The sequence below is a fragment of the Gorilla gorilla genome, chromosome 9, assembly GCF_029281585.2.
Source record: "Gorilla gorilla gorilla isolate KB3781 chromosome 9, NHGRI_mGorGor1-v2.1_pri, whole genome shotgun sequence".
Lineage (NCBI taxonomy): Eukaryota > Metazoa > Chordata > Mammalia > Primates > Hominidae > Gorilla > Gorilla gorilla.
In genome coordinates, this window is record NC_073233.2 from 91,076,774 (window position 1) to 91,220,952 (window position 144,179).

General features: G+C 39.5%; 3 protein-coding genes and 1 pseudogene across 8 annotated transcripts; 3 read left to right on the forward strand and 1 right to left on the reverse strand.

Annotated features, from left to right (window-relative positions):
• Nucleotides 1–1,660: 1,660 nt before the first annotated feature.
• Nucleotides 1,661–90,443, forward strand: ANKRD42 (ankyrin repeat domain 42). 4 transcript variants are annotated; one of them, XM_055355595.2, is made up of 13 exons: nucleotides 1,661–2,684; nucleotides 6,456–6,619; nucleotides 14,027–14,134; nucleotides 18,266–18,385; nucleotides 19,277–19,412; nucleotides 32,685–32,885; nucleotides 35,541–35,666; nucleotides 44,211–44,316; nucleotides 48,569–48,744; nucleotides 53,344–53,470; nucleotides 57,824–57,968; nucleotides 65,724–65,806; nucleotides 90,082–90,443. In XM_055355595.2, the coding sequence occupies exons 1-13, from the start codon at nucleotides 2,627–2,629 to the stop codon at nucleotides 90,104–90,106; spliced, it is 1,575 nt and encodes a 524-aa protein (XP_055211570.1). In that variant the 5' UTR covers nucleotides 1,661–2,626; the 3' UTR covers nucleotides 90,107–90,443. The 4 variants fall into 4 exon arrangements, with proteins under 4 accessions (XP_055211570.1, XP_055211571.1, XP_018892454.1 ...); XM_055355596.2 differs by lacking the exon at nucleotides 90,082–90,443 and adding an exon at nucleotides 69,932–70,723; XM_063710717.1 differs by lacking the exons at nucleotides 48,569–48,744; nucleotides 57,824–57,968; nucleotides 65,724–65,806; nucleotides 90,082–90,443 and having other exon boundaries at nucleotides 1,689–2,684.
• LOC109028877 (cyclin-dependent kinases regulatory subunit 1-like) lies at nucleotides 17,206–17,697 on the forward strand. Its single transcript, XM_055355600.2, has one exon. The coding sequence runs from the start codon at nucleotides 17,367–17,369 to the stop codon at nucleotides 17,604–17,606; it is 240 nt and encodes a 79-aa protein (XP_055211575.1). The 5' UTR covers nucleotides 17,206–17,366; the 3' UTR covers nucleotides 17,607–17,697.
• Nucleotides 20,984–23,180, forward strand: LOC129525402 (large ribosomal subunit protein eL32-like; annotated as a pseudogene).
• Nucleotides 71,329–96,368, reverse strand: CCDC90B (coiled-coil domain containing 90B). 3 transcript variants are annotated; one of them, XM_019036912.4, is made up of 9 exons: nucleotides 95,847–96,368; nucleotides 90,102–90,221; nucleotides 88,690–88,793; nucleotides 84,600–84,701; nucleotides 83,917–83,958; nucleotides 83,759–83,830; nucleotides 83,613–83,666; nucleotides 75,733–75,847; nucleotides 71,329–71,839 (listed from the first exon to the last, which is right to left on the reverse strand). In XM_019036912.4, exons 1-9 carry the CDS (start codon nucleotides 95,944–95,946, stop codon nucleotides 71,784–71,786), a joined length of 765 nt encoding a protein of 254 aa, XP_018892457.1. In that variant the 5' UTR covers nucleotides 95,947–96,368; the 3' UTR covers nucleotides 71,329–71,783. The 3 variants fall into 3 exon arrangements, with proteins under 3 accessions (XP_018892457.1, XP_018892466.1, XP_055211573.1); XM_019036921.4 differs by having other exon boundaries at nucleotides 96,074–96,146; XM_055355598.2 differs by lacking the exons at nucleotides 88,690–88,793; nucleotides 95,847–96,368 and having other exon boundaries at nucleotides 90,102–90,220.
• Between the last annotated feature and the right edge of the window lie 47,811 nt (nucleotides 96,369–144,179).

Below are 144,179 nucleotides of genomic sequence, written 5' to 3' on the forward strand. Positions count from 1 at the left end.
GAGGTAGAATGAAATATAGCCCTCTGGAGGCCTGGGTTAAGAGAGAATATTAACCGCTTATTTCTCCTCTACGCACGGAGAGGCTTATCTGTGTTCCACCGTTTCACGTTCCTTGAGGCACCACGAGTTCTTGCTTCCCTCCCTAGCGCGGCTGTAAAGTCACAAGGTTGATAAGCAATTGCTACAAAAGCATGTATTCCCAAGGATGTAAGACATGTGGTGTAACAAATGTAAAAGAATAATTAACTGCCTTTGTTCTTGCTTCTGCAAGTAGGCTTCCTGTAGCACCAAACTCCCGCCACAAACTGCTTAAAAGGTGATTGATCCCTTTGTTCCGCGCTCAGACTTTCTGGACCCTAGTCCGACTGAGCCAGTGATCACCTTAATAATAAAGGGTTCTCCTGAATTCTGTTTGGCCTCTCCCGTCTCTATTTGTCCCGCAACACTAGCAGTGTATCCTCAGGCAATTAACTTTTTTTTCCCTTGTTTCTCTCTCTGTAAAAAGGAAGAGGAATACTTATTTTGGCAGGTTATAATAAGAATTGAGTCAAACTCATTTATGTTGGTATAAAAAAATGAACAAGAAAATATAAAGCACTTAGTACAATGCCAGGCTGATCATAGGAACTCAATAGATGGCAATTGTAATATTACAAAAGGTGATGGAAGTCAAAGACAATTTACTGTACCTCAAGAGAGTAGAGGTAGGATCAGGAGAATTTCCCAAATGTGTTCACAGATCAAAACTGGGGAAAAGCAGGGTAGTTTAGTTTCCTGGTAAGACGAACAGCACATGACAAGGCAAAGATATTAAAAAGTATGGTACGTTTTCAGGACGAGTTCATTATTCCTGAAGGGAGAAGGCAATAAGGGTGGAAAAACTGGGCCGAGAGGGGAATCCAGGTTGGTGATGCCCCTGGAGGGCAGGTAATTCTTACTAATTTCTGTATTTTCTGCTGCTGGCACAAAACGTGACCCACACGTTTGCAACAAATGGTGAAATAATTCATTCCTGTTGTTAAGCAATAGGGTTGTAGAAATATTTGAGCAGTAAACATGCTACAGTGAAAGGATTCTCGGATTTGGAGTTAGGAGACCTGAAGCACTCTTTTGACTAATGACCTGTGTTTTTTTTACTGGTTTTACAACTTACCTGCTGCCTGGCCTTACCAAAGTACTGATATATTGAGTCTCTTGACCCATAAAACAGGGGTAACAACAAGCGATTATTAAAGAGTTGACGCTAGTAAAGTACGCAATAAAAACAGCGGCTGCAGCTGCTAAATTCTCCTTTAGGTCTTTTTCCATACTTGCGAAATGACAGGGCAACAAATTTCCTTCCAACCACCACTGAGAAAGTATACCACGTTTGCCCAAGGACAAAAAGGCCCCGCCCGGCCCGCGCCACACAGGTCACCTACGCAGAATGCAGTCCTGGGGGGTTCCACTTATGTCGCTCAGCGATGGAGGCCGCGATCCGATGACAGGCCATTCCAGAGACGGACCTAGATAGGTTCGCGTGAGGCCGAGCCGAATTTCACCAAAAACCAGTTCACACCACCTCCCGATTTGTCCACACGAAAAGCCATGGAAAAGCTGAGGGAAAGGAAACCGGAAGTAGCGTGGGCCGTGAGGAACGGGAAATGACCTCAGCACGTCGGAAGTGTACTCGTTTCCAAGGCGACGGCCTTGCTGCCTCTCCAGCCAAGTGGCTGGAGTCGGGAGGCTGGAAAGAGACTCCGAGAAAGTACCAGCGGAAGGCGGCCGCCGCTACGGCGACTCGCAGGGAGTAGCAGACGAAGACGGCGGCCGCCGCACTAGCCACCACGTGTGGAGGATAAACGGCCTACACGGCCATTCCGGCGCCGAGTCTAGGGAAAGAGTTAGCGACGACGGGGAAAGAAAATGTGAAGAGAGCGACCGCCGCTCAAGGGTCGCTGCAGGAAGCCTAAGTGCAGACGCCGGCTTCTCCCGCAGTGACTTGAGAAGGGTCAGTGAAAACCTCGGCCACTGCCGCAGCGTCTCTAGGGAGAGAGTTAGGGGAGATAGTGGCCACAGCCACAGCTGCTCTTGGGAGAGAGTTAGGGGAGACAGCACCTTCTGCAGCAGCGACGTGAATTTTAGTGAAGTTGGAGGCCACCAACCTACCGACTCCAGGGGAACAGCCAGAGAAGACCGAGGCCTCCGCCTCAGTGGTCCTTGGGAGGGAGTCAGTGACGTTCGGGACCCGCGAACTAGTGACTTCGGGGATAGAGTCAGTGACGATCGCAGTCGCCGCCTCAGTGGCTCCTGGGAGGGAGGGAGTGTCGATGGCGGCCACAACGTTGGTAGTTCTTGGGAGGAAGTAAGTGGAGACCGCGGCTACGCAGCCAGCGACTCCTCCGGTGTGAGCGGCAGTGAAGACGCCAGCTACCGCTTCAGTGGCTTTTGGGAGAGAGAAAGTGAAGACGAAGGTTTCCGCTGCAGCTTCTGGGAGAGAGCAAGAGAGGACCTTGGGCCCCGTCCTAGTGACGACGGAGAAGAGGGCCGCTGCCCCTGCAGTGGCTCGTGGGTGAGAGCAAGTGAAGACCGCCGCAGCATCAGGGGCCTGGACTCAACTCCTCCCCAGAGTCGGAGGTGTTGCGCCATGCCCGGGGTGGCCAATTCAGGCCCCTCCACTTCCTCTAGGGAGACTGCAAACCCCTGTGAGTCAGACTATGTCATTGGCCCTCATCTCTGTCGTATTCCTTTTCTCACTTAAGCCCGCAACAGCCTTAGCCCTTTCTGGCATTTCCTTTTCTCAGCCGTCACTCCCCCCTTTCCCTTTTTAATTTATTTTCAGGGGATACCAAAGCTGTTCAGCTCTCCCCTGTTCTGTATTATTTCCGCTTTCTTTCCTTTTTTCCATCCACACTATTCCTCCGAGTCTTCTTGCCCAGCTTGACATCAACTCTTGTTTAGTCCTAATGGACGGACCCTTTTAAGTTCTTCCTTGACTTCCCTGCAGCATTTGACCCTGTGGAGGTGACAAATTAGTACTTACTTAGTTTTCTTCTTTCACTCCATTGAGTGACCCTTTCCCTTACCGTTTTCTTTTCTTCTACCATCTTCTTAAATGCAGCTTTTACCCCTTGATGATGCCATCATTGGTTCTCTTTTTCTTTTCTTTTTCTTGTCATTTACTGGGACTTCAGTCCTACTGGTGGCCTTCAAATCGGTTACTCATTCAACCATCCAGTAAATATTTACTGCATCCAGTAAATATTTACGGAGCCTACTTTGTGCTCCGTCTTAAGGAACTTAAGAAGACAGGCACATTCTTTACCTTCTAGTGAGGAAGATAGATGCCGAGCAAATAATGACAAGTGAGATGAGTGTTATAAAGGACGGTAGAATGCCACTGATTCCAGTAGGGGGTGAGTATGGGTGTCAGAAAAAGCATTCTAATACAGAGACACACGTAACACTGAGACCTGAATTCCGTATCTCTCCTCTGAGCTGCAAACATATATATATATATGTCTTCCTTCTGGAAATTTTCCTTGGGTACCTCAAGAGCAGCATGTCCAAAATGTAATTTTATATCTATATATCCTCTCTGTCCTTCAGTGTTTGCTGTCTCAACTAATGGCACCACAGCACTCAGATGATAAAGCCACACACCTTGGAGTTATTACTTTTCCCTTGTTTCACCCACTGTATCCATTCCAGTTTAGTTCATTCTAATTTTATTAATATTTGTTGAATCTTTCTCCTTTTCTTTTCCCAGTGTTCAGAGTCTCATTTTTTCTGGTCTAGACTATTGTAAACTGTATTCTTACACGATCTACCTACTCTCTCTCTCTCTTTTTTTTTTTTTTTTGGAGACGGAGTCTTGCTCTGTCCCCCATGCTGGAGTGCAGTGGCGCGGTCCTCAGCTCACTGCAATCTCCGCCTTCCAGGTTCACACCATTCTTTTGCCTCAGCCTCCCGAGTAGCTAGGACAACAGGGGCCCGCCACCACACCTGGCTAATTTTTTGTATTTTTAGTACAAACCAGGTTTCACTGTGTTAGCCATGATGGTCTCCTCCTGACCTCATGATCCGCCCACCTCGGCCTCCCAAAGTCCTGGGATTACAGGCGTGAGCCACCGCGCCCGGCCAATCAACCTACTCTTTAGTCTTGCCTTTTTGCTCCCCATTCAGTAAATTCTCTTCCCTGAATTTAGCCTTGTAAACTCAGACTTACAGCTCTCAATCATTATAATTCTTCTGTTTAAAATTCCTCAGTGATTCTCCACTGTCTGCTGAAGTCCAAGTTTTTAAAAATGTTTCACCATTGTCTGTTTCTTGTCTAGTTCTAGCCTATTTTTCCCCTTAATACTTTAGTAGTAGGATTTGTGTGTGTGTGTGTGTGTGTGTGTGTGTGTGTGTGTGTATGTGGTTTCTTGACCATGTCCTACTGTTCATGCTGTTTAGGCCTACTCACTGCTCCTACTTTCCTTGGCAAACTCCTGTTAATCCTTGGAGATTCTATCTTAGATGTAACTTTCCCCAGGAATCCTTCTGTGTTCACCTTCCCTCCTACCCTGTCTGAGTTTGAAGTCATCTGTGCTTCCACAGGTTCCTATGACTATTTCCATCGTTGCTTTTACCACGTTATTTTGTATTTTGTGTTTGTATCTTCTCTACTAATCTGTGAGTTCCTTGAGGGTGTCTTCATCTTTTTATCCTTATGGTAGACACCAAACTTACGTTGAGTAGATGGATGAGTGGATGAGTGAATAAATCGGGATGGAATGTAGTGAGAAAAAAGACCATAAAATTAGATGGAGCCAAATTATGGGAGGCCATAGAGGTAATACTGAGAGTTTGGGTTTTGTTTTGTAGAGTAGCAGTGGCCAACCAGTGGCAGTTTAGAGTAGGGGCATGAAGTGATCAGGATAATTGGTCTGTATAAGATGGATTAGAGGAGTGTCCCTGTGTAAAATAAGTAGAGTGGATAGAACATCATTTGTAGGTCTGGCTGTGCTAGTTTAAAGAAGAATGAAGGTCTGGCCTAGGGATTAACATCACTGAACGTTTATTAAAGGTGTGTCTGTGTGTATGTGTACGTGTGCACACCTTACATATGCTCTCGTTCCCATTTGCCATATATCTTAATTGTTCTTCAAGGTCTTACTTGAATGTTTCTTCCTCCTCTGTGACTTGTTTTGTTTCTCCTTAATTTTACCTGTACTCTCTGAGGACATTGCTGTCAGGTTTTTGTTTACATTATGTATTTATCCAAATAGATTTTAATGTGTTGGCGGAAAAAAAATGTATTAAATCCATGTCCATTTTCTATCATGTTATCATAGTGCCTGACTCATGATAGATGTTCAGAAAGGCTTTTTGAGTACACTTATAGCAGTTTGCTAAGAGCAAAGATATAGAGTATATAAAAAGATGTAATAAAAGTGAGATATAATTCCAGAGTAAAATATGATTTTTGCCCTTAAGAAATTAACATTCTGATTGTGGAGAGAGGACATGTACATAGATAAATAGTAGTACAAGGTTGCACAGATCATTTGCCAGATGTGTTGGTGAGCTGTTTTCAAAACAACTTCAGGTCAGGAATCATGCCTGTTTTATTTAGAGAATGCTGAAGTTGAACTGCTTACTCCTTCATTCTTCTCTAATAGTTATCTGTTCATGCTTAGATACCTTTATTGCCTCTGGTTCACAATGCTTATTAATTAAATTATAAAATATGAAGCACTAAGAGTATGTAAATTAAAAATCGTGGCCTGCCATTCCTTTCTTAGTGTAAGACATAAATTAGAAATATAAGAAAGATGTTGATAAAATGTATTTGCATGTATGAGATGAGGCTCTGGTGAAGTCTTTTTCACTAGGGAGGCCTTTGTTATGGAGAACACATTGGGCATATTTCAAAATGGTTACTTTCCCCTTCTCACTGCTAAAAACATGAGTTCCTGGCTTTTCACAATGGTAACCTGGTGAGGTTTCTGAAGGTAAAATCTATGAAAGTGTAGTGGCTCCCTAGGTAAGAGTGTGGCCCTTAGAAGTTTCTCATTCTTTGGCTAGTATGTACTCAACCTCTGGCAAGTCATCAACATTACCATGTAAGTGCTTCTACCACTTTATGGCTCCAGTGCTTCTGCTCCAGGACTGTATTTTTCTGTACTTGTCTCTCCAGATTTGGGGTGGCAGTTTGCCCTGAGACCTCAGTTCTCTGATGGGTCCGAGAAAAGTTGTTCATTTTCTGTTTATTCATTTTTCCCTGTAAGGATGGGAGTGTCAACTTCCATGCTTTTTACATGTCAGTGTTGGAACCAGAAGTCTGTTTAAGATATTAATGACAAACATCTTTGTAGTAAATTATTTGGAAAGCCACAGTAATTTTGTGCTTTCTATTATATCACTGTTTTAGTCTTTTTTTTTCTTTCACAGTTTTGTAGTACATTGTAAGTAATTTGATTTTTCAATAGGTTCCAGGAAGAAGGTGCATTTTGGCAGCATACATGATGCAGTACGAGCTGGAGATGTAAAGCAGCTTTCAGAAATAGTGGTACGTGGAGCCAGCATTAATGAACTTGATGTTCTCCATAAGTTTACCCCTTTACATTGGGCAGCACATTCTGGAAGTTTGGAGGTAAGAAACTATACATATCACTAAACTGAGGTAAATTTTAGCTATAACAGTTTTGTAAATTTAGCAAACAGGGCTGAGACCTTATGGTAGGTACTGCATATATTTTCTTTTCAGTCATAGTCAGTTTAATATTTGGGTATTCCACTTTGCTAGGGCTTTATAACAAATTATCCTAAAATTTAGCGTAATAAACTAATGATTTAGTTACACTCGTGAACAAACCCAAGAATTTGGATCCCGGAGACAGCTTGTCTCTGCTCCATGATATCTGGGGCTTCAGCTGGAATATTAAAAAGCTGGGGCTAGATTCTTCTGAAGCCTTTTTCACTCAAGATGTCTCTGGTGGTTGATGCACCTTAAACTTCATCCCTGTGGGCCTATTTGTGAGGATTCTACATGTGAGCTAGTTTCTACTTCCTCACAATATGGTGACTGGGTTCCAAAGGTGAGCATAGAGGATTACTTGGAGTGGATAATAAAATGAATATGTATTCTAACATTTTTGCTTTAGTAGCATCAGATTTTTAGAAAAGAAATGGAGTGTTGCAGGTACATTTGAAGTCCCTAAGTACCCCTCTCAGGTGCCATTCCTCTGCTTCCAACTCCAGAGATAACTATTACCCTGATTTTGGTGTTTATTATTCCTATCTATGTTTTATGCTGTTATTACATATGATTATATCATTATTTTGAATGACATACATTATATAAATGATATCACATTATGTATATTATTCTTTAGCTTGCTTTTTTTGTTCAACAATATGTTTTTGAGTTTTATCCATGTGGTTACATATATGTACTCTAGTTCATTTCTTTCAGCCATGTTGTTTATTCTTAGACTGGTATCAGAATTTATCTGTTTTTGTATTGTTGGATATTTATTTGGTTTCAATTTTTAGCTAGTACTAACTGCTTAGTGAGTATTTTAATGCAAATCTGATGCTTGGGCTCTGTCCAAGGCTAACTAGCACTTTTCTCATGATTCAAGGTTATGTGTATGGGGGGCTTATTTTAGCTACTACATTTCCCCAGCCTATAAGCTACAATAGGTCTGTTGACAATGCATTGTGTTTTTACCCCTACCACACGCACATGACTTCCTTCTGTGAGTATGGCAGTCCTGTGTGATATATTCTTTATTTGTACTTCTTTGCTTCTTGTAACCAAATCTGGTTCAGAGAGTCTCCCTCTACCAGTTTGTGTGCCTCACTTAAATGTTATTATAAACAAAGGATTTTCACTTGTGCCTTTCTTTGGAGCCTGATGGTTCTTTGTGAGCTGGTATCCCTGGGTAGGTGGTTCTCTCTGCTGTTTCCTCCCACATTCCTATTTGATCTGCACTTTGGCAGGTTTTTTAATCTGTTTGTAGTTTGAGTTACAGATGTCTCCTAGTTTCATCTAGTTGGAGTTTTCTGGGTTTTTTTGCTCTTTGCTTTTGGGTGATTTTGGAGAGAAGGGGGAAGCACTGATTTTACTCTGCCATATTCTAATAGACATCAGGATATACCATTTATTTCATCTCTTTTCTGGTGCCCTTTCAGCTTCTCTTATTACTCTCACTCAGTCTGCTTTGGTTAACTCACTCCTCCTATTGTGTACTTGTAGTATTGTTTACATTTCTTTCCTACTTTACAGTTTCTCCAGTCAGTCTTTTAAACTTCTTTAGCTTTATTGCTTCTACATAATTCATTTATTTGCTCTCTCTCCTGACTTTTGGATTATGTATTAAGTGCTTGATCATAGCTCATGCATATCTGACTGGCATCTCAAATTCAACTAGTCTAACACTAAAACTGTTATATTTTTCCCTCCATTTTGTGGTTTTCCAGGGCAATAGCCTTTGAATCATCATTGAGTTGTTTCAGTATTTCATATAATCAAAACACATTATCAGCATTTGTCCAGATGAAGGTGCAGTTCATGTTACACATTGCTGCAGTGAGAATTAGTCACTAGGTCAGTTGATTCTGCTCCATCTTTGTCTCCTGAATTTGTCGTCTCCATCCCCATAACCATGTCCTTAGATTTAATTAATTTTATTTTTTTGTGTGTGTGGTCCACCTGTAGTCCATATACTATATACAAAGCTATTTTCTCTGTAAAACTAAAATCTAATATTACTTGAGACCTTCCTTAAAACCCTGTAGTAACTCTCTGCCCTCCATAGGATAAAGTTCAAGCCATTTAACATGGTAGACTTATCTCTCTAACCTCATCTCCCATCATAATTGTTTTATGCTATAGTACTGGTGACTACCATCATTTCCCAAATTAGTCTACTGTTCCATATTATCATAGGCTTTGCACATGCTGTTTCTTTTCTTTTCTTTTTTTTTAATACTTTAAGTTCTAGGATACATGGGCAGAACGTGCAGTTTTGTTACATAGGTATACATATGCCATGGTGGTTTGCTGCACCCATCAACCCGTCTTCTAGGTTTTAAGCCCTGCATGCATTAGGTATTTGTCCTAATGCTCTCCCTCCCCTAACTCTCCACCCCCCGACAGGCCCCAGTGTGTGATGTTCCCCTCGCTGTGTCCATGTGTTCTTATTGTTCAACTTCCACTTATGAGTGAGAACATGTGGTGTTTGGTTTTCTGTTCCTGTGTTAGTTTGCTGAGAATGGTGGTTTCCAGCTTCATCCATGGCCCTGCAAAGGACGTGAACTCATTCTTTTTTTATGGCTGTGTGGTATTCCATGGTGTATATGTGCCACATTTTCTTTAGCCTATCATTGATGGGCATTTGGGTTGGTTCCAAGTCTTTGCTATTGTGAATAGCGCTGCAATAAACATACATGTGCATGTCTTTATAGTAGAATGATTTATAATCCTTTGGGCATATACCCAGTAATATATGACCAGGATTGCTGGGTCAAATGGTATTTCTGGTTCTAGATCCTTGAGGAATTGCTACACTGTCTTCCACAATGGTTAAACTAATTTACATTCCCACCAACAGTGTAAAAGAGTTCCTATTTCTCCACATCCTCTCTAGCATCTGTTGTTCCCTGACTTTTTAATGATTGTCATTCTAACTGGTGTGAGATGGTATCTCATTGTAGTTTTGATTTGCGTTTCTCTAATGACCAGTGATGAGCTTTTTTTCATGTTTGTTGGCTGCATAAATGTCTTCTTTTGAGAAGTATCTGTTCATATCCTTTGCCCACTTTTTGATGGGGTTGTTTTTTTCTTATAAATTCAAGTTTCTTGTAGATTCTAGATGTTAGCCCTTTGTCAGATGGATAGATTGCACAAATTTTTTCCCATTCTGTAGGTTGCCTGTTCACTCTGATAGTTTCTTTTGTTGTGCAGAAGCTCTTTAGTTTAATTAAATCCTATTTGTCAATGTTGGCTTTTGTTGCAATTGCTTTTGGTGTTTTAGTCATGAAGTCTTTGCCCATGGCTATGTCCAGAATGGTATTGCCTAGTTTTTCTTCTAGGGCTTTTATGGGTTTAGGTGTTACTTTTAAGTCTTTAATCCATCTTGAATTAATTTTTGTATAAGGCTTAAGAAAGGGATCCAGTTTCAGTTTTCTGCATATGGCTAGCCAATTTTCCCAGCACCATTTATTAAACAGGAAATCCTTCCCCTGTTGCAAAAGTCAGATTTGTTGAAGATCAGGTGGTTGTAGATCTGTGGTGTTATTTCTGAGCACTCTTGTTCTGTTCCATTGGTCTATTTATCTGTTTTGGCACTAGTACCATGCTGTTTTGGTTACTGTAGCCTTGTAGTATAGTTTGAAGTCAGGTAGCATGATGCCTCCAGCTTTGTTCTTTTTGCTTAGGATTGCCTTAGCTCTATGGTCTCTTTTTTGGTTCCATATGAAATTTAAAGTAGTTCTTTCTAATTCTGTGAAGAAAGTCAATGGTAGCTTGATGGGAATAGCATTGAATCTATAAATTACTTTGGGCAGTATGCACATGCTGTTTCATCTGCCTGTCTCATCTCTTCCCACTGGTTACCTGGTTGAAATCCAGGTCAGTCAGTACCCACTTGGTAAAGCTTTCTGTTTTCCCCCTCAATATCTCCCAACTAGTTACTGACTCCTTAGTGCTACCTCTAAATCTTATAAATTTTAAAAAGTGTGTAACTTTAAATTTTATTCTCTATTAGATTTTGAGCTCTTTGAAGATACCATTTGAGTCTCATTCATCTTTTTTTCCACAATACCTAGTGTAATATCTGGCATATTATAGGAGTCACATCATAAGTTCACAAGAAATGTTTCTCATGTTGCTGAATTTGTTGAATTAAATTTACGTTTATATTTTTAGTGTCTAGCACAGTGCCTAGCAGATGTTCAATAAATGTTGGTTGGATTTTTTTTTTTTTTTCAGACAGGGTATCGCTCTGTTTCCCAGGCTGGAGTGCAGTGGTGCGATCTCAGTTCACTGCAACCTCTGCCTCCCAGGTTCAAGCAGCTCTCCCACCTCAGCCTCCTATGTAGCTGGGACTACAGGTGCATGTGCCACCATACCTGTCTAATTTTTTGTATTTTTGGTAGAGATGGGGTTTCACCATGTTGGCCAGGCTGGTCTCTAATTCCTGACCTCAAGTGATCCACCCGTCTTGGCCTCCCAAAATGGAGGGATTACAGGTGTGAGCCACCATGCCCCAGCCTGTTTGTTGGATTTTAACAAGCGTAAACAGAAACCAAAATATTTTAGTGCTTTTCTCTATTCCCACTTAAAGGTCATCTCCTAATTTTTCCTTTTTTTCTTTCTTTCTTTTTTTTTTTTTGAGAGGGAGTCTTGCTCTGTTGCCCAGGCTGGAGTGCAATGGCACCATCTTGGCTGACTGCAACCCCTGCCTCCTGGGTTCAAATGATTCTCCTGCCTCAGCCTCCCAAATAGCTGGGACTACAGGCATATGCCACCACACCCAGCTAATTTTTGTATTTTTAGTAGAGACGGAGTTTCACTGTGTTGGCCAGGCTCGTCTCAAACTCCTGACCTTGTGATCCACCTGCCTTGGTCTCCCAAAATGCTAGGATTACAGGCATGAACCACCGCGTCTGGCCCTAAATCTTTACTTGAGCACTACATTAACACCTTTACAGTTTTTTAACCTTTCTGAATTTTCTTAAGATTTTTGGTATTTATATATTGGTTGCAAGAAATAATCACTAAATTAATAATTGGGAAAAAACCATGCTTTATTGGACTTCAGTTTTTTTCAGATGAAATCTGCTATTGAGCTCCTAGTAAACTTTTCATTTCAGATATACTGTTCAACTCCAGAATTTCCATCTGGTTCGGTTCTCTTCTCTGTTCTCTCTTTTCTCTTTTCAAGACAGAGTCTGGTTCTGTCGTCCAGGCTGGAGTACAGTGGCATGATCTCGGCTCACTGCAACCTCTGCCTCCTGGGTTCAAGTGATTCTCCTGCCTCAGCCTCTTGAGTGGCTGGTACTGCAGGTGCCCGCCACCACGCCTGTCTAATTTTTGTATTTTTAGTAGAGACAGGGTTTCACCATGTTGACCAGGATAGTCTTGAATTCCTGACTTTAAATGATCCACCTGCCACAGCCTCCCAAAATGCTGAGATTACAGACATGAACCACTGCACCCAGCCGGTCAATTGATTTTTAACAAAGATGCAAATGTAATTAAGTGGAGAGCAGATATATTTTCATTAAATGATGTTGGCACAATTACCCATATTCATATCTAAGAAAATGAACCTTTTATCCAAAGTGAATTAACACAGAAACAGAAAACGAAAAACCACATATTTTCACTTATATGTGGGACCTAAATATTGGGTACACATGGACAAAGAGATGGGAACAATAGACACTGGGGATTCCAAAAGTAGATAGGGAAGGAGGCAAGGGTTGAAAAACTACCTGTTTGGTAACCTGGTCACTATTTGGGAGATGGGTTCAATAGAAGCCCAAATGCCTCAGCATCATGCAATATATCCATGAAACGAACGAACTTGGCACATGTACCCTCCGAATCTAAAATTAAAAAAAAAAAAAGAAAATGAAGCTTGAGCCATACTTGGTACCATATGCAAAAATTTACTCAAAACAGATTGTAGATAAATGTAAAACTTATAAAACTTATAGAGAAAATAGAGAAGAAAACCTTTGCAAATCACGTACCTAAGAACTTGTAACCAGATTATATAAGGAACTCTCAGAACTCAGCAGTAAGAAAAAAAATTTTAATGGGCAAAAGACTTCAGTTGACACTTTCTCAAAGAGTACATATGGATGGCAATTAAACATATGAAAAGATGTTCAACATCATTAGCCATTAGGCAAATGCAAATCAAGACCACAATGAGATGCCAGTGTATACCTGTAAGAATAGCAGAAAAAACAAAAACCCCAAAAAATGGCAATACAAAGTGTTTACAAGGATATCGAGAAACTGGAACTCCCATACATTGCTGGTGGGAATGTAGAGAGGTACAGCCACGTTAGAAAACAGTTCGGCAGTTTTTAAAATAAAGTTAAGTGTATACTTATTTTATGTTCTAGCAATCTCACTTCTACATATTCACCCAAGACAAATGTAAAACCAGTACATGAATGTCGACAGTGGTTTTATTCTCTAGTACCTGAACAATGTACATAATAGTCTTTTCATAAATATTGTTGAATAAATGAATGACTTACTATGATTATTATTGAGATTGAGGTTTTTAAATATTTTATTGTCATTAGTCTCTGCTGCAGGAAAATGATATTTACTTGATAAGCCTTTTAAACAAATAATATGGTTATGACTTCTATGACAGTGTATCCCAATGATATGATCAATTCTTTTAAAAAGGAAGAGGTGGTAGCATATACAAACTTGAACATATAAAGACAGTAACACCGTATGTGGTACAGACCTTTAAGTACTGTATTATATTGAGATTTAGATTAATTTTTAAAAATCTTAAAGATACATTTGACTTCTCTCATTTTTTTTTAAATAAACCATTTACTTTTTAGAATCACTAGAATAACAATGTTTGCTCTGATGCAAAAGCTCTGGACCCGTTTAAAGATCTATGTTTGAGATTGAAAACTGGCAGCCTTTGAGTGAATTTGACTCTTAGATCTGTTTTCTTTGGCCTGCACAGTATTGGTCAAACAGAATATTTACAAACATTGGATAAGCATTTCACTCATAGCAACCACTGACTGTAATTGACTAGTGTCTACACCTTACAGACAAGAAATATGGTCTCCAGTTTGCCACAGTTCCCACTAGTCTCTATTGTTTACCCAGCAGTGAGGCCAAATGTTGGTTGCCATGTCACTGTGCTTGTGCTTTTGTTTTTCTTACACATGGATCTCTCATTCACTACAGTCTGTTATTTTATGATAACAGACCAAATTTAAAAGATAAAAATGTTAAAAACATCCACTTTATCACTTGTTAACATGGTTATTTTCTTAGTGTCTTCATTGGCTGCTCTGGCATGGAGCTGATATCACGCACGTAACAACGAGAGGTTGGACAGCATCTCACATAGCTGCAATCAGGGGTCAGGATGCTTGTGTACAGGTAATAATAACATTACTTTTTTCAGTAAGTTCAATTACTTTAACATAGTTCTGTTGGGCTATTGCTATTATTCTAATTATTTGACTCAATAGATTTAATTTTATGTTCTAAACAAGAACTTACTGGATTCCACAACTCAGATATTCTGATACCAGCTATCCACTTAAACAAATGGTATGTGACCAGAAATCCTTTTATCTCTGATGTAGTTGGCTATCTGCGTTGTTTTGAGAGATCTCACAGTCATAACCAGATTATCTCCTTTATAGCTTGCTGCTGTGGTCTGAATGTTTGTGTCCTCCAAAATAAATATGTTGAAATCTTAACCCCAAGGTGATGGTGTTAAGAGGTGAGGCCTTTTGGGAGGTTATTAGGTCATGAGGGGTTTGCCCTCATAAATGGGATTAATGTCCTTTTGCAAGAGACCTCAGAGAGCTAGCTCTCTAGCCTCTTCCACCATATGAGGATGCTGTGAGAAGGCACTATCTATGCAGAATGAGCCCTCACCAGACAGAATCTGCCACCACCTTAATCTTGAACTTTCCAGCCTCCAGAACTATGAGAAATAAATTTTTGTTGTTTATATGCTCCCCAGTTTATGATATTTTGTTATAGTAGTCCAAACAGACTAAGACACTTGGCCATGCCCAAAATTTCGTATTTAATGTATTGCCTGACCAGGGTGACACATTAATATATGGTAGGATCTAGTTTATTAGAGTAATTAATTTACTCAGTGTTTTGAAATAGACTGGAATTTGGAGGAGTACAGAGTCATATAAGCAAACAGCTGGTATTAGTCCATTCTCACACTACTATGAAGAAATACCTGAGACTGGGTAATTTATAAAGAAAAAAGTTTACATGACTCACAGTTCCACATGGCTGGGAAGGCCTCAGGAAACTTACAATCATGGTGGAAGGGGAAGCAAACACGTCCTTCTTCACAGGATGGCAGGAAGAGAGAAGTGCTGAGCAAAGGGGGAAAGCTTCTTATAGACCATCAGATCTCATGAGAACTCACTCAATATCATGAGAGTAGCATGGGGTAACCACCCCCATGATTCAATTACCTCCCACTGTGTCCCTCCCATGACACATGGAGATTATGGGAACTACAATTCAAATGAGATTTGAGGGGGGACATAGCCAATGTACATCACAGTTCCTGCCAGGAAGAAGCGTGAGATTGTTTGAAGGGACAGGAGCTCTACTCAGTGAGTTACAAAACAATACAAAGCAAAATCTATGATTAAGTTCTAATGAAAAATATAGATGAGAAGAATTGTGTAATTTAGGAGGAGGTAGAGGGATTATAAATGGAGGAAATAAAACATCAGCTAAGCCCAAAAGAGTGGGTTGATTTTAAAGAGGTAAGTAATGAGGAAGTATTATAGAGGCAGGCAATATGTTAGGAGCAAATAAAAATAATGATTGTCATTCATTGGAGATTTATTGTGTGTTAGTCTCTCATGTATCATTTCATCCAACACAAACAGTTCTGTGAGTTCCCTTTTATATAGGTTACAAAACAAATTCAGAGTGTTAAGTACCTTGCCTAAGCAAGTGACAGAGCTAGGATTTGAACCTAGACTTGTCCTATTAATCTCGATGCTATACTTCTGCAAGAAGCTCCTGAATTGGAAAATTGGGCTGTGTTCAGGGGATATACCATTATATTAGTTTTACTGAGTATAGATTATTTGTGGTGTGGACTGTTAAGAACCACGCTTGGATAGACCAGTTTTGTAAAGTGCCTCAGTAATATAATGAAGATTTTGGATTCATTTGTATAGAAAGAGAGTTTTTTTCTCCCCTCCTCAACCCTGTGATTACCTGGAAAGAAAAGAGAGGTTTTGTTTTTGTTTTTGTTTTTTGAGACAGGGTCTTGCTCTGTCACCCTGGCTGGAGTGCAGTGCCCTGGTCATGACTCACTGCAGCATCAACCTCCTGGGCCCAAGTGATCCTCCCACCTCAGCCTCCCAAGTAACTGAGACCACCAACATGCATCACCTCGCCTGGCTGATTTTTTTTGTAGAGATGTCTGTGGGGGGGTCTCCCTATGTTGCCTAGGCAGGTCTTGAACTCCTGGGCTCAAGTGGTCCTCCTACCTTGGCCTCCCAAAATGCTGGGATTACAGGCATGAGCCACGGCATCCGGCTGAGAAAAGAGAGTTTTTATATACATTGTGTGTGTGTTTGTGTGTGTGTGTGTGTGTGAATATGTTTGTATATATATTTATACGTACACATAAACATCCACGTGGACATTAACCGGGGAATGAGATAATGAAAAGAGTATTTCAGGGAATTATTCTAGCAAAGTGTGTCCAGGATTATTAGGATGAAGGAAGAGTTAAGAAGATCAGTTAGAGATTTTTTGCTGTAATCACTAACCAGAGAGGGTAAAAATAGGTGGTGGCAGAGGGAAAGAAAGAAAATGAGCCAAGATATCTTGCAAAGCAAACATTGACAGAGCTTAGTGAAAATTCAAATTTTGAGTCAGAATAACAGATAATTATAATGGAATGAATAGGGAAATCTGAAAAGCAAGGAAGATTGGGAAGAAAGATGTTGAGTTCAATTTGGCATACGTTGAGTTTAATGTGTCTGTAGGTCATCCAGGTAGAGAGGGCCCAGGCAGTTGAAAAGCGGGCTGGAGAAAAAGATTACAGGAATGGTAAAGTATAGAAGAGTCTCTAACTCCTGGGCTCAAGTGATCCTTCCACCTCAGCCTCCCAAAGTGCCAGGATTACAGGCATGAGCAACCGCTCCTGGCCGGGACTAATAATTCTTTGAAGCCAATTACTCTGGATATGGTATAACCCGTATATAGAAACTGGGCCAATTGCAAATTCAGATGGAACCTCTTTAGATGTAGTTAGAAACTTGATTTGGAGCTTGGAACTAGTCACTTTAATAATTAATTCTTTTATTGAGTCCAAAACCCTGTTAACAAAGGATTCTGCTTTTGAATTAGTGAAAGTTTAATTTCAGTTTTATCAGGTTAGAATTAAAGAATTTAACTTAGTGGCTATTTATCTGTGCTCATGAAAGATGTGTCTTATAAATTATATATACATGCTCAAATCAGAATGTAAAATCAATATTATAAGTGTCTTCTAGGCAATGTTAAAACATTTTCTTGAGGCCAAAGTGGGTGGGATTGCGTGCTGCTGGGAGTTGCTTGGAGGTTGGCAGCGCGGGGCTGCAGGCTAGCAAACCGAGCGATCATGTCGCACAAACAAATTCACTATTCAGACAAATACGAGGACGAGGAGTTTGAGTATCGACATGTCATGGTGCCCAAGGACATAGCCAAGCTGGTCTGTAAAACTCATTTGATGTCTGAATCTGAATGGAGGAATCTTGGCGTTCAGCAGAGTCAGGGATGGGTCTATTATATGATCCATGAACCAGAACGTCACATTTTGCTGTTCCGGTGCCCACTACCCAAGAAGCCAAAGAAATGAAGCTGGCAAGCTGCTTTTCAGCCTCAAGCTTTACACAGCTGTCCTTACTTCCTGACATCTTTCTGACAACATTTTATGTTGCCTTCTTGTTTCTCACTTTCATATTTAGAAGATGTTCAATGCACTGTTTGAATGTGCTGGTAACTGCTTTGCTTCTTGGGTGGAGCCACCACCACCATAGCCCAGCCAGATGAGTGCTGTGGGGACCCACAGCCTCAGCTGAATATGACCCCAGAAGCCACGATGTTGTCTGTATCCAGAATACACTTGGCAGATGGAGGAAGCATCTGAGTTTGAGACTGTGGCTGTTACAGGGATCATGTAAACTTGCTGTTTTTGTTTTTTCTTGCCAGGTGTTGTATGTATGGCGACTTGAGGATTTACGTTTCAGTGTACTGGAAACTTTCCATTTTATTCAAGAAATCTGTTCATGTTAAAAGCCTTGATTAGATAGGAAGTTTTTATAATCTAAAAAAAAAAAACCATTTTCTTAGCATTAGCTGAGAATTTCTTGCGTTTTGCCTGTAGCACATATGTAAGAACATACATAAGAATTTAGCTATAGATTAATAAATTGCTTGCCTTTGTATAATCTGCATCTGCATTTATGGTTTAACATCTATACTCATGTAAAGTCTTTCCTATTTCTCTATTTTTAGGCTCTTATAATGAATGGAGCAGATCTGACAGCCCAGGATGACCGGGGATGCACTCCTTTACATCTTGCTGCAACTCATGGACATTCTTTCACTTTACAAATAATGCTCCGAAGTGGAGTGGTGAGTGACTCCTGTTAATATGTGCTAATGTATGATAATATAGATGGAATAGCATTTGGTAGTCTAGTTATCTCTTCCTGACTTTTTAGATCTCTTATATGACTTTGGGAAACTAATTTAATTTTTCTCTCTAGCTTTTCTATCTTTAAACATAGAAGCAATAATTCAGACAAGTCTTCTCTTCCCCCCTCAAAAACCAATTCAGTATTACAAAGTACTTGAGAGGTTTTGGGTTCTTCATGCCAGTTCAGAGTTTAACTGGTTAGATTACGAAGCTTCAAACGAATCTTAACCAGGTGATTGTAAATCTTTATGAATTTTTGTGTGTCTACCTATGTGTTTGTTTTGAAACTCTTACTTCATATACTGATTTAGAAAGTGATTTATTTCTTCAGAAATTTTGTTTATTGCAATATTTAATTTTATTATGTAGTGGTTGTAATAAATAACGTAGAAGAAGAGAACTACATATATTGAAGACATTGTGGTAAGAGTTGGTGTTTCTATAGTTTGAGAAAGAGTGAAAACTTATTAAATATTTTTTATTAACTCTGTTTATATTCTCAATGATAGTATTTGATCATTCAATCTATCCCTTTCATTTTATTGGTCAGGAATCTGTGACTGGTAAGATGACTAGTTAAGTTCGTTTTTAAAAACTATTTTATGTGACTCGTTCTTTTGAAAAGCCTGTTTTATAAAATTTTACTAGTATTTTATTAGCTCATATATTCAAATTAGTGGTTGCAGTACATTTTTCTATTATATTAAGTGTTTGCCTTCTTGTATTAAGAACAGCCTCCAATTCTTATTTACAGAATTAAGCTGCTAGGCTTAGTGTTTCCCCTACAAAATGGGGAGAAACTAAGTCCTTGTGAATGTTACCTCTAGGATCCCAGTGTGACTGATAAGAGAGAATGGAGACCTGTGCATTATGCAGCTTTTCATGGGCGGCTTGGCTGCTTGCAACTTCTTGTAAAATGGGGTTGTAGCATAGAAGATGTGGACTACAATGGAAACCTTCCAGGTATTTTAAATAAAGCAAATATTTTAGTTTTTCATTGATGTAAACTTTTAAATGTTTGATCTTGTTTAAGAAATTTAAACTGTTGGTTGAGTGTGGTGGCTTACATCTGTAATCTCAGCACTTTGAGAGGCTGAGGCAGGAGGATCACTTGAGGCCAGGAGTTTGAGACCAGCCTGGGCAACATAGTGAGACCCACTCTCTACAAAAAAAAAAAAAGTAAAAGAAAGAAAAAAGCTGGGTGTTGTGGTGTGTGCCTGTAGTCTAACTTCTTGGGATGCTGAGGATTTGGGAGCCCAGGGATTTGAGGCTACAGTGAGCTGTGATTGCACCACTGCACTTCAGTGAGCCTGGGCAACAAAGTAAGACCCCATCTCTTAAAAAATAAAGACATTGAAACCAATTATTTTGTTAGTCCCTCACAAAACGAAGTAGTATATATGTTGACATGAATATTTTTTATCTTACATCACACCCATCTTACGTACCTTTCATTTGATTGATTTTTTTCTGGAACCATATCAGCAAAAGAGAAATTGGCAAAATTAAACATAGATTTGCTCTTCCTGCCAGCTCTTTCCTTCATCTGCTATTTAGTGTTTTTATTTTTTAACTTCACCTCTCTCTGCCCCATAGACAACTTATTTATTTTTAAATTTTTTATTTTTTTTTGAGATAGGGTCTTGCTCTGTTGCCCAGGCTGGAGTGCAGTGGTGTGCTCTCAGCTCACTGCAACCTCCGCCTTCCAGTTCAAGCGATTCTTATGCCTCAGCGTCCTTTGTAGCTGGGTTTCAGGCACCTGCCACCACGCCTGGCTACTTTTTGTATTTTTAGTAGAGATGGAGTTTCACCATGTTGGCTAGGCTGGTCTCGAACTCCTGGCCTAAGAGATCTGCCTGCCTTGGCTTCCCAAAGTGCTGGGATTGCAGGCAGGAGCCACCACGCCTGGCCCAACTTTTTTATTTTTTAAACACTACTGCATAAATGGAGGATACTAGTTAATTTGGGTTAATTTGCTACTTCAGTTGTCTAACCTACAGTAAAGTGGCCAGTGGAGACTTAGACTCCACCTTCTTTAAAAAGTGGTCTAGAAATTCTAAAGGATAGATCACAGTGAGATTGGAGTGAAAATGATACTTAAATGATACCTTAAAGAAACAAACACGCAAAGGGGAAGGGCAGAATAATATGAACAGGCCTGATCAAATCACTTTGCTATTTAGAACCTCCTTAGATCCCTGTGGAGCCTCTGATTCCTTGGCTTGGCATGCTGGACTTACATAATTTGGCGCCTACCTACCTGCATGGCCTCATCTTTCTATATCTTTACACTACTGTCCAGGATCATTTTGTTTTTTTCTGAAGTTCGTCTTTCAGTGTTCATTTATTGAAGTCTTTCGGTATGAACTCTTTCAATTTTTGTGCATCTGAAAATTTATTTTGTTCTCATTCTTTTTACTTTGTATTTTGTAAGTTTTTTTTTTTAAGTAAAATTTAAATTGAAGTCTCAAAAAACAAAAAGCCCCTCTCTCGGCGCTGCCTACGGAGGTGGCAGCCATCTCCTCCTCAGCATCATGGCCACCCTCAGACCGCTTGTGAAGCCCAGGATCATCAAAAAGAGAACTAAGAAGTTCTTCTGGCACCAGACTGACTGCTATGTCAAAATTAAGTGTAACTGGCAGAAACCCAGAGGTATTGACAACAGGGTTTGTAGAAGGTTCAAGAACCAATCTTGATGCCCAACATTGGTTGTGGGAGCGACAAAAAAAACAAAGCACATGCTGCCTACTGGCTTCTGGAAGTTCCTGGTCCACAACATCAAGGAGCTGGAAGTGCTGCTGATGTGCAACAGATCTTACTGTGCTGAGATGTTTCCTCCAAGAACCGCAAAGCCATCGTGGAAAGAGCTGCCCAGCTGGCCATCGGAGTCACACCAACCCCAGTGCCAGGCTGCGCAGTGAAGAAAATGAATAGACAGCTCATGTGCATGTTTTGTGTTTAAATAAAACTGTAAAAACTGCAAAGAAAACCCAAAAAACCAAAAAACAACAAAAAAAATTATTTTGTGTTAGGCTTCCTTCGCTTTTTCAGACTGCTTTCAATTGCTCCATTTTCACATATGGTATTATTAGTTTTTTTTTTTTTAGTTTTAGTCTTTCTGATGGATGTATCTCATTGCAGTTTCAAATTTACATTTTTCCTGATGACTAAAGATGTCGAACATCATTTCATACATTTAAAGGCTATTTGGTTTTTTTTGTGTGTGATGTATGAGTTCAAATCTTTTGCCTATTAGCTGTTAGAGTATGTCTTTTTCTTATTGAATCATAGGAGTTCTTTATATATTCTAGATACAAGCCCTTTGTCAGTTACGTTTATTACCAATATCTTTTCATGCAAATATCTTTCTAATCTTTCTACTTCATGGCTTGCTCTTTCATTCTTTGGTATTTTTTGATAAATGAGGTTTTAATTTTTTTTTTTTTTTGAAATAGAGTCTTGCTCTGTTGCACAGGCTGGAGTGCAGTGGTGCAGTCTCGGCTCGCTGCAACCTCTGCCTCCCGGATTCAAGCGATTCTTCTGCCTCAGCCTCCCGAGTAGCTGGGATTACAGGCGTGCACCACCACGCCTGGCTAATTTTTGTATTTTTAGTAGAAACAGAATTTTAGCATGTTGGCCAGGGTGGTCTTGAACTCCTGACCTTGTGATCCACCCACCTTGGCCTCCCAAAGTGCTGGATTACAGGTGTGAGCCACCGCGCTTGGCCAGAGGTTTTAATTTTAACGTAGTCCATTTTAATAATCTCTTCCTTTGTAGTTAGTCCTTTCTGTACTTTCCCTATTCTGTGATCATGAAGACATTCCTTTATGTTATCTGTTAGAAATTTTGTTTATCTTTCATATTTATATTCCCAATCCTCCTAGAACTGACTTTTCCGTGTGTAATACAAGGTAGGGGTCAGTTTTATTTTTGTATTGTCCTTTATCAGATATACTTGATCATTTTTGTTAGTCTTGTCTGGTCATTAAAAAATCCAGTTGTTTCTTTAAACATGTATAATTATTTTATTTATAACCAGGTAGAATATTTATAATAATATAGATGTTAAGAAAGAATGTGGCCTTAGGTCTAGACTGCTTGTGTTCAAATCGCTCTCATAAAATTATTTTTTATTGATAAATGTACATATTTTTGGTGTACATGTGATAATTTGATACATTCATGTAATGTATAAAGATCAAATCAAGGTAATTGGGGTAGCCATCCCTTAAATATTTCTTTTATACTAGGAACATTTGAATTTTTTTTTTCTAGTTATTTTGAAATACACAATAGATTATGGTTAACTATAATCACCCTACTGATCTGTCAAACACTAGATCTTATTTCTTCTACTCAATTGTATATTTATACCCATTAATCAACTTCTGTTCTTCCTCTCTCCGTGCTGCCCTTCTGGCCTTTGGTAATCGCCAATCAATCTACTCTCTATCTTCATGAGACCAGCGTATTTTAGCTCCCACATATGAATGAAAACATATAATATTTGTCTTTCTGTGCTTGACTTATTTTACTTAACATAATGACCTTCAATTCCATCCATCTTGTGGCAGTGACAGTATTTCATTCATTTTTGTGTGAATTATATTTCGTTGTGAATATACATTACATTTTCTTTATCCATTCATCATTGATGTGCACTTAGGTTGATTCCATATCTTGGCTATTGTGAATAGTGTGTTAATAAACATGAGAGTGCAGTTATCTCTTTGATACATTGTTTTTTTTTCTTGTGGATATATACCCAGTAGTGGAATTAACTTATAATTTATTTAATATAAATATAGCTACTCTTGTTCTTTTTTTTTGCTTCTAGTTGCATGGAGTATCTTTTAGTCTATGTGTGTTTCTATAGATGAAGTGGGTTTTTTGTAGGCAGCCTATAGTTGGGTCATGTTACTTTATACTCTGTGCCTTTTAATTGGAGAGTTAAGTCCATGTACATTCAGTGTTGTTATTGGTAGGTGAAGACTTACAGCTGCCATTTTGTTGCTTGTTTTGTGGTGGTTTTGTAACTCCTACATTCCTTTCTTCTTGTCTTTCTTTGTGGTTAAGTGATTTTTCTCTGGTAGTATGTTTTAATTTTTTGCTTTTTATTTTTTAGTAAATATAGGTTTTTGCATTGTAGTTACCATGAGTCTTACATTTTATAGATATAACAGATTATTTTAAAGAGATGACGACTTACCTTAGGTCACAAAGAAAGGAATAGAAACAAGGAAAAAGCAAAATGCCCTACATGTTAACTGTTTCTCCCACATTTGGCCTTTTTGTTGCTTCTATTTACATATTTTTGGGGTTGTTTGTTTGTTTTTTTCAGATGGAGTCTTGCTCTGCTACCCAGGCTGGAGTGCAGTGGTGTGATCTTGGCTCACTGCAACATTCTCCTCCTGGGTTCAAGAGATTCTCCTGCCTTAGCCTCTCAAGTAGCTGGATTACAGGTGCCCACCCCCATGCCCAGCTAATTTTTGTATTTTTCATAGAGATGGGGTTTCACCGTGTTGGCCAGGCTGGTCTCAAACTCCTGACCTCAAGTGATCCACCTGCCTTGGCCACCCAAAGTGCTGGGATTACAGGCGTAAGCCACTGTGCCTCACCTATTTACATATTTTTGTATTTCCTATCTCTTAACAGGTTGCTATAGCTATTATTGTTGTTGTTAGATTTGTCTTTTAGTCTTCATACTGGAGTTATCGCACACCACAGTTACATTATTGGAGTATTCTAGGGTTGTCCATGTTTTTAATTTCACCAGTGATTTTTATACCTTCAAATGTTTTCCATTTGCACATTAGTGTTTCTTCTTCCTGATTGAAGAAGTCCCTTTACCATTTCTTATAAGATGGTTCTGGTGATCGTAAATTGTCTCAGCTTTTGTTTGTCTGGGAAAGGCTTTCTGTCTTCTTTATTTTTTGGTGTAAGGCATATTTTAAGCATATATCTTCAATATTATCCATCCAGGACCGAAGTAAGTTCTGATGCAGGAAATGAGTGAGTTTCATATCTTTCTGAGCCACTACTTGACTCAGGAAGCCCAGCTGGCCCCTCCTCTGAGTCCCCCCTCTAAAACAGGACACCCCAACTGCTGTTGGGAACTGGGCGGCAGTCGTTCTGGCTACTTCCTGCTGGTTAGGGGCGAAGAAGGGGCCCTGCAGTTGTGGTGTCCTCCAGAGGGGAACTTTTTAGGCCAGTCGGGGACCAACAGGTCAATCTGGGGGTCCTCGGTAGAAGCTGTGAGTTGAGCTCATTTGAGGTTCCATTTGTAAGACCATTTGTAGCTTGATGGCCTTGATCCTGGAGGAAACAAATTTGACAAGGAGGTTAAAAATGCAAGGCCCAAAGGCAAGTAATAGTAGGATGGCTGTCACAGGGCCTAGAAAGGGGAGGAGCCCAGGTATCTATTGGTTAAACATATTCCAGGGTACTGAATGTTCAAGCTCCTTTTTCCTCTCTTAAATGTCTAACAATATCTTGTAATTTTTTGTGAGCTTCAGGCCTTAAGGGATATTGCCTTTGATAAGGAAAAGTGGTAGGGTCTTTTAGCCTGATTTGAATTGGATGGGCATTCTTTATCATTCCGAATTGTCCTTCTAAGGCCCAGACTTCAGAGTTGATTCCTTCTTCAAGTAGGGGACAACAAATTGGTAATTTGTTCCCTATATTCATGTAGATAATAGCCCCAGCTTTGGCTAATATGTCCTTCCCTAATAAGGGTGTGGGACTTTTGGGCATAACAAGAAAGGCATGTGAAAAGATCAAAGTCTCCTAATTGCAACCGAGCAGGCGAGAGTAATACCTGGTTACAGGCTGTCCTAAGATTCGTCGGATAGTAACAGACTTTGAGGACAGTCATCCGAGGCAGGAGATTGAAACTGAGAAGGCTGTGCCAGTGTCCAGGAGGAAGTCCACTTCCTGGCCCTCAATGGTCAAACTTACCTGGGGCTCTGTGAGGGTGACTGCATGAGCTGGCACTTGCCCTGGCCACCCTCAGGCCTGTTGCTGAATCATCTGGTTGGGTGATTCTGGCCCAGAGGGCCTTTGTCCTCTGGGGCAGTGTGCCTTCCAGTGATTGCTTTGGCATATTGGACATGGGTGAGGAGGCGGTTTGTTTCTGGTTGGACAATCTTTTTTTAAGTAACCTTGCAAACCGCGCTGATAACAAGCCCTACTAGGAAATTGGCTTGCTCCTCTTTTGGTTCCCTCTGAGCCACCAGGGTCTACCTGTCTGAGAGCCAAGACTAAGGCTGCAGCCTTTTTCTTATCTTGCTTTTCCCTTTTGGCCTGTTCCTCTTGGTCCCTGTTACAGAACACCGAGGTTGCCAGGTTTAATAATGCCTCCAAATTTTCTTCTGGGCCTAAGGCAAACTTTTGGAGTTTTCTCCTAATGTCAGCCGCTGATTGGGTGATATATTTATCCTTTAGAATAAGTTGGCCTTCCAGGGAATCTGGAGTTAGGGAGGTGTGCTTTCTTAGGGCCTCCCTTAGCTTTTCTAGAAAAGCAGAGGGGTTTTCCTCTTTCTTGCTGTGTAATTGTGGATAACATTGCGTAGTTCATAGGTTTTTTCCTAGTCTTCCTCAACCCTTCTAAAATGCAAATTAGCAAATGCCTGTGGCTCTAATCTCCATGATTTGAGTCAGTATCCTAATGAGGGTCTACAGTGGGTACTGCCTGTTGCCCGGTGGGGAATTTTTCCTTTTCCTCCAGGGTCATTCGATCGTTTACCTGGCTGATATACCATAAATGTCCAAATTGCTGGGCTGCCGCTAAAGCTGCCTCATTTTCAATAGGACTTAAGGTCTCATCAAGGAGCAACATGATGTTCTTCCATGCTAGATCAAAGGACTGCCCTAACCCTTGTAAAACATCTGTATAGTTATAGGGATCATCTGAGAATTTCCCTAAATCTGCCTTTATTTGTTTTAAATCTGAGAGTGAGAAGGGGGCATGCAAGTAAATGGGCCCAAATTCTCCTCCTACTGTTTGTGAGGGACATAGTTTGGGTGCCTGGCTTGCAGAGTTCATGTTCTCTTTCTGGGGTGCCTTTAACACTTCGGTGGGGCTGGATGAAGGAGAGTCAGTGGGGGAGGAGAGTGGGGCTGAGGGAAGAGGCCCTGAGTATGGAGGTAATTGTGGGCCTCTGTCATTTGGGCAAAGCTTGCAGGCTTGGTACAAGGCAGTATTGTCACGAAGGGCAAAGAAAGCCTGTACATAAGGGACTTCACTCCATTTACCTTCCTGTTTACAGAAAAGAGCTAGTTGTAGAAGGGTGTTACAATTAATACTTCCCTCAGGGGGCCAAGTTTCTCCATTTTGTAAGGAATACTGTGGCCAGGCAGTGGTACAGAAGAAAATTAGCCGCTTCTTTTTTAAGGTTTCAGGGTCAAGTTTGTCCCAGTAATTCAGGATACATCTTAAGGGAGTGTCTGGTTTTGAAGGTGTGGTGCTCATCTGGAATTTTAAACACAGGGATGTCTGCACCTCTGGTTAGTCCTGGGACTCGTCTTCCCTAAAGGCATCCCCTAAGGGTCAGGTCCAATTGTATTCAAAGCTCATGGCTGCTTTTCCTGAGTTTTCCATCTACCGGATTTAACCATGCTTACCAGCGGGATGGAAACTTCCCTTGCCCCTGCCATGTGCCTGTTGACCACTAAATGGGGCACAAGGACTGTTGAATTTATTGTGGTTCTTCTGCCAATGCGTCTTACCTATTCCAGGGCGGCAAGGCCTGGGTCGGGGGCACCACTGATGCTTGCATGCTAAGGACCAATTTATGTGGTCCTGGCCATAAAACCGTCTTTCAAGGAGAAATCTCTGAATTAGTGACAGGAGGCGTATAGTAAGTTTAAAGGGGGTGGTGGATGTCCTTTAGGCCAGGGCCAAGAGAACAGCTGCTGTACTTTAGCCTCTGTCCCCACTTGCCATCAAAGGAGTAAGCCCCTCTCTCAAGGCGGTACCAGTATCCTGTGTCCCAACTGACTATATTTTCTTCCCTCCAATACCAATTATTGAATGGTTGAAACAACAATTCAATGGCTTTAAGACCTGTGCCTATGCACCACAGATTGTACTTGAGAGGCCCCAAGGAAGGGGAAAGTTTATCTGGGGAGCAATGGAGGAAATGCCCTAAGACTTCTACTATCCACATGAAAATTACCTGTCTTTAAATTGTCCGGATGTGGGGGACCATACACTATGGTAGGGAACTGGCCCTTCAAAATGGCCATCAAATGGTGACACTTGCCTAAACCCTGGAGGGCACCATGAACAGAGATCTTCCGGGTGCCACTCCAAGAATTCAAGACTTCTAAATAGGGAGTCTTGATCCTGCCTAGCGGGAATAACCTTGCTTGCAATATGAGGAAAGAAGTCTAGCCGGCAGATACTAGCATCCAGGAGGCAGGAGTCAGAAGATGTGGCTGTCTCACACTCAGTAACCCATGCAGGGGGAGCCTCTGGTGTGACCATTGTCTCAACCAGGATATCTGGGAGACTAAGACGTCCGCTGAGCACTCCCAGGTGTACTTTGGGACCACCACGGAAAGTGAAAGAGTTGGAACTGGTTCCAGGCCAACTAAAGCGCCCAACCCCGAAGGGTCGGGGGTTGTTAGAGAGCCCTTTTCCAGACAGCCTGACACCTGTGTCTTTAGTCTGGCGGCTGTGCTAATTGCCTTTAAGTGGCTGACAGGTGCCCGGTTTAGCCTCTGAATTCTAAGGAAGGACAGGACAGAATAGCAAGTGAAAGAGGTCCGATTGTATTCACCACGTGACGATCTAGATGCCTTTCCTGGACACTCCTGGCAGGCTCGCCAAAATGTAATGCCTAAGGTTCTTACCTAGCCATTGTCAAAGAATTGGTGTGGTGGCTGACTGCGGTGAGTCACGGACCGATAGAAAAAGCTATAGGCTTTATTGAGCAGAGTGAAAGTACAAAGCTTCCATGGCGTGGAAGGGGTCCCGAATGGGTAGCCCTTCTGTCTTCTTTATAGTTGAAGAAGCTTTGCTGGATTCTTGGATGGCAGGGTTTTGTTTTGTTTTGTTTCCTTTCAGCACTTTGAAAATGCCTTGTTCCTTCCTAGCCTGTGTGGTTTTTCTTGAGAAGTTTTTTTTGCCAGACAAACTGGGGCACCTTTATATGTTATTTGTTTCTTTATTGTTTCTGCTTTTAAGATCCTTCCTTTGTCTTTGACCTTCGAGAGTTTGATTATTATATGCCTTGGGTGGTCTTACTAGGGTTGAATCTGTTTGGTGTTCTGAGACCTTACTATTTCTGGATATTTATATTTATCTCAAGTTTTGGAAAGTTTTCTGTTATTATTTCTTTGGATAAGCTTTCTACCACTTGTTCTTGCTCACTTTCTCTTGAACACCAGTAATTCTTAGATTTGGTCTTTTGAGATGATTTTCTGTTTCTTGTAGGTGATTTTCATTTCTTTCCATTTTTTTTTTTCTCCTATGACTGGGTATTTTCAAATAGCCTATTTTTGAGCTCACTGATTCTTTCCTCTGCTTGATCCATTCTGTTATTGAGAGCCTCTAATGAATTTGTTAGTTTGGCAAATATGTTTCTCAATTTTAAAATTTCTGTTTGATTTTAAAAATTATTTAAAATATTTTTTTTAAATTTATGTGATCAATTTCTGAATTGTTTTTCTATGTTTCTTTGAGATCACTAAGTTTCCTTAAAACTGCTATTTTGAATTCTTTGAGAACTCACATATTGCCATCTTGTTAGAGTCAGTCAGTAGTTTATTGCTTTGTCTGTTTGGGTAGGTTGTGTTTCCCTGTTTGCTATGATTTCTTATGGATGTACATCTATGTCTTTGCATTGAGGGATTAGTTTTTCCAGTCTTCTCTGTCTCGCTTCTTTTGGTTTTTATGGGGTATGTTTGTATAGAGATTCTTTGTAATTTTTTTGTTGATTTTCTTTCTTTTTCCAGGTAGGTCTCTGCCTCCTTTTTGGCCCTAAATGGCACCTTATGCTCAGGTTTGCCTTGACTCTAGTAAATAAGCCATTGGAGTGTAGCCCATTCCAAACTGGGGAGGTCCCAAATGGGATATTTCAGCAGTATGGGAACGCTTGCTAGCAGTTTGTGCCCAGGGGACCTGTGGAAAGAACCTTAGTATGGTGATGCTGAACAGCCACTCTGATTTGGTGTCTCCTTTGGCTTAGTTACAGAGCAGAGTTTCCAGGACTGAGGATGGTAGTCCTACCTCTCCCCTTTGTCTCTGCCTGTCCTCAGGGATATATTTGTCTTCAGGCACTCCCAGTGCTTCCTGTGGCTTGAGAAGGGACAGGTCTTCTGCCAGGGAGCCCAAGATGGTAGGGAAGCTGCTTGTTTACTTTGATTTCACTTTTTCCAGTACAAAAACTGTGAGTTGGGAGAAATTTCCATGAACTTTGTGCTGGGCAGAATTGGGGGAGGCCTGTCTTGGATATGGAAGTCCAATTCTCTTACTGTCTGCTCAGAGTTTTTTCACTTGACTGTGGCCCCAGGACCTGTCTCATCCTCATATTTGAATTCTGGGCTATTGCTAGTGATAATCTCAGTGCTGTGTATTTGTTTTTGTTTTCTTTAGTAGAGCGTGAAACTAGCTTGCTTCTTCAGGGCCATTTTGGAACTAGAAACCCTCTCAAAAATTTTTATTAATTTGACATACATTTATTGAGCACATACTATGTGTTAGTTATTTGGGGTGCTGGAGATATTACAGCAAATAAAAGACAAAGTCCTGCCTACATGTGGTGCTGAGGGGAGAGACAGGTAATCATCTAAATAAATGAGCAAAATATATATTATATAGGGATATGTGTTTAGATAAATGTAAAGTAGGAAAGGAGAGTAGAGAGTGTTAGAGGGCATGAAATTTGAAATAAGTCATCAAGAAAGCCTTCACTGAGGAAGTGACAATTGGATAAACACCTGAAGGAGTTGAGGAAGCAGATTTTGTGGATATCCCGGAGGAAGAACATTTCAGGTAGAGGTAACAGCAAGTGTAAGTCTCCTGAGGCAGGGATGTGCATGGTGTGTATGAGTAATAGTAAGTCAGTAAGTTCCAACAGAAGCGAGGGGGTGAGTATTAGATGTTATGGTTGGAGAAGTAAGAGGAGCCATTAGAGGGTTTGTTTGTTTTTTCTTTCCTTCTTTCCTGTCTTTCTCATTATTTTGCCCAATCTGGACTCGAACTTCTGGGCTCAAGCAAACCTTCTGCCTCAGCCTCTTGAATACCTAGGACTATATGCATGTGCCACCATGCCCAGCTTTATTGGAGGGTTTTGATCACAGGAGTGACATGATCTGACCCGTGTTTAAAGGGATCATTTTGGGCTGGGCATGGTGGCCCATGCTTATAGTCCCAGTAGTTTGGGAGGCCAAGGGCGGGTGCATTGCTTGAGGCCAGGAGATCGAGACCAGCCTGGCCAACATGGTGAAACCCCGTCTCTACTAAAAATACAAAAAATTGCTGGGCGTAGTGGCACACACCTGTAATCCCAGCTACTTGGGAGGCTGAGGCACCAGAATCGCTTGAACCCGGGAGGTGGAGGTTTCAGTGAGCCAAGATTGCGCCACTGCACTCCAGCCTGTGCAACAGAGCAAGACCCTGTCTCAAAACAAAAATAAAAGGATCATTTTGCTGTTGTGTTTATAATAGACTGCAGTTGAGAGTGCGGTAGTGGCATGCGTAAGAAATAGGGAGAGTAGTTGGGAACCTGATGCAATAATTCAGGCTGCTATTTCGGTTGGCCAGTATACAGGCAGCAAAGGTAGTGAGAAGTAATCAGGTTCTGTATATATTTTGAAGGAGCCAGTAAAATTTGTTGATGGATTAGATGTGGGGAGTAATGGAAAGGGGAGTCAAGGATGGCTCCAAGGCTTATGGGCCTGAACAGTGTGGAGAGAACTTCCATTAACCGAGATGGGGAGATAATATAAGGTAAATGTGTGTGAGGAGGCTAAGGAGCTCAACTTTTGACATATGTTAGAAATGCTTATAAGACTTTTAAGTGTAAATAATGAGTAAGCAGTTAGAGGAATCTGAAGTTTCAGGGGGGCAGGGCCTAGTGTGAGGGGCAGCTGAGGGAGGATAGATTGATATGTGCCAGCAACTTGTCTTATCTGGACTTCTTTTCTGGGACTTCTTGTTTCACCTGAATTTTACTGGCCACTTGGACATTACCCTGCCTCTCCATAAGCAAGATATGTGAATTGGGCTTATTTCCCAAGCGGTCATTTCTTAAGTGGAAAGACTGTCTTGGTCTTTGTAATCATTGCCTCAAAGCTTGTAACAACTCCAGATTCATTCCTTTTTTTTTTTTTTTCCATGAAGTTTTAGGTTATGGCTGTCCCTGAGTCTCATCCAATATACTTTCTTTCAGGGATTCCTTAAAATTTCTTCTCTGTTCATGGCATTCTTGTTTTTTTCTTTAGTTTTTTATAGCTTTAAAAAATACCTTTTCTGTTATTTCCTGAAAGGCTATAAATGTTGAAGTCAGTGTATATACCTAGTCTGCATTTCAATCCATTCTTCTTGTTTATAATAAAAAGAATAAATTATTATAGAAAAGTGACAAATGCATAGTGATAAAATATTATAATATTCCTATTTGCAGAGTGACTACTGGTTTATTTCTTCCACTTCTTCCCAAAATATTAAATTTTACTTATTTATTTTACTTACATAATAAGCATTTTATCATGTAATTATAAACTGCATAATTGGGATTTCACTTTCTAAGATAACTTTCTGGGCCTGCTCTTCGGTGACCCTCATCTGGTCTCTATAGACTCATGGTAAGTGTAACTATTCAACCATTTACTCACTGCTTTGAAGTGACTAGAAGGCTGACTGTGTAAAGAAATGCAGGCTGGGAAAAAGGTCTCTTCTCCGTGTTCCTGTCATTTGGGGCAGGGATAGTCATCTCCCTATGAGGAGCAGAGCTAATGTGTTATTTCTTTTTTCAAGTTATTTTAGTTTCAATTTAAAAAATAAATTCTGCCAGGCATGGTAGCTCCTGCCTGTACTCCCAGCTACTTGGGAGGATGAGGTGGGGGGAATCACTTAAGCCCAGGAGTTGGAGGCTATAATGAGCTATGATTGTGCCACTGCACTCCAGCCTGGGTTACAGAGCAAGATCTTGTCTCTAAATACATACATACATACATAAAAATTTTAAAAAATAAAAATTAAATTAATTTTTTTTTCCTTTCCTCTAGTTCACTTAGCAGCCATGGAAGGCCACCTTCACTGTTTCAAATTCCTAGTCAGTAGAATGAGCAGTGCGACGCAAGTTTTAAAAGCTTTCAATGATAATGGAGAAAATGTATTGGATTTGGCCCAGAGGTTCTTCAAGCAGAACATTTTACAGTTTATCCAGGGGGCTGAGTATGAAGGAAAAGACCTAGAGGATCAGGAAAGTAAGTAATTAAGTTATATGTTCTAGCATATAATGTGATGATGATGATGATGATAATATAATGAGTAGAATCAATGAAATAGGAAAAGAAGATATAAGGCAAATGTTATATATGTTATATGTAAAAATATAAACATGTTTAATATATAACATATTAAAATTTATTACATATCGTTGTCTATACATTCATCTAGATTCTTTACTATGAAATATTTTAGACAAAAATGTGTAGAGGTTGGTTGCAGTGGCACATGCCGGTAATCCCAGAACTTCGGGAGTCTGAGGTGAGTGGACTGCTTGAGCCCAGAAGTTTGAGACCAACTTGGGAAATATAGTAAAACCCTATCTCTACAAAAAATACAGAAATTAGCTGTATGTGGAGGCATGCCTGTAATCCCAGCTACTTGGGAGGCCGAGGTGGGAGGATGGATTGAGCCCAGGAAGTCAAGGCTACAGTGAACGGTGATTGTACCTGTGCACTCCAGCCTGGGTGACAAAATGAGACCCTGTCTCAAAAAAAAAAAAAAAAAAAGATTAACATAATGAGCAGTGAATCACTAAATTTAAGAATAAAATATAGAGGCCAGATGCGGTGGCTCACACCTGTAATCCCAGCTACTCGGGAGGTTCAGGCAGGAGAATCACCTGAACCTGGGAGGTGGAGGTTGTGGTGAGCTGAGATCATGCAATTGCATTCCATCCTGGGCAGCAAGAGCGAAACTCTATCCTGGAAAAAAAAAAGAATAAAATAGAGTTGAAGCCCTTTGGATCTCTCTCCCTAATACCATTACCTTTTCTTCCTCCTCAAGGGTAAACTATTATTTTAGATTTTTCATTCCATTCTGTGGTTTTATATTTTAGTTATATATATGAGTTGGGGTCTCACTATGTTTCCCAGGCTGGTCTCAAACTCCTGGCCTCAAGTGATCCTCCTGCCCCAGCCTCCCCGCAAAGCACTGGGATTACAGGCATGGGCCACTGCATCCAGCCTGTATTGTTCTTTATGTGCCTTATTTGTTATTGTTGTATTGTTATTTTTATTTGTTTCTCCTTCAAATATTTTCCATCTGTTCAATCTGCAGATGTGGAACTTGCAGGTATGGAGGGCCAGCTGTACATCTATACACATACATATGTACACATACACACACACACACACACACACACACACACACAACTGGAAGTACCTAACCTGATCCCTAGCATATAGTTGATGCTTAATAAAATGTCTTTAATGATAGTAACTACATAAACTGAGTCCTTACTAAAAATGCCAGACATGATAGTAAGCACTTGTAAGGATTGCATCATTTTGTCTTTTTTTAAAATAAGATCTTCTTGATACTTGGTTACCAAAGAATTCATAATTTAACCCTCTCAACGCATCTGAAATGTAGCTATTCTCATTTTTACATATGGAAAGAAACAACCTAGAATAGCCAAAGAATATTTTTAAAATAACAAAGTTGGAAGGACTTACACTACTTGATTTTAAGACTTTTACTATAATGCTGTGGTAATCAAGGCAGTGTGTAGTAATGGCAAACAGACATACAGATCAGTAAGACAGAATACAATAAAGACCAGCAAGAGTAGGGCATGATGGTGCATCCCTGTAATCCTAGCTACCCGGGAGGCTGAGGTGGGAGGATTGCTTGAACCCAGGAGTTCAAAGTTACAGTGAGCTGTGACCACACCTCAGTGACAAAGTGAGACCCTGCCTCTAAACAAAACAAAACAAAACAGTATGACAACTATTTACATAGCATTTCTATTGTATTAGGTATTGTGAGTAACCTAGAGATTATTTAAAGTATATGGGAGGGAGGATGTGCATAGGTTTATATGCAAATATTATACCATTTTATATAAGGGACTTGGGCATCCACAGATTTTGGTATCTTTGGGGGTCCTGGAACCCTTAGGATTCCAAGGGATGACTCTGTGTGTGTGTGCACATACAGACTTCTTATTTGCTTCTAGTCTATTTTGCTGTTTTCACTATCTTGTAAGCAGAGAAGGAGAGGTCTGTGCAACTGCAGGCCATGAGAACAAGTGTGTCTTTATTTATTTATTTATTTTGAGATGGAATCTCACTCTCGGCTCACTGCAACCTCCACCTCCCAGGTTCAAGTGATTCTCCTGCCTCAGCCTCCTGAGTAGCTGTGATTACAGGCGTGAGCCACCACACCCGGCTAAGTTTTGTATTTTTAGTAGAGACAGGGTTTCACCATGTTGGCCAGGCTGGTCTTGAACTCGTGACCTCAAATGATTCACCCACCTCAGCCTCCCAAAGTGCTGGGATTACAGGCGTGAGCCACCGCGCCTGGCTTCTAAGTGTGTCTTTATACAAAGGGTTTTAAATGACCATCCCCTGTGTTTTGTGGTGGTATGAGAGAGAAAGAGAGTATGGCTAAAAATTGTCCTGGTACAATACTTCTGGCATGTTTGAAGTCCTGAGGGGAAAAGGAGTAGAATGATTAGTAATAATCTCATTTTATAATTCTCTTTTTACTGGTAGTCATCAACTGAACTCATCCGATTACAACAGCCTTATATTTGAGAAAATATTGAAACCTGAAATATATGACAGCTTAAGACAGGGAAAAGAATAAACTCTTATGTTTATTGAAATGCTGAATTTTTTTATTCATAGCTTTAGCATTTCCAGGTCATGTGGCTGCCTTTAAGGGTGATTTGGGGATGCTTAAGAAATTAGTAGAAGATGGAGTAATCAATATTAATGAGCGTGCTGATAATGGATCAACTCCTATGCATAAAGGTGAGTTATGATTCCTCCTTTCAGTTCGGATACAATAGCTGCTGAGCTATTCATCTTTTAAAGTAATTATCAATCAGAAACACATGAAACATGAAACTTTTTTCTGATACCCTAGCAGATATCAGTCTATCTTGTATGGTATATAGAATGCCTAATTTTCAGTTCAAGTGTAATGTTTCTTTTATGATGCCAGATATTCATGCATTATCTTATTCAAGGGTAATTCCAATAAAATTTCTATAGTGACATTGTCATGTTAGTTAAGATGTGAAATGTACTGCTAGAGAAGTTTCTTAGGATAACATTTTTAAAATGACCTATTAATTCATACTAAAATAGAAATCATCCCTCTCTCTCTCTTTTTTTTTTTTTTTTTTTTTTTTTTAGACTGGGTCTGGTTCTGTCACCCAGGTTGGAGTGCAGGTGGAGACCTCCTGGGCTCAAGTCATACTCCCAAGCTCAGCCTCCCGAGTAGCTGGGATTATAGGCATGTGCCACCACACCCGGCTAATTTTTTTGTCTTTTTAATAGAGATGGGGTTTCACCATGTTGGCCAGGCTGATCTTGAACTCCTGGCCTCAAATGATCCACTCGCCTTGGCCTCCTAAAGTGCAGGATTACAGGCGTGAGCCACCATGCCTGGCCTGATGGCAGGTGATTCTTACTAAACTCTTAGAGTAAAATGATAGTAGGCTTATTAATATAATTATGTGTTTGAATTGGACTTTATTTCACAAATACTTCTTCTGGCAGTCCTCAGATCATATATTATGTTCCCATTGGTTAGGTTTTTAGCTTACTTTGTTTAATCCATAATGTATCTCAAAGTATAGAATCTAAGTGCTATGTGTACCAATGGTTTTATAAGCAAGGGAAATGAGAAGAGATGGGATGCAAAGGATGTTTTCTCCTACACAGAGAGAGGTCCACAGATTGGTGAGCTCTGTGCCCTAGATTTGGAGTATCTCACTCCATCCATTTCTGCTGGCCATCCAGGAGTTAAACTCTCTAGTGTGAGATATGTGAATGGGGAGGAGGCTTAACATGTACCTAAAGTTTTTTTTTTTTTTTTTTTAATGTGGTTTCTTGGAGCAAAGCCACTGTATGAGTTTACTAGGGCTGATATAACAAAATGCTGCAGACTGGATGGCTTAAGCAACATAAATTTATTTTCTCAGAGTTCTGGAGGCTAGAAGTCTGAGATGAAGGTGGCAGCAGGTTTGGTTTTTTTTGAGGCTTCTCTCTTTGGCTTATAGATGACCTGCTGCCTTCTTGCTATACCCTCACATAGTCTTTCCTCTGTGCATGACCATATTTGTGTCCTGATGTCCTCCTCTTGTAAGTAAATTAGTCAAATTGGATTAGGGCCCACCCATATCACCTTATTTTTCTTTAGTTACCACTTTAAAGGCCCTATCTCCAAATACAGTTGGATTCTGAGGTACTGGAGGTTAGGACTTCAACATATGAATTTTGAGGGGAACACAATTCCTCCTATAACACATCCATTTTATAGCCCCCATTTCATAACCTACGTATGTTTTTTATTGCTAATGCGCGTGTGTGGGGGTGTCATTTAGACACAGTAGCAAAAGATAGGCTCACTCATGGTGCTCATAGTACATCTTTGTGGGAACAGTAAATTAAGTTTCATTGATGGCTAGTTTTCAGCCTGTCCTAGTCATTTCTTCACCACTTGAACTGAGAGAGAAATGAGGGATCTGGAAGCAGGTTCTAAAGAGACTGTTCTACAACAACAAGGTGTTTTTAATATAGATGTTGGAAGGTGGGAAGGTGAAAGTGATGAGGAGCCAAAAGAGTTTGCTCTTCACCCTCTTTTCGTGAGTCCATCCATCAAGGACTCCTAGGGCTAAGAGTGGATCAGATGGTGTGGTGGAGGGGGATTATAAGTCTCTACAGCTGGAAAAGAGCATTGTTGGGGGACATTTACCTTTTCTTTTTTTCTTTTTAGTTTTTGTGGGTACATAGTAGGTGTATATGTTTATGGGGTATGTGAGATGTTTTGATACAGACATGGAATGTGAAATATTCACATCATGGAGAATGGGGTATCCATCCCCTCAAGCATTTATCCTTTGTGTTATAAACAATCCAGTTACCTTCTTTTAGTTGTTTAAAAATGTACAATTAAGTTATTATTGACTATAGTCACCCTGTTGTGCTATCAGATAGTCTCACTCTGTTGCCCAGGCTTGAATGCAATGGGGTGATCACGACTCACTGCAGCCTTGACCTCCTGGGCTCGGGGGATCCTCTCACTTCAGCCTCCTGAGTAGCTGGGACTACAGGCACATGCTACTATGCCTGGCTAATTTTTTGTATTGTTTGTAGAGACAGAGTTTTGCCATGTTGCCCAGGCTGGCCTCGAGCTCCTGACTCAGGTGATCCGCCAGCCTTGGTCTTCCAAAGTGCTAGGATTACAGGCATGAGCCACTGCGTCCAGTCCCATGCTTTCTATTTTTGGTACCCTTTAACCATCCTTACCTCCCTCTGACTCCCCTACTACCTTTCCCAGCCTCTGGTAACCATCCTTCTACTCTTTGTGTCCGTGAGATCAATTTTTTTGATTTTTAGATCCCACAAATAGGTGAGAACATGCAAAGTTTGTCTTTGTGTGCCTGGCTTATTTCACCTAACATGATGATCTCCAGTTCTATCCATGTTGTTGCAAATGACAAGATCTTATTCTTTTTTTTTTTTTTTTTTTTTGAGACGGAGTCTCACTCGGTCGCCCAGGCTGGAGTGCAGTGGCGCGATCTCTGCTCACTGCAACCTATTTCTCCTGGGTTCAAGCGATTCTCCTGCCTCAGCCTCCCGAGTAGCTGGGACTACAGGTGTATGCCACCATGCCCGGCTAATTTTTTGTATTTTTAGTAGAGACGGGGTTTCACTGTGTTAGCCAGGATGGTCTCGTTTTCCTGACCTCGTGATCCGCCCACCTCGGCCTCCCAAAGTGCTGGTATTACAGGTGTGAAACACTGCGCCCAGCTGATCTTATTCTTTTTTATGGCGGATTAGTACTGCATTGTGTATATGTACCACATTTTCTTTATCCATTTATCTGCTGGTGGACACTTAGATTGCTTCCACATCTTAGCTATTGTGAACAATGCTGCAACAAACATAGGAGTGAAGATGTCTCTTTGATATACCTATTTCCTTTCTTTTGGGCATATAGCCAGCAGTGGGATAGCTGGATTGTGTGGTAGCTCTATTTTTAGTTTTTTGAGGAACCTACAAACTGTTCTTCATAGTGGTTATACAAATTTACATTCTCACCAACAGTATACGAGGGCTCCCTTTTCTCCACATCCTCACCAGCATTCGTTATTGCCTGTCTTTTGGATGTAAGTCATTTTAACTGGGGGGAGGTGATATCTTATTTGTACTTTTGATTTGCATTTATTTGACGATCCATGATGTTGAGTACCTTTTCATATATTTGTTTGCCATTTGTATGTCTTCTTTTGAGAAATGTCTGTTCAGATCTTTTGCCCATTTAAAAATCAGATTATTAGAGTTTTTCCTATAGAGTTGTTTGAGTTTCTTATGTATTTTGGTTATTAATCCTTTGTCAGGTGGGTAGTTTGCAAATATTTTCTCTCATTCTGTGGGTTGTCTCTTCACTTTGTTTCCTTTGCTGTGCAGAAGCTTTTTAACTTGATGTGATCCCATTTGTCCATGTTTGCTTTGGTTGCCTGTGCTTGTAGGGTATTGCTCAAAACATTTTTGCCCAGACCAGTGTCCTGGAGAGTTTCCCCAATGTTTTCTTTTAGTAGTTTCATAGTTTGAGGTCCTAGATTTAAGTCTTTATTCCATTTTGACTCGATTTTTGTATATGGTGAGAGACAGGGGTCTAGTTTTTTTCTCGTGCATATGGATATCCAGTTTTTTCCAGCACTATTTATTGGAGAGACTGTCTTTTACCCAGTGTATGTTCTTCTATGTTCTTGGCATCTTTGTCAAAAATGAGTTCACTGTAGGTGTGTAGATTTGTTTCTGGTCTATTAGTCGGGCATGATGGTGTGTGCCTGTAATCCCAGCTATTGGTCTATGTGTCTTGTTTTTATGCCAGTATCATGCTGTTTGGTTACTATAGCCCTATAGTATAATTTGAAATCAGGTAATGTGATTCCTTCAGTTTTATTCTTTTTGCTTAAGATAGCTTTGGCTATTCTGGGTCTTTTGTGGTTCCATATAAATTTTAGCTTTTTTTTTTTTTTTCTGTTTCCATGCAGAATGTCATTGGTATTTAGATAGGGATTGCAATGAATCTGTAGATTGTTTTGAGTAGTATGGACATTTTAACAATATTGATTCTTCCAGTCTATGAACATGGAATATCTTTCCATTTTTTGATGTCCTCTTCAGTTTCTTTCATCAGTGTTTTATAGTTTTCCCTATATAAATCCTTTACTTCTTTGGTTAATTCCTAGGTATTTAATTTTATTTGTGGCTATTATAAATGGGATTACTATTTTGATTTCCTTTTTGGATTGTTCACTGTTGGCATATAGAAATGCTACTGATTTTTGTAAGTTGATTTCGTGTTCTGCAACTTTACTGAATTTGCTTATCAATTCTAATAGGTTTTTTGTGTGGGGTCTTTAGGTTTTTCCAAATATAAGATTATATCATTTGTAAACTAGGATAATTTGACTTCTTCCATTCCAATTTGGGTGCCCTTTGTTTCTTTCTCTTGTCTGATTGCTCTAGCTGGGACTTCCAGTACTGTGTTGAATAATAGAGATGAAAGTGGGCATCCTTGTGTTCCAGGTCTTAAAGGAAGTGCTTTCATATTCAGTATTATACTAGCTGTGGGTCTGTCATATATGACTTTTATTATGTTGAGTTTGTCCCTTCTATACCCAGTTTTTGAGGCTTTTCATTAAGAAGAGATGTTGAATTTTGTCAGGTGCTTTTATCAGCATCAATTGAAATGATCATATATGGTTTCTATCCTTCAATCTATTGATATGTATCATATTGATTGATTTGCATATGTTGAATTATCGGTATATCGCAGGGGTAAATCCCACTTGGTTATGATGAAATGATCTTTCTAATGTATTGTTGAATTTGGTTTGCTAGTATTTTGTTGATGATTTTTGCATGAATATTCATCAGAGATATTGGCTTGTAGTTTTATTTTTTGATGTGTCTTTGTCTGATTTTGGAGTCAGGGTAATACTGGCCTTGTAGAATGGATTTGGAAGTATTCCCTTCCCTTCTATTTTTCAGAATAGTTTGAGTAGGATTGGTATTAGTTCTTCTTTAAATGTTTGATAGAATTCAGCAATGAAGCCATCGGGTCTGGGGCTTTTTTTTTTTTTTAACTGGGAGACTTTTTATTATGGCTTTGATATCATTACTCATTATTGGTCTGTTCAAGCTTTGGGTTTCTTCCTGGTTCAATCTTGGTAGGTTGTATGTGTCTAGGAATTTATTTCTTCTAGATTTTCCAATTTATTGGTATATAGTTACTCATAGTAGCCACTAATAATCCATTGAATTTCTACAGTATCAGTTGTAATGTCTCATTTTCATTTCTGATTTTATTGATTTGGATCTTCTCTCTTTTTTTCTTAGTCTGGATAAAGGTTTGTCCATTTTGTTTAACTTTTCAAAAAAAGCCCAGCTGTTTGTTTCGTTGATCTTTTGTATTGTTTTCTTCGTTTTAATTTCATTTATTTCTGCTCTGATCTTTATTGTTTCTTTTCTTTTACTAATTTTGTGTTTGGCTTGCTCTTGGTTTTCTTGTTAAGATGCATCATTAGATTTTGTTTTGTTTTGTTTTTGAGATGGAGTCTCACTGTGTCACCCATGCTGGAGTGCAGTGGTGCCATCTTGGCTCATTGCAACCTCCACCTTCCGGGTTCAAGCAATTCTCCTGACTCAGCCTCCCAAGTGGCTGGGATTACAGGCATGTGCCATCACGCCCGACTGATTTTTGTATTTTTAGTACAGACAAGGTTTTACCATGTTGGCCGGGCTGTTCTCGAACTCTTGACCTCAGGTGATCCACCCGCTCTGGCCTCCCGAAGCGCTGGGATTACAGGCATGAGCCACAGTGCCCGGCCTCATTAGATTTTTTATGTGAAGTTTTTTCTCTTTTTTGATGTAGGCACTTATAACTACAATATTTCCTCTTAGTACTGCTTTTGCTCTATCTCATAGGTTTTTGTATGTTGTGTTTCCATTATCATGTGTTTCAAGAAATTTTTCAACTTCCTTCTTAATTTTTTCATTGATCCTTCAGTCATTCAGAAGTACATTAAGACATTACCCTTTTCTTGGGTACCATCTATATGTTTCTACTGTACTAAAATTGGTCATATAAAAGTTGACATCTGTTTATAATTTATGTTTCTCACATTTTATCATACTGCTTTTTCCTTTAGTTTTAATTTCATTTAGTAGATAAGCTGTGGTATTTATTATTGAGGCATTCTTTTTAGTTATTTAATAATTGTTTAGATCTATGACTTCTCCTTTTTAAACTTGGTCTTAAATCTTAATTATTTCAAGTCATTTCTTAAAAATTTCTAACAACTATATAATTTTATCTTGTTCCTTTTAAAACATTGGTCAAATTAGTCACATATCCTAATCAATATTCAATAAAAATCTTGGGTAAAATTCTCTTATTGCATTTCATTGTAGATACATTACTTAACCTCCCTCCCTCCTGTTTTTAAACATTTCCCATATGATAAAATGAAATGTTGGGCTAAATTCATTCTGTCTCGTAAAATTCAGCATTATCCATGCTCATAAATATGATTTTTTGACTCTTAATGACAGAAAAGATCAATATGTTGCCATTTTTGTCTAAAGTGGGTTTATTAATAGAGGTCTGAGAAATCCTGAAGTTTCTGTGTTAGTGGGTTCTGGATAGGCTGTAGGAGAGAGAGAAGCCCCAGACTCTGTGGGAAAGAGAGAAGCCCCAGACTCTGCAGAAGCCAGCTTGTAATTTGGCAGATGGCTCTGAGGCAGAGGACAACAGAACAAGAGTTCTTAGAGACTTGCCAGCTGGGCTGTAGGACTGTAGTGATAGGGTTGTTTAGTCCCTTGATATTCCTCTGTGTCCTCTTTGTTGCCAGTAATGGAGGTGGGTTTGCTTTTTAAAGCACCAAATTAATACCCAAAGTTCCTGCTCTTTGATTTATTTTGCAAGGTCATGTATACATATTCAGCACCAACCATGTGCCTGTACTGTGAACCAGAATGAGATCTGGACCTTACTGTTAAAGAGTTACACAATTATACCATAAAAGAGCTAGCGATTTCTTTTAAGATAGGATGCAATTAATGGCCAAAAATAATTAGGTTCTTAAAATACATGTCATAGGAATTTGGGAATAGGAATTGAGGGATGGAAGAAGTTGCTAAGGATCAAATTATTGAGGAGCTTTTCATAGGGATTTGGTAATAATACCTGATGTATATATACTACTTAGTAGAGTGAAAAGCTCTTATCACATTTAATACTTATTGCAGTTTTATAAAGCAGCAGTGTGCTTTGCTTATAAAACAATCGTCTATGTTAAAGATGAGGAAATTGATGTTTAGAGAAGTCAGGTGGCTTGACTGAGGTTAGATATATAGCTAGTAAGAGCAGAGTTAAGATTTCATTTTTTAAAAGTATTCTTTCACTCGTCAACTCTTTAGACATTGATTGAGGGTCTATAAGTTGCAGCCACTTGCTGTCTTCTGAGGATATGAAGATTATAGCCCTGTCCTCACATCTTATTGTTTAATAGACCTAAACTCAAGTCTTTCTTTTAAGTCTATTCAGTTTGTTTTCTTCAGCTTCCTTGAGTTTCAAGATGGATGAAGAAGAATAGTTATAGGTTAAATGAGCACATTGTTGAGCGATTGGCTTTAGGTGGGAAGACACATAAGCACAGTTGTGAAGGTGAAAATAAAGACAGCATGTGTTATGAGGTGAAGATTTGGACAAAGGTGGTAAACAGTTTAGGTAATTAAGTGTGGCTTTACAGGCCTATAAATTTTGAGTTGTAAGAATCAGAAGAATACATATATATCATACATCAATCATATAAATATATGCTGAAGCAAGACTTTCTGAAGTCTGTGTAGGTCCTTATGGTTAGAATGTGCTCACATTCTTGTGAAATACAAGATTGGTTAGGAGCTGTTTATAGCAGGAGATAAGCACTGGATAGTATTAGAAAAGCCTGGATTCTAGTTTCAAACTACTTTTTACTAGCTGTGTGATTTTAAATAAATACATAAATAACCTTTTTGAGTTTCAGCTTTTATATCCATGTGTAAAATTATCTGTGTGGGGCCTGAGCACAGTTGATTAAATGTTTGTCTAATGAATCAGTAAGTGAAATAGAGAAAATAATATTTGCCCAACGTACTTTTGCCAGTTACTGCAAGGATCAATACTTAACTAAGTTCTCTATAACGGTACTGTCCAAAATTTTAGAAAATTGTTACTAATAACTAACTTTTTTGTGTGTAATTCCTGTTCTTTTTCCTTTTTTTGAACAGCTGCTGGACAAGGCCACATAGAGTGTTTGCAGTGGTTAATTAAAATGGGAGCAGACAGTAATATTACCAACAAAGCAGGGGAGAGACCCAGTGATGTGGCAAAGAGGTATAAATCTCTGTCTTCTTTACTCCTTTCTTTTCTCTTTAAAGTTTTGCATATACTTTTTTGGACTCAAAAATCTCTGAAGTTTTAATGGAATTTTAGAGGACTCAATCAAATACAGATGGAATGACAATTTTCAAGCTGAATTTACAGCTGCCATTATATCAGCTTTTCTTTTTCAAGCAGTAATTCTCAACTGGGAGGTAATATTTTCCCCTTTCCTCATGGGAGGGGTCTTTGGAAATGTTGGGGAAGGTTGTCACAATGACCAGAGACCTTCACCAGCTGGAGGTCAGGTCTAGGAATGCTAAATGTTCTGCAGTGCTCAGAACAGTAATTCATGATTTGTGCCATCCAAATGCCTGTAGTATTCCCTGTTAAGAAATGCTGTGCGATAAAAATAAATAGTCAACATTAATAATAGAAAAATAAGTGACTTGGATTTTGAAACATATTTTGCAATTTACATCCGAATTAAATATAGCATGTATTTTTAAACCTAGCCAGCTCATTCAGGTTAGGTTCTCAAGAAATATTTACTCCATCTGTTTGTTCGTTTGGTTGTTCTTTCATTCGGCTTCCCATATACTTACCATGTTCCAAGTTCTGTGATTAGTGGTAGAAATACAAAGGGGAGAAAACATAGTCACCGCCCTCAAGGAGTTTACAGTATTGTGGAGAGACAAATATGCAAATAAAATTCTTATTAATTCCAATCATTATACTGTATTATGTGGTATGTGTAAGGTACACTAAGAATATAGAAAAAATCTTTCTGTTTGAAAGTTGTAAGGGAGAAACTTTAATACAGAGGAAGGTAAAAGTTATGAAGGAAACTGCATGGGGACAGAATTTAGATAGAGGTCAAAGAAAAAAACTTTTGAGGAAGCAACATTTCTGTTGACACTTGTAAGCATAAGTGTAAATGTAAGGAGGAGTTGTAAGATAACACCTTATATGTTTGAAGAACTGCATGTGGATTAGAAGGCTGGAATCTAAACTAGGAGTGTGGGCTAACAATGGCAGATGAGTCTTGACAGTATGCTCTGGTCCAATCATTTGCTAAGTTGCCATGCAACTTTTGTGAGCTCAAGTTCCCTAAAATTTTGTTTATGGAATTTCTTTGATGCCTTGGAGTGTGGTTTTGTTGTACCATGTACCTGGGATCATTATCAGCTCAAGTCTATTTTATTGGTTTAAAATGGCTTTATCAAGGTATAATTGACACACAATAAAATGCGTATATTTTTACGGTACAACTGATGAGTTTTGATATATGCGTATCCTGTGAAACCATTGCCACAATTAAGATAGTGAACATATTCATCACCCTCAAAGTCTCCTGCCACTTTATAACCTCTCTCCCTTTGACTGCTCCCCAGTGTGCCCAAGTAAACGCTGATCTGCTTCCTGTCACTGTAGATTAGTTTGCATTTTCTAGAGTTTTATATAAATGGGATCATACAATATATCTTTATGTCTGGCTTCTTTCACTCAACATAATTATTTTGAGATTCATCTGTGTGTGTTAGCTGTTCATTTCCTTCTTACAGCTGAGTAGAATTCCATAGTATTCCATAATTCAATTATCCACTCACAGGTTGAAGGACATCTTGATTGTAGTTCATTTTTTTCTAACAGCTGAGTAGAATTCCATAGCATTCCATAATTCGATTATCCACTCACAGGTTGAAGGCCATCTTGATTGTATCATTTTTTGGTGGTTATGAATAAAGCTGCTGTAAACATTACTATACAGGTTTTTGTGTTAACATGTTTTCAATTCTTTGGTAAGTCTATGAGTAGGATTGTTGGGCCATATGCCGAGTGTATGTTTAACTTTATAAGAAACTGCCGAAGTGCCTTCCAAAGTGGCCATACAGATTTGCATTTCTAGGGGCTGGGTGCAGTGGCTCACACCTGTAATCCCAGCATTTTGGGAGGCCAAGGCAGTGGATCACTTGAGGTGAAGAGTTCGAGACCAGTCTGGCCAACATGGTGAAACCCTGTCTCTACTAAAAAGGAAAAGTTCAGGCCGGGCATGGTGGCTCACGCCTGTAATCCCAGCACTTTGGGAGGCCGAGGCGGGCGGATCACCTGAGGTCAGGAGTTTGAGATCAGGCTGACCAACATGGAGAAACCCTGTGTCTACTAAAAATACAAAATTAGCCAAGCGTGGTGGTGCTTGCCTGTAATCCCAGCTACTCAGGAGGTTGAGGCAGGAGAATTCCTTGAACCTGGGAGGTGGAGGTTGCCGTGAGCCGAGATTGTACCATTGCACTCCAGTCTGGGCAACAAGAGCGAAACTCTGTCTCCGAAAAAAAAAAAAAAAAAAAAAAATTCAAAAAATTAGCCTGGTGTGGTGGTGTGCACCTGTAGTCCCAGCTACTACTTGGGAGGCTGAGGCAGGAGAATTGCTTGAAGCTGGTAGGCGGAGGTTGTGGTGAGCCTAGATCGCACCACAGCACTCCAACCTAGGTGACTGAGCTAGACCCTCAAAAAAAAAAAAATTTGCATTTTTGTCAGCAGTGGATGTCAATTTCTGTTGTTCTACATTCTCACCATCATTTGGTATTGTCAGGGTCTTTTTTTAATTCTAGTAATGAAATAGGTATGTAGTGGTAGCTCATTGTGGTTTTAATTTGCATTTCTAATGAAAAATGATTTTGAGCATCTTTTAAATATACATACTTGCCATCTGTATATTTTCTTTGATGAAGTGATTATTCAGATCTTTTGCCCACTTTAAAAAATTGGATTGTTTTCTTGATGTTGAATTTTAAAGGTTCTTTGTATATTCTGGATACTAGTTCTTTTTCAGATATGTACTTTGCAAAGATTTCCCTTTTTTACCGGTTGTATCTTGTTTTTTCATTCTCTTAATGTCTTTGAAGAGCAAAATTTCTTACTAATTTATCCTTTTATGGATTATGATTTTGGTGTCATATCTAAAGAAGTCTGATTAACACAAAGTCATAAAAATTTTCTTTTATGTTTTCTTTTAGAAGTTAGTGTTAGCTTTTATATTGAGGTCTGTGATCATTTTGAGTTAATTTTTGTATATGATATAAAGTATGAGTCCAAGTTCTTTTTTTGCATATGGATATCCAGTTCTAGACTATTTGTTTAAAAGACTATCCTTTCTCCACTGCCTTTGTGCCTTTGTCAGATCAGTTCTCGATGTATGTGTGGGCTTAATTCTGAACTATTTTATCCATTGGTCTATTTGTATATTTTTGTATCAGTGTCAAATAGGTGATTGAATACTATGGGTGTATCTGAAGTTTTCCATAATTTCTGGTCCACAGTTTTTTCTCATGCACCAAAATGCTTGGTGTGGGTGTAGGGTTATTTTAGAGATAACTTTGAATCTAGCATAAAGTAAGCACTCAGTAAATGACAGCTGTTAAATTACAACCTAGTAGTAGACTTAATGAATTCTATAAACCTTACAACTTCCTGCATATGTTTATTACTATGTCTTTAATGATTTGCAGTATCTGGTAGGAGGTAATGTGTGTGTTTGGTTATGTAAGTATGAGAAAATAGGATTTAAGGTTTTTATGTTTAGTGAGTAATTCTTCAAGTTGTAAGAAAATATATTAAAAATTCCAGTTAGCAAAATTGTGGAAAAATATGCAGGTTGCATGCAATCACAACAACAACTCCAAAACCAAGAGTGCATTACTGGAACCTTCATAGAGATGCAGGAAAGATTAAGAAGAATTAGAAAACATGAATGGAAAGGTCATTATTTTTTCATTAAATTTCAAAGCCGTACCAAATGCTTTGGCTTGAGGAAGGGTGAAGATAGAGGGGGCTAGAGCTATATTAATAGTTAACCCTAAAACTGAAATGAAAATGAATTCTATAATCTAAATTAGGCCAAGAAAAGGCAGTAACTGTAGGTAATCAAGGAGGGTGGTTCTGGGCCTTCTATTCAGTTGAGCAGCTCTGCTTGAGAGCATACTAAATATTCCTTTGGTATTGGATCTCCATTCCCAGTGTATTTTTGCCAATAAAAATTATGGAATCAGTGTTTAATATGAATAATTGTCCATAGTGCCAAGTAACTGAGTTTCTTACAGAGTTGAATATATGTCAAATTGTCACTGACCTTCAGATTTTGGCTCCTTGGCTGGTGAGTGGATTGATGGCAGGGTGTACAGAGTGTAATCCCCTAAGTTAAGTGCAAGCTGCAGTTTCAGTTTGAAGAAGATTGTGGATCTGGTTAGTTATTGATTCTTTTCTACAGGTTTGCCCATTTGGCAGCAGTGAAGCTGTTAGAGGAGCTACAGAAATATGATATAGATGATGAAAATGAAATTGATGAAAATGATGTGAAATATTTTATAAGACATGGTGTTGAGGGAAGCACTGATGCCAAGGATGATTTATGTCTGAGTGACTTGGATAAAACAGATGCCAGAAGTAAGTATGCTGCCTCTGTTGTGATTTATCCTTTCAGAAATACCACAGCCACTTTTTACCAAAAATTTGGAAACTATTCTAAAGACAAATACTGCCTACAAAGTAAAATAATTTGATATTTTTGGAGGAACCAGAACTAATATAAGTTTTTGTACTACGGTTGTTGAACATATAAAAAGTATAAGACATAATCTCTGTCCCTCAGGGGGTGGAAAGTTATATAAGAAAATACTTAAGTATTTTCTTCAGTGGATCAAGGAAACAGGGCAGGGAAAGAGACATCTCAAGGATTTCCATGGTTAGTTGGCAAATGATTGTTATAGATAATAATAGCAACAAATATTTATTGTCTACTATGTTCCAGACACTGTTGTAGTTATTGAAGTAATGGTGAACAATACAAAGGAACTTCATTCGAATGGTGGTAGTCAGGAGGGAGGATGATAAATAATTGATAAGAAAATAGATATATAAAGTAAATAGAGTAGAGTGGTGCTATAGATAAGAAAGTCATTAGGCCTCTCTGAGGTGGTGATGTTTGAGCAGAGACCTGAGTGATGAGAATGAGTCATATTAAGATCTTGGAAGAACGTGCCAGCAGAGGGAGCAGTGCACGTAAAGGCCATTATGTATCATTGAGAATGGTCAGTGTGGCTTGAGTAGAATCCCTAAGGAAGTGGCGACAGATTGGTCTGAAAGGTAAGCAGGGACCCAGTCAGATCACGTAGGGCCTAATAAGGATTTTAGATTTCGATTTTTATTTGTTCATTTTTCCCCTTTTTTCACTACAAAATCTCAGCATATAGATTTTATTTTAAATAGCCATTGTTGGGATTCAGGGTGGGGAATGATGTGATCTGATTCACATTTAAAAACAGTATCACTCTACCTGTTGGGTGGGTGATAGACTGGGAGGTGGAAAAGAGCATAGCATTTCAGATGGGGTATGAATTAGGTGGGAAGAGAACATACTCCATCTAACAATATAAGGTTGGATGAAGTTCCTGATATAATTATATCCTGATGCCAAGGATACTAAATTAGAATTGTACAAGAGCAGACGTAGAATATCTGCACAGATTTCCTGGGCTCCTAGAGTTCCTGATGTAGGCCTGTAACTACCAGTGATATTGGACATCTCCATTCTTGTTTTGCTTCTGCCTTTTCATATTAGAGGCTTTCATCACCATTTAAGAAGAGCTTACATTAACATTCTATGTATTCCCTTTAAGCAATATTTATATATATATCCTGGTTCTTGAAAAAAATCAGCATCAGTAATATCATACTTTGTTGGGAAGATAGAGTGAAAGCCAAGCCAAGATCTTGTTTGCCTTGACTGTTTTTGCCTCCAGATTTCTGGTGTTGTGGAAAGCCCATTTTCCTTCATAGGGCAAGAGTGGAAGCAGGGAAATCAGTTAGGGGGCTATGACTATAGTTCAGGAGAGAGTTGTTTATGGCTTGGACTGGAGTGGAGATGATGGGGATAATGAGAAGTGGTGAGATTTGGGTGTATTTAGAAGAGAGAAAGATGATAGGATTTGCTGATAGATGTGGCTATGAGGTGTTAGAAAAAGAGGGTAATCAAGGATGACAGATTTCTGGCCTGGGGAATTCGGTGAATGGTAGTTAAGTTTTTTTTTTGTTTTTTTTTTTGTTTGTTTTTGTTTTTTTTTAGATGGAGTCTCACTCCGTCGCCAGGCTGGAGTGCAGTGGCACGATCTTGGCTCACTGCAACCTCCGCCTCCCGGGTTCAAGCAGTTCTCCTGCCTCAGCCTCCTGAGTAGCGGTGACTACAGGCACGTGCCACCACAGCCAGCTAATGTTTGAATTTTTAGTAGAGATGGGTTTCACCATGTTGATCAGGCTGGTCTTGAACTCCTGACCTTGTGATCCACCCGTCTTGGCCTCCCGAAGTGCTGGGATTACAGGCATGAGCCACTGTGCCCGGCCGCACCACGTTTTCTTTATCCAGTCTTCTGTTGATGGGCATTTAGGTTGATTCCATGTTTTTGCTATGTGAATAGTGCTGCGATGAACATGTGTGCATGTGTCTTTATAGTTTGAATATAGTGTGAATATGGTATGAATATAGTGTGATATATATTCCTTTCTGTTTTGAGTTCTTTGAGAAATCGCCAAACTGCTTTCCACAATGGTTGAGCTACTTGACACTCCCACCAGCAGTGTATAAATGTTCTTTTCTCCACAACCTCCCCAGCATCTGTTGTTTTTTGACTTTTTAATAATAGCCATTCTGACTGATGTGAGATGGCATTTCATTGTGGTTTTGATTTGCATTTCTCTAATGATTCCTGATGTTGAGCATTTTTTCATATGCTTGTTGTCCATGTGTATGTCTTCTTTTGAAAAGCATTTCTTCTCTGTGAGGATTAAAATGTGTAAGTTACTTAGTGTAGTGTCTCGACATCACAGACACTGCATAAATATGTGATTTTTATTGTTTTCATTGGAAATTTCCTCTTTTGTTGAATTGAAATCTTTCTTCCTGGAGCTAATTCCAATTAATCTTAGTTCTTACCTCTGAGGACCCCATAGAACAGGCTTTACGAAACACAGACTTTCAAATATTAATGAAATTATTATATAAGCTAAATACTCACTGCTCTTTCAGTCTTTTCTGACATTTTTTATCTTAATCCCCTCTACCTTCTTACTAGTGGTTATGGTGGTTCCCAAACCTGTCTGCCCTTGAGAATTGTCTGAGGAGACATTTTTATATATGTATGTATGTATGTATTTATTTATTTATTTATTTTGAGACGGAGTCTTGCTCTTGCCCAGGCTGGAGTGCAGTGGCGCAATCTCGGCTCACTGCAAGCTCCGCCTCCCGGGTTCACGCCATTCTCCTCCCTCAGCCTCCCGAGTAGCTGGGAGTGCAGGCACCCGCCACCACGCCTGGCTAATTTTGTTTTGTATTTTTAGTAGAGACAGGGTTTCATCATGTTAGCCAGGATGGTCTCTATCTCCTGACCTCGTGATCTGCCTGCCTCAGCGTCCCAAAGTGCTGGGATTACAGGCGTGAACCACCTCGGCTGGCCGCCTTTTTTTTTTTTTTTTTTATTGAGACAAAGTCTCACTCTGTTGCCCAGGCTGGAATGCAGTGGCACGACCTCGGCTCACTGCATCCTTCATCTCCTGGGCTCAAGTGATACTCCTGCCTCAGCCTCCCGAGTAGCTGGATTACAGGCATGTGCCACCACATCCAGCTAATTTTTGTATTTTTAGTAGAGATGGGGTTTCACCATGTTGGCCATACTGGTCTTGAACTCCCAACCTCAAGTGATCCGCCCACCTTGGCCTCCCAAAGTGCTGGGGTTATAGGCGTGAGCCACTGCTCCTGGCCGAGGACCTTTTATTAAGTACCTATTCTTGAACTTATAGGTCTGGAATGGGGCTCAAGCACATACATTTTTAAAAACCATCCCATTTGATTCAGGTATATGCAGTTTAGAACCTGCAGCTCTAACCTGTTGATAGATAAATCATTGGTGTTAGGAACAAGAGGCTGTGATTTGCTAAGCTGGTCCTGTAAAGCAGAGTTTCTCAACTTCTGTACTCTTGACATTTTGGGCCAGATAATTATTTTGTTGAGGCAGGCTTTTCTGTGTGCACTGTGAGATGTTTAGTAGCATCCTGAGCCTTCACTTACTAGATGCCAGTAGCACCTCCCTGTTCCACACTCTCAAGCTGTGACAAGCAAAACTTATTCAGAGGTTGCCAAATGACCCTTGGCAGAGAACCACTGCCATAAAGGATGGAGAATTCATAGTTCTAATAGTTGGAGAATAGTTCAAAATATCTCTCAATGTACTTCCTTCTCTTACTGTTCTCTTGCATAGGTACTACAAGTGACCAATCACAAAATTTGTGGCTGGTACTTTAAAATCAAGTATATTTCAGTTTTTCTAATTTTCTGTTACATAGTAGATTGCATGTGGTCCTGTAATCCACCATTAGTCCTAAAACACTGCTAGTCTTTTTTTTTTTTTTTTTTTTTTTTGAGATGGAGTCTTGCTCTGTTGTCCAGGCTGGAGTGCAGTGGCGTGGTCTCGGCTCACTGCAATTTCTGCCTCCCGGGTTCAAGTGATTTTCCTGCCTCAGCCTCATGAGTAGCTGGGATTACAGGCACGTGCCACCACACTGGCTAATTTTTGTATTTTTAGTAGAGACGGGGTTTCACCATGTTGGCCAGGCTGGTCTTGAACTCCTGATCTCAGGTGATCCTCCCGCCTCGGCCTCCCAAAGTGCTGGGATTAAGGCGTGAACCGCCATGCCTGGTCAATACTGCTAGTCTTTTAAAACCTTCTTGTTCATAGCATTAATAGTCATAACAACCTGATACATGCTCCAGTAGCAGGGAAAGAATCCTCCATTTAGGTATTTCATTGCGTGCTCATTTTAGTATTCTGTTACTGATATTTATCCTTCTTTGTATATACCAACCTTCCTCTACCCCCCTCTCCAACCCATACAGACACTAGTCTAGAGGAAGAATATGCTCAAGAATACCAGCACCCAGTGGACACATGAGCTGTTATATGTCTAACTAGGTTCCTACTCAACTCTGTCTTGCAGTGAGAGCTTACAAGAAAATTGTAGAATTGAGACACCTCCTGGAAATTGCCGAGAACAACTATAAACACTTGGGAGGCATAACAGAAGAAGATTTAAAGGAGAAGAAAGAACAGCTTGAGTCTGAAAAGTAATGTCCTTAAAACTTTAATGATTTGTTTTTAAATACCTCTCTAAATGCCATGTGAGGGTTTGTTGATCAGCAACTTTTACTTTCATCTTGCCAAAGGGTGTTAGGTTCCATCCTGTTTTTATCCTAAGCCCCTAGATGACAAAGGAGTTAAGATTTTTAAATAATTGTGATAAAATACACATAAAATTTACCATCTTAACCATTTTTTAAGTATACGGTTCAGTAGTGTTAAGTACATTCCCATCGTTGTGCAACCAATCTGCAGAACTCTCTTCATCTTGCAAAACTGACATTCTAACATAGTCTCTGAACATTTTCATCAGGCTACACTGCCCATTCATAAATCTGAGACTAGGTCTTGTGTTCACTGATTATAGTACCCAACAGAGAATGCTCTTGCATCTAGAGGCAGTGAGCAAGTGCATGGTTGTCTCTACCTTTCACTTCCTGCACCCTAAATTGGCTCTCTGGACAATGGGTACCTCTCTAATAGCAGTTGGCTCTCTATATCTGTGGGCTCCACATCATGGATGCAACCAAACTTGGATAGATAATAATCAGGAAAAAGAAATGGGATGGTTGTGTCTGTGTTGAACATTTGTAGACTTTTTTCCTTTGTTATTATTCCATAAATAATACGCTACAACAACTTATTGTATACTACTACAATAAGTAATCTAGAGATGATTCAAATTATACAGGAGAATGCATATAGATTATATGCAGATACATATGTACTATACCATTTTAATGTAAGGGACTTAGCATCCGTGGGTATTGGTGTCTGGAGCTTCCTGGAACCAGTTCCTCTTTGATACTGAGAGACTACTGTAGTTAATAGCTGCTGGGATAGAGGATGCCTCGAGCTTCTTTCATCCTACTGTCTCTCTGCTTGTCTATCTGTCTGCTTTCCAGAATGGACAGGGAGCAGAGAGAGACAGGAGAGGGAACTTTGGATTTAATCAAACATGGATCCAGAAAGAGAACCACACATGGATTCCCTTCTTTGTCCCTCTGCTTTTCCTGCCTTTTCCTTTGGTTGTGTCTTGTTCCGTCACACTCTTAGAACTGCCTGTTTCCCTTTCCTCCACCTGTTTCCGAGTCTAGTTCTGAAAGAGGTCTGCTAACTGTATTCAGAGTAACATCTAAATCTTTGATAAGGATTAATGTGGTTAAGCTGACATTTGGCTCTAGTTTAAAAGAAAGAAAATAAAAAATAATATAAGGATTAATGTGTCATTCTTCCATGGATGGATACTTAGGAATTTAAACAGATGGCAAAACATTAGGCCAAAATACTCTTTTTTCTGTTTTTTTTCCCTGCTACCCTATTAACTGAAACTACCTCTTGATGTGATTTTAGACACTAGGAAGCTGTGGCAGACTGATTTTTTTGTTTTTGTTTTAAATCAGGAGCTTTCTTGGTATCTCACAAATCATATCATATAGGTGGCTGTCCACTGCCTCTATACTGTTTGAAGTGTTTTGAGATGTAGATTTTTTTTTTTAATGTTAGCCTTGGTCTAAGAGCCTAGCTAAAAGTTCTTAGATTCCTTGTAGTCTAGAAAAGTACCTCATGGTGGAAAAATTATTTCCTACTAATGAGCTTTAAATTTTGGTTTCCTTTGCTTTTCTTCTAAAGCAGATTACTGTACTACCAGTACAGCTGTTTGTATTACTTCAAAGCACTACTATATGCTGTGCACCAGACAAGCCCCTTACATGCTTTATCTCAGGCAGTCCTCACAACTCCATGAGCTCTACAGATTAGGACACCAAGACTTAATATAGAGGTTAACTAACTTGTGTAAAGTCACAGAGGGAGTAGTAAGGGTGTGGGAGGTGGAGCCAGGATTTGAGCCTGAGTCTATGACTCTAACCCTGTTTAAGATCATTATAATTTTAATAGTCTTTAATGGAACTTTTAGTCGAATAGTTATGGAATAGTCTCTCAGTGTGAAATATTATTAATGTAAGTGATTTTTGAACAGAGTTTTTAAAAAAAATTCCTTTATGTTTGTGCCAGAATGCAGTTTCATAGCAGCTGAGATGGCAGTGTTTCTTCTAAATTCCACCCTGAGTGAGTTTTAATTCTTCTCTAGCATTTGTTCTCCACTTTGTGTTAAGTGCATCTTTTTTTTGTTTTGTTTTTGTTTTTTTTTTTTTTTGAGACTGAGTCTTGCTCTGTCACCCAGGCTGGAGTACAATGGCGTGATCTCAGCTCACTCCAACCTCTGCCTCCTGGGTTCAAGCAGTTCTCCCACTTCAGCCTCCCAAGTAGCTGGGATTATTTTTTTATTTTTATTTTTTGTATTTTTAGTAGACATAGAGTTTCACCATGTTGGCCAGGCTGGTCTCAAATTCCTGGCCTCAAGTGATCCACCTGCCTCGGCCTCCCAAAGTGTTGGGATTACAGGCATGAGCCACTGCACCCCACTGTGTTAAGTGCATCTTAAGACATTTATTCTTTGGGTACAAACTCCTGATCTTAGATATAGTTGTAAAGAAAAACTGGACAAGTATTGGCTTGAGGAATATCTTTTGATTTTTGTTGTTATCCATCAGTTAGACCAAACTCTCAATACAGTAAAACATATTTGTGTTTCTCTGTCCTGGGGATGATATTCCCTTCTTATTTGCTGAACTTCTAGGCTTCCACAATTGACATTCTTCCTCTCTATTCCCAATCTTAACCTTACTCACTTCTGTACCAGAACTACTACTGTATATTCTTAGATTGCCCTTCTGGGACCCAACCTAACATGCCTTGGGAATTCTGTTTCTCACCATCCAGCGATAAGGTAGAAGAAAATCCTGGTTCAAATTACATCTCCTCTTGTCTGGATTATTGCAACATCCTCCTGATAGGTCTCCTACTTCCTGTCCCTGCCGTCATATCCCCCACTCCCCTACCCTGTAGTCTATTCTCAACACAGTATCCAGAGTAATCATATTAAAACAGGGTAATCATATCATATCCATTGTAATCATATTAAAACAGTATCCAGAGCAATCATTAAAGGTCAGATTGTGCCATTTTTCTGCTCGGAGCCTCCAATGGCCTCCCATTTCACTCAGAGTAAAAGCCAAAGTCCTTACTATGATTTAAAAGGTCCTACTTACTTTTTACCTCTCTGACTCAAACTACTTTCCCTCTCCTTTTTCTTTTTTTAGAAAGGGTCTCACTCTGTCACCCAGGCTGGAGTGCAGTGGTATGATCACAGCTCACTGCAGCCTTGACTTCTTGGGCTCAAGGGATCCCCCCACCTCAGTTTCCCAAGTAATGGGGACTATAGGCATGCGTCACCATGCAGATAATTAAAAAAAAATTTTTTTTGGTAGAGATGGGGGTCTCACTGTGTTGCCCAGGCTGGTCTTGAACTCCTGGCTCAAGCGCTTTTTCTGCCTTGGCCTCCCAAAGTGCTGGGATTACAGGCGTGAACCACTGTGCCTGGCCTCTCTCTCTCTTTTTTTTTTTTATTTGAGACAGAGTCTCGCTCTGTCATCCATGCTGGAGGGTAGTGGCATGATCTCAGCTCACTGCATCCATGCCTCCTGGGTTCAAGTGATTCTCATGCATCAGCTTCCCAAGTAGCTGGGATTACAGGTGTGTGCCACCACACCTGACTTTTTTTTTTTTTTTTTTTTGTATTTTTAGTAGAGATAGGGTTACACCGTGTTGGCCAGGCTGGCCTCAAATTCCTGGCCTCAAGTGATCCACGTGCCTCGGCCTCCCAAAGTGCTGGGATTACAGATGTGAGCCACCGCGCCTGGCCTCCCTTTTATTCTTTAAATGATTCTATCACGTTGGCTTCTGTTTTTCTTGTACTTCATCAGGCATACTTCTACTTTAGGGCCTTTGTACTTGTTCCTTTTGTCTGGAATGCTTTTCCTCTAATGTCTACAGGGTTATCTCTCTTATTTCCTTCAGGGGTTGGCTTAGAAGCCCCCTTCTCAGTAAAGCCTTCCCTAGCTACTGTGTATGAAATGTTAAGCCCCTCTTCCACAACATTTTATACTACTCTTTCCTGCTTTATTTTTGTTTTCTCCTTTAGCACTTATTACCTTCCAACATACCATATATTTTACTTATTTATTTTCCTTATTGTCTGCATATCTCTATTACTAAAGTAAGGTCCAGGAAGGCAGATTTTGGGCCTTTTGTTCACCACTGTATCCCCAGTACCTAGGTCAGTGCTCATTCGTAGTAGACCCTTAATACATATTTGTTGAATAAATGATTTCTTTGTTTTATTTGCCTTAAATACAATGCATGAATGCTTGCCACTACTAAAAGTAATTATTAGTTGACATTGATGATTGATTTTTAAAAAATTTTGTTTTTGATAGGACCATCAAAGAACTGCAGGGCCAGCTGGAGTATGAACGACTACGTAGAGAAAAATTAGAATGTCAGCTTGATGAATATCGAGCAGAAGTTGATCAACTCAGGGAAACACTGGAAAAAATTCAAGTCCCCAACTTTGTGGCTATGGTTGGTGTCCTTTTTAATACATTTATTTTTCTCAAGAAGTATATACAAGAGTGGCCAAGAGTACAAGCTTTGGGCTGGGGCTCTTTGGACTTGAATCCTGGCTATAGTCTTTTTTGATTTGGGCTACTCATTTAACCTTTTTGTGCCTCAACTATAAACTGGAGATGATAACTTATACTTTCTAGAGCTGATGACAGGATTAAAGGAATACACACACACACACACACACACACACACACACACACACACACTATATGTAACTATAACTTTCTATATACATACATACATCTGTCTATCTTCAAACAGCAGCCTAGTTCGTATTATTGTTAACATTGTACCATAGAAGGAGAAAATGTTTTCATAAGTAATCAATCAGAATTCTAAGACAGCTAGAGGATATGTATATTTTAATATTCTAAATAACCAAAATAAAGTGCTTTGAATGGAATCCATAGTTTCTTTCCATAGGGAAGTTTCTTCATCAATCATCATGGATGAATTAATTCTGTTTGAGGCTTGTGTCACCTCAAATCTGATCTATTAATATTACAGAATCTTCCTGGCTTCTTTTTATTTTGCACAAACTAGTCATTGGTCTCTTTAATAACCACTTTAAAAATATTAAAATAATAAAACATGTTTGTTGTATAGTGTTATCTTGTTGTAAACAAGATAGATGTTCCTTCTGACACTAAGTTCCATTCTCCAGAGGAAGCTATTGTTAACAATTTAGTACATACCATATTAGACAAAATTCTATTTATCTGCAAACATGTATGTGTATTTCTATGCATATGCAAATATAACCACTTCCTCAGTTTCTCTGGGTTTTGGTGTCTCACCAGTGGTTGATTTTCCAAGAAATACAATTAACTATAATAATTAATCTATTCTCTTCATTTTGCAACCCTCTTCTTGTATGACCTTTAGCACATGGGGAAAATTTAGTATCAGAGAGGCCAGCTGTACAGTCATGTGTTGGTTAGAGGGCTAGAGGACACAGCACCATTTATAACTTACTGCTTCCAATCAAATCTGTTACCTCTCCACCTTGTGGCAGGGACTCTGTGACTCCCAGTCTCCTCAAAAGTAGATAGGTAAGTTGTAAGTTGTTGTTCTTTGTTTTTTCTTTTTTTGGACAGGGTCTTGCTCTTGTCACCCATACTTCAGTGCGGTGGTGCCGTCATAGGGCACTGTAGCCTCAAACTCCCTAGGTTCAAGTGATCCTCTTGCCTCAGCCTCCCAAGTAGCTGGGACTGTAGGCATGCACCAACACACCTGGCCAATTAGTTTTTTTGTTTGTTTGTTTTTTTTGTAAGGACGGGATCTTGCTTTGTTGCCAAGGCTAAGTTGTTGTTCTTCAGCTGCCTAGGTGGGACAATCTTTTGGGGTGGTCACCCAAGCTGCACATTTTCTTTTGAGCCATTCCAAACTGTCTACTTTAGGAATGTTTCTGTCTTTTAGCTATTTAGAAATTCTCTTTGCTTACTCAGAAGCATCTGTTCTCAGGTTGGATCTGGATTCATACTTCACAGTTTTGCTTCCCTAAAACTTCACTCTACCAACAATGTGTAGGCTTTCAGGAGAGCTGTCTCAAGGTCCCTGTGCTCAGAGTTCATTGTTTTTTGCATTCTTGCTTTAGGTTATACCTAATTTTTGTAAATAAGCAAATGTCACTGAGCTTTCATGGCAGCTGCAACTCTGGCACTGCTTATTTTCACTTGCAAAAGGTTGAATCTCAATTTCCTCATCTTTAAAATGAGGAATAATAATACCTACCTCATGGAATTGTATTGATGTTAAATGGAATATTGTGTAGAAATCCTGAATTTGGTTTCTAGCACACAGAGGTATTCACTATATAGTAGTAGTCATTGTATTATTTACTCCCTTTCTTTTTTTCCATTTTCTATATTACAGATGAATTGACATGGTCAGTGGATAAATAAATGTGTAGAGCCACATGCAGCTAAGGATAGGAAGAATTTATTTGGGAGTCTAATTATATATAATGTATAAGTAAAATGAACTTTTCATTCAGGATTATAAATATGGAATCCTCAAGAAGCTCTGACTAAGTGTTTCTCCTGCCACCTTCTGGTCAGGACCTATGATTGCATACTACTGTACCTTAAGATCCTCAGCCCCCAACATAATCTGCAATAGTATAATTTTTACTGAGAAAAAAAATTCTTCGAATAGTTTCCTAGGATAGTTTGACATATATAAAGCACTTAAATGGTTTTTTGATAACAGCTGTTTTTATAGCACTTTCTCAGATATTATCTCATTTTAGTCTGCATCAACCCTATGAGGAGGTAGAATGATATATATATTTTTGATCCCATGTTATAAATGAGAGAGCAGAGGCTCAGAGAAGTTGAGAGTCTTGTTAGAGCATACAGCTAGTGTAAGGCAGGAGCAAACTCAGAATCTCTGTCTCCACATTATATTTTTCTAATACTTCTGTGGAAATGACTATCAAATCCATCCTTTAGTGCTCTGTCCCCACTAGGGCTCCCCACCTGTATTTCCCACTGCTCGTCAACTGGACATTTCCACCCGAAATTCCTGGTGGTGCTTGAATTAAAAAAAAATGTCCAGAACCAAGCTCAATATCAAGACCAGATTTTCTCCCCTATCTCTGCATTTAAATTAATGGCATCACTATTTTCTCAACTACCCAGTCTTGGACTCTTAATGATTAGCCATGTTTTCTCCTTTAGATCATACAAAAAGTGAGTCCATCCTGTAGGTAGGAACATGCTCTCTACTTTCACTGCTTCCCTAGTTTAGGTTTCTATATCTTTCTATCTGAACTACTGTGATAGAATTTTGGTATTTACTCCTTCCCTATCCAAATCCATTTGACTCAGAGTGGTCAGCTTGATTTTCTTGTCACTCCTTGGATTGAAAATCTTCCTTACCTGAATAAGTACTGATTCTTCAGTTTGACATTCAGCCTTAACCTACCTCACCAACCTTATTTTTGTCTGTTCTCCTATATATATATTAATAACTTATTTTTTCTTAAGCTACCCTATGCTTTCCCATCATTAAGACTTTGTTCAATTTGTCCATATACCTTGAAAACTGCCTGTTGACTCTGTAAAATCTCCTAGGAGCCATCTCATTTATCACCCCTTTCCTAGTCTCCCTGGTCACACGTGATCTCTCCTTCTATCAAGCACCTTGTACTGGTCTGAGGGCTTCTCGTCATCTGTATCACAGCATGATTGGGCACTTACTTTACCCACAGTACTGAAAATCTAAGTTTTATAAGATCACTTAACTTATGTTAATAACATCATCTTAGTCATCATTAACAGGTTTTGAGTATGTTGGGCTTAGTGTTAAGACTTTATATTCAGCAGATACCATCTTCATTTTATAAATGAAGAAATCAACTGTCAGATAAAATAAACAATTTATAAAGTTACAAAGCTTGTTAGATGGCTAGCCATGATTTCAACCTGTCTAGCCCCAAGTCTATGCTTTTAACACCACTTGTTACTGCTATTATAAACCCCTCACATTCCCTCTTTCTGTGCTTTTAAGAACATTTATTCTGAAAATTTTTCTTGAAAAACTTTTGATGATAGCTTTTTAATTTTAGTAAATTAATTTAGTAAATTAATTTTAGGGTTAATTTACTTATGAAAACTTAAAAATTGGTAAGAATTTTGTTAAAATGTTACACTGTAAGTTCAAACATATATTTCAAGATATGTCTTAAATTGGAAGTTGAGATGATAAAATATAACGTAGGATATCTTCATGATCTTGGGGTAGGAAAAAAATGTGTAGACTGGACTTCATTAAAATAAGACTTCAGTTCATCAAAGATTATATGAACAGACTTGAAAAGGCAAGCCAAAGTGTAGAAAAACATATTTCCTTTCTTTCTCTGCTTTTCTTTCTTCTCTCCTATCTGAAAAAGAAGTTGTATCTAGAATATATAAATCAACGTGAAAAAGACAGTCCAGTAAAAAAACTGGGCAAGACTTGCATAGGCATTTCACAAAAGAAGATATCCAAGTGGCCAATAAACATGAAATTGTGCTCAAAATCACTGGTTATCAGAAATGTAAATTAAAATCCAAACAAGATACCAATATATACCCATCAGAATGGCAAAAATTGAAACAGACGTTACCACATGCTGGTGAGGATGTGGAACAACTGGAAATTTTATACACAAGTGGTGGCAGTGTAAATTGGCTACCACTTTGGAAAATTAATTCCTAGTGGAATTAGTACATGTTTCTTTGTGTACACAGATGGACACCAAAAATATATACAAGAATGTTCTTGTCAGCATTATTATATATATCTCTCAAACTAGAATCATCTAAAAATTCCCTCAACAGTAAGAATCAATACATTTTGCTATATTCATACAATGGAATATTATATAGCAATGAAAATGTATGAATTGCTCCTCTACACATCACCACGAATGAATTTCACAAACACTATACTGACTAAAAGGAAACAATATGAAAGAGTACATACTGTGTGATTCCATGTAGTCCACAAATCAGTAAGATAAATCAAGTCAGTAGTGCCTAGGAAGGGGCAAATGGAGGCTTCTGGGATGCTGGTAATGTCTAATCTCTTTATCTCAGTCATGGTCACAGGGGTGTGTTCACTTCGTAAAAATTCATCAAGCTGTACCTTTTTTTTTCTTTGTGCTCTTTGGTATATATATTGTACTTAAAACATTAAATTTAAACTAGTATTTTAAGTATAATATATATTTAGATATATACTTAATACATATACTTAAATATAATGTAATAGCTTTGGCAGAGCTGTCTGTCCACAGAGAGAATTATGTAGCACTGAACTCATAGCTTCTGTCTCCAGAACCAGTATTATTCAGGAAGTCCTTGATCTACAGCTTTGGGCCATGTTTGCTAATCAAGAGTGACTGACCGGGAACCGGTAATATTCCATGGTTACCTTCCATGTTTCACTTAACCTTATTTTCTACCTACAAAGGTCTGGAACAAGGTTGAACTTTGATGTGGTCTCTGCTGGGCTTCTCTCTGACCTATGACATCCTAGCTTATGTACCTAGAGTGGCCCATGGAGCAATTTGAGGACTTCAGTGAGTTTATCCATGTTCAACTCTTAGCTTGGGGAAGTTCTAAAAGTTTGTGATTTCCCTTTCTTTCTGTTTATACCCTACTTTTTTGGGGGAGAAGAGTTAGTTTTGACACTGTTAAGAAGAGTCTGTACTGGTAAGCAAGAAGGTGGAATTCTCTTATAGTTTCATATGCTGTCTAGAATTTGTCAGAGTGCATAGGCTTTTTGAAAAATAAGAATTCCATATATCCCAGCAGTAATTTGTAGATCCATAAACTCTTTCAACAGTTTTATGTGTAGAATTTTAATCTGTTCGACAAACCTGTTAATTCTTTCAGGGCAAAAAAATACATACATTTTCCCCACAAGGATTTTTGTCTAATTTTGTTGTAGTAATAGACTGCATTTACATTTAGAATTGCTTTTGGTGCCTAAACATTATGATTCATGTATTTAGTATCTTAATATACAGTTCTATTGAGTTTAGGAGAAAACATATATTGGGGAGAAATATATTTCTTGGCTATGATGTAAGATAAAGAAACAAGTAATCTTGGTGAAAAATGTTCTCCAAATGCAGAAACTTTTAGAATTTGGAGATTTGGAACCTTCAATGAACACGTATGGAAGGCCTGTTGAATGCCAAGCACGTATTTTCTTTTGAAGTTGTATTTTAAGACTTGGTTTGATAGAACAAGTTACATATTTGGTGTTAGGAGGGACTTTGGAAAATTTGGAATCCTCTTCTAATACATAAAAGATAAAGAAAAATAAGTATTGCTGTCTTTGGAAGTCTTTAATTAATTTTTTTTTAACACGATCTCACTCTGTGCCCAGGCTGGCATTCAGGGTCATGATCTTGGCTCACTGCAACCTCCAGTCCCCAGGCTCAAGCAGTCCTCCAGCCTCAGCCTCGTGAGTAGCTGAGACTACAGGCATGAGCCACCATGCCCAGCTAAATTTTTTTGTATTTTTTTGTAGAGAGAGGGGATTGTTGTCCAGGTTGGTCTCAAACTCCTGAGCTCAAAGCGATCTGCCCACCACAGCCTCCTAAAGTGCTGGGATTACAGATGTGAGCCACCATACCCTGCCTGTTTCTGGAAGTCATAACTCTATTAAAGCACTAGGAAATTGGCTACATCTGACAAGTAGCCACCTCTTCCCCCTAAATTTTCTATATTCTTTTTCTAGTTCCATCTAGTTAGATTAGGTTAAACTCCTGCCCCACCTGAGTGTTTTTCTTTTTTCTTTTTTTTTTTTTTTTGAGACAGGGTCTTGCTCTGTCACACAAGCTGGAGTGCAGTGGCGCAATCTTGGCTCACTGCAACCTCTGTCTCCTGGGTTCAAGCGATTCTCCTGCCTCAGCCTCCTGAGTAGCTGGGATTACAAGTGTGCATCACCAAGCCCAGCTAATTTTTGTATTTTTAGCGGAGATAGGGTTGGCCAGGCTAGTTTTGAACTCCTGACCTCAAGTGATCTGCCTGCCTTGGCCTCCCAAAGTGCTGGGATTATAGGAGTGAGCCACTGCACCTGGCCTCGTCTTTAAAATATTGGTAATGCTACTTACTACACTTTATTTTGTATGTATAGTATGAAGAACAGTTGTATCATATGCTAAGTCCCAATCAAAGGTTTGTTATTTTTCTTCAGACTAGCCGCTAAACTTTTTTTCAAGAGACCATCTGTATTACCCTATGCCCACAAACACCTGGCCACTGTAAGAGAAAGCTAGAAGTTTATCTTAACTCTCAAGTTTGCAGCTGAGGGATATGGGAGGGACCAGATGCATGGTTGTTTTTCCAGGCGGTGTTGGATAATGGCAGCTTACTTACATGTTCACACACTATTGAGTTAAACTAACGGGACTCATTAGAAAAGGTGTGGGCAGGAACACCTTGGGGAACTAACGCCAGCCATGGGCTCTCCCCAGGGATATGCACCTTGTGCTGTTCTTGGAGCCTCTGTGTTCAGAGCTGGCCTGCCTAACTAGATGCAGAGCATGTTTGATTGGAAGAATTACTCAAAGATGATTAACATCTAGTGACCATCCATTGTGTTTCTAGCCCTGCTTGCTCCTTCCCATGGTATTTATTGATTCTTCTGTGCTGGGTCTTAAGAATACCAAGATGGATAAGAAATATTTAGAAACAGTGAGACCAGAAGACCAGGCAAAGTGCAAAATGAGACTAGAGCAGTAGAGGGATGCAGTACAAAAACAAAAGAGGGAATGGGGGAAGCTAGGGAATGATTCGCAGCACTATGGGACTGGCAAAAGAATCCAGAAGATGACATACTAACACTTGCAGTTACCAATATGTTGTTAAATATTAGTGTCTGGGGATCTGTTAGGTAGAGATAAAACTTAATGAGATAAGACAGAAAATTGGCTATATCTGACAAGTAGCCACTTCTTACCCACTAAATTTTCTATATTCTTTCTCTAGTTCTTAAGGTGCCTCCTCCTAGTGATACGATTCAGCACAATATAATGCACTGTTACTTCACATTTGGGAATTTATTCACATAAAATCCTAAAAGAAATTTAATCAGAGTTGAAAATACTAGCATGGTTAATTTTTTTTTCTTTTGAACAGGCAATGTAGAAAGACGAAAATGTGTGCTAGCATGAAAATTGTATTTGACCCTCTTTTCCTTTGCTTATAGGAAGACAGCGCTTCTTGTGAGTCAAAGAAAGAGAAGAGGCGAGTAAAAAAAAAGGTTTCTTCTGGAGGGGTGTTTGTGAGAAGGTACTAATCAGTGAAATAACTAAATTGACCTGCTAGATTTTTCTCTTTTATTAAAAAAATTGATATAAATGTGAGTCTATACAAACTATCTCAGAATTACTCTGATATGCTTCTGTTCCAATTCTGATGGCAGAAATGTTAAAGAGATTTAGAGATTTTTTAAATGACATGGACTCAGTTGTGCACCTTCTCCCGATATTCTTCTTATATATCTTTACACAGGCAAGTCAAGAGATTTATGAGTAATTAATTTTACAAGTATTCACATAAGCTTTAAAATATTAGCTGGTATAGTAATCAAAAGAAATCTAGTTCTAGATATTAAAAATTATTAAAAATTCAATTATGGTTCCACAATAGAATTATATTTCTTTCACTTTCTAGAGAGTACCTTTCACTTCTAGTGTGGATATGTTAAAAAATTTTTTTTTTCAAATGGCGTAACTGCAAGCTTTTAAGAATATAGAGAAGAGGCAGATTGGACAGGATAAGAAACACTTGGCTTTATTTTTTCCTCTTTTTCTCCTTGATCTTAAAGATTAGTAGTGCTTGGCCAACTAAAAAACAACTATGGCTTTTCAGTTCAGTTCTGACTTCAATTCCCTCTTTTTTCCTACCCCCCTCTCTTTTCTCTTCTCTTCCCTCCATGAGCTAGCAAAGATTTATAACTCTTGGGTCCAGCTGTGTAGCTCTTGTCTTGCCCCTGAAGATCTGTCACTGGTTTTGGGCTTCCCTGGCAGCAGCCATCTCACCATTTCATAGACTGCCCACCCTTTGGACCCTTGCATGTACTTCATGTGGACGCTAAAGTCATTTTCATCTGGTATCATCAGAACTAGTTTGCTGTGACAAGAGTGCATTTGATTGCTGAAACCAGTTCAGCAGGTTAAGGGTCTGTAAACAAGTGTTAAAAAATGAACTTTGGCTTCCAAGGTTAATCCCAGCTCTGCATTATTGTGTAATCCTAGGCACAACTACTTAATCTCTTTATATAAAATATGCCTACCTCATATGGCTGTCATTGGGAGAATTAAGAGGTAGTAGAGGACTTGGAACAGATCTTACACAAAGTGCCCAATAAATGTTGACAACTGTTATTACTATAGATTGAAAGCCACAGAAGAACTAAAAATAGTGAATATAAGGATTATTAAAAGGATAGATGAGTCATTTTTTAACACTTGCTTACAGACCCTTAGCCAGCTGAACTGGTTTCAGCAATCAAATGCACTCTTGTCAGGGCAAACTAGTTCTGATACTAGGTCAAAATGGCTTTAGTGTCCATGTGAGATAGATGCAAGGGTCCAGAGGGTGGGAAGTCTGGGGTATGGTGAGAGGGCTCCTGCCAGGGAAGCCCAAAACCAGCGACAGATCTTCATGGGGAGACAGGAGCCACAGAGCGGGCCCCAAGAGAGTCATAATTCTTTGCTAGCTGGAGGGAAAAGAAGAGAAAATAGAGGCGAGTAGGAAAAAAGAGGGAATTGAAGTCAGAACTGAACTGAAAGCCATAGTTGTTTTTTGGTCAGCAAAGCACATTTATTGGGCACTTTGTGTGAGATTTGTGCCAAGCCCTTAACTATCTCTTAATTCTCACAAGAGCCGTATGAAGTAGGTATATTTTATAGATAAAGTAGTTGTGCCAAGGATTATATAATGCTGATCTAGGATTCTAACCTTGGCAGCAAAAGTCTGATTCTCTTAACCATTACTGGGATTTCAAAACCATTTATCTCCCCTTCTGGGACTACAGACAGCCTTACTTTTCCCCTCTAACTTGATGCTAAAGTTAATCCCAACCCTGGAAATAGTTTGTTGTACTTGCTCCAGTTTTCTCTAATTTCTTCCTGTACCAGTGAGGTAGAAAACACCAGAATAGTGTTGTAATAAAAGCATACACACCCTGTGGCAGAGGTTCCCTGGTTGTCCTCCAAAATCCATTCTCCCTTCTTCTGTAGTGGGAAGGATTTATGTGGTCTGTGGCCGCGCAGGATAAGAACTAACTTCCCAGCTTGCCTTTGCAGCCAAGAGACCAAGTTGTGTTCAGAAGGATGTGAGCAAAAATGTTACATAAAACCTTAGGGTCATGGCTATAAAGCCACCTCTTGCTCTTTTCTTCTTCTGGAATGTGGATGTGGTGGTGAGTCAGCCACTGGACCTTGTGAATGAGGGCAACACCAGGATGGCAGAGCAGTAAAATAAGGAGCAAGGGCCCTGACACCATGGAGCTGACATATTAGCCCTAGAATGCTTACATTGGACTGTAAGAGAGAAATAAACCTAATCTTATTTAAGCCACTACTATTCTGGATCTTGTTACAGCAGCTAAATTAAAATTATAATGCAATTCCCAAATTATGTATATTTATTCATAAATCATATATCTATATTATTGACACATTTAGGTTAATGAAACAAAAAAAAAGGATATTAAAGAGATTTAAGTTATTTTGTTCCTATGACTCAGTAGATTGTCCATCTCATGAGAAAGAGTACTCAGGTTGAACCCTACTAGTATATTGAGTGACAGCATGAGAAGGTGAGATTTGGAGTTAAAGACCTGAGTCCCTGTGACTTACTTGCTGGGGGACTGTGGACAAGTTACTTCACTTGGCTAAACTTGTTTCTTCAGCTGTAAAATGAGGATACCATCTACCTAAGAGGAGAGCTGTGAAAATAGGTGAGCACATATATGTTATTTAGCATATTTGCTCTCATATAGTCAATGATAGCTATTTTTTTTCAAAATAGCAATCAGTAGTTTCAGTGATAATGACCACAGCCTTTCCCACTGCCCTTTTTTTAAATATTAAAAAATACTTAAAAAATAAACTTAAAAGTGTTACATATCCAAATTCTTCAAGTTTGACAACATTATAAGCTTTTAATTGTTTTTCCAATAGGTGAGGGTTTTTCCTGACTCTTGCCAAGTCCTTACATACTCTTGCCTGGCCTATTTTGTCACCAAAGCAGTATGGATAGGCAGGTTAGGATCTACACTGTGGCTATAAACATGGTGAAAGTAGCTAATCCTTTTGGAGGCTTCTTACCACTCATAGAAAATGCCTAAAAGGTGTATTACGCTCACTCAGTATGAATGCAGTATTTTCAGCATACCCATAATTAAATATTTAAAATATTAAAAAGTTTGGATTAAGGTCAACTGAGATTTATGAGTATCGTTTATTCCACAGGCGTTTAACAAGTACCTCACATGTGTCTAGAGGCCTTCTGAGAACTTGTAGTTTAGTGTAGGAAAAAGATACGTATAATTGCTGTTTCATAGTGAAGTGCAAGTGCTGGAATAGAGGTATAGTTTTAAGGCATATAGAAACACAATCCTCTCATCCTTATTTCATATATTTCCATCACCGAAACAAAAATTTACCTGAACCCCAGAACCACCATCAAAATGAAGTTTCATGGAAAGGATATAGGATCTAAAAGTAATGGGGACAGGGTATGGTATGCATATTTCTATTCTTCTGTTATTGAATACAAAGCACTTTGTTTGCTAAACCCCTACAATGAGAAAGAACGCATATCTATTTAATATTTAGTGGCTGTATAACCTGGGAATAAGTATATTTATTTGTTGGGGCTTGAGAAGGTCCAATAAATGGCATACCTCCTTTCCATTCTGGGTTGTGAATATAACTTAAGATGAAGAATGAATAAACTAATATAGAGGCCTAAATAACACCTTTATTTGCTGATAAAACTATTGGAGAAGTTTTTTTTTAGGAGACAGGGTCTCATGTGTTGCCAGGCTGGAGTGCAGTGACTATTTATAGGTATGATCATGGTACACTTTAGCCTTGATGAACTCCTTGGCTCAAGCAATCCTGCTGCCGCAGCCTCCCAAGCAACTAGGACTATAGATATGTGCCACTGTGCTCAGCAAGAGAATATGGGTTTCATCTTAAGGCCAGTAAGCTTCTTATCACTGAACTCTAGAACTGGACAGTTACCCTGTCTCAAGCATTGCTCTACTGGGCCAGGCCTCATCCTGCAGAGGCAGAGCCTGATCCCATAGAAGCAGAACAGAATGAATGTCTCTTCAGATGGGCTGGTCCCAAACAGGAGTGGGGAGGAAGTGGGTTAATTGCACCTTGTTTCTCCTTCCAGATTTACAGTTGGGCAAGTCACTTTACCTAGGGCAGAGTTGATAAGGGGATGAAGAGTGATGACAGTGTTATGCTACTGGAGCTTCCTTCACATGGAGGAAAGACGCATTCCCTCTTAATATTTTAGAATATTTTAAATCTTAACAAACCAATAATTTACTTGTTTAATGTCTCTCTCCTTAAGATTGTCAATTCAATGAGAATGAAACCATGTTCATCTCTGTGCACACAGGGACTAGCATGCTGTTTGGCATATAGCAGGCAGTCATATTGGTTAACTGAACAAATGCAGTGTATTTTGTTACAGTGGACTTTAATATATATGGTAACTTATTAATTGACCCAGTGGAAATTAATCTATAATATACTAAGAACTCTCTTAGGCAATAGAGATAAAAATGAATCAGAATGTAACAGGATAATGTCAAGGTTTTTCTTTTGAAAACAAACCAGCAGTTAGATTTTTGAGGAAAATATAGTTGGAAAGCCTGACTCTCACTCACTGGACCATATGGACCAATCTCTTGACTGCTCTATACTGCAGATTCCCTGTTTATAGCTAAACAAATGACAAGGCTATTTTGAATAATGATTGTCAAACTTTTATAGCTATTACCAAGGCATTATGAACTCAAAATGTTTACTTTCTGGTCTTGTCTTCTTGATCTGGGTAAGACTGAAGAACTAAGATGAAAAGGATATTTTAAAATTTCTTTGAAATTACATATGATTTACTAATAGATATTACTTTGTAAGAAAAAATATATCTAATAAAACAAAATACAAATTTAAATTGTCCTATGAGTTTCTTGAGAGTAGGTACTAGATATCAATAAATGTTTGCTGAATTTAAGTCATTAAGAAAAGCTTTGTTTTATGTAATAAATTTAAGATGGGTTAACTTAAATTACATTAAGAAGCAGGGATAAACTGGTTTTTGAATATCAAATATTTAAAAAATACATGTAATAATCAGAGCTCAATATTTAGCAACTCTACAGATTTCATATTAAGTGTTGTAATTTGCACTAAAGCACACATTTATTTATTTATGTAATGGAGTCTTGCTCTGTCACCCCGGCTGGAGTGCAGTGGTGCTATCTTGGCTCACTGCAAGATTCTCCTGCCTCAGCCTCCCGAGTAGCTGGAATTACAGGCATGTGCCACCATGCCTGGCTAATTTTTGTATTTTTAGCAGAGACGGGGTTTCACCATGTTGGCCAGGCTGGTCTAGAACTCCTGACCTCAAGTGATCCACCCGCCTCAGCCTCCCAAAGTGCTGAGATTACAGGTGTGAGCCACCGCGGCCTATCATTTTAAAATTTATTGTTTTAGTTCATTACCAAAAAGAAATCAATCTCCAACTATATGGTAAGTCACTTTTAAAACCCACACAACTTTGTTGTAATAATCTTTTATTTTATAGAAAAATGTAATTATGCAATGGTTATCAGGAAAGTTAATTCAGTAATAAATATGTAGGCTAGGGAATGGTTTACAAATATTCAACCAATACCCACAAAATCCTGTATGATTTACACAATTGTTCAAGCAAACATAAGAAAACTCTGGTTCAATTTCTATGAACTATCAAAAGGACAAAATGCTCTTCTATCTCAAACCAGGTCTGAATGACAGCTTTTCAATATAATAAAGACACATACATGCACTCACACACACACAATAAAGACAAAGTATCTCTTCTCTTTCTAAAACACTTCCTCTTTTAGTCCATATACACTTCGAATAATCTTGTGTAGTAAATTTTTGCTGCAACTGACAATGTTCAAAGTAAATCTCTCCTGGTTTGGTGTTCTAAGAAGTCAACAGCCACAGCAGGATGAGCATTAATACTACTTCCAGAATCTATAAAATCCCAGTGCTATTGCCAGGCAAGTAAACACTGAAGCTGTGAAAAGAAGAAACTGTGTTAAAGGTCTTGTATTTGTGATTATTTTGCAGAGATAAAGAGAATAATGTTATCTTTAAGTGAAGAGCAAAAAACAGGAAATCCAACCAATTTTCTATCCTATGTTTTTTATTCCCTAGACAATTAAGTATGAAAGACATTCTTAAGGGCAGCCTTAATGCCTAATTCTTCTTAAAAGCGCCTTTATATTAAAATGTAAATTGTCATTTAGAAACCTATAACCTGTATTTAAAATCATTAACGTTAGCATTATTGACTACTTTAAATAATTATAAGCTCTAATTTCAGATCTCATGATAAATGAAATCTTTCTTATATTAAAAAATTACGTAGTTAGGCTAGTAAAATATACATATATCTGTGAGAAGAGAATTTTAATTGCCTTTTCAGTACATTTTAAAATAATTTCTCATAATTCTTAAAAAAATAAAATTTTAATAAAAACTCTTTAAACTCAATGAGGTAGAAGAAAAGGCAGAAAAAGCATTAGGTTTTTAAAATAGTTAATATACTACCTGTACTTTAGGTTACATCATTTTGGATAAAAAAAAATTCAGTTTTCCCAGCTTTTAGAAGGTAAGTCTGAGTGAGGCCTTTAGGGACTCCCTAGTCTCCAGTTTGTTTAAAACACCAATGAATGAATTTTTAAAAACAGACAAGTTAGAGATGAATGGAAAACTTTTATGAATAAAGACACAAGAAATTAGCCTTTCAAAGTAAAGTTATTCATAATGTATAAACCCATTTGTACACCATCCCATTTGATCCTACTACTTACTGAAACTTGGTTAATGATAAGATCATTTTCTCAGTTTTAAGAAATGGGATTAGGCATCTCTAAGAAATATAGAGAAGTGATAACACTAAGAGTTTCTTGTCTTACAGCCACTGGGCGATTATATATTCTCCCATTTGATCCTGCTACTATTTGCCATGTGTCAAGTACTATGCTACTATGCTGAGCAATTACACACACTACTTTATTTAACCATGAGATTGGTGGTATTATCCCCATTGTACAGATGAGGTAATACACCCAGTTACATCGCTAGCAAACAGTGGAGCCGGGATTTAAGACTAAGTGTACTTGACTCCAAAGCCATTTTTTTTCTCTTAATAAAAAAAACACACAAAAAATTTGTGATCCTTATTATATACTGTGACACCTAAAAGACTCAATCTGTCATTTATTTGAGTCACATAGTGCTATCTAAGTGGTTACATCCTCTGCTGATTCAACAGCTGATAAATTAAGTTTTAGATAACCAAATGAACACTTATTGTGAGGTGGGAGGTATTTTTTTCCTTCAGTAGAGTATACAATCGTTACGGCATTTAAGTTTCTCTCTCATGTCTTGCTGCTGTTATTTCAGCTTTTATTTCTCATGGCTGTTGTTGTAGTAACTATGGAGCCATCTCCAATTTCTTTTAAGTTTGCTGTTTATCCTCTATACCCTGTCTAGGGAGACATTCTACATATATGTAAAATGCTTAGGTGAGCATATGCCTGGTACATTTTAAGCACTCTGTGAACATTAGCTTTCATTATTTATCTGCCACGAACAAAATCTGCCACATTATCTACAAAGATTAAATGGAAATTGCCATTATTCCTTGGTGGCAGTGTTCTGGGTCAAAAGGTGGTGTCTGACCCACGATGAACCATTCAGACTCCTTTCTGAGGATTTTAAAAATTGCAACTAAGGAAACAGGGCAATCTCTCCTGATTAGTGAAAGTGGAATGATAAGAGTCTAGGTGGTAATGTTCCAACCTATGGAGAAAGCTGGCATGAGAAATTGAGGCACACAGTCACAGATTTAAAGAGTAAGTTCTGATTCCAATTATGCTTGTAGGTAGGCTGTTTTACTTGTGCCCTGTCCACGGTTCAGCTGATGGCTGGGGGCTCCATCTTCAACCCTGCAGGCACCTCAACATCAGTAGTGACTGCCCAGAAAATGACTTAGAGTATAAATCGGCAGTTTTCTTTTAGACAGCAATTTGTTAATATCAAAATCTTAAATGTGCATATCTTTTTGACCCCAAATTTTAAATGTACATAGCAAGTTGTTATATAGAAATACTAGCACAGGGGCACAAAGATATGTGTGTGTGTATGTGTATTTACTCAAACGTTAACACATATATATGGCTGTTCAATACAGTATTGTCCTTAATAATGAAAAACTGGAGGGAGAATGCCTGTTAATAAAGGACTGGATACATAAATTGTGGCATTTTCATATAGGGAATACTGTGCTTTCTAATAAAAAGATGTCTGTGTGGAAAGAAATAGGACATTTGGTTAAACTTTAAAAAGTTGTAGACTATAAAAAATACGTGATCTAATTATTTTTAAGAAGTATATAAGATGTTTATATACAGAAGAAAAAGCCTAGAAAATGTTTACTACTAATAGTAAATACACACGGGGAGGGGCTTTCACTTTTACTGCTTTTGAATTCTATGAATAATTTATAATGAAATTCTGGGTTGAAAATTCTTTTCTTTAAGAATGTTGAATATTGGCCCCCACTCTCTTCTGGCTTGTAGAGTTTCTGCTGAGAGATCTGCTGTTAGTCTGATGGGCTTCCCTTTGAGGGTAACCCGACCTTTCTCTCTGGCTGCCCTTAACATTTTTTCCTTCATTTCAACTTTGGTGAATCTGACAATTATGGAGTTGCTCTTCTCGAGGAGTATCTTTGTTGGAACCAACCCAAATGGCCAACAATGATAGACTGGATTAAGAAAATGTGGCACATATACACCATGGAATACTATGCAGCCATAAAAAATGATGAGTTCATGTCCTTTGTAGGGACATGGATGAAATTGGAAATCATCATTCTCAGTAAACTTCGCAAGAACAAAAAACCAAACACTGCATATTCTCACTCATAGGTGGGAACTGAACAATGAGAACACATGGACACAGGAAGGGGAACATCACACTCTGGGGACTGTTGTGGGGTGGGGGGAGCGGGGAGGGATAGCATTGGGAGATATACCTAATGCTAGATGACAAGTTAGTGGGTGCAGCACACCAGCATGGCACATGTATACATATGTAACTAACCTGCACATTGTGCACATGACCCTAAAACTTATTAAAAAAAAAATGTATAATGAAAATACATTACTTTTTATAAAAGGAAAGAAAAAAGACAAGTAATAGTTGACTAGGGCATTCTTCCTAAATCACTGGGGCCCTGTAATTGGGTCAGGTCAGATGGTACTTGAGGAGCTCAGTAAGTGACAAATAATCTAATTTTGGGATAGTATCTATGCTGAATCAGTTAATTCAAGGTAAGGTCATCTGTCCCTCCTCCAGGTTTTTAATGGGCTTATATCTACTTTATTGATCTTTTTTCTCTAACCTCATTCAAATCTTTATGGAAGAACATAAGCAATAAAAAGAAAATTTTCATTTTTTTTTCCACTGTGGAGTACCACAGTTTATCCTTCTATCATTTTCTGCTTGTGTTTATATATTTCTTTAATATCCACATGCTTTTTCTATTAGTCAGCTGCAGAGTTGCCTGCTAAACTTATATTCTGAAGGGTAACACATCTGTGAGGATGACAGAAGCTTAACATTTAGAATTGTCCGATACTACACCCTATATGTTCCTTCCTTTGGCTGCGTCTAATTTGTAATCTGCTATAATAAAAATTGTAAGTATTAAAAATAAAACCCAAGACTCCAAAAAATATATCCTGAGACTGGAACCTTCTTTAAGCACTACAGGGGACCAAGGAATAAAGGAGCCTTGTTATAGCTCCTCCTTTTTTTCCTGTGCCTGCTCAGTTACCTTGATAAGTAGAACTAACAGGAAAATTAGATGACAGCAATTTCTTTCTCTGACAGTCTTACCTGCAAGATAACGAATTGTCTCAAGTTTGTTAGATTCCATCAGTGTTTTTAAGGAAGCAATTTCAGCGTCAATTTTATTACTGGTCTCTGAAATAATACTTTTGGTTTGAGTATCCTGTAGTAAACCAGAATAAGAGAACTTAAGTTTGTCCCTATGTATTAAATGGACAAAAGCATTTACATTATAAACCCTCACTTATGGGCTAATTGTGATACAAAAGTCTTAGTTGGGGAAACATTAAAAGCATAGTGGTATAAAAAAATTTGAAGCATTCCAAGATGGCCAAAAGGGAAGAGCTCCACTCTGCAGCTCCCAGCGTGATCAATGCAGAAGACGGGTGATTTCTGCATTTCCAACTGAGGTACCTGGTTCATCTCATTGGGACTGGTTGGACAGTGGGTGCAGCCCACGGAGCGCGAGCTGAAGCAGGGTGGGGCATTGCCTCACCCTGGAAGCACAAGGGGTCAGCGGATTTCCCTTTCCTAGCCAAGGGAAGCCATGACAGACTACCTGGAAAGTAGTGCTTTCCATGTACCTGGAAAGTAGTGCTTTCCATGTACCTGGAAAGTAGTGCTTTCCATGTACCTGGAAAGTAGTGCTTTCCATGTACCTGGAAAGTACATGGAAGCCATGACAGACTACGGGACACTCCTGCCCAAATACTGCACTTTTCCCAAGGTCTTAGCAACTGGCAGACAAGGAGATTCTCTCCTGTGCCTGGCTCGGCAGGTCCCACGCCCACGGAGCCTTGCTCACTGCTAGCACAGCAGTCTGAAATCGAACTGCGAAGCAGCAGACTGGCTGGGGAAGGGGCGTCCGCCATTGCTGAGGCTTGAGTAGGTAAACAAAGTGGCGGGGGAGCTTGAACTGGGTGGAGCCCACCACAGCACAACAATGCCTACTGTCTCTAGACTCCACCTCTGTCGGCAGGGCATAGCTGAATAAAAGGCAGCAGACAACTTCTGCAGACTTAAATGTCCCTGTCTGACAGCTGTGAAGACAGCAGTGGTTCTCCCAGCACAGCGTTTGAGCTCTGAGAACGGACAGACTGCTTCTTCAAGTGGGTCCCTGACCCCTGTGTAGCCTAACTGGGAGACATCTTCCAGTAGGGGCTGACAGACACCTCATATAGGCGGCTGCCCCTCTGGGACAAAGCTTCCAGAGGAAGGATCAGGCAGCGATATTTGCTGTTCTGCAGCCTCTGCTGGTGATACCCAGGTAAACAGGGTCTGGAGTGGACCTCCAGCAAACTCCAACAGACCTGCAGCTGAGGGTCCTGACTGTTAGAAGGAAAACTAACAAACAGAAAGGAATAGCATCAACATCAACAAAAAGGTCATCTACACCAAAACCCCATCTGTAGGTCACCAACATCAAAGACCAGAGGTAGATAAAACAACAAAGATGGGGAAAAACCAGAGCAGAAAAGCTGAAAATTCTAAAAATCATAGTGCCTCTTCTCCTCCAAAGGATTGCAGCTCCTTGCCAGCAATGGAACAAAACTGGACTGAGAATGACTGATGAGCTGACAGAAGCAGGCTTCAGAAGGTTGGTAATAACAAACTTCTCCAAGGTAAAGGAGGATGTTCGAACCCATTGCAAGGAAGCTAAAAACCTTGAAAAAAGATTAGACGAATGGCTAACTAGAATAAACAGTGCAGAGAAGACCTTAAATGACCTGATGGAGCTGAAAACCATGGCACAAGAACTTCGTGATGCATGCCCAAGCTTCAATAGCTGATACAATCAAGTGGAAGACAGGTATCAGTGATTGAAGATCAAATTAATGAAATAAAGCGAGAAGACAAGGTTAGAGAAAAAAGAGTAAAAAGAAACGAACAAAGCCTCCAAGAAATATGGGACTATGTGAAAAGATCAAATCTACGTTTGATTGGTGTACCTGAAAGTGGGAGAATGGAACCAAGTTGGAAAACACTTCAGGATATTATCCAGGAGAACTTCCCCAACCTAGCAAAGCAGGCCAACATTCAAATTCAGGAAATACAAAGAACATCACAAAGATACTCCTTAAGAAGAGCAACCCCAAGACACATAATTATCAGATTCACCAAGGTTGAAATGAAGGAAAAAGTGTTAAGGGCAGCCAGAAAGAAAGGTCAAGTTACCCACAAAGGGAAGCCCATCAGACTAACAGTGGATCTCTTGGCAGAAACCCTACAAGCCAGAAGAGAGTGGGGGCCAACATTCAACAGTCTTAAAGAATTTTCAACCCAGAATTTCATATCTAGCCAAACTAAGCCTCATAAGTGAAGGAGAAATAAAATCCTTTACAGACAAGCAAATGCTGAGAGATTTTGTCACCACCAGGCCTGCCCTAAAAGAGCTCCTGAAGGAACCACTAAACATGGAAAGGAACAACCAGTACCAACCACTGCAAAAACATGCCAAATTGTAAAGACCGTCGATGCTATGAAGAAACTGCATCAATTAATGGGCAAAATAACCAGCGAACATCATAATGACAGGATCAAATTCACACATAACAATATTAACCTTAAATATGAATCGACTAAATGCCCCAATTAAAAGACACAGACTGGCAAACTGGATAGAATCAAGACCCATCAGTGTGCTGTATTCAGGAGACCCATCTCACGTGCAAAGATGCACATAGGCTCAAAATAAAGGGATGCAGGAAGATCTCCCAAGCAAATGGAAAGCAAAAAAAAAAAAAAAAAAAAGCAGGGGTTGCAATCCTAGTCTCTGATAAAACAGACTTTAAACCAACAAAGATCAAAAGAGACAAGGCCATTACATAATGGTAAAGGGATCAATTCAACAAGAAGAGCTAATTATCCTAAATATATATGCACCCAATACAGGAGCAGCCAAATTCATAAAGCGAGTCCTTAGAAACTGACAAAGAGACTTAGACTCCCACATAATAATAATGGGAGACTTTAACACCCCACTGTCAATATTAGATAGATTAACGAGACAGAAGGTTAACAAGGATATCCAGGACTTGAACTCAGCTCTGCAACAAGCAGACTTAATAGACATCTACAGAACTCTCCAACCCAAATCAACAGAGTATACATTCTTCTCAGCACCACATCACACTTATTCTAAAATTGACCACATAATTGGAAGTAAAGCACTTGCACTCCTCAGCAAATGTAAAAGAACAGAAATCACAACAAACTGTCTCTCAGACCACAGTGCAATCAAATTAGAACTCAGGATTAAGAAACTCACTCAAAACCGCACAACTACATGGAAACTGAACAACCTGCTACTGAATGACTACAGGGTACATAACGAAATGAAGGCAGAAATAAAGATGTTCTTTGAAACCAATGAGAACAAAGACACAACGTACCAGAATCTCTGAGACACATTTAAAACGGTGTGTAGAGGGAAATTTATAGCACGAAATGCCCACAAGAGAAAGCAGGAAAGATCTAAAATCGACACCCTAACATCACAATTAAAAGAACTAGAGAAGCAAGAGCAAACACATTCAAAAGCTAGCAGAAGGCAATAAATAACTTCTGCTGCTGCTTATCTCTTTCAGAGGTAAGAGATAAGAGACACAACAAACCCTTAAAAAAAGAGATAAGAGACACAACAAACCCTTAAAAAAACAATGAACCTAGGAGCTGGTTTTTTGAAAAGATCAACAAAATTGATAGACCACTAGCCAGACTAATAAAGAAGAAAAGAGAGAAGAATCAAATAGATGCAATAAAAAATGATAAAGGGGATATCACCACCGATCCCACAGATATAGACTACCATCAGAGAATACTATAAACACCTCTACACAAATAAACTAGAAAATCTAGAAGAAATGGATAAATTCCTGTACACATATACCCTCCCAAGACTAAACCAGGAAGAAGTTGAATCTCTAAATAGACCAATAACAGGCTCTGAAATTGAGGCAGTAATTAATAGCCTAACAACCAAAAAATGTCCAGGACCAGACAGATTCACAGCCAAATTCTACCAGAGGTACAAAGGGGAGCTGGTACCATTCCTTCTGAAACTATTCCAATCAATAGAAAAAGAGGGAATCTTCCCTAACTCATTTTATGAGGCCAACATCATCCTGATACCAAAGCCTGGCAGAGACACAACAAAAAATGAATTTCAGAGCAGTACCCGTGATGAACGTCGATGCGAAAATCCTCAATAAAATACTGGCAAACCGAATCCAGCAGCACATCAAAAAGCTTATCCACCACGATCAAGTCGGCTTCATCCCTGGGATGCAAAGCTGGTTCAGTATACACAAATCAATAAACGTAATCCATCACATAAACAGAACCAAAGTCAAAACCACATGATTATCTCAACAGATGCAGAAAAGGGCTTCAACAAAATTCAACAGCCCTCCATGCTAAGAACTCTCAATAAACTAGGTATTGATGGAATGTATCTCAAAATAATAAGAGCTATTTATGACAAACCCACAGCCAATATCATACTGAATGGGCAAAAACTGGAAGCATTCCCTTTGAAAACCGGCACAAGATGAGGATGCCCTCTCTCATCACTCCCACTCAACATAGTGTTGGAAGTTCTGGCCAGGGCAATCAGGCAAGAGAAATAAAGCGTATTCAATTAGGAAGAGAGGAAGTCAAATTGTCCCTGTTTGCAGATGACATGATTGTATATGTAGAAAACCCCATTGTCACAGCCCAAAATCTCCTTAAACTGATAAGCAACTTCAGAAAGTCTCAGGATACAATCAATGTGCAAAAATCACAAGCATTCCTATACACCATTAACAGACAAACACAGTCAAATCATGAGTGAACTCCCATTCACAATTGCTACAAAGAGAATAAAATACCTAGGAATCTAACTTATAAGGGATGTGAAGGACCTCTTCAAGGAGAACGTCAAACCACTGCTCAGTGAAATAAAAGAGGACACAAACAAATGGAAGAATATTCCATGCTCATGGATAGGAAGAATCAATATTGTGAAAATGTCCATACTGCCATCCCCATCAAGCTACCAATGACTTTCTTCACAGAACTGGAAAAAACTACTTTAAAGTTCATATGGAACCAACAAAGAGCCCGCATTGTGAAGACAATCCTAAGCAAAAAGAACAAAGCTGGAGGCATCACGCTACCTGACTTCAAACCATATTACAAGGCTACAGTAACCAAAACAGCATGGTACTGGTACCAAAACAGAGATATAGACCAATGGAACAGAACCTCTGTTCTGTTCCACACATCTACAACCATCTGATCTTTGACAAACCTGACAAAAACAAGAAATGGGGAAAGGAGTCCCTATTTAATAAATGGTGCTGGGAAAACTGGCTAGCCATATGTAGAAAGCTGAAACTGGACCCCTTCCTTACACCTTATACAAAAATAAATTCAAGATGGATTAAAGACTTAAATGTTAGACCTAAAACCATAAAAACCCTAGAAGAAAACCTAGGCAATACCATTCAGGACATAGGCATGTGCAAGGACTTCATGACTAAAACACCAAAAGCAATGGCAACAAAAGCCAGAATAGACAAATGAGATCTAATTAAACTAAAGAGCTTCTGTACAGCAAAGAAACTACCATCAGAGTGAACAGGCAACCTACAGAATGGGAGAAAATTTTTGCAATCTACCCATCTGACAAAGGGCTAATATCCACAATCTATAAAGAACTCAAATTTACAAGAAAAAACAACCCCATCAAAAAGTGGGCAAAGCATATGAACAGACACTTCTCAAAAGAAGACATCTATGCAGCCAACAGACACATGAAAAAATGTTCATCATCACTCGTCATCAGAGAAATGCAAACCAAAACCACAATGAGATACCATCTCACACCAGTTGGAATGGCAGTCATTAAAAAGTCAGGAAACAACAGATGCTGGAGAGGATGTGGAGAAATAGGAACGCTTTTACACTATTGGTGGGAGTGTAAATTCGTTCAACCATTGTGGAAGACAGTGTGGCAATTCCTCAAGGATCTAGAACTAGAATTACCATTTGACCCAGCAATCCCATTACTGGGTATATACCCAAAGGGTTATAAATCATGCTACTATAAAGACACATGCACACGTATGTTTATTGCAGCACTATTCACAATAGCAAAGACTTGGAACCAACCCAAATGTTCATCAATGACAGACTGGATTAAGAAAACATGGCACATATACACCACGGAATACTATGCAGCCATAAAAAAGGATGAGTTCATGTCCTTTGCAGGGACATGGATGAAGCCAGAAACCATCATTTTCAGCAAACTATCACAAGGACAGAAAACCAAACACCGCATGTTCTCACTCATAGGTAGGAATTGAACAATGAGATCACTTGGATACAGGAACATCACACACTGGGGCCTGTCGGGTGGTGGTTGGGGGAGGGAGAGCATTAGGAGAAATACCTAAGGTAAATGATGAGTTGATGGGTGCAGCAAACCAACATGGTACATGTATACCTATGTATCAAACTTGCACGTTGTGCACATGTACCCTAGAACTTAAAGTATTAAAAAAAATTTTTTTAAAAAAACACTATAAACTGACGAATTACATTCCTTCTGCTTTCATATTTGGAGATCATCTTTTAGGGGTATGACATACTGGGCATATTCTAAAAACCTCATAATAACATATTTATACCTGAATACATAAGATGATAAACTAAGAAGCAAAAAATTAGGTCACAGAACTATCAGTTTATGTGTGTGAAGTCCTTAGGATATTATGGTTAAAACTTTAAATATATTCTGCAAATGGAAAAAAAAGTATAATATGAACTGGCACCAGTATTAAAGGAACTGGCAGAAATACCTGATGGGTAACACTGATACATGTATAGGGGACAAAGGGTAGGGAGGACAGATGAGACCTAGAGCACAGAAAGTAGTTGTAAAAGATTTTGCTGATTTCCTTGCTTATCTCCTTTATCTGGCCAAGAAGTAAGGGAAGAAAATAAGATCTTTGAAAGAACAAATGTGACCTTCTCTTCTATTAAATTATGAGCAAGAGTGACATATTTTGTTAGAATGTGGACAAATGGCTTTGAACTTTTAAGAAAAGGACAAGGCTGAGTCAGAAAGCTGGGTTTTACTCAAGCCACAGAGATGAAGTCATGATTACACTGTAGGATTACTGAGAAGGAGAACAGTAGTTCCAAGTTAGGGATTTAGAATCCAGGTTCTTTTCCCTAGTGACACCACTTATTAATTGTGGGACCTTAACCCCTCTGTGCTTCATTTTCCAAATTGTTAAAATGGGAATAATAGTGCCTACCTCACAGAGACTGAAATGAATATTAAGTGAATTAACAGATATAAGTAAAGCATGTAAAATGGTATCTGGCACATTAATAAACAGTAAATATTAGTGTTTATATGTTATTAATATATAGCTTTTTTAAAACCTTAAGATAATTATTTAACTGAACCTAGGCACTCATTTAAGTACCAAGTATGAAATACCAATAGTGAATCTTTGTCTTTTAAAAAATAGTTATTTTCTTTTTTTTTTTTTTTTTTGAGACAGGGTCTTGCTATGTTGCCCAGACTGGTCTTGAACTCCTGCCTCAGCCTCCCAAAGTGCAGGATTAACAGGTGTGAACTACTGTGCCTGGCCCAGAAAATAGTTATTTTCTATTATAGAAGTAATTTAGTTTAAAAAAGCACACTATGTGGAAATCTTGATTCTTACTTCAAGGTCATGGCTCATGGGCGACCATCTACCTGGTGCCAGGTTCCCCAGAAGTGCTGGCTAACTATAATAGCTATGAGGAAGCCAGAGACTCTACAAGGCTAGTTTTTAAAAGTCTAAACTTATAAACTGGTACACATAAAAGCAGTTATACAAGGCACAAGAACTGTACAAAAGAGACATTTTTACATATTACTTTACCTTTTTTGTAAATTCTGTAGTTGTTTCCATAAGTTGCTTTTCTTGATCTGTAAACTATAGGATATGAAGCAGCAGGAAGTTAAAAAAAAAGTCTAAAAATAAAAAAGGAGTAAGTAACCAAGAAAGTACATTTAAAAGAACATTACCATATCTGTTACTCTGCTCCTTTCTAAGTTGATATCCAGTTTATTATCTGCTCTGATTCGACTGGTTTCATGCTTTAAAGAAAGTAAAGATATTTAAAAAATGATCTTGTAATGAATATTTGTTCTGAAATTAACAGCTAGAAAAAAAATTCACTTACCATTAGTTGTTGCTTAACTTGGTCTAATTCAATTTTCATTTTCTAGGTACAGGAAAGATCACATGCAATTAGCATTAAACCAAGTCTATATTATGATTAAAAAAATCTGAAACCCTAGATTACCAAAATTTAGACAGTCTATGGATTTCTAATACAGAATTGATAAGGAAAAAAATCTTCAAAAGAAACTAGTAAGCCACTGTATTCAGAAAATAATTCTTATGAGCAAAATGCATTTGTTTTTATATTGTACTTTTAAAAACTGATTTTCTAAATTTAAAAATAAGCTATAGTGGATAACATAACTTAAAATTCTGACTTAATTACAGAAATATACTTTTAAGTCACAAAGACATTTAGTACAGGATTAAATAAAATAGAAAATGCCGTGTTACTCTCAGCTCTGAAACCATTATATAGAAATTTTATATATATAGCTCAAAGATTTTGTTTTATGTGGTTTTATATGTATAAAATGTAACTCTTATTCAGTATGCAAAGCACTATGATTTATATAGAAAAAGATTAGGTATGGTTAAACAAATAGTATGTTTTTAAATCTAAAAACTTATTGTTTACTAACCACATGGAATTATTACTTGGTCTTATTAACTTATTCCTTAAGTAGGATGCTTATTATGAGATCAGTTATTTTATAAGTAATAAATTAAAATTTGTATCACCTCATTCTCTGCTCTCAGATTTGCGAATTCACTTTTCTCTAGGATGACCATGTCTTTCCTGATAGCATCCAAATGAGCCATTAGCTGTTGTACTGTTATTTCCTAGAAAACAAAATAAAAATAACCTAGTGATCTATAGAAAGCCATCTTTTTATTTACGGAATTGTTTTCATGAAATTTAAATGAATTTGTTAACATGCTACAAGGTATAATGTTGACTGGTTAAGTAAATATGAAACCTACATATCTGAAATATCAAAATGAAAAGAAAGAGATTCAAGGAAGAAAAAAAGGATTTCCTAGTGAAGAGAGATAAATTTGTAGGCCTTTGAATGAAAAGAATCTCAATAAAATGCTTCCTTAGACCCTAAGAGTTCCTCAAAAAAAAAAATGTTTTGTTCTTATTTTTTGAATACCCAGATAGAAAGGGTTTTATCTCTTATTACTTTGATTTTGAGAGATTTTCTACCACTGGAAAATTCCATGGTATTGGATACGACTCAGAAGTCAGGCAGTAAAACAAAATAGATGTATAGTTAAAATAATTGCCCTTTGTCCGCACAACATAACCAATTTTGTTTAAATTCCTGGGTATCCTCCCTATATTTGGCACTACAAAGAATATGTGAAAGGTAGCACTTACCTGATAGATTTATAAGCTTTTGCCTCGTTAGGGAGGGACAATTTTGTAGAAATGATTTAAGACAGAGTTACAAAGAAAATATAACTGTTACAGGTTGAATATCCCTAATCCAAAAATCTGAAATCCAAAATCTGGAACTTTTTGAGTGCTGACATAACACTCAAAGGAAATGTGCATTGGAGTATTTTGGATTTCAGATTTGGGATGCTTATCTGGTAACTGTATTGCAAATATTCCAAAAAAAAAAAAATTTGAAATCTGAAACACTTCTGGTCCCAAGCATTTCAGATAAGGGATATTCAACCTGTAGCACTAAACTTCTTAAAATCAGGTAGCTTGCTAATTTCTCTATCCTTTACCAAAAGAAAAAGCAGACGAGGTACAACCTTATTAAGGACTCTGTATAACAGTTTAGAAATAAAACAAGAAAGCCCAAAAAAGAGTGTGAGTTCTGGAGTCAGGCTGTCTAGGTTTGAACCCAAACTCTGCCATTTACTGTGACATGCCAGCAAGTCATTTAACTTCTCTGGTCTCCTCATTGGTAAAATGGAAATAGTAACAGTACCTGGTACACCTTAAAGAGTTGTTTTGAGGATTAAATGAGATTATGTACGTATAATGCTTAAGACAGTACTTGGCATATGGTTAGCACTGAGATGTTAGCTATTATTATTACCGATGGGACAGGGATCTAATGGCTGAAGCAGGATAGTCTAATGCTAATGTATTAATGTGGAGGAAGTTTGGACTTCTTATAATACATAAAAGTTTTTAACTGTGTACAACAGACGTTGCTGACTCATACCTTTTCTAACCCTCATATATTACTGGGGAGGGTTGTTCATTTTCTTTTATTCAGTTCTGCTTGACATATTTATGAGAATTAATTCAGAAGTCACACAGATGTGGCCTCTAGGGGTTGGCAGTCCTGTTTGCCCCAAATATCACTATAAAGGAATTATATGACATTAAAAATAATGTATTCTTATTACTGAGAGTACATAGACAGAAGTTGGAAAGCTAATTACAGACTTCTTGTGGTGTCTGAACCTGAAAATAAGGGATTGTATTGTGGCCTTTTTGAGACAGAGCCTTGCTCTGTCACTCAGGCTGGAATGCAGTGGCGCAATCTTGTCTCACTGCAGCCTCCACTTCCTGGGTTCGAGTGATTCTCGTGCCTCAGCCTCCTGAGTAGCTGGGACCACATGCACCCACCATCATGCCCGGCTAATTTTTTTGTATTTTTAGTAGAGACAGGGTTTTGCCATGTTGGCCAGGCTGGTCTTGAACTTCTGACCTCAAGTGATCTGCTCACCTCAGCCTCCTGAAGTGCTGGGATTACAGGCGTGAGCCACCACACCAGCCTTAATGTGGCTCTTAAGAGCCTCTTTTTACCTCATTCTTCCTTTAAATACGGACTCAAAAAGCCTACAAAACTGCACAGGTATCCATCTTTAACAACTTTAAATGTAGACATAATCCATTGTTAAGTAGCTAAATCTATTAAAAGTGTGATTTTTTTAACTACTATGGAGCCATCAGAGAATATTCAGATTTTAATCAAAATCACAATATAATCAAATTTTCAGAATAAGAAGACTTTATTATTTTATTTTTTTCCCCCTCATCCTGCTAGCTGACTTGGTTTCATATGGCCCTTTCTGAAGTGATCAAGTATGCAGCTTAATGGCCTGATGACCCTGAGCCTTAGCTTCACCCTTCATGACATCTCTGTGCCTTATTCTATACTAGAGGTGGGGTCAGCAATTGAATTAGGTTCAAGAACAGAACAGGATTATTTAACTTCAGACAGCAGTAATAAAAAAGCCAAAAGTTTAATAGTGATATTTCTATACTCAATCCTACCTCTTGTATATAGGATTAAATGGTCCTAGCAGCAGAAATATTCCTCAAATCACAGCTTTATTTCACTCCCTATATTATAGGTAAACTTAAACATTTAAGACAAAATTACTTTATTAAAAGTATCAGTAGCTCCATATAGCTCTTTCAGGACAGCTTGGAGCTTAGGAGTAACTAATTAGATGTTTGGCTTTTTCTTCAGTGGATTTAGTAGTCTGTTATGATCCTAAAAATGCATGTACAAACTTAAAGGTAAGTTAAATGTAGGGATTGAATGTTTCAATTTTAAATGTCTAATTAATTGGACATTTGTCTACTATAATTGGAGATTATAGTTTTTGTTTTTTTTTTTTCTTTTTTTGAGATGGAGTCTCACTCTGTCACCCAGGCTGGAGCGCAGTGGTGCAATGTCGGCTCATTGCAACCTCCGCCTCCCCAGTTCAAGCGATTCTCCTGCCTCAGCCTCCCGAGGAGCTGGGATTACAGGTGCCCACCACCACGCCCAGCTAATTTTTGTTTTTTTTTTTTTTTTAGCAGAGACAGTGTTTCACCTTGTTGGCCAGGCTAGTCTCGAACTCCTGACCTCAAGTGATCTGCCTACCTCGGCCTCCCAAAGTAATGGGATTACAGGTGTGACCCACGGCACCTGGCCATAGTAGAAATCTTTAAGATCTTTTGATCTACCATGACCCTTTAATGAAATTTTATGCAAAATATTCTAATTTTATATAAGAAATCCTGATTTTTCTCTGTGCTGTAAAATACTTATCTGAGGAAGGAAGCCTAAATTTGAAAAATTAAAATTAAAAAAATATAACCATAGGAAGAAAACAGATTCCTAAACATAATACATTATTTCATGACTGACAGAAATGAATTATTATTCCAGTTAAGTTCATTTAGTTTATTCAGTCCTTTATATAAAATTATTGCTTTTTGTCCATACCACCACAGTGAAAACTCTTGCAAACTACTCAATCTCTCTGAGCCTGTCTTCAGTGGCCAAATAGAATTCTGCTTACTTTTCAAGGTTATTAGAGATTAAATAATATACAAAAAGTACATAGCATTGTGCCACTTACATGTTAAATTCTTACGTTTGATTTTAAGGATTTTTATATTCAGTCAAATTAAGGCGTCTTAGCCAGGGAATTTATAAAGTCCCTCCCAGCCACCTAAGTCCTTTCCAGCTATGTCTGTGAAAATTAACCAATGTGTATGTATAGCAGCAATAAAATATACTGAATATACAGAAAGATTAGCTCTTCTGTGGTGAGCGTTCTAGAGGGAAAAAGTTGTTTCACTAACAATCTACCACCACTCATGAATAACACAATATAATGATCTCATCCCATCAAAGATTTGGCAAAATACCATTCTCTGTTACCACAATATTATTACAACTATTCTAACTATTCAGTCTCTCTAAATATTGACTTTATTCAATGTTTTTTTTTTTGTGGTCCCTTTAGAGAGAACAAGGAAGATACGAGCATGTTTGGAAGGTCAGTAGGTAGACAGAGACATAGTTATGAAATGATTGTCTAATGAAAGTATCAGAAGTGATAGTAATCAGTGTATTACCTGTTGAGCTTGAGTGACCATCTCTTTATAGATAGTATCCAGGCTGACATTTGATAAAGCAGTTAACGCTGATACAATTGTTTCTGCTTGTGTTTTGTCAAATCCTGTAGGCAGCAAATAGGTATTTTATTTTTTTTTAAGTGTATATCCTTATCAAAATAGACAGCAAGAATAACTCCTCAACATTTAAATTGTTATACTCTTTTAAATAATGGTTACAATTAAAAAATTGACAGATAATGCTAAATTACTCTCTAAAAGAACTCTACAACTTTAGGCCGGGCATGGTGGCTCACGCCTGTAATCCCAGCACTTTGGGAGGCCGAGGTGGGCAGATCACAAGGTCAGGAGATTGAGACCATCCTGGCTAACATGGTGAAACCCCATCTCTACTAAATATACAAAAATAGCCAGGCGTGGTGGCGGGCGCCCGTAGTCCCAGCTACTCGGGAGGCTGAGGCAGGAGAATGGTGTGAACTGGGAGGCGGAGCTTGCAGTAAGCGGAGATCGCGCCACTGCACTCCAGCCTGGGCAACAGAGTGAGACTCTGTCTCAAAAAAAAAAACAAAAAAAACAAAAAAAAAACAAACTCTACAATTTTAATTCTCATTCTGTATCTCCCCACATCTACATTAACACTGGATATGACTCTTTTTTTGAGTGTGTAATTGGCATAAAAAATTGTATTGCATTGTTATTTTAATGTTACTTAAATTTGCATTTCCTTGGTTTGTAGAGAGGTTAAGCATTACATATACTTTTTGTTATTTATATTTATTTTTCTGTGTTCTGCTTGTTTATAGCATTTGCCCACCTTTTTCTGTAAAACTGCTTGTTCTTCTTTTACATTTAGCTTTTCATCTATCTGAAATTTAGTTTTCAATAAGGGGATCTAATATATTTTTTCCCAGTGGCTAGTCATTTATTATGTCTCATTTATTAAATAGTCCTTCCTTTCCCTAATTTGTAATGCCTTCATCACATATTAAATTCATGTCTGTGTCTCTCAATACCATTTTGTTCTATTAGTCATTCCTTTAATATCACATAATTTAAATTACTGTTGATATCAGGTAATTTTTTGTGCGTATTTTTTAATTTTTTAATCTCAAACATTTGTACTTCCACACGGACTTTAGTTTAACCTAGAAACTCTAGTTTTTTTTCAATTAATTGGAATAATTCTGCACATATTATTTCATATGCTTTTTTCAATTAACATATCTTGAACATTCCCCATATCAGTAAATATTTCTCAAACAGTATCATTTTTAGTGACTATAAAATATTTCATTGTATGGATGGTACATCTATTTAGTTACTTTTGATTGTTCATAATAGTGATATTGTCTTAACTAGGCATTATGAGTGCTATTAATTTTCTTCTTTCAGGAGGTATCCATGTTTCTCACCATGAGTTTCCAAGTCCTGAACCAATGCATGGGTATCAAAAGTTAATTTCCTTTGTTCTAAAGGAGTTATATCCACTGGCCGCCTATCATATCCCTCCTTGGTTGTGGCAGTGAAGAACTCTGAAAGAGAAGACATTTTTTTTCTTTTGTAGTAACTGATAGCTTACAAAGCTACTTTAGCTTACAAAGCATTTTCCCCACCCATTTATAATATAGTTCCAGCTCTTCTAGTTTTGTCATCTCACCCAAGTTAATTGACTCCTCTGAGCCTCTCTTTTATCTGAAAAGTCTCTGACATTCTTCTGTACATACCAAACATTCAATAAATGTTTCTTTTCCCTCCTTTGGTATTCAGAAATGTTAAGAGTCAGTATAAACTTGTAATAAAACACACATCAAATGCTTTGGATATCACCACCTCAGCTCTAATTACTGAAAAGCAGCAACTGCACAATTCAATTCTTCTCTGTGCTCAGTAATAGTCTTTCAAAGAGCTATGAAAATTTTTTACACTTAATCCCTGTTTAAAGTAGCTTTCCATACTCCCACTCACTTATATATCCACAGTTTATTTCCTACATAGTTCTCAGCTCCAACATGAAATTATCTTGTTTGCTGTTTGTATCTCTGGATCAGAATGGAAGTTCCACGATGCTTTGACTGTGGTTTTCACTACTGTATCTTTAGCACGTAGAACAGTGCTTTGGCACATAGTTGGGCCACCAAGTTTTACTGTTGATTCAATCAATGAATTTGATTTGAAATCATGGACGTATTTACTGGTATCAACAAAAGAACCCTAAGAAAAATTTCTCATTTCTGAAATAACCCTTCTTGTCCTATTTCAATAAATTCCCCAAGTTTTAACCTAGACACAGTAAAGACCTTTTCTATATATTGCTGATGAATTTATTACAAGGTGCCCTGCCCATAAACAACTTTTGGGAAGGTGAAGGAGTTACCTTTACAGAGCCAATGGCAGAATTAGGATTCAGACTCAGGTTCTTCTGACTCCAAATCTTACACTCCATGCTGTCTCTCTTATGTATCTTAAGTCACTTAAAATATCTAGATATTTAAAAGGCTGTAACTTCAGGCATTATTTTTCCACTAGTACTGTGTAGGACAAATGTGATTCCTTCTTTATATCCTTCTAGCCTAATGAATATTGATTGAGTGCTAGAACTTGTGCCAGGCACAGGGGATAAAATCATAAGCAAAACCAGACATGAATGATACTCTCACTGATTTTATGGACTAGAAGGCAGGAAACAGATATTGTTTTTTTAAAAAATCTAACAATAAACTCTAAATTCAAATGATAAAAGATGCATTAAAATACTCCAAAAAATTCTATTTAACTGAAGAGATAAAAGCAAGTAGCTGTAAATAAAGGTGGAGCAATTTTTAAAAACACACATATTAGTACACTGGTCAGTAATCTTTTTCACTGGAATGTCATCTAGAAGGGTAAAGAACTATGCCTTTGTGTGTAAATATCAGACCTAAGGTAGGAGAGAAAAAGAAAAATTAGAGGAAAAAGGGGCAGATTTCAGTAGTTTCAATAACAACTGCATTAGGAGTAATGATGGTACTCTTAGTTACATATTCCTGATTAGAAGTTTATTTGGATTTAGAAAAAAAAAATCAGTAATAATATTTAAATAATATTTTACTGTTTTCACATCTATTACCCCATCCTTAAAATTCTCATTTTATGGATGAGGTAAATTGAGGCTCAGGGCTAAGTATGGATGCTCCTCAGCTTATAAAAGGGTTATGTCCCAATAAATCCATCATAAATTGAAAATATCCTAAGCTGAAAATGCATTTAATACACCTAACCTGCTGAACATCACAGCTTAGCCTGGCTTACCTCAAGCTTGTCGAGAACACTTACGTTAGCCTATAGTTGGCCAAAATCATCTAACACAAAGCCTACTTTATAATAAAGTGTTGAATATTTCACGTAGACACCCAGATGGGCATTTTGTAAACGTGATGGGATGCAAAAACAAAACCCAAAAACCCTGGCAATACTAAGTACTGGTTGTTTGCCCTTGTGATCAATGGCTAACTGGGAGCTGCGGCTTGCTGCCCCTGCCCAGTATTGCAAGAATACTGCATTATTGTTAGCTTAGGAAAGGATCAAAATTCAAAGCACAGTTTCTACTGAATGCACACTGTTTTTGCACCGTGGTAAAGTCAAAAATTTTTAAGTTAAACTGTCTTAAGTTGAGGACTGTCTGTAATTAGTCTGAGATCTTATGGTCTCATAGCTAGGCAGATTAGTACAGTTCCTCTGACTTAGTCAACAAACACTCTGAATACCTTGCACAAAGAGCAGCTTCCTGCTAAATTTGGGATAGAGACCAAATACCTTAACAAGCCAATAAATCTTCGTAGGATGCAGCTCGTCTCATGTCCTACTATGCTCTCTCTGGTCCTCTGCTTTCAAGGGCTCTTTGATTTTAATTCCACAAACGTGCCATGTGCTTTCCCTTCTCAGGGCCTTTGCCTAGCCCCTGCCCTGTTCAGAAAGGTCTCCTTTTCTTTGCCTGCTCATTTTTATCCTTCAGAGCTCAGTCTGAAGTTTCTTCCTCTGGAAAGCCTGATGACTCCTTTAGGTTATGTCTCTCTCATGATGGTTTTTCATAGTACTGCATAGGATTCTTTTGCAAACCCTCTCATAATTTACACATTTATGTGACTCTCAGTTGTCTCCCCAAGAGACCAGCAGTCAGCCAACTATAGCCCATAGACTACCACCGCCTGTTTTTCTAGTTTTATTCATTAGAACTAGATAGTTTTATTAGAACACAGCTCATTCATTTATGGATTAATCTATGGCTACTTTCATGCTACAGTGGCAAAGCAAATAGTTGTGACTGACCTTACAGCCTACAAAGCCTGAAATATTTATTAGGCTCTTTACAGAAAAAGTTTGTCAACCCCTGCACTGAACTATACAGTCTTTGAGAGCAGGGACCACATCTGTTCTTGCTCACTACTGAATCCCCAATGCCTACACAATTCTGGATGCTCCATAGATACTTGCTGAATGAAAGGCACTGTGCTTGGCATTATGTATACACAATGATGAATAATACAAAGGAGAAGCATTTGGCCCTCCTTGAGAATAAAGGATCAAGAATGGCTATTTGGATGATGGTAGAACTACATTAAATCTGACAGAAGTTATCCAGACAGGATGAATGAAATCAGCAAAATCTAGGCATGGGCTGCCTTTGCTATTCTCTTGGCTTCTATTTATTATGGGGTTAAGGAGAGCTGAGAATACAGAAGGATATGTAAAACATTATTCCTTATATGTGCTCAAATATTCACATAATATTTTGCTTAGTCCTCCCAATCCTATGAGGTAGGTATTGACACCCACTGGCAGTAGAACTTTGGGAAGCCATAAGGAACTGGAAAAACCATTGGATATTCATAGTAGGGTGTCATAATCACTATTCCAACTGTGTCACTGGCAGTTCAGTGCATAAGCACTCATTAAGAATGTCTTTACAGGCCGGGTGCAGTGGCTTATGCCTGTAATCCTAGCACTTTGGGAAGCCAAGGCAGGCGGATTGCTTGAGCCCAGGAGTTTGAGATCAGCCTGGGCAACGTGGCAAGATTCTGTCCCTACACAAATTACAAAAACTAGTTGGGCATGGTGGTGTGTGCCTGTAGTCCCAGCTACTTGGGAGGCTGAAGTGGGAGGATCACCTGAGCCTGGGAGGCAGAGGCTGCAGGGAGCCGAGATGGCGCCAAGGCACACCAGCCTAAGTGACAGAGACCCTGTCTCAAAAAAATAAAAAATAAAAATAAATAAGTCTTTGCAGCCATATTAATAGGTAGGGGAGATGAAGTGCCCAGAATCAGTGTTTCCAGCTCAAAGTGGAATAACAGATCCTTAATAGTTTGAAAAGTTTTGTACAGACTTAAACATCTGTACAAAATCCCAAAACTTTCCTTTCATTGTTACTACTTTTGTTTCTTTGATACCTATCTTGTGGATTTGTTTGTTCGTAATAGCGAGATACAAACTCAAGAGTTTAAAGGTTTAACCAGTTTCACAAAACTACTAAGTCACAGATTGTGGATTGGAACTCTGGCCTACTTGCACCAAGCTCCTCTTTGCTGGAAAAGGTCAAATTTTACTTTTGAAAAAACAACCAAGCAAACATGTAAAGTGTTGTCCCATTAAATTTAAGCTTCAAGTTTTATATTAATTTACTGCTAATTTTACAGCTGAAACACTTCAGTGTATAGCCAGTTACTTTTCTGTCAGGAACTCAAAAGAACAGGCATTAACAGCATATATTCTTACAGGCTGGTCTACTAACGTGCTACACTAGTTGCATTAGAATAACTAAGGTCCTTCCATCGGTCAGAGGTCAAGGTTTTCAAATCCCTTGATTATTGACATTATTAGGCAAGTTTAAACTACTTGTATACAATAAACATTCAATATTTGTTTAGTGAGGAAGGACACAAATCCTACTAGTTGTAAGAAGAGATTTAAGGTTTCTCCAAGAACACTCAGATTCAAGTGGGATAACTTTTATGTTAAAACATTAACATGTACTTATGGCCATGTATTTCCCAGTATGATATGCACTTCAAAGTTCATTCTCTAAGAACATTTAATTTTGTTTTCATTTGGATATGTAAAGTACACCTGTAAAAGTCAACAAAGATGGCAGCTGGATGACTTCCTGGAGTTCAAAAGTGCTACCTCCTTTTTGTAAAATCCATCATAATGTGTATGTATGCTAAACACTCAAATACCTAACAAAAGAGACCTTGTGAATGACCCTGGCAGCTAAACAGCAATCTCACAGATGGAGGATCAACAACTGCAGTTTTGACTGCAGCTGTTACTGGTGTGGATTAAAATGAAACAATGAGCAAAATAGCACAAGTAACAATATGGAGCATAAATAACAGCGTAGAAGTGTTTGGGTACCGAATGGCTCAGCGTACCTGGCACTGAAGATTCAAGAAGGTGAACAGAGATAAGAGGTGCCTATTCGCCTGTTTTGTGGACAACCTTAAAACGGTTTAAAAACTGGGAGGGAAGTTTAAAAACTGGGGGTGAAAAACAACGACGACAACAAAAACCTAGCCCTAGAAACATTTCTCTGAATAAAGTTAGATGTCTTCAGGACACCCTGTTAACAGGGGTGCCAACAGGTTGGAAACTTTTGGGTTCCAGTATTCACTTTTTTTCCCAAAGTCTACAATGTGACTGAAATGTACTGAGAATTCCAGTTAGAATAAGGCAGACGTGGCCTGAAATTTATGATGCTGTCTACCAAAAACCTGGGCTCGAGGCCAGCACCTAAAAAAACAAAATCAAAATTTGATCAGGCCACAAAAGAAAACAGGACACCCTCAAACACAGATTACCTTACGTTGGCTCCTGACAAACCTACGAGATTACTAGCTTCTTGTCACCAAAAAACGGAAACAATGGCTGAGAAAGAAGCCGGGCGCGAAGCCCAGGCCTTCAAAGGTTCGCTTTAAGAACAGAAAGGCAGTGCTTTCCTCAGTCCTCGCCCCTTGGGGCGAGCTGGGCAAGTCGGGGCAGCAGGCAGCGGCGTCGCCAGCACAAGGCGTGAATCCGGGAGGAGGGCGTGGCACCTTCTCTTCCCGTTCGCTCAAGCAGGCGCGACCCCACGGGCATCGTCTCCCTAGAGAGCACTCAGGCATCTATGACACGACGCCTTGCCTCACCTCTCCGCAGGGCCGGCGAGAAATGCCCGCGGGGCCTTGAAACCCAACGATCTCCTCTGCCTTGGGAGAGCAAGAGCCGCCAAGCCTGACGACTATTCATGTCCTCAGAGTTTTACGGTGGGAGGGAGGCGGAAGACGGGGTAAATCTCGCACAGGCTTTCGGGCAAGGTAGTTCTGGCACCACAGGAATGCTGGGAATTGTAGTTTTCGCTCTGTCACAAGACCACCTTCCAGCGCAGGCGCCACCGTGGTCCCACGAAACTGGGCCTCTTCACAGACAGACCCACAGTTCGCGAGCATGGCTCAGCGCTGCCCCGCTTCTCCCAGCGCCCCTTCCCGACCTGTGAACGCCTTTACCGCCCTAGGAAAGCGAGATCTTGTCAGAGAACCTTCCGGCGCCTGTTTCCTGGCAGTGGGGCATAGTCTAACAGCTGGCTCCCCCAAGATAGCCAGCGGCCATTACGCGCTTGGGTCGGGGGAGATGGAGTCGCATTTAGCCGCACAGCAGCCTGGGACCTGAAGTTTTCGGCCGCTGAGCATTCTGGGTGATTGCGTAGTGCGGGGGAGCCAACGAAACCTTCTGGGAAGTGTAGTCCAGCAAGCCGCTCACTTATCGTGAGGCGTCACATCCTGCTGCTTCACCCTCTGGTGCATGGGAGGACCAACTATTTCAGTCGGTATGTCCTTTCTTTAGGGAAGCCGAATTCCTCCGTTTGTAGGAGAAATTCCTTGAATTTTCACCATTTATCCTTCTCAGACCTCAGTTACTCAAGACTGCTCCGCATAGTAAAATGCTGAAAGCAACAATGCACAGTAGTTGTATTAAAATGCACTAATACTCATGAATATTCTCTGTAAGTTCTAAAATGGCACACAGTTGTGCGGTGTCAGTGGCTTACTCTCGCAAGATTCTAAACAATTACGGGTAGGTTTCTATCTATATGTATTCGAAGCTTTGTGAGAGTCAACTAAGTAACAAACACCATTTCTAAGGCCCGAAGCACATTGAAAGAACAAAACTTGATTCCCGCCAACAACTGCTTTAACAGACAATTCATGAAGAGGAAATATAAATTGCTATTTAAAACATTGGGCTGGCTGGGCGTGGTGGCTCATGCCTGTAATTCCAGCACTTTGGGAGGCCGAGGCGGGCAGATCACCTGAGGTCGGGAGTTCGAGACCAACCTGACCAACATGGAGAAACCCTGTCTATATTAAAAATACAAAATTAGCCGGGCGTGGTGGCACATGCCTGTAATCCCAGCTACTCAGGAGGCTGAGGTAGGAGAATCGCTTGAATCCTGGAGGCGGAGGTTGCAGTGAGTCGAGATCACACCATTGCACTCCAGCCTGGGCGACAGAGTGAGACGCCATCTAAAAAAAAAAAAAAAAAAAAAAAATTGGGAAAAAAGTTTGATCTTACCAGTTTCAAAAAACAAAAAGCAAAACCTTAGGGTATATCGAGGTTAGGGTCCCAATGATCCCAACAGGATGTAAGCATAGTACTCAACAGGTGCTTTTTCAACCCATGCCCCTCTGTCCGTCTCCCCCTTTCCTCATCTAATGATCCTCAATGCCTGTTGTTTCCACGTTTACCATCATATATTCAATGTTTAGCTCCTACTTATAAGTGAGAACATGTGTATTTGGTTTTCTGTTCTTGGCATTAGGTTGCATAGGATAATGGCTCCAGTTCCATCCATGTTGCTACAAAGAGTATAATTTCCTTATTTTTATGGCTGCATTATATTCCATGGTGTGTATGTACCACATTTTCTTTATCCAGTCCACTGTTGATGGGCACTTAGGTTGATTTCATGTCCTTGCTATCGTGAATGGCACTACAATGAATATACGGTTGCATGTGCCTTTTTTTTTTTTTTTTTGTCTTGAGACAGGGTTTCGCTGTGTCACTCAGGCTGGAGTGCAGTCGTGCATGGCTCACTGCAGCCTCAACTTCCTGGGCTTAACTGATCCTCCTGCCTCAGCCTTCCAAGTAGCTGTGACTACAGGTGTGCACTACGACAACTGGCTAATTTTTGCATGTTTTGTAGAGATGGGGTCTTGCCATGTTGCCCAGGCTGGTCCAGAACTCCTGGGCTGAAACTATCCACCCGCCTAGGCCTCCCAAGTGCTGGGATTACAGGCATGAGCTGCGGTGCCCAGCTCTGTGTCTTTTTGATGGAATGAATTATTTCCCTTTGGGTATATACCTAGTAGTGGGGTTGCTGGGTTGAATGGTAGTTGTATTTTAAGTTCTTTGAGAAATCTCCAAACTGCTTTCCGTAGTGGCTGAACTAGTTTGCATTCCCATCAACAGAGTATAAGCAGTCCCTTTTCTTCACAGCCTAACCAATATGTGAATTTTTTTTCTTAATAATTGCCATTCTGATGGTGTGAGATGGCATCTCATTGTAGTTTTGATTTGCATTTCTCTAATGATCAGTGGTGTTGAGGATTTTTTCACGTTTGTTGGCTATTTGTATGTCTTTTGAGAAGTGTGTGTTCATGTCATTTGCTCATTTTTTAATTGGATTGTTTTATACTTCTTGGTTTGTTTAAATTCCTTATAGATTCTGGATGTTAGACCTTTGTCAGATGCATAGTTTGCAAATATTTTCTCCTTCCCATTCTTAGGCTATCTGTTTACTCTGTTGGTAATTTCTTTTGCTGTGCAGAAGCTCTTTAATTAGGTCCCACTTGTCAGTTTTTATTTTTGTTGTAATTGCTGTTGGGGACTTAGCTATAAATTCTTTTCCAAAGCCTGTGTCAAGAAGGGTATTTCCTAGTTTTTTTTCTAGAGTTTTTATAGTTTGAGGGCTTACTTTTAAATCTTTAATCCAGCTTGAGTTAATTTTTGTATATGGTGAGAGGTAGGGGGGTCCAGTTTCATTCTTCTGCATATGGCTAGCCAGTTATCCCACCACCATTTACTGAATAGGGAATGCTATCCGTGTTGCTTGTTTTTGTTGATTTTGTCGAAGACCAGATGGTTTTAGGTGTGTGGCTTTATTCTGTTCTACTGGGCTATGTGTCTGTTTTTGTAACACTACCATGCTGTTTTGATTACTTTAGCCTTATAGTATTGTTTGAAGTCTTGCTTTGTTCTTTTTGCTTGATTGCTTTGACTATTCAGGCTCTTTTTTGGTTCCAAATTAATTTTAGAAGAGGTTTTTCTAGTTCTGTGAAAAATGATGTTGGTATTTTGATAAGGATAGCGTTAAATCTGTAATTTGCTTTGGATAGTATGGCAATTTTAACTGTATTGATTCTTCCAACCCATGAGCATGGAATATTTCTCCATTTATTTGTGTTGTATCTGCTTTCTTTCAGTAGTGTTTTGTAGTTCTCCTTGCAGAGATCTTTCACCTCTCTGGTGAGATGATCCTGAGTATTCCATTTTCTTTGTGCCTATTGTAAATGGGATTGTGTTCTTGATTTGATTCTCAACTAGAACATTATTGGTGTATAAAAATGCTACTGATTTTTTGTACATCGATTGTGTATCCTGAAACTTTACTGAATTTGTTTATCAGTTCCAGGGGCCTTTGGGAGAGTCTTTAGGGTTTTCTAGGTATAGAATCATATCATTGGCAAAGAGAGATAGTTTACCTTCCTCTCTTCCTGTTTGAGTATCTTTATTTATTTCTCTTGCCTGATTGCCCTGGCTGGGACTTCCAGTACTATGTTGAATAAGGGTGGTGAGAATGGGCATTCTTTTCTTGTTCCAGTTCTCAAGGGGAATGTGTTTCCAGTTTTGGCCTGTAGCAATTTAGTAATATATTTATGAAACTCCAAAAAGTGAATAGCCAGAGTTTCACTTCTTTTTTTTTTTTTTTTTTTTTTTGAGACAGAGGCTTGCTCTATCACCCAGGCTGAAGTGCAACGGTGTGATCTTGGCTCACTGCAACCTTAGCCTCCCGGGTTCAAGCAATTCTCCTGCCTCAGCCTCCCAAGTAGCTGGGATTACAGGCGTGCGCTGCCACACCCAGCTAATTTTTGTATTTTTAGTAGAGGTGGGGTTTCGCCATGCTGGTCAGGCTGGTCTTGAACGTCTGACCTCAGGTGATCCACCCATCTTGGTCTCTCAGAGTGCTGGGATTACAGACAACTGTGAGCCACCGCACCTGGCCTAGAGTTTCACTTCTAAGAAGCTATCCAAAGTAAATAATCACATCTGTAGCTAACATTTTTGAAAAGGATGACTACTGCAATGTTATTTATAGTAGTGAAAAATTGAAAATAGTCTAAGTATTCAAAAGTGATTAAATAACTTGCAGAAGTGTCCCAATTTGGAATATTATGCAAGAATTTAGTATTTTTAAAAATAATCTTAGTGACAGGAAAATCCTTATACATGTATATACATAATTATAATTCTGTATAATTCTTATATACAGGATTATAATTATAATTATATACATGATTATAATTCTGTTAAATGATAGGATCCCTGCTCGGGAGGAGCTAACAGGCTAGTGGAAGATACAGACCAGTAAGTGTTATCACAATATTTTACTTACCTTAACTTAAGGAATTACTATGAAAAAAGTGGATCTCTTTATATATTAATTCATGTTACTATTATTTATATTACCATAAAGCTCTCTCTGTAACACACATATACAGTGTTGATTATGTTCTCTTTGATGGAAGTGGCAATTAGATCCAGGGATTCTTAATCATTCTCTGAGGCTGGCTGGAACTATATCAAGTGAGTGCAGGAGCTTGGGGCATCCATAATCTACCATGCAGGCCAGAGAAGCATAGGAAGGAAAAGCAAGAATAGCACATGAAGTGAGTCCAGATAGTATTCAGCTAATAGATACAGCTCCTCTCTGAGACCTCCTAATGCTCCTGTGTATTTTCAGATTCTCCTTGGTTGCTGTTGTTTGTTTGTTAAACATCTTAATTTATAAAAATATTTTTCCATAAATTTGTTAATGTTTTCTCATGTTTGTTGAGAGGAATAGAAAAGATGATGCATCTAAAATACTTAGCACTGGACCTGGCATATACAAGCACCCAATAAACAATAATAATACCTGCTTACTCAGTGTTAGGAAATAATTTCCATGGGTCTCTCATGTTTCTGTATGTTTTACAAATGGAGGTCTTCTCTGCCTTTTGTTGTGGCAGTTTTGTATAATGAACAACCTTAGGAAATATAGCATCTCTCTCTGGAGCAAAAGGCCTCATGCTTACTGCCTATTATAAAAGATTTGTGTTCTCATAGGTCAGGGTTCCTCTCTGTAATGCAATGTACTGTACGTGCTCAGGCGTCTGCGTAGCCCCAGCTGCATCATCCCCATGAACTTGGGGCCAAGGGGAGCTGACACAAATATGCTGATACTCGTGCTGCTCGCTGCACCATTAGTAATTGGGTTCTTTGTTTCTAGCAAGGAGTCTCATGTCTTCTACCAGCATCCTTGCAACCATGACAGGATAACTTGATAGCCTGCTAATAGGGTAAGATCTCGGACCCTTCACAGTATTATTCTTCTCTGGACTTTTAAACATTTTTCATTTTTCCAGTTTTACTTACAGAAATATCTGAGTGCCAGCTAGGTTTAAGGTTAGATGTGAGGAATGTAAAGAAAACCAGTTCAATCCAACAACTATTCAAGTTCTTACTACGTGCAGGGATTTCTGCTAGGATACGCAAGGATTGCAAAGATTTCTGCTCTCCAGTAATTTGTAATATATTAATAACTGAGAGAATAGAACAAGCATTTTAATAGCCTTCAACACAGAGATTTAATAGGTTAGTGTCATGTAAATGTTAAGAAAATAATAAATCCTATAATTCAGTTGAAGGTTAAATGCTTTTTGGTAATGGTTATCAAGAAGAGATAGGATTTGAACCTTAGGGGTTTTAGTTAGTAGGGGTTGTAAGGCAAGGGGTCCAGGAGAGAGGATTGGAGTGAGCAAGTACAATTTACTCATCTCTTTGCTCCTTGCTACTCAGGGACTTTGCATATGGTAAGGCATCACTACTCAACTTGGAGCTCTTTCTCCTCTTTATCTGGCCAATTCCTTTATATCTTTCAGATTCCAGTTTAAATGGTGACTCTTTAGAGTAACTCTTTAAGAAGTCATTCCCACTCAAACAACATGCAGATTTGGTTCTTTTGTTATGGACTCATACAGCAACCCAGCCTTCCCATGTCTCTGCACTTAATATTTGTTTTCTCTATTATGGTAGAGACCATATGTGTCGTGGTGTCTCCAGTGCTTATCATGCCTGGGCCATAACAAGCTTTTGGTAAGTGTGTGTTGAATGAATGAGTGAATGTTCAAAATGTGGTCATAGTTTGGTGAGGAAACTTCGTAGACTGGGGCATAGGAATTATATGAAGATTGGGTGGAATTGGGGTGAACAAAATGAAAAAGGTAGAATAAAAAAGACTAAGGAAATTGAATTTCATACAGTGGACTTGCAGGAGATTTTGAAATTTTTTGAGCTAAAATAGATAAAAATCAGTTTGAATTTCTTTCTAGAAAATAACTATTTGCCATTCACTGGTGTAGGCAAATGAGTCCTCTCCTCTTCCAGTGTCTGATGAGATGGCCTGGACATGAGAAATGCTCCCCTGCTGAAAGCAGCCTAGTTTATCTAAATCTCAAAGGCCAACAGGGTAGCAGGGAAGTGGGTCCTGGTTTTTTTCATTGCAAATAACCACTTTTTTTTTTTACCTTTATAAGCTCCCATTTAAACACAGCTTACACTCTTTACCAACAACATGTATGAAGCCACTACTTATTTTCCTATTTTCCATTAATTCAAGATAAGCTACTGTTGGTGAGTGGGAGATAAGCAGTGCTGATTTCACAGTAAGCTGATAAATTTACAGGGGAAGGCGAAGATACTTGCCAATTTCTTCGGTGGTTTCCAATTTCATCTCCAGCGATGATACAATTTTTTGAGGCATTTTAATATGTCCAAATCCTCCTGAGGACCCCATTGCTCCAGTACTCTTTCCTCTGATGTTTAGAGGTCTGGGGTCCCAGCTTGGGCACAATTGTATCAGATGACCAGAGATCACCCAGGACTATGACTATAGCTCTGGTGACTTCACGGAGAGAGAATGCAGCCTGGACCACTCACGTGTGTCAGTCATTTTCTCTTGGAATAGGTGATGTGAAGGAATCTCAGTGTGTTTTAAAGCCTGTGAATGAGGCATTGAGAAAGAGAGAGCTCTGGACCAAATGGGTTTCATTTTCTTCCTTAGCTTACTTGGAGCTCTTGCCACTAGGGGGAGGATGTGAAAAGAACAAAGGACAATTCTTTGCTTCTTTGCTCTCATCTCTGAAGCTGAGTCAGAGGGCCCATTGTCACAAAAGCTTTGTGTAGCTTTATGTTAATTTCACATTTTGCATGGCTTGAAAGTGACTATCAGCCCGTATTCCCTGAAAATCTGGGGAAATTTTTTTTTCCCAATTATACAGGGAGGCTGGCGATGACACCCGATTCCGAGTTTGCCCATTAAAATAAATCAAAGAAAAGAATGATTAAAAGAATGGTAGAAAAGAAGAAGAAAGAGCTGTCAAAACATTTTATACTTTGCAATGTTACATCATAACCTGGTGTCTGTCATTGATTACTAATTTTTTCTTTGAATGACTATTGAACACTATTTATGGTGCCAGGCACTGTGCTAAGCCATGAAGATATAAACATAAAACACAGTCCTGCTCTCAGATTGTCAACAGTCTATTGTAATAAATATTATGATGAAGGGTAGTATAGGCTGCCAAGGGAATGCATAAGAGAGGCTTATATTACCCTAAGCAGGGATCCGTGGGAAGGCATTAGTTTGAAAGGATGTGTGAAAGACAGTTTGGTTAAATGGATTTGGTGAATGGTGGTGTGGAGTATGTTGTGTGGAAAAGGCAACAGCACTTGCAAAAGCCGGGACGTGTGTGTGAGAGAGCCTGGTTCATTTGGGAATGGAGAGAATGGCTGGAGCAATGGGTTAAGGGTAGGGAAATTCAGAAGGTGAGGTTGGAAAAGGTGAGGCTGGCCTTCAAGGTCTTTTTTACTTTATCCGTGAGTAAGAGGAATCACTGAAGGGCATTAGGCTAGGGAGTAGCTTTGAAAAGAAAGGTGGTCAGGCATGGTGGTTCACCCTGTAATCTCAGCAGTTTGGGAGGCCAAGGTGAGAGGATCAGTGGAGCCCAGGAATTTGAGACCAGCCTGGGCAACATAGCGAGCTCCTGTCTCTATAAAAATTAAAAAAAATTAGCCGGGCAATGGGACACATGCCTGTAGTCCCAGTTACACAGGGGGCTGAGGTGGGAAGATCTCTTGAGCCCAGGAAGTCAAGGCTACAGTGAGCCCTGATTGCACCACTGCACTCCAGCCTGGGCAACAGAGACCCTGTCTCAAAAACGAAAACGAAAAAATGAAAAGAAAAGGAAAAAAACCAAAAGGGTGTTTGCCTGCCCTTTGCTGAGTCCTTTAGCCGTCAAGGCTGTGTATTTCACCTAGATTCCCTGTCCTAGGTACTGATCTGGAAAACCCTAGACATCTGCCCCTTTCCTGGTCAGAGAAGACCCCTGGCCTGGCAGAGCCTACAGCTCCAGCCTCAAGGTACCTGATTGGAGAAGTCCTCCTCAATGTATGACTTGGCTGCCTTGGACCTCACTGGGAAAGACTAGGGAAATAGGATTTTGGGGTCTTAACTTTGGAGTTCATTTTCTGCACTGGGGTATAGCAGAGCTGAAAAATCTCACTAAACTCTCAGCATGGTCTGTATCCTTCCTGTCTCCAACAACAAGGTGGGGCATTCTTCCTCAAAAATTCTTCACTTGTAGGTGTTGCCTTATCTCTTATCTCACACACATGAGCTCATTTGAGCTCTTTGGCAACTCCGTGAGCTGGGTACCATTGCTCCTGTTTCATAGATGGGAAAACAGGTTCAGAAGGCTGAAGTGACTTGTCCCAGGTCACAGAGCAAGTATGTGGTAGAACTCATAATCGATTGTGCTGCACACTGGATAGATAAGTCACCCCTGTTCCTTCCACCAATTTATTTTAACTGGGTACATGGCACAAATTGTGAAATTATGTGTACTCTTAGGGACACATCATCCCTCATCCTCCAAGAAACTGTTAGTACAGGAGTGACAAATGGGTTTCATCTTCATGCCAATACCCTTCAATTGACCGTGGCTGCTTAGAACAAAGTGATGAGTGTTGTGAGGCCATATCTTGGTGCAGCAGTAAAGAATACATGATTGATTGGTAATATCTGCTATGAATGCAGGAGAGAAAGGGGGCAGCACATATGCCATTTCTAGATTATATATTCCCCTTAGGCTGCCATAATTCTGCACTGGCCATGACATTTCCACTGACTCCCACCTTCATCCCAACACCCATTTTGCTCATTTTCTCTTATTCCTTCCCTTCCTTGCTGAAATTGTTCCCACCCATTTAACAATAGCTTCAACTTACTGAGGGTTTAGTGGGTGCCAGGCACTTTGCGTATATTATTTCTAATTCTCCAACAATCATGTAAGGTAGGTAGAGACAAAAACAAGACTTAGAGGGGTTAAGTAGCTTGTTCAGGGACATACAACAAGCTGGAATTTCAACCCTGAAGCACATGGAAAACTTTGCATTTTTATAATGGGTAATGAAAACCTTCGTATTCACTGTTTGCTTTGAGCCTCACAACAGCCACGGGAGGTAGTTTTCTGGGTTTGCAACTGAGGGAGCTTGAGGCTCAGGGGAGAGGCGCTGATTATTTAGTGACATAGTCACAGCTCCTGACTCCTACCTCAGGCCTTTTCCTGCTACTACCTTAGGCTCTGGGAAAGAGCCCTTGACTCCACAAAGCTATCTCTTAAGAACTGATCTATACTACTGTGGGGAGAATTTGGGGGGCCCTTCATTGATTTTACTCCTGCCAGCCTTACCCTGTTTTCAGCTCGTATCATCAAGAAGGTCTTTCTTTTATTGTTAGCTCTTTGTGTAATTTAGGTCATTTCTTTAAAAAAATTTGTTGAGAAATTCACGTCACATAAAATTAACCATTTAAACATGAACAACTCAGTAGCATTTAGTACACTTACAATGTTGTGCAACTACCACCTCTATCTAGTTCCAAAATATTTCCATCACTCCAAAGTAAAATTCCTGACCTATTTAGCAGGTTTTTCCCCTTCCCCACTCCTCTCAGCCCCTGACTAACACCGATCTGCGTTCTGTCTCTATGGATTCGTCTATTCTGGATATATCACTTAAATTGAATCATACATGTGACCTTTTGTGTATGGCTTTTTTCATTTAGCAAAATATCTTGGAAGTTCATTGTGTTGCAGCATGCATCAGTACTTCATTCCTTTTCATGGCCAGTATTCTATTGCACACAATCAGTACCATGATTTATTTATCCATCCATTCGCTGATAGACATTTGGGGTCTTTTTACTTTATGGCTATTATGAATAATGCTGCTATGAGCATGTGCATACATGTACTTGTCTGAATATATTTTTTCAGTTCTTTGAGTATCTATGTAGGCGTGAAATTGCAGGGTCATGTGGTAATTTTACATTTAAAAGGCCCACTTCTGTTTGTTTGATCTTACTGGATGTAGATGTACATGTTGATCATGAAGAAAGCCAGCCTTTTCTGAGCTATATAATTTTGACATCTGGCTTTATTTGGGAAACTTTTAAACCAGCGTTACCCATTACAGTTACAGTTTCCCTGAGGCAAACCCTAAAATAGGCATTTAAAGAAATAGTAGTTCTTTTTTATCACATCCATCCTATGTGCCAAGGAGAGTGCTAAGCACTCTTTGGACATGAGTTTTAGTCCCCAGAACAACATTGCCTAGTGGTAATTATTATACCCCTTTTACAGATAAAGAAGCTGAAGTCTAAAATGGTTAGAGAGCTTGTTCAGTGCCATGTAGCTTCTAGTGGTGGGATTTGAAGCTTTGGATGTCTGACCCCAAAGAACATCTTTCTGCTACACCAAGCAGTCTTCCTCAAGAACTTTCTAGGCTGCTGCTGTCAGCTATGTTGTTGACCTTTTATGAGAAATTACTAGCCAGCTTTTGTTGTGAGATTTTTTGCAATAAAAGCATAGCATTTATCAGGATCACTTTGATTGGTAAATGCAGAAATCATAAAAGGGGAATATAAAATAATAACTGTATAGGGATAGTTCAGGAAATCCAAAGGCAGTAATGCATGAAGGTCTCAGAAAGGATTGGAAGTGGAGCTTGGAAAGTTTCTAAGAACCAGGGAATTTTCTATCTCCATCTCTTACCCACGCTTCTCTCCATGTCTGCTGCCTTATTTCTCTACATTGATTGGTTTTCTCTGATATCTAGTGCATGGGATAGAAAATGGTATGCCACAGTGTCTGCATTTATATCTCCCCTGTTCAAGGGAGTAGCCAGCTGAGTCTGGCATCACTTAGTTCCAATTTCAAGTTGCCAGGGAAGGGACTTCTATTGGCTCCACTTAGATTGGTCACTGAACCTTTGACTGAAAACTGTGGCTACATAGCAGATCCACATTATACATTCATGCTAAGACCATTTGGAGGGAAATGGATTGATAATCCTTTGCGAAATAGGTGAACATTCATTGGTGGAAGACCCAGAGATGACAAAGCGTATCCTCTCCAGCTTTCACGAGAACATCTGTGAACCAGACATGAGAGAACTTGAAATGGAGAAACTGCAATACTCTAAGCTGTTATAGGCAGAGAGGGATGTCTGGGAAACATTGGAAGTAGCCTGTATAGTAGAGGACCTCTGGATAGTGTAGGAAACTTCTAAAGGTGGTACTTGCATCTGGAAGTGGTGTTCTTCTCTCTAGAAGGAGACACATGCAACACTTTTCAGCTCCAGAGCAGCTGCAGAGATGCCAGCAGGACTGTGAACCTCTTTTAACATTTTATGGTCATTTGCATTGGTATATTAGGAATAACAGCCACTAGACCCATTAGAATATTGAGGTAGTGACCCAATTCACACTTAAGGTATGAACTTGGAACTGCTACAAATAGACTAAAAATTCTCAAACTCTCAAAACTGGAAGGTGGCCATTAAAGGCAGATGTGTAGAATGTGGGCCCTCTGAGGCCTAGAGAAGGATTGTAATGCAGAATAAGGATGACAAATGGAGACCTTCTGGTCAAGAATGGGGCAGAAATGTGCCTTTAGACATACCTGAAGGTATAGCTAAGGATCAAGGATTTCACCGTTCCTGAAGACCCCCTCCTACTCCACTGTGGTGGTTATAATTGGTTTTATTAATATGTATACTTAAGGTTAAATAATTTGCATAGTAGTGTGTATGGAGGTTATTCCATAGCATGGGCTTGTTTAGTCTCAACTTTTTTGCAGGCATTATGAGGTTCCAAACTTTGAATTTTACAGATAAGATTGTGTTGTCCAGAATGGGTAGAGCAGATACACAGCTTGCCGTAAAAAATGCAATCTGAATATAGCTTTTTTCTGTGTTTAGGGCCTTGAGAGAGACACCACTTATGTTGCCACCTTGGTCAAATCGATGCCAAGATGACAGCATGGTTTTTGACAAGACAGCCGGCTCTTGAGTTGATAGGCATGTGCAAAGAGCCTAATCCTCCTGGCTTAAATTATTGAGACAATTGCCTTAGACAATACCCTTAAACTTAGCAGCCCAGCCAGTACAAAAGAGAAATGTCCAAATCTTTATCCTTTTGGAAAGGAAGGAACTAGAAGACATTCTCATCTGATTCTGAAATATGAAGTCTGTGGCCCTGGAACATAAGCAGATTCTTCACAGAAATTTACAACAAGGAGGAGCAAATCTTGGAACCAGTCTTCCCTTTGCCTACCAAATGATCAAACTGTAATTATCACATTTAAGTGGTAATTGTTCCAATTGTAGCAGAATGAGGTGCTCCAGCCCTCTTCTGCAGACACAAATAGAATTGCTATGAAGATGGAACGATGCTTCAAGAACAGCTTGCTTTGAGCTAGTTCTTTTTATAGTGAATCTAGGGTCAGGGAAAGGTGCTGTGTGGGCACCCCTGAAACTCTTCCCTCTTCTCTCTGCATGGCCGGACCCTTTGAACGCCCACCTGCAGACACAGATACAGACCCCAAAGTAGCACCAGTTGTGACCCAAGACCTTAGGGCTTAAAGTTGTTCTTATCAGATCCCTGAACTTGGACAGGAGTTGGTATTTCTCAGATATGCAACAGGGCAGATGATGTGGGGAGTTTGGCTTGAGATGCTTTTACAGGGCAGGATGAGGACAATAATCCTTCAATAATAGGGTTACCAGGAGAGGAAGAGAGGAAGGAAGGAAGCGAAATATCACATGGTGAGCAACTACTATGTTCTAGGCACTGTGCAGCGCATTTCCTTATATGTCATTCAATTAGGCATCAGGGTCCCAGGGAATTAAAGCACAGTGGACAGAAATGACAGGGTACAATGTTTGGGAGTCAGCCAGGTAAGCAGTCTTTATGTGGGTGTGCTGAGGTCCTGACCTTATAGTCTTTGGCTTTTGCCTCTGGAGTAGGAAATAGCAAGGCAGATGCTAATCAGGAGAGCCACTTGTGAGCCACTGGAGAGAACTTAGACAAAATAGTGGCAGGGAGATGAGCCCAGGGGAGTTCAGAAATTATTTTTTTCTCCCTTGAGGTGTAGAGTGTCATGGAAAGGAGGTGAGGGCAGGGGAATGGTGAGAAATGAAGCAGGAGCAAAATCCTGAAAGGCCTTGTATGTTACAAAGAAAAGTTTGGACTTTCTCCTGGGATTTTAGAAAGATATAGAAGGGTTTTAAGGATACAATTTCATTTGGAATTGGAATCTCGTCTTGGCTGCCCAGTGGAGATGGGAAGAATAAGATGCAGGGTGAGAAGGTTGTTGGTGGAGAGCATGCTACATGCTAGAGAGATAGTATCTTGTCAGGAATTTTTTAGTTGCTAGTGACAGAAACTTACGTTGTTAACCAACCCCATTTTGGTTGCACAAACTTCCTCCTCTATAGATACATGGCAGCATGGTTGCAGACGCAGTCTGGCTTCAGGAACTACTGGAACAGGGGCTTGACCATGACCATGCCTCTTGCCATCTCTCAGTTGTACTCCCTTCTCCCTGCCAGCTCTGCCAGGTGTAGAGTAGTGGTTGAGACGATGGGCTCTGGAGCCAGAGGGTTGTTGTTACTTACTAGCTGTGTGACACTGAGCAAGTCACTTAACCTTGCTGCACCCCAGTTTTCTCATCTATAAACAAGAATGATCATATCGTTTACTTCCTGGAGTTGTTGCGAGGACTAAATGAGTTAATGCACTTAAAGGGCTTGGCACAGTCCCTGGTACGTAGAAGGTGCTTAATAAGTGTTAGCTGTTATTGGTGTTATTTGTATTATTTGAATGCAGACTGTCTTTTTCCAGATGGTAGGAAAATAGGCTGTGACAGCTCTTAAATGTTACATCTGACTTCAGGTACCAGAGACATACTGACTAAATGTTTCCTAGTTCCAAGTCCAAATATCTGAAGGGAAAAGACTTGGAGGCCAAGTTGAGTTTGATTCCACTCTTGGCCCAATCAACCTGGTCAAGTGGACAGGTGCCATGATTATTCCACTTTGATCTGTGATCTTATAGATAGATACAAGGATCACCAAGATGAGGCCCTGGCCAGTCTAGAGGGTGAAGAGGCAGGATCCCCCCCTTCCCCAGATGATGGGTGTTGCGAGGGAGGCGCTCACCAAATCCAGTAGACATTCACATTTAGAGGGCACCTGCCAAGGCCTTTGAGACCTGTTCACTTGGGGCATCCTCTATAGGACAGGCTTGATCAGTAGATGTAACAAAGGAGTATGGAAATAGGGATGCATGGCTGCTGGGTACCTGGTCAGCCCTCTGGCCCTACGGCCCTGAGCTCCTACTTGACAATTGGCGCCTGAGCCCTGGTCCCTAACCAGCAGTTCTTCAGTCCTGCTCCCTCAGTGCTTGACCATTTCTCCTAGGCAGGCTTCCTTTTTTCCTTTATTAGAGGGCCTGGTCTGTACCTTCTGATACCCCCAGACCCTTTTGCTGTGGTTTAAAAACCAGATCCCACTCTCTTACCAATCCCATCTTCTCTATCTGGGTGAGTTAAAGGTGAAGGTAGAAATAGGATGCTCTGTCATTCTCTGTCCTTTTTATCCTCCAGGGCCTCATTTATACCAAACCTTCTCAGTACCCTCTTGGCTCAGTGACATTTTCCTGTACACCAACCTGTCAATAGCTGCGATTCAAATTCTGTGCTCAACGAAATTCCAAATCAGTCCAGGTCTTGGACTTTTAGGATCACTTGAAAATAGTCAAAATAGAGAATGTTAAAATTTGTAAGTGTCAAGAGTCTATAATACAGATGTAGAACAAATTAACCCTGTCTCTAGTAATTGGTTGAAGGCTTTTGGTGCAGGTGACATTTATCGGAGCCATGGAGGTTGGGTAGGATTTTGACAAAGCAGGAGAGTGGTATGGAAGATTAGAGTGAGGCATGGGGATGGGGACAGGGCAGTTTGTATTTTCAGGGTGGGGAAGGTCAGATGTGCCTGAAGCTCAGGATGAATAGAGCAATTAATGGGAGATAAAGCTAGAATGCTACAAAATTCTCAGAACCCCAAGGCAGACAGCATTTTCCTTCCAAGGAAAATGTGGGTAACACTTTTGAGGGTCCCATGCATTGTTGTAAGCAATAAGTGAGAAAGCCTTTATTATGAAGGAACAGGCTAGAGTCAGTGGAGCATGTGTGTATTTTGTTGTGCTCGTGGAAGTCAGCCTGAATGTGGTGAGCCTGGTTTTTTTGTTTGTGGTAGATTTCAAAATCCATCACCTCATAATATGTTTACTGGTCCCTGGTTTACTTTCCAGAAGATGCTCAGAGTAATGCTCATGAACACTTGTGGACCAGAGATGAGCTGCCTTCCCAAAATGTAAGCATCTCCCATTTAAAACATGCAGAAATATCAGTGTCTTCCATTTAAACCATCTTGGATTCCCTGTCTCTGATTGATAAATTATTTGATTACATGGTTAGTTGCTTCATTAGGCTGTAAACTCTAGGAGGGCAGGGACCCATTCACATCAAGACTGTCATGTATTACAGCATCTGGCCCAGGGTCTGGAGCAGAATGAGTTCTTAATATAGCTTAGGTAAGCTAAGCTGCACTGGACTTTGAGAGTTTGAGTGTGGGAAAGAACTTTGAAAGGTAGAAGGCCAGGAACAGTTTGAGAGGGTGTGAAGGGGTCAGTCAGGGCAGTGCGATTAGAAATAACAGAATCTGTTCTACCTGGCTAAGCAGAAAGAGGTTTATGAAAAAGTATTTGTAGCTCACAGAATTGCTGGGGGAGTTGAAGAAACAATCTAAATTGACCTTCTAGAAATGGCTCCCCAAAATCACACTGCAGAGTTGCTGCCTCTGCCAAAATCAGGAAACTGCACTATTAGGAAGTTGCTGCCCCAGTTCTCGGCTCCACAGCCAAGTCAGTTTAGCTCTGATCTGTACAAGATAATTCTTGCCTCCTGCTATGGCTCTTTCCCCATGCAACTCGGTTCTAGCACTAGACTAGTGCTTCTGATTAGAGAAACTGAATCACAGTTTCTCTAATCTAGGTGACATAATCTAGGTAACAAAAAGTTTGGAAAATAGTGTATTTAGTATTGTAGTCTTCGTGTGGAACACCAAAGAGGGTCTTGAATAAATCAACTCATGGTTTCTGGGGCTGCTAGGGTTTAGGCATGGGTTTAGGATATGGGTTTAGGCATAGGGGGTGTCACTCATCCATTCAAGTGCACATTCTCTGAGAGCCTACTGTGTCCAGGGCCTGAGCAAGTAGAGGTGCAGAGACACAGTCCCCACCCTTGGGACACTGACAGTCCAAGGAAACAATGCAGACATGGTCAGGAAGAAACTATCATGCCTGTCTCAGAGGCTGGTTGAGGATATTGCTTCAGATAGGAGCTAAGGAACGCTCTCCAACTCATCACCAGAGTACGAGGGGTGCAGATCCTGGCAATGGATATGGCTGGGCCTACCAGCATGATACTGGTAGCTTTTAGGCAAAAGCTACTCTCTCAAAGATTCTCAGAGCTGGAAGAGGACTTAGAAGTTAGTTAATCCAACTGTGATGGCTGCACAAACTTTCTCCTCTCCAGCATCTCTGAAGAGTGATTGAAGTTATTTTTAGCTTTTATCTAGATTCTTGGTTTATTTTTTAGTCTTTAGGTTCTCATTTTACAGGTCAATACTCTGTGGCAGGTTGTCTCCCAGATAAAATATGCAAACAGGTGTAAGAAAATTTAGTAACAGCGAGTTTAAAAATGTTAATGAAATCAGGACATGAAGGAATTGCAAGAGTTTAGTTCCCACAGCAGCTTAGTTAATATGCTAGGTTTTTGAAGCTGTGAACAAATCTGTGAGGTTGAGCTGTGAGTCTCCTCTGAAGGATATGAGATGGGAAGATAATCATCACAGGAAAAACGGCCGAGGGGATACCACCTTAATCAGAAGGAAATGTGTGTAGATGAGCCTCCCTTTTAACAGGGCACGAATTGCTCCTGCTTTGTTTATTTTTGTCTCCTTGATATAACTGTGTAGAGTCTCTGGGCCCAATTCCAAGTCCATATCCAGGCTCCCAGTGGTCCTTTCCTCCTTCTGATGAGCCTAGAGCTAAGCTAAAGGTGGCTGCCATAAAGCAGGCTTTCCCAAATGCTGTGCCAGCTCTCCGAGCCACCAGCAGCTGTGAGGGAACTGCCTGTCAGCTACTTGGCCATTGAAGGTGGTGTGCGAACAAGACAATGGAACATTTATTAAAAAGACAGGTAGTAATATGCAAAACAGATGTGTAAGCTCAGCTCTAGGGATCAGGGAAAGTCAAGGCCTCTGCTCAGGGGAAAGGAGGGGTCCTCAGCACAGCTGGGCAGAATGAGCCCTGGGGCAGGAGGGACATTCAGGATCCAGGGCTGCAGGAGTAGGACCTTGTAGCTCCTCAATGTGTTGCTGCACCACTAAGTTTCTCTTGGAAGTCTTTGGATCATTCTAGGGACCTGCAGGACACAGATGGCATTCCTTGGCTGGGATTTTTGAAGCAACTTTTTAATGCAGGGACTATTTGCAAAGGTGTTGGCAGAGACACAACACTAGGAGCCATTATCACTCTGAGGCCTGGGGAGATGGTGGTCTTGGACCCTGGTTAGAAGTTGGAGCTGTTTAAAGGCTGCCTGACAGGAACTGTGGCCACAGAGGAAGGCAGACATGGTGGGATGGAGTGGGTGGGGGAATAAATACCATGACCTTTCCCTCCTGCAGTCTTCAGCCTCCTACCAGTTGCCCCATGGGCTGGAAGCTAGAGGGTAAGGGACCCTGGGAATGCACTCATAGAGATCAGCCCCACAGTAGAGGAGAGGAGAATGGAGAATGGATCGGGGGCCAAGGGGCCAAGGGCAAGCAGAGAATAACCGGCAAGGTATATTTGAGTCCTCTCTCTCCCAGATGTCTGACTTTCCTTCCTCTCCAGCCAAGTTCCTGAGGGAATCAGATGGACTGACTCAGTTAACTACCATTGTCCCTGGGGAGAGGCAGGAGGTGCTGCTTATAGGCTTGTGCTGGTAGCTTGTCTGCTGCGTGTGGGGCTCCCCATCTGTCTAGACCATCTTGCCACACAACTCACCCTCACCGGGAAAACTCTGCTGTCTGCCTCTTAGAAGAAGCAGGGGGTGCAGTAGGACCCACAGACTCAAATACTGCTATTGAAGTGCTTTAATTGAGCAGGGTCCTTTCTATCCCTTATATATTTTGACTCCAAGCTTGGTCCTTCTCTGGAACTATCCCCAGTAATCTCATCATATTTTGGGCTATGATTATATAATCAATATGATCTCACTTGTTTTTTTTTTTTATCTTTCAGGAATTCCCTAAAAGTTCTGATTTGGTTATGGGTAATCTTTTTTATTTTTAGTGTTGCTACTAGTATGTATATATCTATATATATCTCTATCTCTATATATATCTAACTGTGACAGGTAGAATAATGACTCCAAAGATATCCACATCCTAATCCCTGGGACCTATGAATATGTTACCTTACATGGTAAAAGGGATTTTGCAGATGTGAGTAAATGAAGACTCTTGAGATGAGGAGATTACCTTGGATTATCCATGTGGACCCGAGGATATCTATGAGGGAAAGAGGGATGCGGGAGAGTCAGAGTCGGAAAAAGGAATGTTCAAGGAAAGCAGAGGTCAGAGTGATGTGAAGATCCTGGCTTTGAAGATGGACTGCAAGTGGTTTGTAAAAACTGGAAAGGGTAAAGAAATTAATTCTCCCCTAGAACCTGCAGAAGAAACACAGACCTTGACTTTAGCTCAGTAAGACCCATTTGGGACCTCTGACCTCCAGAACTGTAAGGTAATAAATTAGTGTTGTTTTAAGCCAATAAGTTTGTGGTAATTTGTTATAGAAGGAATAGGAAACAAATACACTTACTATATTAACTCTTCTAACCCTCAAAACGATCCTTTTCTTTTTTGAGACTGAGTCTTGCTCTGTCACCCAGGATGGAGTGCAGTATTGCAATCTCAGCTCACTGCAACCTCCACCTCAGCCTCCAAGTAGCTGGGATTATACAGGTGTGTGCCACCACGCCCAACTAATTTTTGTATTTTTAGTACAGATGGGGTTTCACCATATTGGCCATGCTGGTCACGATCTCCTGACCTCAAGTGATCCGCCTGCCTCAGCCTCCCAAAGTGCTGGGATTACAGGTGTGAGCCACCTCGCCCGGCCAAAACAACCCATTTTAAAAATGAAGAAACTGAGGCTCAGAGGTTAAAACAGTTTGCTAAGGTCACATAGCTGGTAGATGGTAGAGAGCTGAGATTTGAACCTAGGTAGTCTGACTCTGGTGTCTGGGTATTTACCCAATGTACCCAATGCCTCTCATGTTAATTGGTTTATTATTTTTTTCAAAATATCTTTTCCTGCAGTTTTACAAAATTTTAAGAGGGAGGTAAGTTTGCTTTCTTAGTAGGTATTTTGGTTTCATTTTGGTGTATTCCTTATGAATGCCAAGATTCCACTCTGCAAACCACCACAGTTTCATGGTTAAGAATGGAACTAAACCAGTCTTAGTGTTGCTTCTTATTAGTTGAGTGATGTTGTGGAAGTTATTTAATAGAGGATTAGTGTTCTCATTTTTAAAAGTGGGATAATAATCGTACTTACCACACGATTGTTTTAAAGTGAGATAATGCATACAAAGCACTTGGCACAGCATTTGACACAGAGTAAGAAGGTGGTATTTATTGAGCTATTACCTAACTAATAATAATAGCATTACTAGAGCTAATAATATAATATTAGCATTATTTATATTTACCAGAAGTGTATACTTCAGGCCCACTCAGTCCAGTTCAGATTCTAAAGCTTACACAGTGGGAGGGAGGGAGAGGCTTATCTGGCATAATGCCCTTTCCTCAGATTCTAGAATATTGGTAATAACAGATATGGGTCCTGGGATGTCATTAGAAGAAAGCTGGCAGCAGCCTCACTCTGGTGTGCCTTTCCACCATCTGAAGCAGAGACAAAGGACACTTATCCAAAGAGAAAAATTAGATTAGGCAATTTACCAATTCATGGAATTCATTCAGTTGTTTCTGTCCTTTCCTTTTCAAGTAGCTGTGTCCCTATCTGCCTCCTACAGGCAGTACCTGGACAGGTCAGCCTGTGTGTCTGCAGAACTCTCTACTGCTGGGGGACCCTGTCCAGGATCACTGGATCGATGTTACTGGAAGTGAAGGTAGAGGGCTGTTTCTTGGTTCAGTTAGCTGATTTAGCTACAGTTCATTTCCCTTCTAATTTTGGGCTTGACAAGGCAGACTTGAGGGGAAAGACAGGCAGAGGCAGCTTTTGATGTCAGAGCTCTCCTACCTACCTGCCCCTCTCCTGCCTATCCTCTTCTATGCTCTCCCCCCATCCTACAGTAGAATCATCAGAGGAAGAGAGGGCGTGATTGGCAGCTGGGAGGGAGCAGCCATCAGAGCTATGCCTCTCTCATGGAGCACCTGGAGAAAAGCAGATTCTAGCTTTTCCAGCCCATGAACAGCCCAGTTCTTATCTTCCACTGCATCCAAAAGGGAAGCTGGGGGTGTAGTGGAGGGTGGGCTTCTACTTTTTAAGAAAATGCATTTTTTTATTATAAATGTATTGCTTCCTTAGAAATAAAAAGGTATGAAAATGTATAGAGTTCAGAATAAAATTATTCTCTAATTCCTTACCCTGAAGATGATACTGTTAACGGATTGGTGCACTTTCTTTCCAGTGTGTTGCAGCTTAATTTTCTCACTTATCATTATATCTTGGACATTTTCCCAAGTTTGTACATAGAATTCTATTTCATTCTTAATAACTCAATAGTATTACAGGGTATAGGCATAACATTATTCATTTAACTGGTGCTCCTATTAATGGATACTTTGTATTCTTTTTTCGTTATTATAAAAAAAAAAAGCTGTACTGCACATCCTTGTAGATACTTCTTAGTGCATGTACGTAAGAATGTCTATAGGAAGAATCCCTAGAAATGGAATGGCTGAGTCAAAGAGTTTACATATTTAAAATGTTGGAATGTATTGCTATATTGCCCTCTAAAATGTTTTAATAATTTACATACTCTTAGGTAGGTGTTCTTTAACTTTCAAGAGCCCTTACCAGTATGCAATATGTGAATTGCCTGACATTTTGACAACCTTCAATAACCTCTTTCAGTGCAGCTCAATATACTTTGTGTGCTTGGTACAGATACTATGGTAGGCATGGGGTGTTCAACAATGTCTGAAGGTTGAATAGTACTCCAAACCTAGCCTACAGTGTCTGTCCTATGAAGCCTTGAAGTTAGGCATTGTACTCTCTTCTCTAGCTACGAAAGTCCTGGATGGCATCTTCTTCCAATAGAAGGCTATTTAATCTCCATGGAAAATTTGTTGTTTTGTGTGGCTACCATTATCAATAATTGCAGATCATCTGGATGAATTGCTGCGGCTTCTACACCAGAACTTGCTCCTTCATCTTATACTTTTTTGTTCTGGAGACAACTTCTTTCCTTAGAGGAGTTTATGAGTAGGGGAAGAGACAAGTACAGGCATAGCTCAGAAATAATGTGGTTTAGTTCCAGACTAACACAATAAAGTGAGTAAAAAGAATGTTTTGGTTTCCCAGTTCATATAGAAGTTATGTTTACCTTATAAACTCTATTAAGTGTGCAAAGCATTATATCTACAAAAGTACATACCTTAAAAGTACTTTATTTGCTAAAAAAATGCTAATGATATCCAAACTGTCAGGTACTTGTAATCTTTTTGCTGGTGGAGGGTCTTGTCTCGATTTTGGTGGCTGCTGACTGATCAGCGTGGTGGTTGCTGAAGGTTGCAGTGGTTGTGGCAATTTCTTAAAATAAGACAACAGGCTGGGTATATTGCCTCATACCTGTAAATCCCAGCACTTTGGGAGGCTGAGGTGGGAGAATCTTTTGAGGCCAGGAGTTTAAGACCAGCCTGGGCAGCATAGTGAGACCGTGTGTCTACAGAAAATAAAAAGAAATTAGCCGAGTGTGGTGGTGCATGCCTATACTACCATCTACTAAGGAGGGTAGGATGGAAGGGTTGCTTGAGCCCAGGAATTCAAGGTTGTGCCGCTGCACTCCAGCCTGGATGGCAGAGTGAGATCCTGCCTCAAAATATAAAATAAAATAAAGTAAAGTAAAATAAAGTAAAGTAAAGTAAAGTAAAAAGTAAAGTAAAGTAAAGTAAAATAAAATAGTAAAATAAAATACAAAAATGAAGTTTGCCACATCAATTGAGCCTTCCTTTCTCCGAAAGATTTCTTTGTAGCACATGATGCTGTCTGGTACCATTTTAACCACAGCAGAACTTTTTTCAAAACTGAAGTCAATTCTCTCAAAGCTTTCTATTGCTTTATTAATATTGTTGTTCCAACAATATTCACAGCATCTTCACCAGAAGTAGATTCCATCTCAAGAAACCACTTTCTTTGTTCATCCATGAGAAGCAACTCTAACTCATCCATTCAAGTTTTACCATGAGATTGCTGCAATTTAGTCACAGCTCTCCAGTTCTTTTTGAAACAGTCTTACTCTGTCATGAAGGCTAGAGTGCAGTGGCATGATCATGGCTCACTGCAGCTTTTGCCTCCTGAACTCAAGCAATCCTCCCACCTTAGCCTCTTGAGTAGCTGGGACTACAGGCACATGCCACCATGTCCAGCTAATTTTTGTATTTTTTATAGAGATGGAGTTTTGCCATGTTGCCCAGGCTGATCTTGAGCTCCTGGGCTCAAGTGATCTACCCCAAAAAGTGCTGGGATTACAGGCATGAGCCACTGTGTCCAACCTGGGCTCCGCTTAAACCTTCAAAGTCATCCATGAGGATTGGAACCAACTTCTTCCAAACTCCAGTTAGTGTTGATATTTTTACTTCCTGCCATGAATCACAAATGTTCTTAATGGCATCTAGAGTGGTGAAAACTTTCTACAAGGTTTTCAATTTACTTTGCTCCAGTCCATCAGAGGAATCACTATCTATGGCAGCTTTGGCATTAGGAGATATATTTCTGAAATAATAAGACTTGAAAATAGAAATGGCTCCTTGATTCATGGGTTGCAGAATGAGTGTTATGTTGGCAGGCATGAAGGCAGCATTAATCTCCTTGTATATCTCCATCAGAGCTCTTGAGTGACCAAGTGCATTGTCAGTGAGAAGTAATACATATATATTTTTGAGATGGAGTCTCGCTTTGTCACCCAGGCTGGCATGCAGTGATGCAATCTCAGCTTACTGCAACCTCCGCCTCCCAGGTTCAAGTGATTCTCCTGCCTCAGCCTCCCTAGTAGCTGGTATTACAGGCATGCACCATCACACCTGGCTAATTTTTTTTTGTATTTTCAGTAGAGACGGGATTTCATCATGTTGGCCAGGCTGGTCTTGAACTCCTTACCTCAAGTGATCCACCTGCCTTGGCCTCCCAAAGTGCTGGAACTACAGGTGTGAGCCACCATGCTTGGCCTGCAGTAATATTTTGAAATAAATCTTTTTTTCTGAGCAGTAGGTCTCAACGGTGGGCTTAAAATATGCAGTAAACCATGCTGTAAACAGATGTGCTGTCATCCAGGCTTTGTTTTTTCATTTCTAGAGCACAGGCAGAGTAGATTTTACATAATTCTTAAGGGTCCTAGGATTTTCAGAATGGTAAATGAACACTGGCTTCAACTTAAAATCACCAGCTGCATTAGCCCCTGAGAGTCAGTCTGTCCTTTGAAGCTTTGAAGCCAGGCAATGACTTCTCTAGCTATGAAAATCCCAAATGGCATCTTCTTCCAATGGAAGGCTATTTTATCTATATTGAAAATCTATTGTTTAGTGTGGCCACTGTCATCAATGATCTTAGCTAGATCTTCTGGATAAATTTTCATAGCTTCTACATCAGAACTTGCTACTTCACCTTGCACTTTTATGTTCTGGAGACAACTTCTTTCCTTTAACCTCATGAACCAACCTCTGCTAGCTTTATACTTTTGCAGTTTCCTCATCTTTCTCAGCCTTCATAGAACTGAAGAGAGTTAGGGCATTGTACTGGATGAGGCTTTGGCTTAAGGGAATGTTGTGGCTGGTTTGATTTTCTATCTAGATCACTAAAATTTTCTTCATATCAGTGATAAGGTTGTTTTGCTTTCTCATCATTTGTGTATTCACTGGAGCAGCACTTTTAATTTCCTTCAAGAACTTTTCCTTTGCTTTCACAACTTGGCTAACTGGTGTAAGAAGCTTGGTTTTCCACTTATCTTGGCTTCCAACATGCCTTCCTCACTAAGCTTAATCATTCCTAGCTTTTGATTTAAAGTGAGAGATGTGCTACTTTTCCTTTCACTTGAACACTAGAGGCCATTGTGGGGATATTAATTAGCCTAATTTTAATATTGCTATTTCTCAGGGAATAGGGAGGCCCAAGGAGAGGGAAAGAGTTGGAGGAGTGGCTGGTCAGTGGAGCAGTTAGAACACACACAACATTTATCAACTAAGTTTGCTGTCTTATATTGGTGCAATTCATAGCACCCCAAAACAATTACAATAGTAGCATCAAAGATCACTTATCACAGATCATCATGACAGACATCATAATAATGACAAAGTTTGAAATATTGCGAGAATTACCAAAATATAACACAGACGTAGTGAACATATGCTGTCAGAAAAAATGGCACTGATAGACTTGCTCAACATGGGGCTGCCATAAACCTTCAATTTGTAAAAAAACACAGTATCTGTGAAGTTCAGTAAAGCAAAGTGCGATTAAATGAAGTATGCCTGTAAACCAAAATTATGATAATGTGCCAGGTATTAGGATATGAATAAAATACTAAGAGATCATGGGAAAGAGAGTAACTTCCTTTTTGGGGTCCTTCGAAGGAGGCTTCCCAGAGTAAGTGGGCCTTGAAAAATGAGGAGTTCTCAGCATGCGAACTCCTGATAGGGAATTCATGTGCTCTCTGGGGAGTGCTTCTGTTGATCTGTAGCTTGATTGGGAGGAGTGGAGAGAAATCAGTCAGGAGGGGTGGGTCACATTAGGAAGGACCTCAAATGCCATAGAGAGGAGGAAAAATTTCAGATGAGATGGAGGAAAGCCTGGAGAGCAGAGAGCCTGGAGCCCAGGAGAATGATTAAGAGACTGTGCAGAAGGTCAGGCAGATGTGATAAAGAACAAGATCAGGCTGATGGTGCTCAGGAGAGAGAGGGGAGGGCGGGGGAATTGGAGACTGTTTGGATACATTCCTTTGGTAGCTCAGACTCATCTTGGATTGGTCAGATTTGGACCTAGAGGCTGTCATCTGGGGGCAAGTTTATTACATTGGATGGCTAATAAAACTGTATTGATTCTGTTTTGTTTTGAAACAAGAAATCCCCCTGCTGGGAGAAATGTCAATCTGATGTGCCGGAAGGGAATGAGCAATAGAACTGCTTGGATTGTCTTAACTGAAAACTGCTATCTCAGTATGACAGGGGATTGTGCTCTGTGCTGGGCCAGGCTCAGACCTTTATTAGACTATAATTCTCTTCTTGATTTGGAGCCCTGACACTGACCTGGGTCAGACATTGGAGAGGATGCAGGGTTGGGGAGGGGTGGAACCAAGGTGCGTGCAAGAAGCCTTATGAAAGACAAAACCTGGAGTTAGTGTGGACACATAGTAATTCATTCGTTTATCCATTCATTCATCAAATCTATATGAGATTTTACCCTGTGCCCAGGAAGGCACGGACCACTGGAGATGCAAAGCTCTTGTTCCCCAGGAGCACCTAGTCTAGGAACCGAGGGAGAGAAAGCTTGCAAATGGGTTGGTTTGGCACTGTCAGATCTAGTCTTTGATAAAAAAGTGGATTGGAGTTTAAGATGTTTGTCCTTGGAACCCTCCTCTTCTCCCCTTTTCTCTATCCTATCCCTCCCCAGGCTTCCTCATGGTGGTGGATTTGTGTACCATTCTTATTCACAGCTGACCACTAGCTCAGCCCCATTAAAGCATCAGCTGATGATCAGAGAATTTCTAATAATAGCTTAAGGGATGATCCATCCTGAGCTTTCTTTTCCAATGTGTGTGAGAGAAAGCCCTGGCTTAGGCTCTGGTCCCAGCCTGACTGCTCACTAGCTTTGTGACTTTGGAAAAATCATTTAGCCTTTTCTGAGCCTCATTAATCATAATTCCTGCTCTGCCCTCCTCATGGGATGGTTGGAAGGCTCAACAGGATGTGGATATGCTTTGAAAATTGTTGAGCTCAGTACAAAAGCAAGAAGCCTGTAATTACTCCCTATGCTCTCTGTTGCTCAGAGACAGATATCTAGATTATCATGTCAGGATCCTCACAATTCACAGGATGCCCCTTTCTTTACCCCAACTCTTAAGGGCATAAACATGCCACACCTTGGTTCACCTCCTCTCAGTCAAAGGTAGTGAACTCTGGGGCCAATGGGGTTGGACTTATTTTCCCCTAGATGATATCTATATTGAAGGGCAAGGTGAGTGAGATTTAAAAAGGAATCGCTAAAAATTTCTATGTCAGCGGCAAAATAAGAGTGGATAGATAGGCTGAGACCAAAGCAGGAGAGGTTTGGTTAAACACTGGGAAGAACAAACATGGTGTTTGGAATTGGGAGACACTGGACTCTGCAAAGTTAGTACTTTTTAAGACCTGGGCGTCATCTTTTCTGACCAATTGTGTGACTTTGGGCAAGTTACCAAGGTCACTGAGGTATCATTTACTAGTTATCAGAGGTCTCTAGGCTTTATTTCTAAGGATTGCACTGAGCTAACATAGTGCTTACACTAAAATGTGAGCTGAATTGAATCTCCTTTTCTGGAACTTATTCTGATATGAAAGATGGAGGCAGCTTAATTAGTATAATTTTGGGGGCAGGGGGATAAGTTAGGGAGTTAGAATCCTAGTATTCTGCAAAGCCCTCATGGAGAATTCACATTTCAGATTGCATGAAAACTTGGTCAAAGTCTAGTTAGTAATTGTGAGCTGAACATAGCTGTTCAGTTGCTGAAATGCCATTATTTGTGTGCAGTTGGAGGAGGAGAAAGGGACATTTGTCAGGCTGTGTGTAAGTATCTTGAGCTCTTCCCTACAAAAACCTATGACAAATATAAAATTTTATTTAGGAGGCTAAAGGGAACTAATAAGGAGTTAAAGAAGTCTGGCTTAAATAGGAGAAAGCTGAATTTACTTGCCACTCATAAACATGTCTTCACAGGAGGAAAATGAAGGCTGCAGTTGATTATTCACATTAGAAGGAGAAGTTCCTGTCCTGTCTTTCATCAAGAAGATGTCCCAAGTGGAATGGTTTCTTGATGAGGAAGCCTTCCCAAAATTTCCTATGTGGAAACCTTCCCAATTTGCAGTTGTTGAGTGACATCGACATGATTGTCAATGATGATGATGAAGATTACAATGATGGTGGGAATATATACTATGTGCCAGGCCCTGTGCTAAGTACTTTACTGATTATCTCCCTGAGATGATGCATTACTACCACGTGATGCATTATTAGCTTCAATTTACAGGTGTAGAAACAGAGGTTGGTGAAGGTAAAAGCTTGTTCAAGCTTACCTTTCTAGTAAATGAACAGGCTGGGCACAGTGGCTCACATCTGTAATCCCAGCACTTTGGGAGGCTGAGGCGGGAGGATCATGAGGTCAGAGGTTCAAGACCAGCCTGGCCAGTATGGTGAAACCTCGTCTCTACTAAAAATACAAAAATTAGCCTGGTGTGGTGGTGCACACCTGTAATCCCAGCTACTTGGGAGTCTGAAGCAGGAGAATCGCTTGAACCCAGGAGGCGGAGGTTGCAGTGAGCTGAGATCGTGCCACTGTACTCCAGCCTGGGTGACAGAGCAAGACTCTGTCAAAAAAAAAAAAAAAAAAAAGCACAAACCCAGGCAGTCTCATCCAAGAGCCAACAAGTATATATTGCCTCGTAATTTGAATTAGTTTCTAGCTCCTGCTTTAATCATTATCCTAAGTTATAAGATATTTGAATTAAATTGAAGCAGTATACAGAGATTTTCTTTACTATTGCTATGTCTGAGTTTTAAACTTCCTTGAAAAAATTCTCTGAGCTTTCAAATAAAGGCATCTTACTGCTTGCAAGTTACCTTATTGTCAATTTTTTGGGAACAAACGCGTAAGGCAGACACTATTATCCCCTTTAACAGATGAAGAAATAGAAGCTCAGATAATTTAAGTCAGTGCTCCTCAAACTTATACAATCTGAGGGTCTTGTTAAAAGCAGGTCTGGCGTAGGGCTTGAGATTCTTCAGTTCCAAGAAGCTCCTAGGTGCTGTCGAGGCTGCCGGTCTGGGGACCATCCTTTGAGGAGCGAGGAGAAGTAACCTGCTCAGGATGACATAGCATATAAGAAAGAGATCCTTGGCCGGGCGCGGTGGCTCACGCCTGTAATTCCAGCACTTTGGGAGGCCGAGGTGGGTGGATCACGAGGTCAGGAGATTGAGACCATCCTGGCTAACACAGTGAAACCCCATCTCTACTGAAAATACAAAAAATTAGCTGGGCGTGGTGGTGGGCGCCTGTAGTCCCAGCCACTCGGGAGGCAGAGGCAGGAGAATGGTGTGAGCCCAGGAGGCGGAGCTTGCAGTGAGGCAAGATTGCACCACTGCACTCCAGCCTGGGTGACAGAGCGAGACCCCGTCTCAAAAAAAAAAAGAAAAAGAAAGAGATCCTTGAAGCCCAGTTTCTTAACAGCAGCTTGTTTCTAAGGTGTGGTATTGGAGGTACTGGCAATGCATGATTGCCCTTTGTCTGGTGGGACAGGCAGCTGGACAAGTATCTGGACTTGAGTCTGGCTCTGACTGCTCTGCCTCTTGTCCATGCCTTATCCCCTCTCTGAGCTTCAGTTTCTTTCTATGTACAAATTTGGGGTTAAATTACATAACTTCTGAGATCTCTGAATACCATAGTACCCTGGTAAATTATGAGGAGAAGTGCCAGGATGCAGGCAGAACCCTGGATGGAAAGACATTTCCATGAGACAAGAAGATTAAAAGGAGTCACCTTAGAATGCAGATCATTTCTAGGCAAGGTCCCTGTCCAGGATCAGTAGAGAAAATATTTTATCTCTGTGAAAGAGAATGATTAATGGGCCCCAGGGTGCTGATTTTCTCAGGGACTGTGAGTTAGCACCAGAAACCTGGGTAACTGCGTCAGACTCTCCAGACTGTGCTTTAAACAGGAGGGAGACAGCAGCTATTGGATCTCTGTCAATCTGTGTGACTTTCCTAAGCTTTCAGCCTTGTCTGGAAAGGTGGGGACTTCCTTCTCATCCACCATTCTAGGGCAGAGCACCTTATCTTACATTCAAGAACCTTACAGTAGATGGGCATGTTCATTGAGGTGTGTGTATGTAGTAAGTGCTCAAGTTTTAAAAGCTCTCTTGTAAACAGCACGGTGGTTTTTAAGGAACCAACAATAACCCAAACAGAGAACTTTTCTGTCGAATGTATTCCTCACCAGGGGTACCTGGAAAAGTAGGGTTGACTCTCCAGGACTGAAGCCAGATAGGAAAGGTGTTTACCTCAGGACAGATGCCAATAAAGAAAGAGGGTTAATGATGCTGATTATTGCAACTACTCTTTTTTATCTCATTTGATACACAAAACTACCCTATGGGGTAGATATTATTAAGCTCATTAAGAAACAGAGGCTTTGGAGGTTAAGATGCTTATCCAAGGTGACAGCTTGTGAGTGGAATTTAAGTGCTCATCTGATTACCCCAAAGCTCCTACTCTTTCCATTCTGCTACACTGCTTATCCTATAAAACCATTTCCAAGAGAGGGGCTGAGGATCACATTGGAGAAGTCATGTTTGTCTGGAGAGTTGACCTTGGACCTCAAAAGATTAAATACAAGCAGAAGGAATAGAGAAGTAAGGAGCAAAGGTGGGAATGAGCTGAGGGAGTCCAGGACTTTAGCTGTAAATAGGGCCAGGAAACCCAGAACTCTGATAAAAGACCACGTAAAGGGCTTATCACCTTCCTGGTGCTGCTTGCTCAAGATGTAATAGTGTTTCTGGGTTCAAGGTAAGCTATTGCTTTTTGGCTCTAGATGAAGCTGCAACTTCCTTTGCGTTAATTCACCCTGGTTAGCTATGGCTTCATTTTAGCCCCAAGGTGCATGTATCTCTTCTTTAGCAGTGGCTTTCCTCCCTTTGACTCTTCCTGTCCTCATCCTTCATCTGATCATCAAGATGAAATATAATCCTCCTGGAGAGTATGAGTGCATGCCTTCTTGAGATGTGTATAGGTTAATCACAAGAGACAGTCATTTCATCTCTCCTGGGCAGAGTTGACCTAGTTGGATAGACTCTCTCAGCCTGGTTTTCCACAGTTCATGATGCAAGGGTCAGGGATAAGTTTTGACATGAGAAAGCTCTGATTCAGAGAAAAGAATGCACAAGTGTATAACCTATTCATCATTTCATCCACAATAATAATTGTATTCCTATGTACCTGATACCGTGCTACTCCCTAAGATGGGTGGGGATAGGTAGAAAAAAGAACACAAAAAAGTAGAAGACTAGTCCATGCCAAGGAGAACTTTTCTACCTAGTTGAATATTTCGGTATAAGAAGAATGGGGAGCATATGTGAGGTTGAGATGATCAAATTTAATGGCTGAAGTGCTCGTTCATTTGAAATATCTTTATTAGATATCTCTTATATGCCAAGTACTTTGCAAGGCACAAGGTAAGCCAAACAGTTATTCCCCAAAAGAAGCTTAGTTCTAGAAGGAGACGTTTACAAACAAGTGAAAAGGTCATTGCAAACCTTTATTGGGTGTTTGCTAAGTGATGAGCACTATACTGGACTTTGTCTTATAAGTTTTCCCTTTGATGTGTTTATTGATATACAATATTATACACATTTATGGTGTACATGTGAGTATTTGTTACAGAATGTGTAATCAAGTCAGGGTATTGGGGTTATTCATCACTCTAAGCATTTATTATTTCTATTTGTTGAGAATATTTCAAGTCCTCTCATCAAGCTACTTTGAAACATGCAATACATTGTTGCTGATAACAGTCACCCTAATCTGCTATTGAACATTAGAACTTCTATCTTAAAATTCTTTAATTTTTAATTTTTGTGGGTACATAGAGATGTGTATATTTATGGGGTACATGAGATATTTTGATAGAGGCATACCATGCATAGTAATCACATCAGGGTAAATGGGGTATCCATCCCCTCAAACATTTATCCTTTGTGTTACAAACAATCCAATTGTATTCTTTAGGTATTTAAAAACATATAACAAATTATTTTACACTGCAGTTACCCTGTTGTGGTATCAAATACTACATCTTATCCATTATATCTAACTATATATTTGTATCCATTTACCATCCCCATTTCTCCCAACCACCACTGCCCTTCCCAGCCTCTGGTAACCATCATTCTACTCTGTATCACCATGAGTTCAATTGTTTTAATTTTTTTTTAGCTCCCACAAATAAGTGAGAACTTGCAAAGTTTCTGTGCCTGGCTTATTTCGCTTAATGTAATGATCTCCAGTTCTATCTGTGTTGTTCCCAGTGACAGGATCTCATTCTTTTTATGGCTGAATACACTCCATTGTGTAGATGTATCACATTTTTTTTATATATTTGTCTATTGATGGACACTTAGGTTGCTTCCAAATCTTGGCCATTGTGAATAGTACTGGAGCAAACATGGGTGTGCAGATCTCTCTTTGATACACTGATTTCCTTTCTTTGGGATGTATACCTAGCAGTGGGATTGTGGATCATTTGTAGTTCTATTTTTAATGTTTTGAGGAACCTCTAAACTGCTCTCCATGGTAGTTGTAATAATTCACAGCCCCACCGGCTGTGTACAAGTGTTCCCTTTCCTCTGCATCCTCACCAGCATTTGTTATTGCCTGTCTTTTGGATATAAGTCATTTTAACTGGGGTGAAACAATATCTCATTATAGTTATTGCATTTATCTGATGATCAGTGATGTTGAACACCTTTTCATATACCTGTTTGCCATTTGCATGTCTTTTGAGAGATGTCTATTCACATCTTTCACCCATTTTTAATCAGATTAGATTTTTCCCCAAGAATGTATATCTTCTATCTCTATCTAACCATATGTTTGTACCCATTAACTAACCTCTCTTCATCTCTCACTCCCACCCACACATCCTTTCCAGCCTCTGCTATCATTTTACTCTGTACCTCCATGAGATCAACTTTTTAGCTCCCACATATGAGTGAGACTATATGATGATTGTCTTTCTGTGCCTGGCTCATTTCATTTGACATAATGACCTCTAGTTTCATCCATGTTACACAACTAACAGGATTTCATCCTTTTCTGTAGCTTAAAAGTATTCCATTGTGTATGAATGCCACATTTTCTTTATCCATTCATCTGTAGATGGACTCCATATCTTTCCTTTTGTGAATAGTGCTGCAATAAACATGTGAGTACAGGTATCCCTTTGAAGTACTGATTTATTTTCCTTTGGGTAAATACCTAGTAGTGGGATTACTGGATCATACGGTAGCTCCATTTTTAGTGTTTTGAGAAATCTCCGTACTGTTTTTCACAGTGGCTATACTAATTTGCGTTCTCGACAATAGTGTATAAGTTCCCTTTTATCTGCATCCTTTCCAGTGTCTGTTGTTTCTCATTTTTTTTCTTTTTTTTTTAAATAATAACCACTTTAACTGGGGTAAGATGGTATCTCACTGTGGTTTTGATTCGCATTTACCTGATGATTAGTAATGGTAATCATTTTTTAATATACCTCTTGGCCATTTCTATGTCTACTTTTGAGAAATATCTATTCATGTCCTTTGCTCATGTCTAAATGGGATTATTTAATTTTTTAATTGAGTTTTTTGCATGCTTTGGATATTAATTCCTTGCTGAATGAATAGTTTGCAAATATTTTTTCCCATTCAACAGATTGTCTCTTCACTGTGTTGTTTCCTTTGCTGTGCAGAAGCTTTGTAGTTTAATGTTGTCCCATCTGTCTATTTTTGTTTTTGTCTGTGCTTTTGAGGTCTTAGCCATAAATCTTTACCTAGACCAATGTCCTGAAGTGTTTTCCCTATGTTTTCTTCTAGTGGTTTTATGATTTGGGGACTTACATTTAAGTGTTTAATTCCTCTTTTGTTGATTTTTGTATGTGGTAAGAGATAGGGATCTAGTTTCATTCTTTTGCATACGGACATTTATTTTTCCCAGCACCATTTATTGAAGAGGGTATTCTTTCCCCAATGTATGTTCTTGGTGCCTTTGCTGAAAATCAAAGTAAACATGTAAATATGTAGATACGTAGATTTATTTCAAGAATCTCTATTCTGCTCTATGTTTCTGTTTTATACCAATATCACACTGTTTTGGTTACTATAGCCTTGTAATATATTTTGAAGTCAGGCAGTTTGATACCTCCAGCTTTCTTCTTCCTCCTCGAGATTGCTTTGGCCATTTGGACTCTTTTTTGGTTCCACATGAATTTAGGATTCTTAAAAATAAGTCTCTGAAAAATGATATTGGTATTTTGATAGGGATGGCATTGAATCTGTAGATTGCTTTGGGCAGAATGGTCATCATTTTAACTATATTAATTCTGCTCATTGAGCATGAGATTTCTTTCCATTTGTTTGTGTCCTTTTCAATTTCTCTTGTCAGCAATCTGTAGTTTGTCTTGTAGAGATCTTTCACCTCCTTGGTTAACTTTATTCTCAGGTATTTTAATTGTTTGGTAGCTATTGTAAGTGGGGTTGCCTTCTTGATTTCTTTCTCAGCTAGTTCATTATTGGTGTATAGAAATGTCGATTTTTCTATGTTGATTTCATATCCTGCAACTTTACTGAATTTATCAGATTTAAAAAAGCTTTTTTTTTGGTGAAGTCTTTAGGTTGTTCTAAATGTAAGATCATATTGTCAGCAAAGAGGGACAATTTGACCTCCTCTTTTCCAATTTGGATACATTTTAGTTCTTTCTCTTGCCTGATTGCTCTGGCTAGGACTTCAGTACTAACTTGAATAGGAGTGGTGAAAGTGGGCATTTTTATCTTTTTCCAGTTCTTAGAGGCTTTTAGCTTTTCCCCATTCAGTATGATGTTAGCTGCGATTTTGTTGTGTATGGCCTTTATTATGTTGAGGTACATTCCTTCTGTGCCTAGTTTGTTAAGAGTTGTTTCTTTTTTTAAGAATGAAGGGATTTTGAATTTTATCAAATGCTTTTTCTGCATCTATTGAGATGATCATATGGTTTTTGTTCTTCACTCTGTCCTTGTGATATATGATGTTTATTGATTTGCATATTTTAAATCATCCCTGCATCCCTGGGATAAATCCCTCTTGATTGCTTTATATTATTTTTTGATGTGCTGTTGAATTCAGTTTGCTAGTATTTTGTTGAGGATATTTACATCTATATTCATCAGGAAGATTGGCTTGCAGTTTTTTCTTTCTTTCTTGTGTCTTTGTCTGGTTTTGGTATCAGGGTAATGCTGGTAGAATGAGTTAGAATTCCTTCCTTTTAGATTTTTTGGAATAGTTTGAGGAGAACTGGTGTTAGTTCTTCCTTGACAGTGTGGTAGAATTTGGCAGTGAAGCCATCTGGTCCTGGACTTTTCTTTGTTGGAGACTTTTTTATTACTGCTTTAATCTCATTACTTGATATTGGTCTGTTCAGGTTTTCTGTTTCTTCCTGATTCAATATTGGTAGATTGTGAATCTACCACACGGAATTTTTTCCATTTCCTCTCGGTTTTCCTGTTTGTTAGTGTATAGTTATTCAAAATAGTTTCTGATGATCTTTCATATTTCTATGATATCAGTTGTAATGTCTCCTTTTTCATTTCGGATTTTGTTTCTGTAGTTATTCTCTGTTTTTCTTGATTAGTCTAGCAAGTGGTTTATCAATTTTGTTCATCTTTTCAATTTTTCATCTCATTAATCCTTTGTAGTTTTTTTAATTGACCATTTGTAATTTTTTAAAAGTCTCTGTTTTGTTTAGTTCTGCTCCGATCTTTACAATTTATTTTGTTTTGCTAATTTTTGGTTTAGTTTGTTCTTACTTTTCTAGTTCCTTGAGGTGCACCAGATTGTTTATTTGAAATCTTTCTCCTTTTTTGATGTAAGCCCTTATTGCTATAATATTTCCTCTTAGCACTGTTTTTGCTATATCTTATAGGTTCTGGTATGTTATGTTTTGATATTCATTTCTTTCAAACATTTTTTGATTTACTCTTTAATTTCTTCCTTGGTCTAATGGTCATTCAGTAGCATGTTGTTCAATTTCCATGTATGTGTACAGTTTCCAAAGTTTCTCTTGTTAATGATTTCTAGTTTTATCTATTGTGGTCTGAGGAGGTATTTGATATGATTTTGATATTAAAAATTTGTTGAGACTTATTTTGTGTCCTATCGTATGGTCTGTCCTGGCGAATGTTTCATGTGCTGATGAGAAGAATCTGTATTCTGTAGCTGTTAGATGAAATATTCTGTATATGTTTGTTAGGTCCATTTGGTCTAAAGTGCAGTTTAAATCCAATGTTTCCTTCTTATTTTTATTTTTTACTTGTGCTTAATACAATGTAACCAATATTTCCTTGTTAAATTTCTGTCTACATGATCTGTTTAATGCTGAGAATGAGGTGTTAAGTCTTGAAATGTTACTGTATTGGAGTCTATTTCCCTCTTTAAATCAAATAATATTTGCTTTATACGTATGGGTGCTCCCATGCTGGGTGCATAAATAAGTCTATGTTTAAAGTTATTATATCATCTTCCTTAACTGATCCCTTTATTATTATATAATCACCTTCTGTGTCTCTTTGTCATGTTTTTATCTTAAAGTCTGTTTTATCTGATATAAGTATAGCTACTCCCTCTTGCTTTTGGTCCGTTTGCATAGAATGTCTTTTTCCATCTCTTTACTTTGTCTATATGTGTCTTTAAAAGTGAGATGAGTTTCTTGTAACCAGTAAATCATTGGGCCATTTTTTTAAACAAAATTCATTCACCCAGTCTGTATCTTTTAAGTGAAAAGTTTAATCCATTTGCATTTAAGGTTGTTATTGATAGGTGCCTTCTGGGACTCCAGAAATTCTAATATTTGGTCACGTTATGGTGTCCCATATGTTATTTAGGCTTTGATCATTTTTTTCTTTATTTTTATCTGACCGTGTTACTGCAAAAGACCTGTTTTCAAGTTCTGAGATCTTTTCTTCTTCTTGTTCTAGTCTATTGTTGAAGTTTTCAAATGTTGAAATTTAAAAAAACCAATGTTTTGAATTATTTTTCTAGGATTTTGTAAATTTCTTTTTCATTAATATCTATTGCTGAAGAATTATTGTGTTCCTTTGGAGGGGTCATATTTTCTTATTTTTTCATATTTCTTGTGTTTTTACATCGATGTCTGCACATCTCGTGTAACAGTTGCTTCTTCCAGTTTTTTGAATTTACTTTTGTAGGGGAAGACTTTTTCCTGAAGATGTTTCTATGGTATTGTTTAGATAGGGCACTTTGGCTTTGATACTGAATGCACATAGTAGTCTAGTCTTTGTATGATTTCTTTAGCTGTAAATAGTGTCAGTGGTATCTGTGATTTCCTTGGTAACTTAGGGTGTGATTATTAGTGGAGGCTGTGATGAAGTTTTGCTGAGGACTGGAACAATGGGAAGGCCAGTCTTTGGGCCCCAGTGGTGGCAGTAGTAGGCTAAGCATTCTTGTCCTTGGGCTCCTGAGCGGCATATGCTGGCACTGGTGTTAGCAGGTCTAAGTGGGCTGATTCTTGGGCATCCAAGTGGCTTGCTCAGATGCTGATAGTGTCAGCAGTGAGTTGGGTGAGTGGATGAGTTCCTGGGCTCCTGGGCAACAGGTGTGGTGTGAGTGATGGCACTAGCAGTGGCAAGATAACCATCTGTGTCTCGAGTGATGTGTGCTGGTGATAGCAGTGGCTGTGATGGGCTGGACAGGCCACTCTGCAGGCCTGCAAGTGGTGTATGCAAGTAGGTGCCAGCTGTGGTGGTAGCAGCAGGGTGGGTGGACCCAACTTCAGGCCCCAGCAGGAGTGCTCAGGTGCCATTGGTGATGGACTGGGTGATCCCCAGGTCCCTAGACTACATGCTCTGGCATGAGTGGGTGGATGTGGGCAAAGCCAGGCTGGGCAGGTGGGGGACTCTCTCTGGGTACACTAAAATGTGTAATGGCTCCACTATTGGAGGCCATAGAGTGACTGCCTGTGGCCTGCACCTTGGCCCAGGTGGCAGCAGCCAGCCATGGCAGTGATGCAGGTGGGGAATGTCAGTGGAGCTCCAGGAATGTGGTGATGCAGGTGCTGTTGAGCCTCAGGGCAGTGTGTGGTCTGTTGGTGGTTGGGCTCTCAAAATGGCACCATGTTATAGCTGTTTATGACTCAGGGTGTGTGGAGGGCTAAGCATGAGCTCCCACTCTGGAGCAGTGCCTTTGTGTGCTCCCCAGGCAGCTCTCTATGTCAGTTTCAGGCCCACAAAGGTTAAGGGGTTCTCCTGTGACTAGGATTGCGGTAGTCCACAGTGGAAATGTGGACCACTGCGGTGGTCTCTCAGTTACCCTTTCCCCACACTGGGGAGTCTCTCCAGGCTTCCAGCCAGTCTCGCCTGAGCAGGCCACCTCACTTCCCTTTCTGCCTTGCTTTAGGTATTTCCTGTCACGTCTCAATTGAATTCCAGTTTTCTCTCTTGGACAATCTATTTGAAGTGTGATTATCTACTCACTATTTTGGTTCTTTCTGAGGAGGCTGAGTACAATATGTCTCAAGTCAGCTGTCTTGAAGCCCCTCTTGGGCTTTGTCTTTTGAACTGAGGGTAAAAAGATGAATAAAGACAAAAACATAATCCTTTAACAAGATCATATATTAATAGTGATGACAACCGTGTAAATATATTTTACTGTCCATATGAAATGTGCTCAATAGAAGTGTAAGCCAAATACTAAAGAAACTCAGAAAAAAGAGAATGTAAGTCTGTATTGTAGGAAGTGTGTGTGGAAGGTGGGCAAGGCCAGGGAAGAAGGAAAATTTGGAATGTGATGATGGAAGAATGAACATTTTCCATATAAGCAAGACATTACTAGTAGAGGGAGCAGCACTTGAATTGTCACATGGCGTTTGGAGCCTGCAAGTAGCTGTCTAGGTTTGGGGTAAATAAGATGCAGTGGTGAGAGATGAAGCTGGATAAGTGATCAGGGGCAAGATCATGAAAAGCCTTGTGGGCCATACCTTATGGAAGTTAAATTTTATTTAGTAAACAATGGAGGATAAATGAAGCATTTTCAGAGAGAAGTGAATTTAATGGTTTTGAAATTTAACAGGAGGGTGAGACTCGAGGCAGGAAGAACTGTTAGGGGGCTATTTTAACAGCTCAGGTAAGAGACAATGGTTTGTCAGTAGGCATGGGGAAGAAAAGGAAGGAATGAAGTCTAGAAATATTTGGGAATTCATATTTTCAGTACTTGGGTATGCAGGATGAGGGAGGAGAAAGGATCTAGAAGATTCTATGTTTTTTACTTGGCATTTGGGTACACGGTACTGCCATTTACTGAGATTTGGAAAATGGAAAATGTGATGGTTAATTTCATGTATCAACTTGGCTAGGCTATCATATCCAGTTGTTTGGTCAAACACCCATCTGGATGTTGCTGTGAAGGTATTTTTTAGATGTGATTAATATTTAAATCAGTAGACTGTGAGTAAAACAGATTACCCTCCATAATGGGAGTGGGCCTCATCTAATCAGTTGCAGGCCTTAAGAGAAGACAGAGGTCCCAGAAGGCAGAAGAAGTTCTGCCCCCACACTGCCTTCAGATTCAAGATTATGACATCAACTCTTCCCTCAGTCTCCAGCCTGCTGGCCTGTCTTGGACATATCAGACCTGCCACTTCCCACAATTATGTGAGCCAGTTCCTTAAAATGAATCTCTCTATGTACTCATCCTATTGGTTCTGTTTCTCTGGAGAATCTTGACTAATGCAGGAGGATTTCTTTTTGTTCAGGTTTGTAGTTGATAATTGCTTTGCTAAACACAAATGTGCCCAAAGGACATTATGTTAAGTGAAGTAAATCAAGTGTGGAAAGATAAATGCCACATCTTCTCCTTCATATGTGGGTGATAGGGTTTGGCTTGTCCCCACTCAAATCTCATCTTGAAGTATAATCCCCATGATCCCCACGTGTCAAGGAAGGGACCCAGTGTGAGGTGACTGGATCATGGGGGCAGTTTCCCCCCACTGTTCTCATGATAGTGAGTGAGTTCTTATGAGATCTGATGGTTTTATAAATGGTTGACAGTTCTTCCTTCACATGCCCTCTTTCTCTCTCCTGCTGCCTTGTGAAGAAAGTTCCTCCTTCCCCTTCCGCCATGATTGTAAGTTTCCTGAGGCTTCCCCAGCCATGTGGACGTGTGAGTCAATTAAACCTCTTTCCTTTATAAATTACCCAGTTTCAGGAAGTTCTTTATAGCAGTGTGAAAATGGACTAATACAGTGGGAGCAAAAAAAAAAAAAAAAAAAAAAAGGGAGAGACACCCCGTAGAAGTAAAGAGTAGAATTGTGGTTGTGAGAGCATAAGAAGTGTTGGGGGAAGAAGGATGAGTAAAGGTAGGTTAATGGATACAAAAAGTAGAGCTAGAGAGAGTGTGATGTCCAGCTTCCAAATGGGAACCTTTGTAGCACCAGTGACAAAAAAGAGAATTAAATATAGGTGATGTTGAGAAAGGCAAGAAGACTTTTGTTGAGAAGTATGTCCAGTGCCACACCATGGAAAATGGAGGCTAGCACAAGACTGCGTCAAATCTTCACGGTATCTTTGGGCAGAAGACAGGTCAGGATGCTGGATTCTCTTACACAGATGCCAATAAGAATAAAGGTACCACCTAGGGAGAGGATGATGTACTCACTGATGGAGTATTTGGAGAATCCCAAGAAGTATATCCCTGGAACAAAAATGAGCTTCACCAGCATTAAGAAGAAAGGCAGAAAGGGTAGGCTTGATAGCTTATCTCAATAAAGCTACTACGGAGTAAGAATTGGCCACTGCCTTATTTATTACAAAATAGAAATGTCTCATAACTTTTTTATGTATATTATAAGTTAATAGATTTCATAAACCAGAATTCAGATCATAAATGACAGAATATTTTTTGATGAGCAGTCCTGGTTTAACTAAAACTGACTTGTGGTTAAATGAATATGCTTGCCTTTTTAAATTGTAAAAGTAGTTCTGATTCGGTAAATGCTATCACGGTTTTCCACTTCTAAAGAAAGGATTGAACTTCGCTGGTAATGTTCAAATGTTCACAAAGATGGTGAATGCCATCTTAAAAATCTATTGGAAATTGGTTTTATATTTAGATTTATGTAACTGGTTATATGAATATATTTAAATACTGGGGAAATTCCTTCCCTATCTCAGAACCAAGCAAGATTCATCTGTGCTTTGTGTTCGTTTGCCTCTTAAAGGCAAGGGCTGAAGATGAGGTAGCAATGTCTACTTTACATTTTTGGTCTTAACTGTGCCAGTCTAATTAGAATTCCCTGTATCTAAAATGGTTTCTGTTACTTATTGAAAGGCATTTTAGTGTGGTTTACGTGTAATATCAAATAAAGAATATTTAACACTTAAAAAATTACACCTAGATAGGAGAAGTAAGTTCTAGTGTTTTGCAGCACAGTACAGGGTGACTATGGTTAACAATTTAGGGCATACTTTCAAAAAGCTGGAAGAGAGGATTTTGAATGTTCACAACACAAAGACGTGATAAATGATTGAGGTGATAAATATGCTAATTACCCTGATTTGTTCATTACACATTTATTGAAATATCACTCTGTGTCCCATAAATATGTATAATTATCCTGTGCCAATTAAAAATAAAAGAAAAAAAAGAAATGGTTTGCTGAAGCAAATGCTGAGGATTTTTAAAAGAGAAAATAAGTGTTTATTTTTGTTGTTTATGCCAGGGCGTGTTATGGTTCAATCAATGTTGTTTATTTATTCCTTTGAATTGTTGGACAATGTCACTTCTAGGCTTCTGTTGTTGTATATTAGAGAATGTGGACTATCCAAATGTATAATTCTCACTAGTAATGAAATCCACCATACACTGGAACTTACTATTATTTTATTGAAGCTAGAGTTGTTGGCTGGTTTCTTTGGAATTTATGCAGATGATTTGTACTTGTAAGGAAGTACTAGAAATGCTTCTCAGAAATATGCAGCACTTGAGTTCAATACTAGCACTTTAATTTCATCTATGGAAAGAGAAGTGTGTACTTCACAGAGTCATAGGAGGTAGTAGGATGGATGAGATTTTCCTACAAAACTACAACTGGAGAGGTCTGGAACAAGGAGAACTTTGCATTATTTCTTGAAGCTTTGCTATTTCTTTATTCACTTCGTTTCCTGAAGAGCAAAGCTTTGGAATCAAACAAATATTGGTCCTCCACCAAGTATGTTTGTGCCTTTGGGCAGGTAAATTCATTTCTCTGGGCCTCAGTTAGGGTTTTTCAAAGATTCATTAAGATGTTATTTATAAAGTGCCCTGTCCAGGGCCTGGTGCAGAGTTGGCTCTCAAGTAATGGAAGCTATTTTTATTATTCTTTAAATTTATTTGTTTCCTTATAGGCTTTCAAATTCCAGATCTCCTAGGATAGTTACATATGTGCTATCTGTTGGAACTTGTAGAATTTTCTCCTCTCCGAAGTGGAGTTGCAGATTCTCAACCCCTGAATTTTCTCAAGAATGAAGGGAACTGACAGGAAGTAGATATGATATCTTCATGAATAAATGATTCTAGGTGAGGAATAAACCTTGTTTTATGAGGAACAAAACTATACCAGCAAGCATATCTCCCCCATTTCTTCTTTACCCAGTCAGCTCTATTCATTCTCCAAACCCAGGTCACTATCGTCTTCTAAAGGTCTTTATTGTCCTCACCAGCCCTTCCCTGAATTTCAGTGCCATCCTCAGTACTCCTAAGAGACATCTCCAGGGATCAGCGTCATGTCGTATTTTATGACTGGTGGCCCTGGAGTTATTCTATAGGTGGTCCTACTTGACAAGGGAAGATGGCTTTACATGAATTAAAACCATCTGTTCTCATCTTTGTATTCCTGTCTAATGGGGAGCTCTTTAAATGGAAAGGAATACATTCAATTTTTTATCCCCTAGTGCTTAACACAGTGCCTGGAACATTGTCTATGGAAAACATGAGTGATGGATGAATGAATGAAAATCTGCAGTAAGATACATTCAGGACTATGTAATAAATATTGTTTTTCATCATTCACTGTTCTCTATCATGTCTGCATCTCCTCCAGTTACTGCTGACGGCACTGCAATCTAAATGTAAAATTTATCTCAGAGTTCTGCAAGTCCATCCCCAGGCTCTGCCCATCACAGTCAGATTCAATAAGGCAACTTTCTGTGTGCATAAGTAGGATGAGGTAGGGGGGCAGTGAGTAGAAATGTGATTAGTTTTTAATGAGGCTAATCGTTCTGAATATGAAGTTGGTTTGCATTCTCATTAGCAATTTTCATAAATTGTTTGAAATGCTTGCCCATAAAGTCAGGATTGCAAACTTAGAGATGAATCACTTCTACCTTGGCTTCCTGTTGAGTGGAGATTATTAATTGCGTCCTTTCTCATCAGAGCTCCCAACACAACTGCAGCCTTTATTTTTAGAACACTATCTCTTGCCAGCTCCTATCTGAACCAATTCTGCTTTAGTCTAATCAGGGAATATGAAGTTAAATCTAGGGCAAAGAGAAGGGAAAACCTAGAAAACTGAGTCAAGAGTCCTGTTGGATACAGTTTCAAAACTCCAACTTTGGAAAGAAGTCATTGTAGGAGATCTACAGCAGCCTTCTGGTTATAGAACCCATAACTCCTTCTCATACCCCACTGGCTCTTCCTGGCCACAAGTAGGAACCCTACCTGCAGAAGCTTTAGCAAGCATTTGTGCCAGTGTACTGCCAAAGTGCCACCCACTCTATCACCTTTAAACCTTGGGCCCCTACCCACCCAGAGAGGAGCCACCATTCAGAATCTGTCTTTATGATTCCTTTACTTTTAGTTACTGATAAAACGTATGCATTCCTAAGCAGTATCGTGCTAAGTTTGGTAGAATCTAAACTTAATGTACCATGTATCATGCTGAATGTTCCTGTGACTTGCTTTCTTTCATTCAACCTGCTTTTGAGATTCATTCATGTTGGTATATGTAATTGTAAATCATTCATTGTCTTGGCTAGTGGAATCCCACTGTTCGGTTATACAGGCCCTCAAGTCTTTTTTTTTTTTTTTGAGATGGAGTCTTGCCCTGTTGCCAGGCTGGGGTGCAGTGGCACGATCTCAGCTTACTGCAACCTCCGCCTCCCGGGTTCAAGTGATGCTCCTGCCTCAGCCTCCCGAGTAGCTGGGACTACAGGTACATACCACCATGGCCAGCCAATTTTTGCATTGTTAGTAGAGAAGAGGTTTCACGAAGTTGGCCAGGATGGTCTCGATCTCCTGACCTTGTGATCTGTCCGCCTCGGCCTCCCAAAGTGCTGGGACTGTAGGCATGAGCCACCGCACCTGTCCATAGCCCTCAAGTCTTTAGTCCAAATTCCTGGGGCCAGATGTGTTTGCAGATACAGACTTTTTGCTTGTTTCCGTAAAGGTAATAGGATATTTATTCCATCAATAACATGGCACTCCCAGTAGGGTCTGGAGAAGCATTTTCTGATTAAACACATGAATATTTCTCCTTAAAATATAGAAAATATTAACACTAAATGGAATAATAAAGACACTAAATAACCTCATGTTAGTTCATGTTGGGGTTTGCTGCCAAATGAGTTATAAAATCACTTTTAGCTTTCAGAATTTAGGAACTGTGGGCCTATTTAATGATTATTTTTTCTATTCTGTCTTTGATGGTCATATTTGGTTGACTTCCAGTTTTTCATTATTACAAGTAATGTTACTAAAACCATCCATATATGGCTGCCTCCCTCTAGGAGACTCTTTGAAGACAGGGACTGGGTCTTATTCAGCTTGGTATCTTCATGGCCTAGCACCCAGCCTCAGTAAATATGTTTTGAATGAATTAATAACAGACACTTTTCCCTTCTTGAAAATTATGGAGCTCTATTTCAACCACAAAAATTAGTCTGAAGATAGAAGCTCAATTCACCAATACCTTTAAAAAACTACCACAATAAATCACATAAACAAAATCCCCAAGCAACTCTAGTGGAAATTACCTCTATTGTCTCCATTAGATAGATTACCCTCAGGTGTCTCTCTGTTAAAACAGTGAGGCCTTTCAAAGGACATTCTATTACTTTTTAAGTATAATATTAGTATAAATTAGGTACCGCCAACTCCCCTCCATACTCACCTTGGCTTCAGGGGCTATTTGAAGAGTCAAATACAAGACCAAGAGATGGGTAAGTGGGGAAGTAGCCTCTGAATTTATTGGACAAAATCCTACACTCCATCAATCACAATCTCTACCTGTGATTCAGATGGCTCAAGAGCCCTTGCTGGATGCAGTTCCATTCCCACTCAGAGACCCAGTGAAGGAGACCAGCTACAAAAGCAAATGTCACATGGTCTTAGCTTTAGGGATAGGCATGGCATACCCTTTCTCATCCCTGGACACAGGCTTATTTTTCTCTTTGCAGGATTTGTTCTTAACATTTTTGCCTAAAGATTAAGAATATCTATCAATCTCTAAATAGAACATTGCCACCACTTTAAGGGTTTTTTAAAAATAATTATACTAAGTCAAAAGAAAATGATAATGTCTGGGGCTGTAGCGAACTGGATGTTTCAAGTCGCTGAGAAGGTTGCATCACTATTCATTCATTGGACATCATTTCATTCAACAAACACCCTGTATATTAAGGCTTTGCTGGTGCTGAAGATGTTGAAGGCAATTGGGACGAAGTCCCTGTTACAGTTAATTTTATGCGTCAACTTTTCTGGACCACAGTGCCCAGATGTTTGGTCAAACATTATTTTGGTTCTCTGAGAGTGTTTTTTGATGAGACTTACATTTAAATCAGTGGACTTTGAGTAAAGTAGATTGTCGTCCATGATGTGGGTGAACACTGTCCAATCAACTGAAAGCCTGACTAGAACAAAAGGCTGACCTCTCTAGTGAGAGGGTGTTCTGCCAGCAGACGGCCTTTGGATTTGAACTGCAACTCTTTTCTGAATCTCCAGCTTTCCAGCCTCCCACATCAGATATTGGACTCACTAGGCCTCTACAATTGTGTGAGCCAGTTCCTAAAGTGAATCACTATACACACACACATTTTGTTGGTTCTGTTTCTCTGGAGACTCTAATACAGTTCCTGTTCTCAAGCACCTCAGTGTCTCTTAAAACAGACATGCAAACAAGCCATTTCAATCCAATGTGAAGACTGCTCTAAGGGTCATCTGTACAGGAGGAAGTGGCACAAAATAGAAATTCGGAGTGTGGCAATGGAAGAACATGCTCAGAAGTTAAGAAAAAGCAACAATATACCTGTATGCACCAGTGGACAGGCTCTCCTTAGGGACAAGGACTGGAATGGGCCTCATTCTGCACTAGAATCCAGTGCAGAAAACAAGGCAAACAAACACTGAGGCAACACTCATATCAAACCCAGATGAAACTGGCCTGCTTTAGAGAATTTGAGAGCTGGAGGGAGCTTCAAGTACAGGAGTAGGCTTCTTGTAAACATCCATGACTAGGATAGCCTTCTCTAGGTGGCACTCCAGGGCTTAATCTCATTTTGAATATTTGTTAAAAAGCACCGACATTTAGTACACTTTCTCATTGTCTTGAATCCACTGGTGCTTGAAAGCAAGGGTTTATTCTTATAGCTATGATTATGTCATATAAATAAGTGGGCTTAAAAAAGCGAGAACCAGTAGTCCATTAAGATACAGAGTCAGTAGAGAATTCTGCCCCATTTTCTGCAAGAAGTTTTGGAGAAAAACTAAAAATAGACACTGAGAATGAAATGATAGAAATATGAATCAAAAAGTCACACCTCTAGGCTAGAGACTGATTCGGATTGGAAGAAGATACCCTTAACCTAGTTGTGATGCAGTAACTGTAATTAGGTTAAGGGAAATGTAGAGTGTTAACATTTCAACCACACCTAGATCTATATCAGTTTTCCAAATGGAGATGTTGGTTAGAGAGTGGGCATTGCTTTGAGAGTCTTATCCATCATAAGGATAGGTGACAGCATGGTGTGGAGGCTGGAAGGAGTATTTGTCTTAGTTTGGACCCTTTTGAGCTCCTTTCCCACCACTCGGGTGCCTGTTAGCTCCCCCAAATCCTCATATTTACCTCCTGTCCAAAGGCTCTCCCTGTGCTGAGCTCTTTGTCTTGCTTGGCTTTCATCCATGGCCTACGGCAACAGTTGCCCATCAACTCCAGCAACACCCCTAGAAACCTGTCTCAGATCCAATACCTACACTCTGACAGAAGCAATTTTTAATGACATTTCAAAGTAAATCGAATAGAGCTTGTAACAGCAACATTACATTATTATACCTTGTGTAGTCATGTTTTCAGAGCCTGTGGCATATGGAAAGGCCTTTGCTTGGTAAACTACATCCAATCAAAAATGTCAGGATGTCAAAAAGAAAATTCAATTTGCCTTCAACATTCAGTGAAAATGGCATCTATCATGCCTACAACACATGTATGGAAGTTCAAACTGCACAGAGTTTACGCTGATCTCAGAGTGTCCACATATGTGTGTATGTGTGCATGTGTGTGTTGGTGAGGTTGAAAATAACTCTGGTACGTCACCACCAACCTCTTCTCATCAAGGCATCATATGTTAGGATAAAGTATTGGCAACACAGTACGAGTTTGTTTTATCTATGTGACAATTAAGACTTGATGACAGAGAGTTTTGCAACTAACTGGCTGTTTGCTCTTACGTCACTTAATCTCTTGGAGCTTCCAGGTCCTCATCTTTAAAGTGAGATACAGGAATTGCCTACCTCACATGGTTTTTGTGGGGATGAAAAAGATAACACTTGTGACAGTGCCTAGTCTAGCATTCAAAGATCATCATAATTGGGTCATTGATGCCCTCATCTTGTCTTGTGCTCTTCCCCTAAGCAACCCCTTTGCTCCATCCAAGCTGGTGGGCCATGACACCTCCCACCTGCCATTGCTGTTGCTCACTTTGTTTTCTCTTCCTAGAATGCTCTTGTTTTTTTCTGAATGTACGAGGAATATGAACATTTCCAAACCCAGCTTGAATCTATAGTCTTCATGAAGCCTTCTTGAAGTATGTTAACTTTGATGATTGCTCTTCTTTTGAACTCATATGAACTTCTGTGAAACCTTAAGTACTTAAGTATTTAACACAAGCCTCTTGGACTGCTTCACATTTTATGTGTGTGACAAAGATGATAATATTTTCAGAGTAACTCCTGTTGCATTTTTACCTGTTATGAATTCTGTTTCTTTTCCCCTAGTGTTTTCTCTAATAGGACTAGACTAAGAGGTTGAAACGAGGGGAGAAGGCTATAACATAACATGAGGAGTGTCCCTTCTGGGAGGTAAGAGGAAATTTGGAAGACCTTCTAGTACTGGGTGGAAGAGGTGAGAGAGAAGAAGGGAGGCAAAGTTCAGATGCAAGTCACCTTCTATATAGTGTCC

What these genes read in the sequence shown, in the direction of transcription:
- ANKRD42 (XM_055355596.2), top strand. Translation starts at nt 2,627, where the DNA reads ATGCCCGGGGTGGCCAATTCAGGCCCCTCCACTTCCTCTAGGGAGACT. An exon ending in CACATTCTGGAAGTTTGGAG is followed by an intron (nt 6,620 to 14,026) that starts GTAAGAAACTAT and finishes TTATTTTCTTAG; the next exon opens with TGTCTTCATTGGCTGCTCTG. An exon ending in GTCAGGATGCTTGTGTACAG is followed by an intron (nt 14,135 to 18,265) that starts GTAATAATAACA and finishes CTCTATTTTTAG; the next exon opens with GCTCTTATAATGAATGGAGC.
- LOC109028877 (XM_055355600.2), top strand. Translation starts at nt 17,367, where the DNA reads ATGTCGCACAAACAAATTCACTATTCAGACAAATACGAGGACGAGGAG.
- CCDC90B (XM_019036912.4), bottom strand. Translation starts at nt 95,946, where the DNA reads ATGAATAGTCGTCAGGCTTGGCGGCTCTTGCTCTCCCAAGGCAGAGGA. An exon ending in ATCTGAGAGCAGAGAATGAG is followed by an intron (nt 83,959 to 84,599) that starts GTGATACAAATT and finishes TCCTGTACCTAG; the next exon opens with AAAATGAAAATTGAATTAGA. An exon ending in AAGTTAAGCAACAACTAATG is followed by an intron (nt 83,831 to 83,916) that starts GTAAGTGAATTT and finishes CTTTCTTTAAAG; the next exon opens with CATGAAACCAGTCGAATCAG.